This window comes from Corylus avellana, chromosome 8, assembly GCF_965113065.1.
Source record: "Corylus avellana chromosome 8, dhCorAvel1.hap1.2, whole genome shotgun sequence".
Taxonomy (NCBI): domain Eukaryota; kingdom Viridiplantae; phylum Streptophyta; class Magnoliopsida; order Fagales; family Betulaceae; genus Corylus; species Corylus avellana.
In genome coordinates this window covers 2,629,308-2,738,725 of record NC_142497.1, presented here as the reverse complement: position 1 = coordinate 2,738,725, position 109,418 = coordinate 2,629,308, and the positions used below count along the sequence as shown (strand labels likewise).

The window sequence follows — 109,418 nt, the reverse complement described above, 5'->3', positions numbered from 1 at the left end:
TTATATGCTCGGATAAAACAATTTCCTTTTGTCTTGTTGTGTAATCAACCCCTATTCTATGCTGTTAAAAATGGTACCGTTTGAACAATATTTTTAATTTTATGTCATTCGAACGCGACACGCCAAACCACACTTAATGTGTCAAATGTCACCTATCCCGCATGTGTGAATGATCTAGGTTATAGGTTACTGATTTTCACTTACCACTCACACGCATGATGACAAGTAAAGAAGTCATCTCGTTCGAATGAGGTACTTTGCGCATTTTGAATGCAATTGATTCAACTCAACAACATGTGGAGATTCGAACGGTACATCTCAAATTCAACATTTATAAACTTTTACTTGGAAATTTTATCCCCCTTATAATCAAATGCCTATAAGACCCACCAAGCTCCATATATTTACATCAAAATATGCTTTTAATGTTGATTGTCTTAATTATTTGTTTGATTTGCTGCATGCAAAGAACCTGAACAAGCTACTAAGAAGCAAGAGACAAATGGCTCACTGATTTGGTCAATCACAATCACACAACCACCTTACTTTTGGCTCCATTGATGTAACTTGAGTGTTTGTAAGAGTATCTCAGAGACACAATCAAAGTCCAAGAATTAGTTCAACTGTTTGCCCTCTTGTCTCAGCAGTTGCATAATGATTTTTGGAAAAGTTTTTTGCTTTTTAGTAAAAAATATACACAACTCTAAACACAAAATACTCAAAATCACTTTTACTTTTATGTATAACACTTTTGTTTTGGTTCAGAAAAGGCATGTACGATATCATTTAAAGATTAAAAACAACTTTTCTGTGTATAAACATTTTAGGAGATTATCTAATTGTAACGGCGGAGCCGGACGGGGATGAGAGGGGACAAATGCCGCTCGGGTAGCCGATAAAACTGCCCTTAGACTTTAGGCTAAAGATAATTGTTAAATAGTCAACTGTCAAAGCTGCCCTTTGCAATTATAACAGTAACAAATGAATAAGAAAAGTCAAACAAATCGTACGTTTCCAAAAGGCAAGTCGCCAAAGGCTCAAAACTCGCTTGCGCACTTGTGTGGCAATGCCGGCCACTTAATTACAAAGGAAAGAAAAAAGTAATTCATCTATGAGATTCACCAAACACAATTAATACAGTTTTGTGTAGCAGGTTAAAGTAGATAGATATTATAGCCCACCATTACTACAGTTTTTTTGTGTAATAGTTTAAAGTAGATAGATAATATAGCCCATTTTTGTTATTAAATTAGTTGTTAGTTAAGCTTAGTTGGCCCAAATAGTTAGAGTTGGGTCTATATAAGACTCTTCAAATAACTGTAAAGGTATCAAAAGATTTGTAAAATTTTCCTTGTGAACCTTGGAGGTCTAAAAATCCTCGAAATGCTTAGTTTTTAGGAGACTAACCATTTCAAACCGGCCATTTAATTCAATAAAGAAATTCTTTCTCATTCTTTTCTCATTTCCATTCAATTCTTTGTTCTTGAGTAGATTTACTGTTACATTTTGCACAATTTTCAATAACAAGCCTAAGCAAATAGTCTCACCTTATTAAAAAAATATACATATCAAATTTAATTAAAACAAAAAAAAATCAAATTTGATGCACTAGAGTATTATGAAAAAGTTGGAGAGCGGACATTCTAACCGAAAATATTTTTGGTTTGATAAAAAAGCCTATTTGATGTTAGAAAAATTGTTTTTATTTTTTAAAATCGTAAACCATTTTTTAAGTTTGATCATTTCATTTTCAAATTGATAAACTCAACTAGGACATCGTCATGAGCCAACTGAGATACCGTCATGATCCAGTTAGGACATCGCTAGGACCCGATTAGAACCCCACCAACGCTAGCAGAAACCCACCAAAATCTGACCAGGACATTTTTGTAATTTAAAATTTAATACGATTGAATGAACACTAAAAAATGTTTTTCTAGAAAATTCTATTTAAAAAAAATATTTTTTTGCTAAAAACATTTTGGGGGGGGGGGGGGGGGGAATCTATAGAGTACATACTGTACTACAACCTCAACAAGTTTGAGCAAATTACATTTTTGCCATCATCTTCACGTTTGTCAAAAAGCAACACTCATAGTCATCCCCTCCTGCAAAATCAATGTCCAGTACTCATACCCACAACTATCATCTCCTTGTGCACGGCGAGAGCAAGAGAGAAAGAATGAGATTGAGAGATTTGTCCATAAATGATCCTCTTCTTTGGGTTTGTTTACCTGGATCCTCCGATCTTCTTGTTGGCCAACGCAGAGAATTCATCCCATGTCAATGTTCCATTGTTCTCCTCTTGAATCCTATTGTGGGTCTAATGTGTAAGGAAAAGTCAAACAAAGCTTATACTTTTTCCCAAATATCACATCGTTAACGAAGTCTAACAAAGATGGTGAGAAATCCCAGACTCTGCATTATAAAATAATAATAATAATAATAATAATAATATAAAAAAAACTCACATGTATAACGCCACATGCGGCGTTGTTCACGGATACAGTGTTTTTTTTAATATTTTCTTTCTCCTTCACTCCAAAACAAATCTGCTCTCCCGCCTCTGTTTCTCTCTCTCTCACTCGCTCAAAGACCATTTTTTTCCTTCCCAGAACACAGGGGAGTCTGCAGGCCTTTGCTTCAACGTGAACAGTAATTGTAACGGCTAGTTTTGTGAATTTTCTGTAAGCTGCATTGATTAGGGGCAGTTGCAGGGAGGAGTTTAATCCTCTGTTTTTCATCACTTGCTGACTGTGCTCTGTACGGGTCGGGTCATGGCGGCGCGTGCTCCGTTGCATTTGTTGCCATTGAGGTGTAGTGCTACGAAGGAAGACCAGAGCGAATACACAGACAAGTCTAGGAACGTGCGCGTTTTAGTGATGGGAGGAACGGGTCGTGTCGGAGGCTCAACCGCCATTGCTCTCTCCAAGCTCCGCCCCGACCTCCACATCATCATTGCCGGTCGCAACAGGTCAAACAAAACGTTTCTCTCAAACCCATATGCTTGTTTCCCGAGAAAATCTAATTGCATGAAACAGGAATGCTGAATTGTCTGTATTGGGTCCCATGGCAGGGAAAAAGGTGCTTCTATGGTGGCTACACTAGGGGGTAACTCTGACTTTGCCGAGGTCAACATTGACAATGTAAAATCCCTGGAAGCGGCTTTGGAGGGTATGTAGTGGTAAATATTTCATATTACACGTGTAATACATTTTATTTTAGTTAAATATTTCATATTCCACGTGGTAGGGTTAGGTTCTACAAATGTTACAAAGCTTCCGTTTAAGTTTGCGATTTTAAAAACTACTTAATTTTTAAAAATGCAGTGAAACGTTTGGTAAAATCACATTTTAGCCTTTAAAATTGTGCATTTTTTTAAAAAAACTCAATTACTTGTAACGATCTCCCTTAAGTTAGTGTCAAAACTCAAACTTTGCCAGTTTCTCAGCAGATGTGGATCTTGTGGTTCATACTGCTGGACCTTTCCAACAGGCAGAAAAGTGCAGTGTCCTGGAAGCTGCCATACATACCAAGGTAACTACTACTAACTTGTTCTGAAATCTCTGTATTTTGGTAACTTTTGTGGCTAATGGATAATGTTTTCAATATTTCCTCAGACAGCCTATGTTGATGTTTGTGATGACACAACCTATGCATGGCGTGCTAAATCCTTCAAGACTAGAGCAGTTGCTGCAAATGTTCCGGCTATAATAACAGGCGGAATTTCCCCAGGAGTGAGCAATGGTTCTGTCACATTCTTTCTTGTGATTTAGTCTATAGTTTTCACACATTTATAACACATACACTCTTTAGTTACAATGAATAAAACTGGGCAAAATTCATTGATGAAGATAAGAACTAAAAGTATTTTTGTCATAAATTAAAGGGTTCTTATTGCAGTACCCATGTCACCTTCCCTTCTCTTTCATTTGGACTTGGGACAACCTATGCAAAGCCACAATGTACATTCTAAGATTGCCCTTTAGTTTACAAGTTATGCCAAATTATGTTTTGTGTCAAACATGAAAACTAGGGAGAATCTTGTTTTTATGTTCCTTATGGAACTTACCTGCAGAATTGCTTTTGTAGCTGCTGTTTCTGCAGGTGTTTAGTTTCCTGGTTTGGTTTGTTTTGTTTTTAGCCTTTTGTAACGGCTTGTAACTGGTTGAGATGTTGTTTGGTTTGTGTTTTGTTCTTAATGAAATTACTCATTCATCTTAAAAAAATGAAAATCTTCTCTTGTATGGTACTAACTCTTCCCACCTTTCCTATGACAGTGATAGCAGCAGAGCTAGTTCGCCTTTCAAGAAATGAAGGCAAGGCTGAGCCAGAGAGACTACGGTAATCACTCTCCACTACTATTTGATTTCAACTTCAATTATGACATAAAATGCGTACTGTTTTTCTTGTATGCTTAAGAGCATGTTTGAGATTGCGATTGAGAAATAGAACTTTTAAGTTAAAAAGTATTTTTTGGCAAAAGCTTCATTTTTAAACTTTTGTCAAAAGTGCGTTTTGACCATTTTTAAGCTTTTTGGATCCTTAAAAGCGCTTTTAATTTTTTTTTACCAAACGAGTACTTTTTCTTCAAACGAACTTTTTGAGTGTTAAAAGCACTTTTAGGCCCCTTAAACGCAATCCCAAACAGACCCTAAAGCTCAAACCACTTTTTTCCTCTTACTTTGACAACTTACACGCAAATATGCTATGTCTCAGATTCCACTACTACACAGAAGGTAGTGGTGGTGCAGGTCCAACAATGTTAGCTGCTAGCTTTTTACTTCTTGGAGAAGAAGTGGTTGCATATAGTAAAGGTCAGTTCCAAGAATAATCTATTCCTTTTCTCTTTACATGGCTCACCATTTGACTATTCTATCAGGAGAAGTGATCAAACTGAAGCCTTATAGTGGAATGCTCAACATTGACTTTGGAAAAGGAATTGGAAAGAAAGATGTTTACCTGTTGTAAGCTCTCTTAGAAAAAAAAAAGCTTTGAAATCAGTGAATTTTCATGCATAATGAGAGAGTTAATCGTAAAATCATTTGTAATTAACGTTCCCTTTCCTCCTCGAATCAACTTTCATTAATATGATCTTGGGTCTGTTCTTAATTATTTATGGTTTACAGTTAAATGCCGTTTTGATGGAACTAGTTGCTTTCTGTATAGATGCAAATACTTTGAAGCTTCTTTTCTATTCAATAGAATCTTCTTTTCCTCTTTATTCTTCCCAGGAATTTGCCTGAAGTAACAAGTGCTCATGAGGTCCTTGGAGTACCAACTGTCAGTGCTAGATTTGGAACTGCTCCATTCTTCTGGAATTGGGGAATGGAAGCCATGACAACTCATCTTCCTGCTGTATGTTCTTGTTTTTCTTCTTCTTTTCTTTTGTTTTTGTTTTTAAGTTGCTGATACTGGTCCTTGGTGTCTGATTTTTCATTTGAGTATTTATATCAAGCCCATGTAATTTGAGTACTGCAGGAGTTTTTGAGAGACAGGAGCAAAGTCCAAGTATTAGTTCAATTGCTTGACCCTCTAGTCCGATCAGTTGATAGGATTGCTGGAGAGCGTTTATCAATGAGGGTGACATACAATTACCGAGAAAATTATAATGGCTTTTACTTTATGATTAGTTTACACTTCTTCAGTTTCTTTATACTGTAAAAGAAAGTGATGGAAATTCTCTTCCTTCTACTATAATTTGTTAAATAATCACTTATAATTTTCTGCTTTGTTTTGTTTTTCTGGGGTTGGAGAACAGATTGATTTGGAGTGTTCAGATGGACACAGTGTTGTTGGTATATTCAGTCATAGGAGCCTTTCTGTGTAAGATTCATTAACCTTAAATATCTAAAAGCCCTTGCTTTATATATACAAGATATCAATTTCGCCTATAAAATTGATAATATATAACTATAGGGTTCATTCCTTTCAGATCTGTGGGAACTGCAACAGCTGCTTTTGCTTTAGCTATTCTTGAGGGAAGCACACAGCCTGGGGTTTGGTTTCCAGAAGAGGTATATTGTATAATAAATCATTTAGAGATCAAAAACATTACTTTTCTATAGTTAAACCTTTTATGAAATTCTCTTACAGCCAGAAGGAATTGCAATTGAGGCAAGGGAAGTTCTTCTCAAACGTGTTGCACAAGGAACAATCAATTTTGTAATGAACAAGTAAAGAGAAATTCTGATTCAGAACTTGAACTTTCACTTATTCATCTTTTTTCTTTATATCATTCTAGTTTTGGATAATGTTTCTTTTTTCTTTCTCCTTTTTTTTTTTTTTTTTCTTGTAATCAGGCCACCATGGATGGTTGAAACAGACCCAAGAGTGTAGGACTCCAACTCAAATTACAGTTCAAATTTCTTTTTCAGCTTCCACTTGATACAGCAGGCAGGCAGAGGTAGAGGAATTGATGGTGCTTGAAGTTAAGAGTTTTTTGAGAGCATTTCCCATTTTGCAGGCAAAATATGTGGTAACCATTGCCAAAGAAACTCTTGAGACGGTTCTGATATTTTATTCATGAATTTTGTCAAATCCCCCTAGACAATTCTTGCTACCATTGACCTAACAATACTTTTGAGAAAATTCTGATTCTTTATTCATTTGAGGAAATTGTTAAACCCCCACCATTTCTTGCTGTTTCTTTTTGCTTTGGTTATGGGACTAAAATCTAGGGCTGAAATAACCGGTGATTAATAACTGCCCGTTAACCACTTAACAGCTTTTAAAAGCGGTTATAAAAAATTGCTAACTACCTAGGGCCGTGCGGCTAGCGGTTATAAGATTTAGAAAAACCGCTATCTACCTATATATACACATACATGAAACGACGTCATTTTTGTTTTTGTTTTTCTCTTTTTTTTTTTTTAAAGGTGGTTAGCAATTAATAACTGCTAACCGTCGGTTAACTACTTAGGCGATTACGATTAACAGTTTTAGTCAATAACCACTAACCATAATTATCTTTCATTCCCTATTATATATATATATATATATATATATATATATATATATATATATATAGTCTCTCCTTAAAAAAAAAAAATTATAATTAATTTTATTTTTACATTTACAATTAAGTAATAAAATTATCTAAATAATTTTTACATTTAAATTAACTGTTGGTGCACTAGTGTATTGTGAAAAAATTGGTGAGTGGCCAATTTGATTTGCATCCGTCATCTTTCACTCCGTTTAATGCCCCAATCTCAAGTTCACTCCACTTAATACCCCAATTTCAAGTTAGGAAAATGAGTAACTTATATAAAATGGGAGGTTTATAAAAGTATTTATGAATCATGAATGTTAAGTTTTACATTAATTTTTTATTAGATGGGACGGACTTCATAAATAATAATAGATCTTATCCAAATTGATTAGTCATTTTGAAGTTATAACTCCTATATAGCTAGCATTTTTTCTCATCGTTACAAATAGTATCAGAACAATTTAGTAACGCCTTATGGTATTGCTGTATTGGAGTACTAGACGTCAAAATTTAAGGAGAAGAGATTGTAACACTTCAATCCCATGTTAGGAAGATGTCTAACAAACATATAATGAGTGAGTCGTTTATAAAGACACATTAGTTCCGGTTAACCTTTGTCCTTTTTAGGTAATAGTGTAGATACTAACGTATCAACAAGTTCGAGCAAATTACATTTTTGCCATTTCATTTAACGGCTAAATTTCTCGGTGAAAATTTGAATTTTGTTTCTTTTTTATTTATTTAGGCGCGTATGGTGCCACGTCATCATCATCGACAAACCGATAGCGAGCCAGATAGATAAGAGTCGTCTCTCTCCACAGAGAGACAGAGAGAAGCGCGAAACGGGTCGGGTCATGGCGGTGCGGGCTCCTTTCCATTTGGTGCCATTGAGGTGTAGCGCTACGAAGGAAGACCAGAGCGAATACAGAGACAAGTCTAGGAACGCGCGCGTTTTAGTGCTGGGAGGAACAGGTCGGGTCGGAGGCTCCACCGCCATCGCGCTCTCCAACCTCCGCCCCGACCTCCACATCATCATTGCCGGTCGCAACAGGTCAAACCAAAGATTCTCTCACTCTTGCTTGTTTCCCGAGAAAATCTAATTGCATGAACAGAGATGCTGAATTGTGTAAATTGGTTCCTATGGCAGGGAAAAAGGTGCTTCTATGGTGGCTAAACTAGGGGGAAACTCTGAGTTTTCCGAGGTCAACATTGACAATGTAAAATCCCTCGAAGCGGCTTTAGAGGGTATGTAGTGGTAACCAATTTCAATCTTTTATTTTAATTAAATATTTTATGGGCAGGTTTTATTCGTTGAACTAGTACTCTATGGTGTCTTATAAATGGGCTTTACATGATTTCTTACTACTGCATTATATAAGGTATTATCGAACTTAGGTTGCTGATAATCTATTCTGTCCGAGGTTATACTAGGATTAGTTCCTCTGTCCTACTCAGCTCTATAAAGTTTTGGTTTTTTTTTTGGTTCCATAAGCCATATAGGTCTAGATAGAGTAAATGATAAAATATTATCAGCTTGGGATCTTGTTTTCAGTCTTTAAAACAAATAGCAAGTTATAGTTAATACCTTGTAATGATCTCCCTTAAGCATCTCATTAGTGTTAAAACTCAAACTCTGCCAGTTTCTCAGCAGATGTGGATCTTGTAGTTCATACGGCTGGACCTTTCCAACAGGCAGAAAAGTGCACTGTACTGGAAGCTGCCATACATACCAAGGTGAGGGAAAGGTAATTACTACATTAAAAAACCTAACTTGTTCTGAAGCCTGTGTATTTGGTCAGTGGTAATAATTGGGCACATACACAACATGCGCATACTAACAAACACACACATACATAAAACTTATCTAGGTAAATTTTGTGGGTAATGGATGATAGGATTAACTCAGATAATGTTTTTCAATCTTTCCTCAGACAGCCTATCTTGATGTTTGTGATGACACAACCTATGCATGGCGTGCTAAATCCTTCAAGAGTAGTGCAGTAGCTGCAAATGTTCCAGCTATAACAACAGGCGGAATTTACCCAGGAGTGAGCAATGGTTCTGTCACATTCATTCTTGTGATGTAGTCCATAGTTTTCATACATTTATAATACATACTCTTGCCAATGAATAAAACTGAGCAAATTTCATTGATGAAGATAAGAACTAATAGTATTTTTGTCATATAGTGAATGAAAGATTATAATCTCATATACAAGGCTTCAGGGCCATACGTCTCACACATGGTTCTGAGGCATTCTTTTATATAATCATCTAGGTTTTGTGTGTCCCATGATTTGGCTTGGCATTAAGCAGCTTGTGTTGGAGTCAGATCTCCTCTCTGACAAAGCCAAGTTTAAAAGTTAACATGCACTGCATTCTGAGCTTTCTTGGATGAGACATGCTATTTTTTATGTGCACCTCTCATATCTGTCCCTATATGGGCTCTAGGTGAAGCTGAATGGCAAAAACAAATGTTTCTTAGACAAGTGGGGTTTGTCAATTTAAAATGAGTTGTATCTTAAAGGTATAACTCAGCTAATCTAAGCTCAATAATTATCGATCCAGTTAATTATGATTATTTGGGAGTTTTTTAATATATAAAGGGTTCTTATACCCTTCCCTTCTCTTTCATTTGGACTTGGGACAACCTATGCAAGGGCACAATGTACATTCTAAGATTGCACTTTAGTTTTGAAGTTATGCCAAATTATGTTTTGTGTGAAAGATGAAAACCTTCTCTTGTATGCTACAGGGGTCCTTCATGATAAATACTAACCCTTCCCACCTTTATTATGACAGTGATGGCAGCAGAGCTAGTTCGTGTTTCAAGAAATGAAAGTGAGGCTGAGCCAGAGAGACTACGGTAACCACTCTCCACTACTATTTGATTTGAAATTCAATTATGACATGAAATGCATACTGATTTTCTTGTATGCTAAACAACCATAGGTTGGGTCCAAAAAGCTCAAACCACTTTTTTCCTCTTTCTTTGACAACTTACTCGCAAATATGCTATGTCTCAGATTCTACTACTACACAGCAGGTAGTGGTGGTGCCGGTCCAACTATATTAGCTACTAGCTTTTTACTTCTTGGAGAAGAAGTGGTTGCATATAATAAAGGTTAGTTCCATCGGCATTCTATAAATAAGCTATTCCTTTTCTCTTTAGATGGCTCACCATTTTGCTTTTGATGCTAACTATGGTAGTTGACTATTATTCAATCAGGAGAAGTGATCAAACTGAAGCCTTATAGTGGAATGGTCAACATTGACTTTGGAAAAGGAATTGGAAAGAGAGATGTTTACCTGTTGTAAGTTCTCTTAGAAACAAAAAGCTTTGAAAGCAGTGAATTTGCATGCTTAATGAGAGAGTTTTTTCATGCATAATTTCCATCAAAGTCCTAGTTTTTGGCCTGTATATATTTAGCAAAGAAAGAGAGACAAACCTAAATGAAAAAAAAAACTTAATAAGCCTCTTTCCTGAGTCCATACTAAAAGCTGACTTCTGAGTAACGTAATGGTCCCTATCCAAGCTGAGCTTTTTTTTGTTATAGGCTAGCTAAAAGAGTTACAAAATATGGTGTCCAACAAGGATGTAGACCGCAAGCGGATTAGTAAATTTCATAAAATCATTTGTAATTAACATTCCCTTTCTTCGTGTCGTATCATCTTTCATTAATATGAGCTTGGGTCTGTTTTTAATTATTTATGGGTTACAGATAAATGCTGTTTTGATGGAACTAGTTGCTTTCTGTATATCTGCTCGATGCAAATGCTTTGAAGCTTCTTTTTCTCCAATCACGTTTCTATTCAATAGAATCTTCTTTTCCTCTTTATTCTTCCCAGGAATTTGCCTGAAGTAAGAAGTGCTCATGAGGTCCTTGGAGTACCAACTGTCAGTGCTCGATTTGGAACTGCTCCATTCTTCTGGAATTGGGGAATGGAAGCCATGACAAATCTTCTTCCTGCGGTATGTTCTTACATTACTAAGGGTTGCTTTTCTTCTGTTTTTGTTTTTAAGCTGCCCAATTTAAGTTGCTGATACTGGTCTTGGTGTCTGATTTTTCATTTGAGTATTTATATCTAGGTTGTTAGATCATTGTAAAATTAACATCTTTCAGCCAGCACTATCAATACCACGCTCTTGGGAATTATAGTTAGATAACAAGATAATTTACTTGCTGTAATTAACTATTAAGTCCTAGAAGTTAATAAGCAGTAAATGATAGTTACTTGATTTTAATATAATACTTTGTACAGTGCTGTAAAATTGGTTTCTTTGCGGCATGTGAAGGATCTGAACAAGCTACTAAGTACTATGAGACAAAGGGCTCAGTAATTTGATGAATCACCTGAGTACCTGACTACCTTGCTTTTTGGCTCCATTTAATAAGCCCATGCAATTTGAGTCCTGCAGGAGTTTTTGAGAGACAGGAGCAAAGTTCAAGAATTAGTTCAATTGTTTGACCCTGTAGTCCGATCAGTTGATAGGATTGCTGGAGAGCGTGTATCAATGAGGGTGAGATATAATTACTGAGAAATTATAATGGCTTATACTTTATTATTAGTTTACACTTTTCAATTTCTTTTTAGTGTAAAAGGAAGTGGTGGAAATTCTCTTCCTTTTACTATAATATGTTAAACCATTAATACAAGTTGGTCATCACTTATGCTTTTCTGCTTTGTTTTGTTTTTCTGGTGTTGGAGATCAGGTTGATTTGGAGTGTTCAGATGGACGCAGTGTAGTTGGTATATTCAGTCATAAGCGTCTTTCTGTGTAAGATTTTGTTTTCCAGAGATTTTATTGTGGTCAATAAAACTCTGCCTATTCTTGCTGTCATTAACCTTAAATATCTAAATGCCCTTGCTTTATACAAGGTATCAATTGTGCCTATAAAATTCGAAGTAATCTATCTCTATAATTTAGATATCATAACTATAGGGTTCGTCACTTTCAGATCTGTGGGAACTTCAACAGCTGCTTTTGCTTTAGCTATTCTTGAGGGCAGCACGCAGCCTGGGGTTTGGTTTCCAGAAGAAGTATGTATAATAAATCATTTAGAGATCAAAAACATACTTTTCTATAGTTAACCTTTTATGAAATTCTCTTACAGCCAGAAGGAATTGCAATTGAGGCAAGGGAAGTTCTTCTCGAACGCGCTGCACAAGGAACGATCAATTTTGTAATGAACAAGTAAAGAGAAATTCTCAGAAATTGAACTTTCACTTATTCATCTTTTTTCATTATATGATTGTAGTTTTGGATAATTCTTTTTAATTTTCTTTTTGGTATTTTTTTTTTCTCTTCAGGCCACCATGGATGGTTGAAACAGACCCAAAAGAGTTTGGATTAGGAATATATGTATGAGAGTGTAGGATTCACACTCAAATTACAGTTCAAATTTCTTTTTCAGCTTCCACCAGATACAGCAGAGGTAGAGGAATTGATGTTGCTGTTGCTTTCTTGTGTCATCCACATGGGATCAAGTGAATTTTAAATTGCTAATCAGTAAGTTTCCTTTTCTGAATTTCAGGTGCTTGAAGTTACAGTTGTTTGGGAGCAGTGCACATTTTGCAGTGCAGAATATGTCGAAACCATTGATAAAGAAAACTCTTTGAGACAATTCTGATCCTTTATACATGAATTTTGTCAAATCCCCATTGACGTAACAACACTTTTGAGAAAAATCTGATTTGAGGAACATGTTAAATCCCCCCACCATTTCTTGCTGTTTCTTTTTCCTTTGGTTATGGGACAGAAATCACCGCCTTAACAAAAAGAAAGAAAGAAAGACACGACTGCATCCATATTAATCTCGCTGTGAAATGGTTCCTTGAGATGGAAAGGATTCTGATCCTTGTTATTAAAGAGAGAGGATTCCATGAATTTAGGTTTTAATTATTGAATGAAGTCATTAATGAGAAGCGTTGAAGGGGGTTTTTGCTTTATTTTTGTGTCATCATAACCTTAAAACTGATCGGATTGTTTTTTCTTCTACATTCTGTGATATCTGAATGCATACTTTATTAATGTTGCGTGTCAGGTTTAGATCGTGTCGATGCATGAATTTTAGACTATATAGGTCAATACTAAGTCAATTCAATTAATTAAACAAGTTGGACCCTTAGATTTTAATCAACTAATTTTGTGTTGAGTTTGTGTGTCGTGTTAAAATTGCCACCCTAGTTTATTTTCGATAAAACAAAAAAAAAAAAAAATTTCAAATAGTTGAGGCTTGGCTTATAGCCTTACACAATTGGTGAGTAAGCACCTATTTGAAATACCAAAAAAAACAAAAAAAGAAAAAAAAAGAAAAAAAGGATTTGGTTTAGGTGTTGTAATTTTTCAAACTGTCCAGATTAAATTTCAAGTGTTTTATGAGAAAGAGGAAAGTGAATTAAGTCTAGATGGATTGATCTACTTTGCTTTTACTCAATTTCCTTTGGCCAACAAAACAAAAACTTACCCTTTTGGGACATTGGATAAAACTGAAGGACATATAATCTGGGCTTGAACACCACTTCCATCACTATCTACCTTAACCAATAAACCAATAGCTTCTTTAGGCAATTAGTAGTTTAAATCAACCATAAACAAATTAAACAAAAATGCAATGAAGAAAATCCTTCCAAACTTCTTTTTTTTTTTTTTTGGGAAGGGGGTGGGGTCTTCATTTGTGGATAAACAAAAACTATACAATCAAAAATCTCTCACTCATGTACAACCGTTGCATCAAACTATATACTGCAGGCGCTATCTCCCACTTGAATGTTTTAAAAAGAACATAAAACCAACACATAGGAGCATACCAAAGATTTCAGGACCAATCAGAACATCCCTTTCTTAGCACTTGTTAGTTTAGAATCAGCCAGGACTAGCAAACTGCCAAGGCCAATAAGTTTGTTCCTGGAATTGCTACATTCCATCTCTTCTCTGCATGTTACCAATGCATTTATGCAGCTCAAACAGTCAGTCAGATCTCTCTTTCAGATATTGTATAAGAGTGAGCTCTTTCCTTATTTCTTCCTTTCCCTTTCTTTCTTCTTTCTCTAGATAAAGGTTTCATGAATCCTTCAAACTACAAAACCCTCACTCAAGCTTATGGCCATCTGTTATATGTTTTTGAAGAAAACTAATGGCACTATATCTGAAAAAGTGGTTGAAGTAATGACCTGTCTGCTGGACCTCTAAGCTGAAGCTACATATAGAATGCATCCAAACATCTGACTAGCCCCTTCTCTGACTTGCTGATGAATCTAATCATGCATGTCCACACAGTTTTCATGAATACCTGTCCCATTGATTGCCTTCTGAACCTCTAAAGGATGAATTACCATATGATCTCCAGACATCTCTCCATTGCCGCCTAGTGCTGCTTCTTTCATGGGGATAACACTGGGCATCTGTATGAGTTCTAGATGTGCTGCTTCCATTGCGCTTCTTTTGGGCATTCCGCATCTCTTCTTCGGCATCATACCGTGAACGCTGCGAAAAATAGTAGTTGCCCAAATAAAAGCCAAATTTGATTGTCGAGTTTGAAAAAATTAATAACAAAATAATAGGACTTGGTTTAACGATTATTATACAAAGTAAAGAAAAGGCAGACAGTAACAGAAAAGAAAAGGAACCTAAACATAATATTAATAACTTAAATCCTGTGAACAGGTGATCAGTTCATTCGTCAAGCAATTAAATCTTCCACTTTACAGGTTCCTTAAGGACAAAAGAGCATCGAGGAGGCCCACATTATTCTACAGAGAGAATACATGTGAACTGATCCAAACCTGTTTAGTATATTAGTTGATTTTCCTTTTATATATCATATACCAGTAAGTGAGGTTTATTCAGGTTGTGTTATAAATGCCCCAGCTACAAAACCTAATGATGGTTGAGGGGGAATTTCAGCTTTTGAATCTCGGTTAATTATATCTTCAACTCCTGGTATTATTTTGAGATGATCCATTTTAAGCCTCTTCAAACAAGGTTTATTGCCATTGATTTGATGATCACCATCGGACGTGGTCAATGAGAATTAATTACGGGGGACGGACAGACCGGTAAAATAGCCCTAGCCTCATATACGATTTTTCAATTAACAGGGGCAAAATTTGATATGTTCTAATGTTGCTATTGGTCAAAAAGCATCTATAGCTCAAACCCCTTATAATCAGAGTTAGAAGAAGGGAAATGAGGGGTGCTTGACCTACAACAGACAGAGGAGGATTTATTTAAGCTCTTAGAATATGGTGCCTTTTGAGACCGTTAAACTATTAGTTATTTCAAAAGTTTAAGTTGATAGGAAGAGATAAATTTAATCACTTAATCATTACTTTAACACTTCCCCTCACATGTGGGCTCAAATTCCCTTATAATAGGTAAGACCCAACGCGTGGAATATTTAATTTAAATGGGGGTTCATTTGACGGAGTCAAGGTTCAATTTCAAGATTTTTGGCTCTGATACCATATTGAGAGATTTCATGAAAAATGGGAGAGAAACAGAGGAGGCACGTTCATATTTTTCACGTAGCCTTCCTCTCTCTCTCATATATATATTGTAACCTTGAACACTATATATATTGTAACCTTGAACACAAAGACCAACATACCCACATAACATATTAACCCTAATAAGCTCTTCTACCAAAGACAATATTGTCAAACAAGTCAACTATAACAAAGGCACGAGAGAAAAACATATTGGCTAGTGATTGTGAGGCCTAATTCTAGACTGGAGGAGATACCAAAGACCTCTGCCCTGCCCTCCCTCTCTATCTATCCAAGGGATGAAAGGGCAGAGACCCTTTGGTTTTTTCATGTTTCTAAGAGTTGAACAATGGTTTTTCGTGTCGTTAAAGAGTTAAGAAAATGGTATGAACCTCCTGCAGGAATGATTTGGAATTCCAAAACCAGTAGTAGTATTTTCTAGCAACAAAATAATAAAGGCAATCAATCAATATAGATTGATCCAAAATCTGATTCAAATCCAATATAACAACACCTGTGGGTATATTTATATAAGATACAATGCGCTTGAACTGGTTCCAACATTATTTTGGTTAGTGTTAGAAAGGTGTATTAGGGTTAATAGGTTATGGGTATTTTGGTCTTTGTATTCTATGTTGGACTTATATATATATGATGTTTGAGAGGAGAGTAGCTGTAGGGTGAATACGCAGCCTCCCCTATTCTTCTTCTATTCTTTCTCTACTTTTCTTCTATTCTTTTCTCTCATACAAACTAACATGGTATTAGAGCCATAACATTATCCATATACCCACTCCTTCATCATTTTTTTTTCTTTTATTTTCTCTATTATTGGTTCTACTGCAGTCTGGAAAATGGGCTTCATGCCCACAAATCGTGATTAAGGGTAGATGGTGGTCGGCGTGGTGTTTGGCCGGCCTGGTCTGTGGTGTTTGGTGACGTAGGGCAATGGGCAAGGAATCAAATGTAGGTGGCAGCGGATCCGAAGACGGGACGGATGATGGTGGAGGTGCAGGAGCTAATGGGAGTGGCCGACGTGTATAAACCTGGAGAGGAGCAGAAGTGCGTGGAGGCAACACGATAAGCTCAGAGAGATATGGAACAGAAAAGAAAAGAAAAAAAGGTTGCATGCAAGTATGCTTGTTATATATCATCATCATGTTTTACATAATAAGCACTGCTCTCATAATACCAATTCTGGAGCAATTTGTGGCATGTGCACACACACATATATGACTACTGCAGTGTGTATTAAAAAAATGAAGACAACCAGATAATAAGAAAGTAAGTTCTAACAACTTCAAATTCTCAGAAAATATCAAGGTGTAGCTTCTATATAAATTTCTAGTCCTGTTCGAAGTATTGTTCCTAAACACCATTAACTTTTTGATAAGGTTCTCATAAGTCATTTACTACTCCTCAAAGTTGTCATGTTTTTTGTCCTTAACCATTTATTTCTAATTTCCAATCCAGCTTTTCTTTTAAAATTTTTTTTTGCATCCCAAATGGCCAGAGATAGAATTTCGTTTCTCATCCAAGTGAGAGCAACTTTGTATTTAGTGCCAAGAAAAGCATCTCAGGTTGTGTGCCCAATTGAGCAAGCCAACTAATACAACATCCCTGCGAAGTTGCAAAGTCACATTTAGGACCGACTTAACAACATTTTCTTAGTAGTAGTTAAACATTTCATAACAGGATATTCTATGCAAGAAAAATCAAGGAAAAAAGAAGTTAGTAAGAAGCGTCAAACTCTTCAAAACTTTAGCCAAGGAAAGAGAAACAGACTGCATAATGATAATATGCATGTCACACCTTGGTAGCATCTGAAAGTACCGCATATGCCTCTCCAATCATTTTAAAGAGTTTGTCAGCATCCTTGTGAACTTCTTCTGCTATCTCCTTCCACAGCTTGTCATCACCATTATCACTTCTTGCCAGGGATTGACCAGCCTACATGGAGAAAGGACTTGTTTAAAAAATTACCTAACAGTAAGCACGGAAATAAATCAGCATCTTTTTTTTAATAAGTAAATGAATCAGCAAATTTTGAAACCTTATCAGGATGATGTCTAAGTGCAGCTTTCCTATAGGCCTTCTTAATTTCAGATGCCGAAACAGATGGCTCGATTCCCCTGCAGTCATAATTTGAGTTAGCACATTATCTAAAAAGCTTAAGATTAACAACTTCTCAAAACACTTAACTGTTTGTATGTTTTCAAAATTGACCCTAGTACTATTGGTGCTTTAAACTTCTTATAAAAGACACAAGTTTCAAGGTGAAACTAAAAACAAAACTAGAAATTTACACCTTGTTTGGTTCGCTGTTTAAACAGCATAAAACATTTTTCAGACATTAGTTATCCAAACAATTTTCCAGAAGTGATCCCCACAGAAATTTTTTCAGTTTTTGTTTTCTAAAACACTTTTCAAAACATAACACAGATTAAGAAAAAAAAAAAAAAAAAACTTTTAGAAAACTTCCCCCACCTTCATATAAGAATGTTTTCAAATCACATGCTTAGTTTTCAAAAAAAAAAAAAAAAAGAAAAAGAAGAAGTGAAAAACACCTTTGAAAACAATGTTATGCTCCTATATATATATATATATAGAAAAGAAAAGATAAAAAGGTTGTGCTGGCTAGGTTTCCCACCTGCGACTAGGCAACCCAACATGGCCATGGCTGGGAAATCGAGCCTTAGGTGGTGGCTAGATACATTGGGTCACCCAGCCACAGTGGCTGCCCACGACCTAGCTGCAACCATGGTTGGGTTGCTCGACCACTGTGGTTACCTGGCCACCATGGTCAAGTCATACTCATAACCCAACCACTGTAGTTACCTAGCCACCATGGCCAGGCCATAACCTAGCCTCTTCTTTTCTTTCTTTTTTCCTTTTAAAATTTTTTATACGGGTATAATTGTATTTAATCTTCTTTTTTGAAAATCGAAAAATTATTTGACAGAAAGATCACGAAGGTCTCAGATTTAAATGACTGTAAACTCTACAATTTGCAAAATTTAAAACCCTGGTTTAAAAGTCAAAATCGAGTAAAGTACAAGAGGGTTCCATACTCAAGATAAAAATGGAAACTCAGTGATGGATTTAGTAATTTCCCCTTTTTGTTTTGAAAACATGTTTTCAATATTACATCCAAACACTTTTCAGTTTTTTCTTCTAGAAATACTTTTCAAATATAATATCCAAAAGTTTTTAGATGCGGATTCCACAAAACACTTTTCAATTTTTAAATACTGAAAACAATTTTCAAAACCCAAAACAGGAAACAATTTTCAAAAACTCATCCAAAGAGTAAAAGAATAATGAAACTTAAACTATGAACAAGTTCTTGACGAAGATAAATCACATACTTATAATTCTACACTTGTTTTGTTGATGAAGGAAAAAAAAAAGCAAGAAAATCTGCACTTGTTCAGGTAACTGAAGGCAAAAATCTACGTAAGTGTCCAAATAAGTCTCAGATGGGAGCAGTGGCGGAGCCAGACAATTCATATTAGGGGTGCCGTTAAAATTTTTTTTGCGTCCTAAAATTTTCTCCACCCTAAAAATTTGATAATTCACATAATATATGCATCACAAAAAATATCTATAAGAGTTCATAAATATGTGCTCAAATTGATATATTAGTAATGTAACATGTCGGCACTATATATATCAAAAAAAAAAAAAAAAGTCTAGAACTGCACTTTACAGTATCTTAGAAGTACATAATCATCAAGTACCAAATATAAATTGAAGCTCTCAGCAAGTCAAATCAATCAATTCATAAACCTAAAGTTTAATTTATTCATGAACCTAAAATTTTCAGGTTAAATCACGACCTCGTAAGAGACAATAAACATTTATAAACATTAAACAACAAAATAAACAATCATATGAATATTAAAGTTTAACATACATATGTATTAGATAAGGAATTTTTTTTTGCTTACCATACATATGTAATAAGTTTTGGCATTATTAAAGTTTACCATACACAGCAGCATCCTGGGAATTTTTTTATTTTTTTTTATTTTTGGGAAATTTTTTTTTTTAAAATCCACGGCACCCCCAAAGGCCTATGTGGCTCCACCACTGGATGGGAGACACGAATTTTGCATCCTCAAGTGTTCAATAAGACCAATCGTTTTTGGGAAGAGTGACATATCATTAAAGAAAAAAACAAAAAAACAAAATCAGTGACCAGCTTACTGAATAAAAGGATACAAGCAATTCCTGCATCAAAATGGCTCAATGATCTGTATGATGGATTTCATTGAGAGCCAAATTAATTAATTAATTTTTTTTTTTTACAAAAAGAAAGAAGTAATCAGCTTTCAAGGAAAAAAGTAGTATAGACTACCTTATTGCATTAGACACTGATGGAATAGATGTCATAATCTCTATAGAACAACAGATCCATAAGGAGGTGCAACTTAAACGAAACCTGTTGGATTCACATGTAGAAAGAGAAACTTACAGAATAAGGTACATATCCAATGGGATTTCTTTTCTGGCTTCTTCTTCAATTTCAGAAAGCCGCAGACGAGCTTGTCTCAAATCATTTGCACCAGTGATCAATCGATCAGAAGCTCCAGACTGATTGGTCTTCTCCTCTACTTGCTTATTGAGAAGAGATACAATTCTCTGAAGATCTCTAGCTGCTTGTCCATAATCTCTGATCATCTCATAGAGAGTTGCTCGTCTTGAGATTGCCTATCAAAGTATTAGCACATCAAGCACAAATATGACCAACGAGGTTGCTGAACTGAAGATGACATAATTAGAGTTTTCTCTATATGAGTGACTCTCTCTATTTATATTAAGGATTCTGCATATGAAACCAAACAAATAAAGTGACCATGATCAAAGATATAAAATAAGCAATTTCAAAAAGTATAAACGCATGTACACACACATAAAGGAGCACAACAATAACAGACTAGAGGGACAAATCAATTTAACTAGATGACAGCCCTCAAAACTTCTTCCTCAACAATTTTCAATCTAAGACCTAAAAGCTTGTATTGGTTCAGAGGAAAACCTTAAGATAATTTCCATCAAGAGCTATAGCCAGGCTGCAATCTGCAATAGCATCTGTAATCTGGCCTAATGCTTTGTATGCAGCAGCGCGATTGCAGAAACAAACAGCTGCAAAAGGACGTGACTCCACATTGTACAACAAAGCAGCAGTATAATGTTCAACTGCTTCTGCATGCCGTCCTGCCTGAAATGCTTCATTTCCAGCAGCCTGTGTTGAGAACAACAGAAAATCAATACAGAAAAAACACCTTTCATTTTAAGTACAAAAGCTGGACTTGTTGCAAATAAATTTTTAAAGCATACCTTATGACGCAAGAGCTCACGTACTGTACCAGCTAGGGGTATTAATGATTCCAGAGCCTTGCTTCCACTCCTGAAAGTTCTAGCACACATTAGGAACTTTATGTGGCAAAAACATACCTTCATTGCAATAAAACGTGTAAAAGGAGGGGGAGCTTTCATATTGCGAGGATTATAAATTACCTATTTGTGATAGATACTTTGACCTCTTGCTCCTCGAGTAAAGCAAGACCCTCATCAAACCTTCCTAAATGGAAGTAGGCTTTAAAAATCAGGCGGCATCGCCAAAGTTTGAAGTAAAATTTGTTCAAGAATTCAGAACCATGCAGACTTGTTTCCTGGCCATTAGCATCCACTGGGGGAGAATTCTTTTCAGCAGAACCAAGGGTCTGATTACACAGCTGAATCACCTCATCATACCTCCGGAGCTGCCAGATGTACAGAAGTTAACACAAAACCGACAACAGACTTCTGGTAGATTTCAATTTCTCAAAGTAAAATTTCTCAGTATCATTAAAAGAGCTGCAAACCATGAAAAGAGCCTCTGCTTTCATTTCAAGTAACTTTTCTGAGTATGAGCTAATCATCAAAGCCTCAGCAATTACTTCCAAAGCAGTCTCTACATCACTAGACATGCCCCTTTTCAAAAGTTCAGTAGAGCGGTTCATGCATTCTAACACATTCTGCCAGACAGTAAAAGACAAATTAGTTTGGATACCAGATATCCAATTCGTCATGAAGAAAAAAAATATAAAAGAAGAGGCAGGAATAACATCAAGCTTTTCCAGAAGTGAAAGCCATTGTACATACAATCAGAAATTTGGATGACATTTTGTTATAGTTATGTAACTAAAAATGCAACACCCGAGTCTATATTGGAAATACGAGTAGTTCACATAGTATGGGTGGTTTATAAAAACACTCATGGGTGCTAAGTCTCACATTGATTCCTTACTAAGTGAGCTTGAACTTTATAAGTGATTTTAAGGAATTTGGAGTGATAGCGTAAATGTGGCTAGCGCTTTTCCTCAAAAAAATCATTTAGGAGAGAACAATAGAATATTAGGCAACAATCTCATAATTAAATTGCAGTAATTTAACAACTAAAATCCAAAATACCAACGATATAAAATTTTAGACATTAAGAAAGAGAAGCAACAATTTTAAATAATGATACTGTGAAATACTACTCCCTCTGTCTAACAATAGATGGTGTGCTGTCCTTGTTGGGCTGTCCCTAAATAGATCAAGGTCCCCAAAATAAAAGCATTTATTAAGTTAACTTCTCATATGACCCATAAATCTAAAGTCACTCTTTTTAAAGTTTAAACCTTTCTTAACCCATCTTAAGGGCATTTTAAGAGGAGTGTTTGTTTCACTAAAATGCCTGCCGTTATTAACTTTTACCCATTGTGGGATGGGAGGAGTATATTTTTGAGCTATACAACACGAAAAAAAAATTAATGAATTCCCACCTTCAAATGGTTCATCTGAAAGAACCAATAAGCTGTGTTCTGAAACTACAATATATATCAATAGGAACTAGCGAACCATAAAAATAGCCAGAAAGTTAGATATCTCCCACTCACCTATGCCTTACAACCCAACCTAACACCCCTACCCCCCCCCCCCCCCCCCCCCCCCCCAGTATATAATTATTAGACAATGGTAAATTATCATGTTCAATTTGGATGCTATATAAAGTTTTCATATTAACAGACTGAAAAAATTGATGGTAAATACTATGATCAGATCTGATCTATTCAAATAATAACAGTACCTGTGCCTTTTGTAAGCCATCAGATGCTTCTACTACAGTTTTCCTATCCACACAGAAGTCACTTCCTGATTGCAGGCACTTCTTGAAATATTTTGATGCATCTTCAACTTCCCCAAGGGCAAGGTAACAACTTCAATGAAATGAAATCAAATTAAAAATCATTGATTAGGGATATAATATCCCACCATTACTAAACAAAATCCAGGTTGGGGATACTAAGAGCATAAATATGCTATCTATTTGAATAACAAATAAACCTAAAGAAACTAGTTAAACAAAAAATGTACATAGAAATCAAGAGGAGTGGTATGGGTACAATATTTGCCAAGAATGCAATTGAAGAAATGTTACATATTCTTCACCAGCAAACAAGTTTGTTAGCGATAAACTAGCATATGCAGACAAAATAAAGTCACCACAAGCTCAAAATAAATCAGAACCCTTACTTTGCAGCTCTAAGTTGCACCTTAGGGAAGTTGGGATCTATTGCAGCAGCCATCACACAGTCTCCTAGTGCATCTCTCATTCTTCCAAGAGACATTCGTGTTGCTGCCCGGTTGCTATAGCACAGCATTAAAACCCTGAGACAGCTTTTAGATGTCTCACTCATAGAAACACAGTTCACCCCATTTGTGTAACAATCCTCAGCTTTAGACAGATCCCCACTCATATAGGCTTGGTTTCCCCTGATAAATATCATATTCAACAAACAAAATGGTATCTCAAAGCTAGAGGATATAATGAGAACATATAACATGCCATAGCCAACTTACTAAATGCTCCAAATGCAGAGTAAGAGATAATGAAAGAGAGATAATTTTGTGAATTAAGTACAGAAATGAGAAAAAGATGATTTGAACTGATACTGACCTTTGTCGCCACTTCTCACACGCTTCCTGAGCTGTAACAGTTGCAGCAGACTCTTGCTTGACCTCCTGTCTTTTTTCTATCTCAGAATCCATTTTAACCTTGGATTGAGAAGTAGATAGATTTCCTTTCTGAACCCTCCCAGGAGACGAAGGCAATGAAGTTCCGGAGAATGGAAAGAGATTCACAGAGGATGATGCGTATGAAACTTTGGCATTGGTACTGGAATCATACATATCATGACCACCTTTCAACAAATTTATCTTTTTTGGGTGGCGTTTTGAAGCAGATATCTGACCTTGGGTGGCAGAAGAGGCAGCAAAGGTGAATTTAAACCCACTCATATCGTCTGAACTTGAAGCAACACCAATTCGCGTCCTGCCATCACTATCATGCCTCTCAACGTTTGAGCTTGGAATGGATTCAGTTTCTCTTGATGTAACAGCATCATCACTATTATAGTCCACCTCCTCAGCTGCAGACTTGAAGCTTTCAGTTTCAGCCACAGAAACAGACTCTTCCTTAGGGCCTCCAGCACCAACACTTTTATCAAAATGGTATTCAAAACTTCCAACTTTTGCTTCTTGGCGTATCGAATTGCCTTCATTTATATTCAAGCATTGTGCTGCAAAAATCAAATCTTCATCTATAGCATCACTGGAAACCACTGGTGCTGAATTAGTTGCTCCAATCAAATCTTCATCAATAGCACCACCTGAAACCATTGCTGCTGAATTACTTGCTTCATTGCTATTGAGTCTGAATGACTCACCAGATGTCACAGAATTTTCTCTTGAGTGGCGGTTATCAGCCAGTGCTTCCTGATATGGGGAAATGTCCATAGGTGAATAAGATTCAGAAGCCTCTGGGTTCTCTTGGGAACCGCTTTCCCTCGAAACAAAATCTTGACCAGGCCACATCTGGACTGGGGTAGAATTCTTCAATTTTCCACTCTTTTTCTTCAATCCTGTGTCTCTAATTGATTCTCTCTTTGCACTAAATTCCATTTTCTGATTTAAGCCCGAAAATAGGTTAGCTTTTGGTTTTGGTGTTTTAAATTCTACAAAGGGCAACCCTGTACCATCTTGTTTGCCTGTATAGCTAAACTCAGTGTCACTAGATGAGAATGAAGATGAAGATGCAACATTTCCACCCACTTCGGCATCATCTTTTGGTCGGTCTAAAGGAACTTGACTACCACTTACTTCCTTACCCTGCATTCCCACCTGAAAAGTGAATTCCGTGGGCACTGCTTTATCAAGATCATGGAATGACATATCACCAAAATGTCCCATTTGCATCTCCTTCACAAATACTCGAGAGGAAGAGGGCCCTGCATCTGATCGATTTAAGTCTCCTGCCCCACTTCCTAATTTCAACTTCTCCATCTTCCTCAACAGTGGGGTTTCTTTTCTTCCACCATACAAATCACCAGTACTTTCACTGCTTCCGAAGACAGTGTTGCCTTTTTCATTGTTCTTAATAGTAGCTTCATTCTTTTCAAAACTATTGGTATTTAAAGAATCTTTGACGTTCAGATTCTTCATCTGATCAGAAAGTCTATCTGCTAAGCTTCTAGCACCACCCTTTTTACTACTTCCAAATGCAACACTACCACCATCAAGCTGACCAGGTTCTTTAATGCCACATTTATTCTTCAATTCATTTAGAAGTTCTGCTTCCAAACTTCTATCGAAGGAACTATCCACATTGTGGCCACTCCCAAACCCAAACTTGGTCGTATCATTCACACTTAAATTAAACCTTACATCTCTAATTTTCTGGATACGTTCACTATTTCCTGGACCTCCAATGTTCAACTTCCTCATTTCCTCGGGAAGCTTCGGTGCAATGCTATCATCAATACTAGAACTCTTCTTGTGCCCACTTCCAAATACAAAGCCACCACTCCCTGACCGCCCAGATAGACTTGAACTCGGCCTATTATTTGCATTTGGATTAAACACACCATCTTTGACATTGAGAAACTCATTCTCACTCAGAATTTTCAAATTCTTCATTTCCTCAAGCACATCTTTCTCCAAACCTCCACTAGAATTACTCGTACTCACACCTGAATCGACCCTATTCCCTCCAAACACAAATGCCTCACTTCCACTCTTACCAAACCCAGACCCACTGGAGAAAGAAGTCCCAGTTTGGGAAGCAGCTGAGGAAGGAACCGAACTCTCTGGAACGGCCCGAAACGGATTAAAACCGGGGTCTAACCGGGCGTCCGAGGCCGCCGTTGGCCTCAAATTCTGAGAATTCGATTGCCTCCTCGCCTTCACAAACCTCGGCCTTGAAGAACCGGGCGCCGATCTCCCAAACGAGGTATTGTAACCGATACTGGAATTACTTTGATTGGAATTCGAATAATTTGAAAACCCAGAAGTTTGATTACCAATATTTGATGGGTTCATTGGCACAGATTGAGATTTTGAGGGAAACCCAGAAAAACTGAATGAGATAGGATAAGAAAACTGACCGTTAAGGCTGGTGTTTTGTGGGGTTATGGGTGCCGGAGCTGCAGAGTCTAGCAACGACAGCGACATGTCAAAGTGGGCGTCATCAAATCGGACGGATGATGATTCTGGTGTTGATGGGGCTGTCTGATCCAATCCTAACTTGATATTGAATGCCAAAGATTATACTTTGAACAGGAAGTGTTTGAAAGTATGTGCGTGTGTGTTTGTGCTTGTCCAAGGTCTATATCTATCTTTCTTTGGCTTGAAGGAACGGAGAAAGACGAGTCTTTTTGCAACGGGTGAAAGATGTTTCTTTCATTCCTCTGTTTTTCATGGGTCAGGTTTTTGATCCTCTCATGGTGTTTTCAGAAAGTTCTTTTCTGTTTTTGCTTTTGCTTTTGTTTCCCTTCCTTTTCTTTTCTTTTTTTCCTTTTTTTTTTTTTTTTTTGTTGCTTTCCCTTTATTATTTTCTTATATAATTTTCTGATTTTAAATAGCATTTCTTATATAATTTTATAATTTTTATTCCTGCATAAACCATCATCCATTGGTGTCTTGGGCTAAACGGACTGATCAATAAATATTATTATGGTAAAAAAAAAAAAATCTAATATATAAATCCAAAGAGAATTAAAAATTAAAAATTTATATCTCAAAATATATCCAAATTTCATAACAAAAATGTATATTGTTTAAATCTCGAAAAAAACAAAGTTTTTCTCTTAACGGAGTATAATTCTTTTAATGTCATTTATTAAATTGAAATATGAACTTTAAGGACATATATCAATTTACTATACTCAATTAAAGGATTTTTTTTTTTTTTTTTTTTTGAATTGAGGTCGGAGAAAAACTTTGTTCTTTCGAGATAATCATTCATTCTTCTAATTTATTTTTATTGTCTATTCTCTTTGACCTTTCTATCAAACAAAATAATGCAACTGTCACTTTTAATAAGTTGGGCTTATTAGTATATTATTCAATGAACTACATTAAAGCCATCTTTGGTATTTTCACCAAAGAAGAAGACACATTGTTCATGTTGACACCATTTTGAGCTTATTCTTAGAATTGAGATTCTGATTGAGACCCAAGAGAAATGCTTAAAGTGACATCCACTTTAATGTATATATATGTATGCTCAACTTGTAATATACAAAGCTAGCTATTTGAATCTCTTTTCTGTTACATTTAAACTAATTATGTGCAAATAATCTTTAATTATAATTCAATGGCTATTTTCAGTTCATCAATTCCATGGAATTTTGACTAAAATATTCAAAAATAGAAAAAGAATGATGCAAAAACTGGCTTAATCTTAAATTAGGAATAATACAAGGTGTCCCTGTTTAATTGTTATCCATTGCATTGCATCCCCAAGAAATTTTGATTATATCAATATTCTAGTGTACCTTCGCTCCACTTTCTGTGAATAAGGTTTTCCCACCTCCTTGTGAGGCTTTCCACTGCCACATGCGGTTGTTTCGGGGTAGGAGGGATGGTGTTTTCTCCAACCCCCTCCTCCCTTCCCTCCTTTAACATGTTAATTGTTGATGATGCTTTTGGTGGGGCTATAACAAGTTAAATACAATGACAAAACATTTACAAATTTAATTTTTGACTTTTAATTCTACAAATGGGTTGTATTCGTATGGATTGAAATTGCGTTCGTTAGAATTGAAACACGTGTTTCTTATATTTTGTTATACGACACATGTGCCAATGATATAATTGTATTTTCACATCTATTTATGTTACTTATATGACGGATAACCTAATAGAACTTTCAAATTTAGAATGTAATTGAACTCAAATCTTAAATCTATCAAATTGAAAATTGAGGTTTTAAATCCAAAATGGGGAAAAACACACATGATTGGTGACCTAATTTCCCTAGTCAAGATGATTGTTAACCTTTTGAAGAGGAAGGGTAGGGAAGAAGGTGATGCCACAATCATATATGATTTATCCCACATGCAGCCAAAAAAAGGTATGAATTGTCTACTCCTATTTGTTAAGTTACAGTTTTGGATGATTAAGGCAAGCTTAATCAGCCACCAATTGCGCTGAACTTCTAGATTTTCAGACCTATAAATTATAGATCAATGGTTCAGGTTATGACTATTTAACAAAGTTACTATAAATGAAGACAAAGAAATCCCAGAAAGTCATGTAGACTTTTATCTTCTCCGTTAATTTATTACTTGTTTCAAATAGATTAGGAAGTGAAGAATTTAATCATTTAATTTATATTTTAAACTCATTTTCGCGTGTAAGTTTAAACCCACTATATTTAACATGTGAAATATTTAATTGAAATATAGAAGTGAATGAAGGAGGCAAGGTTCGAACTCAAAACTTCTGCTTCTACCGGCTTCTCCTGCATTTTTTTTTTTTTTTCTTTCCAAACTACAAATTTCAACGGAGTGACGTATCAGGAGAAAATGGCCTTCAAGTTCATCGATTGTCTTGCCTCTATATAAGGTACTAGCTCTTTATGTTTTGAAAACCAAGTGTTTAGTTATTTCCTTTCCTCCCCTAACCTCCATGGCTTCATTATCTGCAATGAAGAAGAAACCTTTTGTGGCTGCTACTTTGCTATTTCTTGGGCTGTTATGTAGCCTAGAACATATAGGTTCCTCTCTCTGTCTCTGTCTATATAGATATATATACTACAAGAATTGTGAGAAATATATATATATATATATATAGCCTCTCTCTGGCTCAACAATGAAAATGGAGTATCTTTAAGTCATATTTTGATTAAGAAAGAAGTTGTAATATGTTATAATATGTTATATTGCTTTCTTTGAATTACCCATTAAATCTTTGCTCAATCCAATGCATGCAGGTGCACAATCATTGGGTGTTTGTTATGGAGGAAATGGCAATGCAGACAATTTACCACCCAAGTCAGAAGCTGTGAGTCTTTGCAAAACATACGGCATTGGAAGGATGCGCATTTACTCTCCATACCCAGGAATTCTCCAGGCTCTTAGAGACTCCAACTTAGAAATCATGGTTGGCGTCCCTAATGACAGCCTTCAAGCCCTTTCTGAGCAATCAGCTGCAGCTGATTGGGTCCAGAGGAATATAAAAGACTATTCTTCTAATGTAAAGTTCAAATACATTTATGTTGGAAACGAAGTAAATCCAACCAGCCCAACAGCCCAGTTTGTTCTTCCTGCCATGCAAAACATTTACAAAGCAATTGCGGATGCTGGTCTACAAAACCAAATCAAGGTCTCAACTGCTGTGGACACAAATTTGTTGGGTGTTTTTGATCCTCCATCAGCAGGTGATTTCAGTGAGAATGCAAGGAAATTCATGGAACCAATCATTGGTTTCTTGGTTAGTAATGGAGCACCACTCCTTGCCAACATTTACCCTTATTTCAGAGTTAAATACAACAACCAATCAGTCCCCTATGCCTTATTTACTGCACCAGGGACTGTAGTACATGATGGTCAACTGGAGTACCAAAATCTGTTTGATGCCTTAATGGATGCTTTGTATTCTGCTCTTGAGAAAACAAATGGAGGAAGTTTGGCAATTGTTGTGTCAGAGAGTGGCTGGCCATCTGGTGGTGGTGCTGTGGAAACTGTTGAGAATGCTGGCACCTATTATAGGAATTTGATTAATCATGTGAAGAAAGGAGGGACTCCAAAAAGGCCTGGAAATGCTATAGAAACTTATTTGTTTGGCTTGTTTGATGAGAACCTCAAGACTGAGGATATTGAGCAACATTTTGGCCTATTCTACCCTAATAAACAGCTCAAGTATAATATTAGTTTCACTTGAAAGTGATGCAATGTATTAGAAGCCTCTTGTATTTACTGTTTTAAATAAGAGTGGCTTTTGCAAATCTGCCCTAGCTGGCATTGTATTAAAGTCATATTCTTCTAATAAATAAAGTAACTTACTCAACTGATTGTGGTTGGATTGTAAACTGGAAATTGGATTGGATGATGGAATTGTAAAAAATGGAAATGAATTGGAAGAAAATAAGACTCCACTTTGGGTAGGAGTTGACTACCTACAATTTGTTCGATGAAATTACTGAATGACTCCCCCTAGCTCTTCTCACCTATTTTTATAGAAGATGATTATATGATTTCTTATTCAACTAAGAGCTTGTTTGGAATTGCGTTAAAAAAAATTTTTAGTACCTAAAAGGCTGTGCTAAACAAAAATTGGCATGTTTGATAAAAAAATTTAAAAGTACTTCTTTGAACTTTTTACTCGATTCCTTATTCGACTAAGAGTATGTTTGTGATTGTGTTTGAGAAATAGAGTTTTTAAGTCAAAAATCATTTTTTTGGCTTTTTTTTTTTGACTTTCTGAATATTTAAAAGCGTTTTTAATTTTTTTTACTAAATTGATACTTTTTTTCTTCAAACAGACATTTTGAGAATTAAACACACTTTTACGCCCATCAAACGCTCACCCAAACTAGCCCTAATACTCATCCAACCCAAATGATAATGACACTAACCAACACTTACCAAAACAAACTTAACAAAAGCAAGCAATACACATAACAACACCCCCATAAGAGCTTAGCCAAGCACTAACACTGACCCTTATCCCTATCCTTCGATTCCTTTCGTAAACCAATGGCATTCTCCCGAACAATGTTTTTTGCCCTCCTCGGTGGTGGTGAAGTGAAAAATAAATGAGATTTATTATTTATTTATTTTTAAGTTAGGAAAAAGAAAAAAAGAAATTATATGTTTAGGCGAAGGAAAATTGCGTTAAATCACCGCTTATATCAAAAGTTTAAGCCAATAAAAAAATGTTATATTTAATAATTTAATTAATACTTTAACACCCTCTTTATATGTAGAATAAAATAATACCTGGACTATTATAATTGAAAATGAAAATAAAGTTTGAACTCATGATTTCAGCTATAGTCCGTGGACATTTAATTACTGCCATTAACTAAAAAGATCAGTTTATTTCAAAAAAAAAAAAAAAAAAAAAAAACAACTAAAAAGATCAGTTTACTTCTTCCTGTCATAGTTAATTTGCAGTGTGGACTAGTTTAATAGTTGGGCCATAACTCTCACTTTCTTTTGAGTGTCTTTTATTAGCCATTAAAACCGTTGAAATCTAGCCCATTTTGAGTGTGTTTGGCAATGGCCAAACCAAACCCATTAACTATTCATCATATAATTAAACTCTCAACGTTCTTACTTTTTATATCACATTAATTATTTTTTATTATTAGTCAAATAAAAAAAAATCACTATAAAATAAAAAATATTCATTTTTTTTTTATACCAAATATTCTTATTTTTTTCTCACATCTATCATTTCTAACTATAGTAACAGGCCATGTTTATGATTTTTTTCAGAGCTTTTGCTTTGTGATGTAAGAGTTTTATGTTTGTGATCCTTCATCAATTAATGAGACTGGAATGATTTTTCCTTAAAAAAAAAAAATTTAAAAAAAACGGTAAAGTCGACTTAACCTTCTCAAACTCTACCATCCCAATGACAATCTACCCCAAAACTATCAATTGCGACAATTTACTCACCAAACTACCAAAACAATGACAATATACTCCCCCCCCCCAATGCTAGCAAAATGATAAAATTACCCCTATAAAATTTGTAAGGTAAATTGTCGTAATTGATAGTTTGGGGGATAGATTGTCATTGGGATGGTAGTTTGAGAGGGTTAAATAGACTTTACCAAAAAAAAAAACTACAGTAACAGGCCATGGCTACAGTAATAGGCCATTGCCAAACATAGCCTTTTAGATCGATCTGGATGGACAAAATGCAAACTATGCTTAGTTTTGATCCACACAGAATTCCCACTACATATATTTCCTTCTTTCAAACTGCTTCCATCATTGACTTCTGGACACCGCGTTATTTCATTTTCACTGGTCTTCTGCTATGAAAATGGCAATTTTGTTTTATAGTCCAATATTGCATGTCCAGATTCTATGAATTTCAGAAAGCACTCAATCAGAAAACCAGTGCTCTCCAATTCTTATTATCCCAGGAAACCTTGTACTTAAAAAAATTGTACTCACAAGATCAAATGTTTATCTTCCTCTGTTTATTTGTTTCCTGCATTTCTTTCTTCCCCAGATTTATGTGAGCATTTTTATGGTTGATTTTACCCAAATACAACCACATTTTAGCCTACCATTTCTCATAAGCTTAAGCTTCCAGAATAATTCGTAATTTAATAATTCTAAGTTTGAATCTTGTCTTTGTAATTCACCTCCTATTTCAATTAAACATTCCTTGTGCCGTTCTTCGCTCATTGAGGAAGAGTTTAGAATATTAATTTACGTGAATAAGTTTGTCCTTGAGGCTGCTCTTTAATGCTTAATCTATTTGCTGACTTGCAAGCAGCGGCGCTTCAAAGGTTAGGCAAGGCGGCCGCCTTCGGCCCCAAAAAAAATGGAAAAGGATCCTCTCCATTTCAAAATCTCTCAATTTCCTCCATTTAGTGTATTTTGAAGGGTATTGCATTTAATGTACTACCATCATTAAAACCTTTAGACAACACTACCCTTCAAAATGTACTAAATAGAAGAAATGGAGGGATTTTGAAATGGAGAGGATCCTAAAAATATAAGACTTCCTTAAGAAATAAAAACTCTTAAAAATGGTATTTAAAAAACCCCTTGAGAAATAAAAACCCCCTAATTTTTTATTTATTAAGGATAATAACAACATTAATCACCTCAAAAAGTCAAACTTTAATATAACTTAAATGTTTTTTTGCTACTTTTCTTTTTCAAGACATACAAATAAAGAAAGATGAACAACAATTCATAGTGTAATTTAAATAAATAAAAAAAGTATATTATAAAATAACACCCCACTTAAATTCGCCACCTTAGTCCTTAGGCCTTAAAATCAATATGGACCAGCGTCTACAAAGGTTCTGGAAGTCATACAAGAGTCATTTAATTTGAATAGGATCCAATTTATTGGCTGTAAGAATATTCTTCTAGTTGGACTTGACCAGAACAGAAACTTCCCTGTAAACTTATTACCACGGCTGAAAGAGTAATGCCACGGCTGAAAGAGTAATGCAAGTCTTTACGCCCATTTGATATATACATTTCACACCACTTAACATGATTTTTTTTTTTTTTTTTGAATTTATAAAGAAAATAGTTGATATGAAAAGGTATTTAAAACACGTCACACTGGGGCTAACAATTTTTGATATAACTTGCAAACACGACGCAAAATTAAAAAGGTGGGGTTGATAAGTCTGACCCGTTTAATTAAATGAGTTAGGTTAGAATTGACCAATATAATCTTATATACATGCTTTGACACGATCTAAACCCGATACATGAACATAAATTATCACCCTTATGTTACACCAACAGACATGAAACGAATGTGAAGAGTAACATTGCTCGGTCGAAACTTAAGGCTGATAATATGTCTTCATTCCAATATATGTGCACGCGTATGTGAGCTTGACCTTATCAAAATGGATATCTTAATTACAACAGGTGTCGGTTTTGGAGATTTTTTAATAGAGTTCAAGTCAGTCTTGTCAATTGACCAGAATTCTGGACCGTGAATCAGGCCGAGACATTTATATCACATTCCTAGACTTCAAAGGCAGGGGAGGAGAATGGATGGATCACCGCCAAAATCCTGGACCAAGTTTTGGTGCATCTTAAATGCCAAACTTGTGAAGAAGAAAAGTATATAGGTGCATGTGGATGCAGACAAATATATCTAGATGTAGCAGAGACTTTATGGTTTATGTTATACGTGTGTAATTAAGTTTCTTAAATTTTTGGTGTTTTTTTCCTGCAATAGATGGAGTGATTGACGGGGCAACATTGTCTAGAACTCTAAAATTCTAAGCACTTCCCTCTATATAAATGGAGGGGGTACTAAGTGGTAGATGGTATAACTTAGAGTTGGTTTCTAATCATTTCCTTCAATTTTCATATCCATGGCTTTTTTCAATGCAAATAATAGGAAAGCTCTTCTAGCGCCTATATTCCTACTTGGTTTCTTCATATCTGGCCTCAAATTAGCAGGTCTCTCTCTCTTTCGTTCATTTCAATTAAATATTTCACGTGTTAGTAATTTGCAGCTCAATCTTTCTTATAAGCTTAAATTTTTAGAATAAATAGTGATTTGAAGGTCTTATATATATATATATTTTTTGTAGTGTAATAATAGGCACATATATTATTTTCATTTTTTTTTTCATCTTTTTGAATAAATAGTTGTAGGACCTGCATGGGACAAAGTCACAAAGGGGTTTAATGGTCCAAAATTTTATTGTTTTCCTTAAAAACAAAGAAGAAGATACTTTTATAGTTTTCGCGGCATCAAAAATTTCTGGTTTCGCCCCTCTAGGTGTAATGGTGTGATCTTGGCCTTATAATTAATTTGGATGCAGGTGCACAATCCGTTGGTGTATGCAATGGAAAAAATGGCAACGATCTACCATCTGATGGAGAAGTAATAGATTTATACAAAAGCAATGGCATCGGAAGGATGCGTATATATGAACCATATTCATCAACTCTCGACGCCCTCAAAGGATCAAACATAGAACTCATCATTGGCATCCTTAACAAGGATCTTCAGGGCCTCACTGACGCTGCAGCAGCAACAACATGGGTCCAGAACAACATAAGGAACTACTGGCCGGATGTCAAGTTCAAATACATTGCTGTCGGGAACGAAGTGCATCCTGGCGATGCTGAAGCCCAGTATGTTTTGCCCGCCATACAAAACATTCATAACGCTATTGCAGCTGCCAGTTTACAGGACCAAATAAAGGTGTGGTACTTGAAATTATTTCATGAAAATTAATTTCAAATTTTCAACTTTCTCTCCATTTATGTCTTACGCTTTATCTCACATTAAAAATATAGAAGAATTTTTGTGCTTTATAACTTTTGGATAGACACATGCTAGTAGTCAGGGACGGAGGAATGGGGAGCCGGTATAGGTGACCGCTCCCCACCCCAATTAACAAGGAAATATATATATATTATTGGCCCCTACTAATCTTTGCCTCCATCCTTGCTATTAGTGACGCACGCCTTCTTTGCCCTTATGCATTGTCATGGGCAATGACGGAACTAGGGGAGACTGGCATAGACCAGCCCCCCCAGCCCAAAATAAGGAAAAAAGAAAAGAAAAGTAAAATAGGTCCAAATTGGGCCAAATTTGGCCATATTTTTAAATTATTCGGCCTTATCCAATAAAAAATTTTAGCCCTATTCTTAATTTTTTGGGCCATACTCTTTAAGTTTTTTTATTTTATTTTTTATTTTTGGTCCTTACTTTTAAATGCCCACTTTTTTTGCCTTTACGGAAGTATTTAGTTCATAAAAAACAACAAAAATATTCTTTTTTAATAAAAAAATTCTAAAGAACCAAAAAAAAAAAAAATTTGGCTGGCCCCTCCCATAGAATTTCCTAGTTCCATCCATGGTTATGAGCTTATTATTTTCGTGTGCATTTTTTACGCATACAACTACTATGCTAACATTCATATTTTTTGTTTGAATTTTACAAAAATAACCGTTGTTTCAACAATCATATTTTAACAATCATAAACTGCTATTTCAACGGTTATAAACTGCTCTTTCAGTTTTATAAAAGACTGGTTTCAGAAATTCTGAAATTCACACATCTTTATTTTCTAACAGGTGTCAACATCTATAGACACAACATTGTTGGGCAACTCCTATCCTCCATCAGCAGGCTCATTCAGCGACAGTGCAAATTCATACATAACAGCAATTGTCAACTTCCTTGTCAGCAATGGAGCACCCCTTCTAGTTAATGTGTATCCCTACTTCAGCTATACTGACGACCCTTCACAGATCTCCCTTCCATATGCCTTATTTACTTCACCTGGTGTGGTGGTAAATGATGGCAATCTTGGATACCAGAATCTTTTTGATGCATTGGTGGATGCTCACTACTCTGCTCTTGAGAAAGTCGGTGCGCCAAACTTGAAGATCGTGGTGTCGGAGAGCGGCTGGCCGTCTGAGGGCGGTGATGCGGCTAGCGTAGATAACGCAGGCACTTACTACAAGAATTTGATTAATCATGTGAAGGGCGGGACTCCGAAAAGGCAGGGACAAGCAATAGAAGCTTATTTGTTTGCCATGTTTGATGAAAACCTAAAGGGACCGGAGGAAATTGAGAAGCATTTTGGTCTCTTCCTCCCTAACAAACAAAACAAGTACCAAATCACCAGCTTTGGTTAATTAGAGATGTGATAGACATCCATGCATGTATGTTGGTTTAAATAAGAGTGCCTTAGAGCCCATGTATCCATCAATATCCATGTACCTACAATATTATTCTTCTTCTAATAAACATGTGACATGAATGAAGGTATTTTTGTTTTTCTTTCCTTTTGCTTGAAGTTGCTTGAAATAATTTGTTATTCATGTTTTTATTTTTTCTTAAAATAACTGTATAGTAAACGGATTTACAGACAAAGAAAAAGTAAGAACTCTTCAAAATTATAAAAGAGAAATAAATATGGCAGCCATAAACTTGTCTCAAAGTTTATTAACATTGAATAATTTACAATCGATTATTAATGTTTGATTAAGTACTAATTGGCATTTATATCCAATATTCCTTACGCTTCATATTTTAAATTATAATTGATAAATTTGACTTTTTTTTTTTTTTTTTTTAAGAAAATCTGATCTCATTCAAAAGAACATCAGAGTCGCAGCTCTACATAACAAGAGCTAAACGCTCTAAATTGACTAAATCAAAAATACAATTAAGAGTTTCCTCAAGCCAAACCTTGTTAGAATAAAAATTTTTGCTGCCTCCTTTGCTAGTCTGTGCACTGTCATATTTGATTCTCTTTACATGGCACACCTCCCAGCTTCTGAAACCCTTTAAGACTACTTTGGCATCATCAATGATTGCCCATAACTATAGCTGCTTGACTCCGTTTCTGAAAGGGCCAGAACCATGTGTTGTGAGTCCCCTTCAAAAATCACTTGTCTCAAACCTGTGTCGCGACTGAATCCCACCGCATGGAGAGCCGTTACTGCCTCAGCTGTAGATGGGTAGAAAACTACTTGTAGTATCTTTCTAATTAAGAGCCTCAAAAACCCGCCCCTGATCGTCCCTGATGATCACCCTAATTCCAATCATCTTCTCCTTTGTGTTAATGGCTGCGTCCCAATTAGCTTTGTAGCTGTCACCGGGGGGATTTGACCAACATAGCTGAATGGACGAACTTTGTACTTCCCCTTGGTTAACCTCTATCTGATTTGCTCTTGAGAATTGAGTTTGATAATCCTCTGCATCTTGAACTAACCTCTTTGGGTGTAAGAATTCTCCTAGCCTCCATGCAGAGCATTATTTCGGCGCTTCCAAATTTTATGGGCAATGATCCCCGCCAACTCAAGGTCCTCTAGCTTGCATTTCCCCATTAAATATTCCATCACCTCTATAAAATTCTCTCCAGTACAGCAGCTCTTTTGAAAAATCTGCTTGCTTCCACCCCATACATCTTGGGCAGAAGGGCAATCCCACAAAATATGTCTTGCTGTCTCCACTCTTCCTGTGCATATGAAGCAGTTCCCATCCTGAATAACATTCCTCCGCTTAAGATTATTCTCTTGTTGGGAGAATATTGCAACGCGCCTTCCACACAAACACTTCATATTTTATGGCACAATGTGGTGCATGTGAATATCGAACAATCTCCATATATATACTTAAATTATATCTACAATTTAACTATAATTAGACTATATTTATTATTTAACTAATATATTTTAAATGAATCCATATCAATATCTTATATAGGTTCGTATATTACAAAGGAGAGAGTAACGATGTTGACTTATTTATGTATATATATATATAATTCCTCAATTACAAGATTTTAGTAGCCTTACTTTCAAATGCTCTTTTTTTTTGCCCTTAGGTTACGGTAGTCTTTAGTTCATTAAAAAAAAAATTTAACTACTTTTTTTTTAATAAAAAAATTCTAAAGAACCGATAAAAAAAAAAAAAAAAAAAAAAATTTGACTGTCCCCTCCCATAAAATTTCCTAGTTCCGTCCTGGGTTACGGGCATATTATTTTCGTGTGCATTTTTTACTCATACAACTACTATGCTAACATTCATATTTTTTGTTTAAAGTTAACAAAAATAACCGTTCAACAATCATATTTTACAATCATAAACTGCTATTTCAACGGTTATAATTAAACTACTCTTATAGTTTTATAAAAGACTGGTTTCAGAAATTCTGAAATTCCCACATCTTTATTTTCTAACAGGTGTCAACATCTATAGACACAACATTGTTGGGCAACTCCTATCCTCCATCAGCAGGCTCATTCAGTGATGGTGCAAATTCATACATAACAGCAACTAATTGTTAACTTCCTTGTCAGCAATGGAGCACCCCTTCTAGTTAATGTGTATCCCTACTTCAGCTATACTGGCAACACTTCACAGATCTTCCATATGCCTTATTTTTTTTTTATATTTTTTTTAATTTTTTTTTTTTGAGGAATCCATATGCCTTATTTACAACTTGGTGTGGTGGTAAATGATGGCAATCTTGGATACCAGAATCTTTTTGATGCATTGGTGGATGCTCACTACTCTGCTCTTGAGAAAGCCGGTGTGCCAAACTTGCAGATCGTGGTGTCGGAGAGTGGCTGGCCGTCCGAGGGCGGTGATGCGGCTAGCGCAGATAACGCAGGCACTTACTACAAGAATTTGATTAATCATGTGAAGGGTGGGACTCCAAAGAAGTAGTGACAAGCAATAGGAACTTATTTATTTTGCCATGTTTGATGAAAACCTCAATGGACCTCAAGAATTTGAGAAACATTTTGGTCTCTTCCTCCCTAACAAACAAAACAAGTACCAAGTCACCAGCTTTGGTTAATTAGAGATGTGATAGACATGCATGCGTGTATGTTGGTTTAAATAAGAGTGCCTTAGAGCCCATGTATCCATCAATATCCATGCATGCACCTACAATATTATTCTTCTTCTTATAATCATGTGACATGAATGAGGGTATTTTTGTTTTTCCATCCTTTTGCTTGAAGTTGCTTGAAATAATTTGTTATTGCATGTTTTTATTTTTGATTTTTTCTTAAAATAACTGTAAACGGATTTACAGACAAAGAAAAAGTAAGAACTCTTCAAAATTATAAAAGAGAAATAAATATGGCACCCATAAACTTGTCTCAAAGTTTATTAACATTGAATAATTTAGAGGCCCTGCACAATCGATCATTAATGTTTGAATAAGTACTAATTGGCATTTATATCCAATATTCCTTACACTTCATATTTTATGGCACAATGTGGTGCATGTGAATATCGAACGATATCCATATATATACTTAGGTTATATCTACAATTTAACTATAATTAGATGATATTTATTATTTAACTAATCTATTTTAAATGAATCCATATCAATATCTTATATAAGTTAGTATATTACTAAGGAGAGAGTAACGATGTTGACTTATTTAAGTATATATATAATTCCTTAGTTAGGAGATTCTGGTAGCCTTAGTTATGTATATATATATTTTTTTGGAAGAGAAATTCATTTCGATTTAATTGGTGAATAATCAAGAGCATAAAAGTTCTTATAATCATAAAGTATAAAGCTCTAAAATTCATAGCCGAAGCTAAAGGATTGCACTACATAGAGTTCAAAAACAAACAAATCTTACATTGAAATCCTATGTTGTCTACATCCGCTAACCTATGCTCAATCTTCAGCTTATAGAACAGATATGCTCGGTGTAGACTCAATCCGGGACATAGGTAGCCATTCTCCAAGCATGAGCAAAAGCGTCACGCCAAAACAAATCATTCTCGACCCAAAAGGCTAGAAAATTATTCACGTCCTGAGCACAAACGCAAGGACAACAAAATAAGCAAGAAAATACAGAGAAAAAACAAAACAACAAAGAAACCCACAACACAGCAGCAACAATTGGAGCAAGGAGCGGAGGAGGCTGCCGGTGGCGCGAAAAAAGAGCGATGAAGAGATGCGGTGGAGATCGGTAGCACGGTGGAGATGGCAAGGCGGAGTTACGATGGCCGCTGTGCTATGGGGCACCAAGAGAGAAAAAAACTCTAAACAAAAAGAGAACAAAAGGGAAAACCGCAAAGGGAAGGGAGGGGGGAGAAAGCAAGCTTCCTCCCTCCCCCAAGCAGGGACCGTAATAATATTAACTTAACTTGTTTTGGTAGCCTTAGTTATATGGAACAAATTCATAGTATGAGATTGGTCGGCATGTCACATTTGGATTTTATTTAGTGTAATAATGTTATATAATTATTGATTTTATTCATTAGGGTGTCTGATAGATAAGAATGCCTAGCCAAAAAAAGAAAAAAGATAGATAGATAGATTAGAATCATTAACTATTGATGGATAAGTATAACTACTCATTCTTATAGGGTGAGACTCCAACCTATTTTGGGCGCATTGCTTGCTCCAATTAAATTAATTGATTAAATTTATACTCTCCTGCTTTTTTCTTTTTCTTTTTCTTTTTCGGGTGTAAAGTAACATAATTCTCCAACAACTTAAGTCAATTTAGTAAATTCAATTTAAGGCAATAGCTAATACGGATGAGGGGAGTTGGGGTAAATGGAGAGAATCCTATTATGGGTTGGGGGTTTAAGAAGTGGAGGAAGATTGTAAAAGCATTTAATTTTCAAGGCAATAGCTAATAAATCTATGGGCGTGCTACTTGTCATACCCTGTTCTACTGGACAGGCATGGTAGTACCCATTTTTCCTACCACACCAATCTTTGTTCTAAAAAGATCGAAGAAAATGATAATGAACACTTTCACATTAGCCTAATAAATAAGAATATGATGAGATATGACAAAAAGAATTTCTGATAGATCTATTATGGTCATAATGATCTGCTTGATTTCATTGACATCACCTGCCTTACAAAGTTATAACACAATTAAGGCCTTAATTATATCATTAGAGATTTTTAGCTTTAATCCATACTTACCTCTTTCTAGAGGTAATGATGAAAATGACCAAAACACATTTAGATGTGATTCAAGGACACCCCCTGTATAAATAGAGTCTAAAGACTACATTTTTATTCCACAAGTATATTGCCATGTTGATGTAGCAATCCTAATGAATCATTGGATTAGTCCCTGTTAAAAAAATTAAAAAATAAAAATTTTAAACTTTTTTTTTTTTTGGAATGAGTCATTCTTATAAAAATCAACCCAAAAAATCTTGCTCAGCAAGTACAATATTCTGGATACACATGGGGTATCCTCCATATATATATATATATATGCTCAATTAGATCAAAGAAAATATCACAAAATAAATATGAATTAAGCGTAATGATTGGTTATGAATGTCAATTAGTAATCATACATGAATTAATGATCGGACATTGTTAAATTACCAGTTATCCCAAAAGCTTAAGTTGATAGGAAGAGGTAAATCTAATTACTTAACCATTACTTTAACACTCCCCCTCACGTGTGAGCTCAAATTCTCTTTTAATAGGTGAGGCTCAACACATAAAATATTTAATTTAAATGAGGGGTGATTTGACAGAGTCAATGATCAATCCCATGACCTTTGACTTTGATACCAAGTTAAATATTGTGCAGGGCCTCTATATATAGAGTCATTTGGCCTCTATATATAGAGAGTCATCTATATTGCAAATTTACTCACATCAGTTTTCCTTTTCCTCTTTTTCATGGCTTCAATCTTTGAGACAAGAAAGAAAACTTCTATGGCTGCCATATTGCTACTTCTAGGGCTGTTGATATCCAGCCCTGGAAAATTAGGTATGCTTGAGGTTTGTTAAAGTATTTGATTCAATTATAAAATCCTATCTGGCTAGAGACCCACGGTTTTGACCCGCCTCAAATCCACTGTGACCCGATTCAAACTCGTCGTGACCTACCTCAAAACCCAATTCTAATGCCCCAAAATTCATTTCTAATGCCTCAAAACCCGTTTCTAATGCCTCAAAACTCGATTTTGGATTCAAAACTAAAACTTAAAAGTAGAAGGTTAACCCTTTAGAGATTTTATCACCCTAAAGGCCAGAAAAAGTGACTCACGGCGCCGAAGAAGGTGACTCACGACACCATGGGTGGCTGGTCCGGCCAGCCATGGGTCACCAGCACCGTTTCAGCACACCCACGGCCACAAGTCTCTTTTCTTCTTTCTTTACTTTCTTCTTTCTCCTTATTTCTCTCTTTTCTTCATCCAGTGGATTAGGTTGTAGGTTAATTTTGTAAGCTTATTGTGCTTTAGCATATGTGTCAGCTTATGAATGGATGCTGTAAAGGAGGGCTTTTACGCTTCATCCATTAAAGTTTAACTCTCTCTCTCTCTCTCTCTCTCTCTCTATATATATATATATATATAGTTTAACTCTCTCCCTCTCTCTCTCTCTCTCTCTCTATATATATATATATAGTTCGTACAAACATGCTTACAATAGTACTACTTTTTATAGTACTACTTTACATATGGCTTGAAGTACTATTTACTAAGTTGATGTTCAAAAACAATACTATAGCATGGTTGAAGTGATCTGAACATCTCATATATATATCATGTGTTCTACTATTTGTGATAAAGTTCAGTGATTGAGGTTATTTGTTATTTGGGTTTACTTTGATGCAGCTGCACGATCGGTTGGCGTATGTTATGGACAGATTGCCAATGATTTGCCACCTCGAGCTGAAGTTATAGATCTGTATAAAGCAAATGGTATCGAGAGGATGAGAATTTATAATCCAAATTCAGAAACCCTTGAGGCCCTCAGAGGATCCAACATAGAACTTATTATTGGCGTTTATAATGATGACGCTCAAAACCTTGCCAACAATGCTGCCGCTGCAAATGATTGGGTCCAGACAAACATAAAGGCCTATTTGCCTGATGTCAAATTTCGATACATTACTGTTGGGAATGAAATAAAGCCTAATGATCCAATGGCCCCATATGTTCTACCAGCCATGCAGAACATTCGCGCTTCTATTGCTTCCGAAGAAATTAAGGTTTCAACGGTAATGTTAAATCCCTACTTATCCTAAAATTTGAAGATTATATACTTGATCAATATTATAACAGGTGAATTGTGGAGTCATGATTCGAAGTGATGACCTTGTTTACTTTATATTCTAACAGGTAATAGAGATGTCTTTGTTGGGAAGTTCATTCCCTCCATCAAATGGCTCGTTTAGTGACGTTGCTACTTCATACATCAATCCAATCGTTGCCTTCTTAGCCACAACTGGAGCACCACTTTTTGCCAATGTGTACCCATATTTTAGCTACATAAGTAACACAAAAGACATCAACCTTACCTATGCCTTATTCACTTCCCCAGGGGTTGTGGTACGAGATGGCAATTTAGAATACAAGAATCTCTTTGCTGCAAGCGTTGATGCCCTCTACTTCGCTCTTGAGAAGGTCGGCGGTGCCGACGTGAGTGTCATTGTATCGGAGAGCGGCTGGCCGTCTGCAGGCGGTGTAGCAGCTACAGTTGAGAATGCGAGGACTTACTATAGCAATTTGATTAGCAACTCCAAGAATGGGACTCCCAAGAGGCCTGAATATTTAGAAACTTATTTGTTTGCCATGTTTGATGAAAACCAAAAGGGCCCTGAAGAAACTGAAAGAAACTTTGGTCTCTTCTTTCCAAACAAGCAACCCAAGTACCAATTGACCAGTTTCGCTTAGTAGAGCAGTTCAGTTGTATTACTTGACTAATGTTAAATAATTTAAACTTTTTCTTAGTAAGCGAGTCCCAGAACTTGGAATATTTAATTGAAATAAGAGATAAATTACCGAGACATGGTTTAAATTAATCAAGATATTTGTTATGATATTGTGTTAAATAAATTAATAGTCATTTCAAAAACTTAAGCGGATAGAATATTGATGACGTTCTTATATGCTTGTATATGAGAATCCTTGTAGTATTGGCAGAAGTTGCAAGTACATGCCAATTTTGTTTTGTTGTATTTAAAGGTATATATAGTACCATGTCATTTAATATTTTTAAATAATGTGAAAACGTATTCACCATTTGATTACATATACATCAATAAATCTATAAAGTCTAATTTGGACCATAAAATGTATCATCTTTATTTCACTTGAAATGAAGATACCATAATTAGCAAGAAGGTGCAATGAATAATCTATCAAAGAATGAAAAAAAGGGAAGGGAGGGGGAAGATCTTAGATGATGCCATATAATAAATATGTTGAAACACCATTTAAAAAATCTAAATAATATTGCACTATTTACACCGTTATATGCAACAACATTAAATCTTGATCATGAAATAACTAATCTCTATTTCACTTAAAAATGAAGAGGTTCCTTGTGTGTGAGTATCGGGGGGGTGGTTGGGGTAAATGGAGAGGATCCTATTATGGGTTGGGTTTATTGGGGTTTAAGAAATGAAAAATGCTAGATGATCTCCTGGTGTTCTCTCGATGTCCTCCTAGTCCTAGGTAGATATTATTTTCTAAAAACCAAGTGAGAGAAATAGGAGCTATTTCTCTCACTTGATTTTTAGAAAATAATATCCAAGTAGGACTAAAAGGAAACTAGGAGAACACCTTAAAAGTAGAGGAAGATTGTAAAAGCATTTAATTCCAAAGGCAATAGCTAATAAATGTATGGATGTGCTACTTGTCATACCCTGTTCTGCTGGGCTAGCGTGGTATGCCGGTAGCCAGTACCCATTTTCCTTACCATGTCAACCTTTGTTATAAAAAGAAAGAAAAAAAAAAAAAACAATAATGAGCATTTTCACATTAGCCTAATAAAATAGATAAATGATTCACGTCAATATCTTTTCCCCATCTCATCCTACAAATTCAATATATCAACTATTAGATTTGTGAACTCATGTCAATCTCACACAAATTCAATGGTGAATTAATCCATTCAATATAGAGATGGTTAAAAATAGAATGAATTATATCATTTCTCAATAAAATAAGAATAAGATGGGATATGACAATAAGTCTAGGGAAAAGTACACTTTACTTCTCTGAACTATCCACTCATTTGCACTTTTAACCCTAATATTTAAAAAGTAACGCTTTACCCCCCCCCCCCTAAACTTCTAAATTGTTGCAATTCGACCATTCTGACTTTTTTTTTTTTTTTTTTCTCTCCAAAATGCCCCCTTCCCAAGTTAAAAAAAAAAAAAAATTAAAAATTTAGGGGTGGCCGAAGCCATCCCTAGGCCCGACTGGGGTGGCCGGTTACCATTTAATTTTTAATTTTTTTTTTTTTAAAAAAAAAAACTTGGGATGGGGGCATTTTGGAAAAAAAGAAAGTTAAAATGGTCGAATTGCAACAATTTGAAAGTTTTGGGGAGGGGGGTAATGTGTCACTTTTTAAACATTAGGGTTAAAAGTGTAAATTGGTGGATAGTTCAACGAGGTAAAATGTATTTTTTCCATAAATCTATTATTGTCATAATGATCTGCTTGATTTCATTGACATCACATGCCTTACAAAGGGTATGACACAGTTAATGCCTTATATTATTAGGGATTTTTAGCTTTAATCCATATCTGCCTCTCTGTAGAGATAATGATGAAAATAACCAAAATACATTTAGATGTGATTCAAGGACACCCCCTTTAAGTACTACATTTTTATTCTACAATGTTGATGTGACAGTCCCAACAAATTATTAGAATAGTAATTGCTAAAACAAATAAAAATAAAATAAAAAGCTTGGAGTTTATTGTAATGATCACATCAACATTATGAGAGAGTTATAAGATAAAAATGTGGTATCTAGTATTTCTCATATCAATATCGTTATCTTGAACTAACACTTGAATTTGCATTAACTTATGATTTGTGTTTTCCATCCAATTTAACTCTGATTTAGATGGAATGGACAAGCTGAAATTAACAATTTATCCAAATCACATTCATAAATCACTTTTTTTTTTTTTTTTTTTAAATGAATCATAAATCACATTCATAAAAGTATGAAGGGAATAAAAGGAAAAAAAAAAAAAAATCCTAATTTGACTAAATAAAGTCCAAATACAGCATGCCAACCATTCTCATACTGTCATACATATCTACTATGAATTTGTCTCATAATTAACCAAGGCTACCTGAATCTCCTAATTAAGGAATATATTTAAATAAGTGAACATGATTACTCTCTCCATAGTAATATACGAATTTATATATATAAGTCTTGTAAGATATTGACATAGATTTCAAATATATTATTAGTTGAATATTATTTTTTTTTAAAATCAGATGATCAGAGAAATAAATAACAGTTTTTTTTAAAAAAAATTTAAAATTTTTTTTTTAATTTTTTTAAATACTATACACCTAAAATCAAGAGAACACCAGAAAAACAAAATATTTAGTAAGTAAGCCTAAGGATTGGTTATGAATGTAAATTATTAATTGTACATTAATGAATATGCAGGGCCTCACTAGATAGGGTTATCTAGGGAGACGTCTACATTGCAAATCTACTCTCATCAATTTTCCTTTCTCAATATATAAGCTTTTTTTATATTCATCCTCCACATGTTTTTTATATCCAACGATATCCATATATACACTTAGGTTATATCTACAATTTAACTATAATTAGATTATATTTATTATTTAACTAATATATTTTAAATGAATCCATACCAATATCTTATATATATAAGTTCGTATATTACTAAGGAGAGAGTAACGATGTTGACTTATTTAAGTATATATATAATACCTTAATTAGGAAATTCTGGTAGCCTTAGTTATATGGGACAAATTCATAGTATGAGATTGGTCGGCATGTCACATTTGGATTTTATTTAGTGTATTAATGTTATATAATTATTGATTTTATTCATTAGGGTGTATGATAGATAAGAATCCCTAGCCAAAAAAAAAGAAAGATAGATAGATAGATAAGAATCATTGACTAATGATGGATAAGGATAACTACTCATTTTATAGGGTGAGACTCCAACCTATTTTGGGTGCCTTGCTTGGTCCAATTAAATTAATTGATTAAGATTATACTCTCATTCTTTTTTCGTTGGGTTAAATACTACAATATATATATATATTGTAGTGTAATAATAGGTAGGCATATTATTTTCAATTTTTTTTTCTTTTTGAATAAATAGTTGTAGGACCTGCATGGGACAAAGTCACAAAGGGGTTTAATGGTCCAAAATTTTAAACATTCCTTAAAAATCTATGATTTTTATAAAGTCATAAGCCCCTAAAATTTTATTGTTTCCCCTAAAAAAAAGATAATTTTATAATTTTTTGCAGCATCAAAATTTCTAGTTCCGCCCCTACAGGTACTCTAATGGTCTGATCTTGGCCTAATCAAATCAATTGGCCTAATTTTGATGCAGATGCACAATCTGTTGGTGTATGCAATGGAAAAAATAGCAATGATCTACCTTCTGATGGAGAAGTAATAGATTTATACAAAAGCAATGGCATCGGAAGGATGCGTATATATGAACCATATTCAACAATTCTCGATGCCCTCATAGGATCAAACATAGAACTCATCATCGGCATTCTTAACAAGGATCTTCAGGGCCTCACCAACACTGCAACAACAACAATATGGGTCCAGAACAACATAAGATACTATTGGCCGAATGTCAAGTTCAAATACATTGTTGTCGGGAACGAAGTGCGTCTTGGCGATGCTGAAGCCCAGTATGTTCTGCTCGCCATACAAAACATTCATAATGCTATTGCAGCTGCCAGTTTACAAGACCAAATAAAGGTGTGTTTTATATATATATATATATATACCAATTAAATTTTTTGGCCCTTGGCCTCTATCTATACTAATCTCTTCCTCCATCCCTGCTATTAGTGACGCACGCCTTATGCACTTGCATGCAAAGCAGCACATGTCACATTGACCCTTAAGACACACTTTGCACTTATGCATCATCACACGAGATACGGGCACAATGCCATACCCCCCCCCCCCCCAAAAAAAAAAAGAAGGTAAAATTGGGCCAAAATTCTAACATCTTTATTTTCTAAGAGGTGTCAACATCTATAGACACAACATTGTTGGGCAACTCCTATCCTCCACCAGCAGGCTCATTCAGTGATGGTGCAAATTCTTACAAAACAGCAATTGTCAACTTCCTTGTCAGCAATGGAGCACCCCTTCTAGTTAATGTGTATCCCTACTTCAGCTATACGGCAATCCTTCATAGATCTCCCTTCCATATTCCTTATTTACTTTACCTGGTGTGGTGGTAAATGATGGCAATCTTGGATACCAGAATCTTCTTGATGCATTGGTGGATGCTCACTACTCCGCTCTTGTGAAAGCCGGTGCGCCAAACTTGCAAATCGTGGTGTCGGAGAGCAGCTGGCCATCTGAGGGCAGTGATGCGGCTAGCGCAGATAACGCAGGCAATTAATACAAGAATTTTATTAATCATGTGAAGTGCGGGACTCCAAAGAAGCACGGACAAGCAATAGAAACTTATTTGTTTGCCATGTTTGATGAAAACTTCGATGGACCTCAAGAATTTGAGAAACATTTTGGTTTATTACTCCCTAACAAACAAAACAAGTACCAAATCACCAGCAATCACCAGCTGTGGTTAATTAATTAGAGATGTGATAGACATGCATGCATGTATGTTGGTTTAAATAAGAGTGCCTTAGAGCCCATGTATCCACCAATATCCATGCACCTACAATAGTATTCTTCTTCTAATAAACATGTGACATGAATGAAGGTATTTTTGTTTTTCCATCCTTTTGCTTGAAGTTGCTTGAAATAATTTGTCATTGCATGTTTTTATTTTTTATTTTTTCTTAAAGTAACTGTAAACGGATTTACAGACAAAGGAAAAGTAAGAACTCTTCTAATTTATAAAAGAGAAATAAATATGGCAGCCATAAACTTGTCTCAAAGTTTATTAACATTCACTACAAAAAACTGGGTGTTTATTGACGAGGCTACAGTGACAAGTCAATAAAAACTTTATTGACGTGGCGCATTTCCGCACGTCAATAATTATTGACGTGCTACATCAATAATTATTAACGTGTTAAAATTGCATGTCAATAAATAGTGACGTGTCATTTTGACACGTCAATAATTCTTGAATTGTCATTTTGACACATCAATAATTATTGACATGCCATTATTTCATACGTCAAAAATTAATTAATTAATAATATTAATTATTTGTACCTATATTAAGTAACAAAATTTAATTAATTGGTTAACAAAATTAGATAATAATATTAATTGGTACCTATATTAAGTAACAAAATTTAATTGGTATATGTCGTCATATATTAAGAGATATATTCAAACCCATTAAAATTTTATAAAACTAGTTAATGCTCTTGTCTCTTATATGCAATGCTTTCACTATATATGTTATTATATGTGCTTTGAATTCTTTAATTTATGGTTATTAATTAATATTAGCTAACAAAATATATATGGCTATTAATTAATAATAAAAATTATGCAGTGCTTTCAATATATATGGCTATTATATATATGTGCTTTATATTCTTTAATTTATGGCTATTAATTAATAGTAGGTAACAAAATATATATGGTTATTAATTAAAGTGATATACTAGTATTAATACATATCACGTTTTCAATATTGTAGGAATATTAATACATATATGTATTATCTTAGTTTTAAGTATATAGTATTTTTTAAAAAAATAAGTGATCATATAATTTATTTCTCTTATTATTTTCAATATATTTTCTTGACGTGTCAAATGTAACATGTCAATAATTTCTTGACGTGTCACATTTTGACAAGTCAATAATTATTAACTTGCCATTATTTCAAACGTCAAAAATTAATTAATTAATAATATTAATTATTTGTTTAAAAAAAATATTAGATAACAAAATTTAATTGGTATATATATAATTGGTATATGGTTATTAATTAATATTAGGTAACAAAATATATTTGGCTATTAATTAATAATAAAAATTATGCAATGCTTTCACTATATATGTTTATTATATATATGTGCTTTATATTCTTTAATTTATGGTTATTAATTAATAATAAAAATTATGCAATGCTTTTATTATATATATATATGTGTGTGTGTGCGCACGCGTGCGCGCGTAATTTGAATTAGTTAATTTATTTGGTAATAATTAATATTAGGTAATATATATATATATATATATATATATATATATATATATATATATATATATATATGTGGTTATTAATTAATAATAAAAATTATGCAATTTTTTAATTATATGATGACTTTCTTGACGTGCCACATGTGACACGTCAAGAAACTTCATCGAAAAGGCGCAAGACCAGCTGGACCCTTTTTTCTGTTTTTGTCCTTTTCCCATCTCTTTTTCTTTCTCCTCCCGCGTGCGCCCACGGCCTTCCTTTTCAAATAAATTGTCATTTTTTTTCTTTTATTTTTCTTTTCCTCTTCTAGATGAGATCTCTTCCTTATTTTCTTTCCTTTCTCCTTCTCCTTTCAACTAATTTCTTCTCCCAAATTCCTTCTTTCCTCTTATCTTTCGATTCTCACTTATATATATATATATATATATATATATATATATATATATATATATTCTTCTTCTTCTTCTCACGCCCACCTCCCTTGTTTGTAGCTTAAACAAAATAAAAGAAAAGAAGATAAGGAACCTGTGTGAGAAGAGGAGAAAAGGTGAAGAAGAAAGAGAAATGGAGAGAGAAGGAAATGAGTCTGAATATTTGGGAATTTTAAGGTATAAATGCTTAAATTTGAGTTATTCTATATCTATTAGTCTCTTATATAAAAGTTTTTTTTTTTTTGTTTTTGTTAAATTTGCTAACGCACTTTTAGATTTGTTCTTCCACATTATTTGGGGGTTTGAAGTATTTTAGGAATTTCTACCAAATGTTTAGAGATCGGAGTACTTGTGTAGTGAATTCATGATGAGATTTTGGGAATTTTCCTTCAATAGTTAGATATATATGGGTGTTCAATATTTGTAGGGATTTATATGGGTTTTAAGTTGCAACTGGATTTTTTATGATAAATTAAACATGAAGTAAATTTAATTGAAAAAAAATTCCAGAAATTTTTTTAAAAATAGACATTATGATTTTTTTTTAAAAAAAAAAATTATGAATTTTTTTTAATATTTATTTAAACTTTAGTGACGTGTCAAAAAGTTGGACTGACACGTCAATAATTTTTTTGACGTGCCACTTTTTGACACGTCAATAAATTATTGACGTGGTGAAACTGCCACGTCAAAAAAGAATTTTTGACGTGCCAATTTCTAACATGTCAGTAATTTTGACGTGTCAAAATTGGCACGTCAAAAAATTGGAATTTTTGACACCCGCCTTATTAACCTTTGACACACGTCAATACTAACGTACACGTCAAAAAAGGTTTATGACGTGTCAATATGCTTGATACGTCAGAAACTATTAGTCAACAAAAACCTTTTTTTTCTGACGTGTCATATGCTTGACACGTCAATATTGAATAATTTAGAGGCCCTGCACAATCGATCATTAATGTTTGATTAAGTACTAATTGGCATTTATATCCAATATTCCTTACACTTCATATTTTATGGCACATTGTGGTGTGAATATAGAGCAATATCCATATATATACTTAGATTATATCTACAATTTAACTATAATTAGATTATATTTATTATTTAACTAATATATTTGAAATGAATTCATATCAATATCTTATATAATTAAGTTCGTATATTACAAAGGAAAGAGTAACGACGTTGACTTTTATATATATATATAATTTCTTAATTAGGAGATTCTGGTAGCCTTAGATATATGGGACAAATTCATAGTATGAGATTGGTCGGCATTTCACATTTGGATTTTATTTAGTGTATTAAGTTATATAATTATTGATTTTATTCATTAGCGTGATAGATAAGAATCATTAACTAATGATAGATAAGGATAACTACTCATTCTTAGGGTGAGATTCCAACCTATTTTGGGTGCCTTGCTTGCTCCAATTAAATTAATTGATTAAGATTATACTCTCATTCTTTTTTCTTTTTCTTTTTTGGTGTAAAGTAACATAATTCTCCAACAACATACGTCAATTTAATAAATCCAAAGGCAATAGCTAATACGGGTGAGAGGAGTTGGGGTAAATGGAGAGGATCCTATTACGGGTTGGGGGTTTAAGAAGTTCACGAAGATTGTAAAAGCATTTATTTTTCAAGGCAATAGCTAATAAATCTATGGATGTGCTACTTATCATGCCCTGTTTTACTCGGCAGGCGTGGCAGTACCCATTTTTCCTACCAAGCCAACCTTTGTTCTAGAAAGAATAAAATGATAATGAGCACTTTCACATTAGTCCAATAAATAAGAATATAATGAAATAAGATCAATAGAATTTCTCATAAATCTATTATGGTCATAATGATATGCTTTAATTTATTTCATTAACATCACATGCCTTACAAAGGGTGTAGCACAATTAAGGCCTTATTAGGGATTTTTAGCTTTAATCCATACTTGCCTCTCTCTAGAGGTAATGATGAAAATGACCAAAACACATTTAGATATGTGATTCAAGGACACCCCCCCCCCCCCCCCCCCCACATAAATAGAGTCTAAAGACTACATTTTTATTCCACAAGTATATCATCATGTTATGTAGCAGTCCCAATGAATCATTGAATTAGTCACTGTTAAAAAAATAAATAAAAAATTTGAAGTTTTTTTTTTTTTGAAATGAGTCATTCTTAAAAAAAAAAAAAATCAACCCGAAAAATCTTGCTTAGCAAGTACAATATTCTGAATACACATGGGGGTATCCTCCATCCATACATAGTCTAAAGATTGACCAAGAACGAGTTTCGCGAGGCAATGAGCTACTTTGTTTGCCTCCCTCGCAACATGACCGATTACCCAACATTAATGTAGACTATTTAGGATGACTCAGATATTTTAAAGTTGGTTGTAATTATCACATTGGTATTATCAATTATGGGATAGTTGTATCTTGTAAGATAAGAATGCGGTATCTATTATTTCTCATATCAATATATTTATCTTGGATTAACACTTGGGTGTGCATTAACTTATGATATGTGTTTTCCGCTGAAATTAAGAATTTATCCAAATCACCTTTTTTTTTTTTTATGAATCTTTATCCAAATCACATTCAGATCAAGATCCTAAATTTACTAAATAAAATCCAAATGCGAATCTCATAATTAAGGAATTATATATATATATACTTAAATAAGTCAAGATCATTACTTTCTCCTTAGTAATATACGAATTTATGTAAGATATTGACATAGATTTATTTCAAATAGTTGAATAATAAATAGAATCTAATTATTATTAAATTGTAAATATAATTGATCTCTCTCTCTCTCTCTCTCTCTCTCTATATATATATATATATATATATATACATGGATATATGCCAAATTTAGATCAAGGAAAATATCACAAAATAAATATGAATTAAGCGTATGATTGGTTATGAATGTCAATTAGTAATCACGCATGAATGATCAGGCATGAGGTAAACCTTGATTATGCAGGGCCTCTATATATAGAGTCATCTACATTTCAAATTTACTCTCATCAGTTTTCCTTTTCATCTTTTTTCATGGCTTCAATCTTTGAGACAAGAGAGAAACCTTTTATGGCTTCCATATTGCTACTTCTAGGGCTGTTGATATCGGGCCCAGAAAAATCAGGTATGCTTGAGGTTTGTTAAAGTATTTGATTCAATTATAAATTAAATTTATCATTTCCTATATATATATATATAATCATACGTCAGACATGCTTACTATAGTACTAGTTTTCATATGGCTTGAAGTACTAAGTTGATGTTCAAAAACAATACTATAGCATGGTACTTGAAGTGATCTGAACATCTCATATAGATCATGTGATCTACTCTTGTTGTCATGAAGTTCTGCGATTGAAGTTGTTTGTTATCTGGGTTTGCTTTGATGTAGCTGCACAATCGGTGGGCGTATGTTATGGACAGATTGCCAATGATTTGCCACCTTCCGCTCAAGTTATAGATCTGTATAAAGCAAATGGTATCGAGAGGATGAGAATTTTTCATCCAAATTCAGAAACTCTCGAGGCCCTCAGAGGATCCAACATAGAACTTATTATCGGCGTTTATAATGATGACATTGAAAACCTTGCCAACAACGCTACCGCTGCAAATGATTGGGTCCAGAAAAACATAAAGGCCTACTTGCCTGATGTCAAATTTCGATACATTTCTGTTGGGAATGAAATAAAGCCTAATGATCCAATGGCCCCATATGTTCTACTAGCCATGCAGAACATTCACGCTTCTCTTGCATCCGAAGAAATTAAGGTTTCAACGGTAATGTTAAATCATAACTTATCCTAAAATTTGAAGATTATTTATTTGATCGATATTATAACGCTCCCCCTCACATGAAATATTTTATTCAAATTAAGGTGAATTGTTTACTTTATATTCTAACAGGTAATAGACATGTCTTTGTTGGGAAGTTCTTACCCTCCATCAACGGGCTCATTTAGTGATGTTGCTACTTCATACATGAATCCAATCGTTGCCTTCCTAGCCACAACTGGAGCACCACTTCTTGCCAATGTGTACCCATATTTTAGCTACATAAGTAACACACAAACCATCGACCTTAACTATGCCTTATTCTCTTCACCAAGGGTTGTGGTACGAGATGGCAACTTTGAATACCAAAATCTCTTTACTGCAATCATCGATGCCCTCTACTCCGCTCTCGAGAAGGTCGGCGGAGCCAATGTGGGTGTCGTTGTATCGGAGAGCGGTTGGCCATCTGCAGGCGGTATAGCAGCAACAGTTGAGAATGCGGGGACTTACTCTAGCAATTTGATTAGATACTTCAAGAATGGGACTCCCAAAAGGCCTGGATATTTAGAAACTTATTTGTTTGCCATGTTTGATGAAAATCAAAAGGGCCCCGAAGAAACTGAGAGAAATTTTGGTCTCTTCTTCCCTAACAAGCAACCCAAGTACCCGCTGAGCAGTTTCGCTTAGCAGAGTGGTTCAGTATGTATTACTTGACTAATGTTAAATTTAATTGAAATTTAAACTTTTTCTTAATAAGCGAGTCTTAATTAGCACTTGAAATATTTAATTGAAATGAGACGTAAATTACCGAGACATAGTGGGAAAAGCTATTATGCCTCAGATCTTATTATGCGTTGGATTTATTAGGGTTTAAGAAGTGGGAAATGCTAGATGCTCTCCTGGTGTTCTCCCAGTGTCCTCTTAGTCCTAGGTATATATTATTTTCTAAAAATTAAGTGAAAGAAATAAAGGTTATTTTCTTTTTTATTTTTTTAGACAATAATATCCACCTAGAACTAGAAAGACACTAAAAAAAACATCAAAAACGCACCTAGCATTGCCCAAAAGAAGTAGAGGAAGATTGTAAAAGCATTTAATTCCAAAGGCAACAGCTAATAAATCTATGGATGTGCTACTTGTCATACCTCGTTCTACTGGGCTAGCGTGGTAGGCTGGTAGCTAGTACTCATTTTCCCTACCCAATCAACCTTTGTTCTTAAAAGAAAATAAAATAATAATGAGCACTTTAACATTAGTTTGATAAAATAGATGAAAGATTCATGTCAATATTTTTTCTCTCTCTCATCCTACAAATTCAATATATTAACCGTCAGATTAGTGAATTCATGTGCATCCTACACAAATTCAATGGTGGATCCATCCATTTACTATGGAAATGGTTAAAAATAAAATGAATTCTATCATTTCTTAATAAAATAGGAATAAGATGGAATATGACAAAAAGAATTTCTCATAAATCTATTATGCTCATAATGGTCTGCTTGATTTCAATGACGTCACATGCCTTACAAAGGGTATAACACAATTAAGGCCTTATATCTAGGGGTGGGCACGGGGCGGGGATTGGCATTTTTCTCACTCGCCCCGCACACTGCGGGTTCTGGAAATTTCCACCCGCCACCCGACGACAATGCACAATATCCGCGCGGGGCAGGGTAGAACGGGGCGGGGTAGATCGGGGTGAGTTGTGCGGGTTGTGCGGGTTTCCTTCTTCTCCTCCATTTTCGTCTCTGTTTCTTTCTTCTCCATTCTCCTTTGTTTCTTTCTTCTCACAACCCAACAACAGAAGTTATAGAGCCCAAAAAAAAACCTATAAACAATGGAAAAAAAAAAAATTTATTTGTTTGAACAAACACAACCCAATATCAGATCCATTTATGAAACAGGTCTAGAGAGAGAAAACCTGGATCGTGGTTTGTAGAAGAGGAAGCGGCGCTGCAACTCGTGGTCTCTGAAGATGTGGAACGGCGACGCAGACGAGAGACTGAGAGAGAGCAGACCATACAGACCAAAGAGAGAGAGAGAGCAAGAGAGTCGGAGAGAGGGAAAGAGGCGGCAGAAAATGAGACAAGGTCAGAGAGAGAGGGAGAGAGGCGGCTGAAAATAAGAAAGTTATGAACTTAGGGTTAGGGTTTTTTGTTTTTATAGTCATGCAGGTCGGATCGGGGCGGGGTGGGTACCCGCAAGAAATAAATTCATATACCTGCAACCCGCCCCGCCCCACACGGGTTGGGTAAATCCTACCCGAACCCGGAAAAATAAGCATAAAAACCGCGTGGGGCGGGGCGGGTTTTTGCCCACCCCTACTTATATCTAGGGATTTTTAGCTTTAATCCATACCTGCCTCTCCCTAGAGGTAATGATGAAAATGACCAAAATACATTTAGATGTGATTCAAGGTCAACAAATCATTGTAATAGTAATTGTTAAAAAAAAAAATAATAATAATAATAGCTTGTAGTTGATTGTAACGGTCACATCAGAATTATGAGATAGTTATAAGATAAAAATGTGGTATCTAGTATTTCTCATATCAATATCTTTATCTTGAACTAACACTTGGGTGTACATTAACTTATGATATGTGTTTTCCATCCAATTTAACTTTGATTTGGATGGAATGGACACACTGAAATTAAGAATTTATCCAAATTAAATCACATTCATAAATCACTTCTTTTTCTTTTTTTTTAATGAATCATAAATCACATTCATAAAAGTATAAAGGGAATAAAAGGAAAAAGATCCTAAATTGACTAAATAAAATCCAAATACAGCATGCCAACCATTCTCAATGTCTCATACATTCATACATATCTGCTATGAATTTGTCCCATATATAATTAACTAAGGCTACTTGAATCTCCTAATTAAGGAATATATTTAAATAAGTGAACATGATTACTCTCTCCATAGTAATATACGAATTTATATATATAAAAGATATTGGCATAGATTCATTTCAAAAATATTATTAGTTGAATATTATTTTTTTAAAAAAAAAAAGTGAGAGAAATAAATGATAGTTTTTTTTATATATATAAAATAATATCCACATAGGATCAGGAGCTAGAACACCAAAAGAACACTTATAGAGCACCTAACATTCTCCGATTTGTAAAATTGTAAACATAATTAATCTATATATATGAATTAAGGATTGGTTATGAATGTAAATTGTAGCTATACATTAATTAATGAATGTGCTAGGCCTCTATAAATAGGGTTACCTACGAAGACCTCTACATTGCAAATCTACTCTCATCAGTTTTCCTTTTGATCTTTTTCATGGCTTTAGTCTTTGAGACAAGAAAGAAAACTTTTATGGCTGCCATATTGCTACTTCTAGGGCTTCTGATAACCAGCCTAGGAAAATCAGGTATACATGCTTGAGGTTTGTTAAAGTATTTGATTAAACTATAAAATTTATCATTTTTTATCGATTTAAGTTTTTAGAACAACTGATGATTTAACATGATATCAAAGCTTTTTTTTTTTAGTTTGCATAAGCATGCATGTATGTATGTATATATATTCTTACTACAGACATGCTTACTAAAGTACTGGTTTTCAGAATCATATGGCTTGACGTACTAAGTTGATGTTCAAAAACAATACTATAGATTGGTTGAAGTGATCTGAACATCTGATCATGTGTTCTACTCTTTGTAATGAAGTTTTGCGATTGAGGTTGTTTGTTATCTGGGTTTGCTTTGATGCAGCTACACAATCGGTGGGCATATGCTATGGACAAATTGCCAAAGATTTGCCACCTCCTGCTGAAGTTATAGATCTATGTAAAGCAAATGGTATCGAGAGGGTGAGAATTTTTAATCAAAATCCAGAAACCCACCATCCAACATAGAACTCATTATTGGTGTTGATAATGGTGACATTGAAAACTTTGCCAACAATCCCACCACTGCAAATGATTGGGTCTAGACAAACATAAAGGCCTACTTGCCTGATGTCAGATTTCGATACATAGTTATCGGAAATGGAATAAAGCCTAATGATACAATAGCCCCATATGTTCTACCAGCCACGCTGGACATTCGTGCTTCTCTTGCATCAGAAGAAATTAAGGTTTTAACGGTAATGTTAAATCGCCGATTATCTTAAAAATTTAAAATCATTTACTTGATATTCTAACACTTTCCCTCATGTGAAATATTTAATTGAAATGAGAGTGAATTGTGGAGTCAGATTCGAAGTAATGGCCACGTTTACTTTATATTCTAATAGGCAATAGACATGACTTTGTTGGAAAGTTCATACCCTCCATCAACAGGCTCATTTAGTGACGTTGCTACTTCATACATGAATCAGATTGTTGCCTTCTTGGCCACAACTGGAGCACCACTTCTTGCTAATGTGTACTCATATTATAGTTACATGCATAACACACAAACCATCGACCGTAACTATGCCTTGTTCACTTCACCAGGGGTTGTGGTACGAGATGGCAACTTAGAATACCAAAATCTCTTTGTTGCAACCATGGATGCCCTCTACTCCGCTCTCGAGAAGGTTAGTGGAGCGAACATGGGTGTCATTATATCGGAGAGCGGTTCGCCATTCCCAGGCGGTATAGCAGCAACGGTTGAGAATGCAGGGACTTACTATAGCAATTTGATTCGATACTCCAAGAATGGGACTCCCAAGATGCTTGGATATTTAGAAACTTATTTGTTTGCCATGTTTAATGAAAACCAAAAGGGCCCTATAGAATCTGAGAGAAATTTTGGTCTCTTCTTCCCTAACAAGCAACCCAAGTACCAACTGACTAGTTTTACTTCGCAAAGCAATTTGGTTTGTATGTATAAATTAAGCTACCCTAAATTTTGATTAATAATAACTTAGCTTATGAGCTTATAATTGTCCCCACTCTCTTCACCTTCTGTTCCTTCCTTCATGATTACTTATGGTTCGTTTGGGTTTGTGATTTTTTTTTATTCTAATGAACTGAATTCAAAATTGCAAATATCGAGGAGAAAAAATAGTTGAGATTATGTTTGAGTTGTTTGAATAATATGAAATTTTGAATAAAGTTGAAAATTTTTGAATTGAGTTAAGTGTTAGTAGTGTCAAATCAATTAAAAAAGGGAAAAGTTCAGAAGAATTTGGAAGAGTTGTCTTCCCAAACAAGCCTCATTATCCTTGTGTATCGACATACACAGCTTTTCAAGTTAAATTCTGAGTTATTTGTGATTTTTGCATGACTGTTCTTTTTTACAGATTTTTGTGGTGAAAAATGAATTCATGAATTTTAATTTGTCATACTAATGTTGCTCTAAGTATTACTTGACTAACGTTAAATTTAATTGAAATTTAAACTTTTTCTTAATAAGTGAGTCCTATCACTTGGAATATTTAATTAAAACGAGAAGTAAATTAACAAGACATAGTTTAAATTCAAGATATATGTTATGATACTATATTAAATTAACAGTTATTTCAAAAACTTACGTGGATAGAAAATTAATGACATTCTACTTGTATAAGAGAATCCTTGTAGACTTGTAGTATTGGGAGAAGCTGCAAGTACATGTCAATTTAACCTAATATTGCTGAAATATACATATATTATATTTCATGCTCAAGTGCTTGAAAGCTTCCATTAATTTGCTCCTCTGGGACTTTCTTTTTATTTTCTCTTGAGCTCTTGAATCTCTGAATTTTTTATCTCATAATTATACCACATTTAATTTACAATATTGAATTTAAACCAATAATTATAGTAATAGTGCAAATGTAGCCACACTTTTCCTGAATCGTTGTAATTGGAACTGTCCAAAATTAGGCCTAAATAATTGAAATGGAAAATCTGACCTATCATTTGTAGACATCTTAATTAAGCATCCTTCAATTTAAGGTCAACACAGTAAATACAAATGGAGTCAGACTCTTAGGCACACAACTTGGTTAAACAGGCTTCTTTCATTAATATACATGATCTATATCCATCTCCACTCCTTCCCTCCCATATATACAAGATAGTAGCAAAAATCCCATGCAATGTATATTGTTTCCTTTAACTTTTGATATTTGCTTGGAAGAAAATGAAAAAAGTTGATGTAAAAGGGGATGGGCTCATATGATTGATGGGCACCCCATCAAAGATTATTGTTTTATTCAAATAAGGGTTAAAATCCAAAAATGATCCAAGTGGTTTTCATGCTAATCAAAACACTCTTTTAGGTTTTAAAAAGTGATATTATTGATCCTTGAACTTTCTGAATTTATAAGATTAGTCCTTTGGTCCACTAGCCATTATTAAAAACTAAATGGTTTGATTGAGTCTAATTTCTGTGATTTAGAATTCAAATGATGAAAATTCAAAAACTCACTCTTATTATTTGAATCAATCAGGAAAATTGAAATGGGAAAAGTGGCATCTGAACCATTTTCAGATGATGGCCCCCATTGGGGAAGTGGATTCAGAATGAACTGTACGAGGGCTATGATAAAATTCCTTTAGCAAAAAAAGGAAAAAAGTGGGTCTAAAATAATTCATGGTATGGTCTGCTGCCGTATATATATCCATATTTGGTCAAGAGCCTATGCTACAAAGTAATCTACTATTCTTTTTGGTCTTTGACTGCTGGCTTCTCTTTTGTGTTTGATTGGAATAACCCTTTCACATTGGCCTATCTAACTCAACAAATTGTCCATTCCAAAGGCCCAGACGCATCCAAAGCATGGTCTCCAGCTTTTCAATTTTGACACTTTCTTTCTCAAGATGAAACAAAGTACTATGAGCTAAGGTTGCATCATATGCATGTCTGTCGAAAACATCAAACACACATATATGTATATATATATTCTGATTCCCCCCATTGGATGCTACAAGATGTGGGCAATTGCCAGCAAATATTTGTACCAAAATTTACAGTGGAGATCTTTTTTTCCATCAGAGAAAGATGCCCCTACTGCTACTGCCCTACATCATTGCTTTTGTCTTCAATAGCTTAGCTATAGGTCATCTAGCATTGCCACCAGTCCATCTTTCAGCTCATATCCTGTATAAATCTTACAGTTCATGGCTCATGGCCACACTTCTCACAGTGCAGGGGCCACCAGACAGAGGAAGTGAGAGAGAGAGAGAGAGAGAGAAAATAGTAGGGGGTGCTGTGCTTGGAAGGCAGAGTAAAAAGGTAAGGTCAGATTATCTTATCTAGTAATATATTGCTGATGGTGATGGGATTTTACAGTTTAATTCATTTTAGAAATATTAGTGTTTCTCTTGTCTGTCTTGTGGGCATCCCATGAAAAAACAGAACAAGAATTTATATAAAATTGCTTACACATGGTTCTCTCATGAGAATTCTATCAAGTGGAACTTTCTGTTTTTCTTGTCTGTTTTATTTATTTCTTTTTAAAATCTTAAATGCATTTCATGTGATTATGAGTTTCCCAAATGAAGATCCCTAGGTTGACATGCATGGGAGACGTGTCCAATTGGATAGTCCCCAGCTTGACACGTGGGAGACACCTCAGCCAGGTCACTAAATGGGCCAGGCTCTTTTTATTTTTACTAAATCTGTTCAACCAGAACTAAAATGCCCAAATGGACCCAATCAAGAGGTCTAGAAAACAAAAATTTTGGATTCCTGACATAATAAAATGAAACCATTCACATTGTTTGATGATCACCTTGCCTTCACATCCAAAAATGTACTTTTAGACCTTTTATTTTTCCAGGGTTTTTCTTATTAGTACATTGAAAAAACCTTCTGATTCAAAATTTTCCTTTTCTCTTCAGAAATTAGTTAAAGTCATGGAAGATGGCAGCTCAAACAGTTCCTCAGGTACTATATTCTTCTTGCTGCCAATGATGTACAGATACCAATAAAATCATTAGCTATTATAGGCTTATATATAGCTAGCAACTTCTACTAAAATGAGCTTTTGATGTCTTAGTAAGGCCATATTTAAAAATATTAAACACAATGTTTCATACTTATTACAAATACCATGATACATTTGGAATGTCAACCTTTACACAGCATTATACTTTCCATTTTTCAAACAAGTTTAGCCATGGTTTTATTGGAAAAGCATGTAAAATGGAGTAAAATAAACTGTGAACCCCAGGAAAACTTCATTTGTGACATTGTTAACATTCAATTTGAAAAACTATATCAACATTTTAGCTGCAAAAGGATTGGAGTTGGAAGCCCTGCAGAAGAAGCATGAGGAAAAAGGTTCAAAGATTCAAGAGCTCAAGAGACAAATTGAAGCAACTAAGCATCTTCTGGAAAATAAGAAGGAAGTCCCAGAGGAGCAAATGGAAGCTTTCAAGAACTTGAGCAAGAAATATAACAGCATGAGAGATGAATATTATGCGTTGTTGGCTGAGAAGTCAAGTAAGAAAGATAAGTAAACAAATTAACCCATCTACTCTCAAACTTGCTTCTCTAGACTTGTTAAGTATCTTGCTAGCTGAAATATGCATAAGAAATCGTCATCTTGCTTTGTTGTAATAACTAGTAGTAGTGGATATGTATATTTCAGTAATATTAGGTTTAATTCATGACATGTACTTGCAGCTTCTGCCAATACTACAAGGATTCTCTTATACAAGCATATAAGAAAGTCATTATTTTTATATCCGCATAAGTTTTTGAAATGACTGTTAATTTAACATAATATCATAACAAATATTATGATTAATTTAAATCATGTCTTGATAATTTATCTCTTATTTCAATTAAATATTTCAAGTGCTGGGACACGCTTATTAAGAAAAAGTTTAAATTTCAATTAAATTTAACATTAATCAAGTAATACTTGGAGTCTTGGAGCAACATTAGTATGAAAAATTAGAATTCATGAATTCATTCTTCACCATAAAAATTTGTAAAAAAGTACAATCATGCAAAAATCACAAATAACTCAGAAATAGAAAATGTAACTTGGAAAGCACTGCATGTCGACAGCAAAGGATAATGAAGTCATGATGAAGGTGAAGAGAGTGGGGAGAATTATAAGCTCATAAGCAACGTTATTATTAATCTCATATCAAAATTTAGGGTAGCTTAATTTATAAATGCAAACCAAATTGCTCTGCTAAGCAAAACTGGTCAACTGGTACTTGGGTTGCTTGTTAGGGAAGAAGAGACTGAAATTTCTCTTAGTTTCTTCGGGGCCCTTTTGGTTTTCATCAAACATGGCAAACAAATAAGTTTCTAAATATACAGGCCTCTTGGGAGTGCCATTCTTGGAGTATCTAATCAAATTGCTATAGTAAGTCTCCGCATTCTCAATTGTTGCTGCTATACCGCCTACAGACGGCCAACCGCTCTCCGATACAACGACACCCACATTGGCTCCGCCAACCTTCTGGAGAGCAGAGTAGAGGGCATCCATGCTTGCAGCAAAGAGACTTTGGCATTCAAAGTTGCCATCTCGTACCACAACCCCTGGTGAAGTGAATAAGGCACAGTTAAGGTCGATGGTTTGTGTGTTACTTATGTAGCTAAAATATGGGTACACATTGGCAAGAAGTGGTGCTCCAGTTGTGGCTAGGAAGGCAACGATTGGATTCATGTATGAAGTAGCAACGTCACTAAATGAGCCTGTTGATTGAGGGTATGAACTTCCCAACAAAGACATGTCTATTACCTGTCTAGCCAGTTGTGGCTAGGAAGGCAACGATTGGATTCATGTATGAAGTAGCAACGTCCCTAAATGAGCCTGTTGATGGAGGGTATGAACTTCCCAACAAAGACATGTCTATTACTTGTTAGAATATAAAGTAAACAATTCACCTCAATTTCAAAAAAATATTTCAAGTGAGGGGAGTGTTATAATATTGTTCAAGGAAATAATCTTCAAATTTTAGGATAAGTGATGATTTAACATTACCATTGAAACCTTAATTTCTTCGGATGCAAGAGAAGCGTGAATGTTCTTCATGGCTAGTGGAACAGCCATTGGATCATTAGGCTTTATTTCATTCCCGACAGCAATGTATTGAAATCTGACATCAGGCAAGTAGGCCTTTATGTTTGTCTGGACCCACTCATTTGTAGCGACAGCGTTGTTGGCAAGGTTTTCAATGTCATCATTATAAACGCCGATAATAAGTTCTATGTTCGATCCTCTGAAGGCCTCAAGGGTTTCTGAATTTGGATTAAAAATTCTCATCCTCTCGATACCATTTGCTTTATACATATCTATAACTTCAGCGGGAGGTGGCAAATCATTGGCAATCTATCCATAACACACGCCCACCGATTGTGCAACTGCATCAAAGCATACCCAGATAACAAACAACCTCAAATGCAAAACTTCATCACAAAGAGTAGAACACATGATCTATATGAGATGTTCAGATCACTTCAACCATGCTACAGTAATGTTTTTGAACATAAACTTTGTACTTCAAGCCATATGAAAACTAGTACAACAGTAAGCATGTCTGTCGTATGATTATATATACTGCTTAAACAGATAGGAAACGATAAATTTTATAATTGAATCAAATACTTTAACAAACCTCAACCATACCTGATTTTCCTGGGCTGGATATCAACAGCCCTAGAAGTAGCAATATGGCAGCCATAAAAGGTTTCTTTCTTGTCTCAAAGATTGAAGCCATGAAAAAGAGGAAAAGGAAAACTGATGAGTGTAGATTTGTAATCCTATATATAGAGGCCCTGCACAATCAAGGTTCACCTCATGCCCGACCACTACAAAAAAAATGATATTTTCTGACGTGGCTACAGTACTAGAATTGTTGCCACGTCAGAAAATTTCTGACGTTTGAATTTTAAAACGTCAGAAAATAATTTTCTAACGTGTGAATAGTGACACGTCAGAAAATTTCTGACGTGTTACAACAGACACGTCAGAAAATTCTGACGTGGCACACTGCCACGTCAGAATTTTCTGACGTGAAAATGTCCCACGTCAGAATTTTTCTGACGTTGCACATTGCCACGTCAGAATTTTCTGACGTGGTGAAATGCCACGTCAGAAAAATTCTGACGTGGAAATGTCCCACGTCAGAATTTTCCTGACGTGGAAATGTACCACGTCAGAAATTTTCTGACGTGGCATTTTGCCACGTCAGGAAACTGTATATATTTATATATATATATATATATATATGCAGATAATTATATATAGATATATAATTATGTATAATTTTTTTTTTTGGGAGACTTTTTCTGACGTGCCATGTGTGGCACGTCAGAAATTTCTGACGTGCCACACATGGCACGTCAGGAAACTTCCTGCTTGGGCGGGAGTTTAAAAATTTTCCCACTTTTTTTTTCTTTTTATTCTTGCCTCTTCATTTATTCCCCACACTCTCTCTCTCTCCTCTCTCAATCTCCCTCTTCTGATCTGCACAGGACGGAGCTCCTCTCTAGGGGAAGAAGAAAAGAAAATGTGAAGAGAAAAAGAAGACAAGCAGCAGATTGAAGAATAGCAAAAGAAGAAGAAGAAAAATGAAAGAAGAGAAGCAGATCTGCTTTTCTTCTAGAAGAAAAAAAAAATAAAAGGAGAAGAGAAGAAGAACAAGAACAAGAAGAAGAGAAGATAAGAAAATTTTTTGAGTTTTTGAAGATTTTTGTTGGGTTTTGAGGTTTGGGTTTTTGATTTTTGGAAGACTTTTTCGGTTTGGGTTTTTGTAAATGGAGAAAAGAAGAGAGCTAGAGACAGTGAGAAAATGGAGAAAAGGGAGAACATGGAGAAAAGAAGTAGATCAAAAACGAATTGAAGAGAAAAAAAGAGGAGAAAAGAAGAAGCTGGCATGGGGAGAAAAGATCTGCAGAGAAATTCGCAGAGAAATTTGCAGAGAAATTCGAATTTCTCTGCGTGAGGGAGCTGTACAGCAGGAAGGTGTGCATCACCTGCACGGCAGGAATTCTCAAAAAAAAAAATAATAATTTAAATTAATAAATTTTTAATTCAAAAACAAAATTTCAGAAAAATTTTTTTTAAAAAAAAAAATTAATTTTTTAATTTTCTGACGTGTCAGAATTACCACGTCAGAAAATTTTCTGACGTGGTAATTCTCACACGTCAGAATTTTCTGACGTGTTGCCTACTCACACGTCAGGAAATTTTTTTTCCTGACACCTACGTTTCTGACACTCGACACGCGTCAGAAACGACCCGTCAGAAAAATTTTCTGACGTGTCGGACACTAGAACACGTCAGAAAACTCCTGTCAGTAAAAAATGGTTTTTTTGTAGTGACCATTCATAACCAATAATTGCGCCTAATTCATATTTATTTTGTGATATTTCTTTGATCTAAATTGAGCATATATCCGTGTATATATATATCAATTATATTTACAATTTAATAATAATTAGATTATATTTATTATTCAACTATTTGAAATAAATCTATGTCAATATCTTATATAAATTCTTATATTACTAGGGAGAGAGTAATTATGTTGACTTATTTAAGTATAAATCTAAAATTCCTTAATTAGGAGATTCAGGCAGCCTTAGTTAATTATGAGACAAATTCATAGTATACAAGTATGAGAATGGTTGGCATGCTGCATTTGGATTTTATTTAGTCAATTTAGGATCTTTTTCATTTTATGAACGTGATTTGGATAAACTACATTTTATTCCCTTTATCCTTTTATGAATGTGATTTATCCAACATGCTTCAGATCCTTGTAACTTGGACCCCAATTCTTAATTTCAGTTTGTCCATTCCTTCTAAATCAGAGTTAACTTGGATGGAAAACACATATTATAAGTAGGGGGTGGCAATGCAAGTCATGTTCATATATCGAGTTGAGGTCGTATCGAGGCATATGTATAAAACTATATAGGTTAATCATAATCCGACTAATTTAATTAAACAGGTAAAACCCATCAATCATAACCCTCTAATTTTGTATTGTGTTCGTGTCGAGTTCATGGGTTATGTCAAAAACTACCAACCATTATGCCGCGTGTTGGGTTCGGGTCATGTCAAATTTTGAATATAAGACTAGTCAACCCTAACCCGACCCATTTAATTAAACAGGTCAGACTCATTAACCATAATCCTTTAATTTCGTGTTGGGTTGATAAACCATCTCAAAAAAATTGCCAGCCCCACTTATAAGTTAATGCACACCCAAGTGTTAATTCATGATAAAGATATTGATATGAAAAATGCAAGATGCCACATTTTTATCTCACACTATCTCATAATGTTGATGTGTCAGTTACAATCAACTCCTAGATATTTAAATTTAATTATTGATAACTCGTGATATATATTGAAATGGGAAAATCTTAAACATTTAATTAATAGCAACGGATAATATTTAATTGAAAACTCCACCATAAAATTACCCTAAAAAATTTAGAGGATGCTAATCTAGAATGGTTAAATTAACTAAACTATTTCTTTTCACCACCGTTTTAAGTTTTTCAAACAAAAAACATAACAATTAACAAACAAAAGCCATCCATTGTGTATTTACAAATCAAATTATACGGCTCAGCCCAACTGATTTACTAGGTTTTCAGGTTGAAACCATTAATCCCTTATGCCTATTGAACTGCTACTCTTTCTTTTCTTTTTTCCTTTTTTTCTTTTTAAGAAATAATCTGAGTGAAAAAAGGGAAGATGAGGCCCATAGATTCAAGTATCAAACCTCAAAAGAAGAATATGCTACACATATTTCTACGTCAAGGAGCGTGGGAGTAGGACTGTGTATGTAGCGTTACTCAACCTCTAAAGGCTATTAAATTAGCATTTGGTTGATGATCAAACCCAAGTATTGATTATGATTTGTAGGGTGAAATGACCTAAAGACTGAGAAAATTATATGATAAGGACAATCTACTTGCCTTCAAGTAGATTATAGATGTCAATGTACCCTCGAAATTGGAGAAAATTTTTCTAATTCAGTTCATTAAGTTGGCATATATGTGTTAGAGAATATGCGATTGTCACATTCACTTTTAAAAATACATGCATGTGAGAAATCCTAATAAAATTACATGTGAGAATTATTTACTATACGGACAAATATTAGTTTAATAGGATGAGTGATCCTCTAATTCAATTTGAAAGAAAATTTTGTTCACCCAAAGATGTTATTTCATTTTGGAATTGTCATAATGGAATTTGGCAACCAATTCAAAATACCCATATCTCCATTGATCACCTTCATTTCGAAAGGGAGAGATTTTGAATTGAGACCGATTTGTAGGGCTAAACTGTAGGGATGGTAATTCATATCCGCATGCCAAATTTGGATTGTGTCGATGCATGTGTATAGCACTATATTGGTTAACCTTATCCCGACACATTCAATTAAACGGATCAGATCTCTCAACCCTAACTTGCTAATTTCATATTGAGTTCGTGTCGAGTTTGCGGATTATATTAAAAATTTGCAGCCCTTATGTCACATGTTAAATTTGAATTATGTCAAGACATTAGTATAAGACAACATGACTGGTAGAACACATATTGGGCTTTTGCATCATTAAGCTTTATTTCATTTTCGATAGCAATGTATTGAAACCAGACATTGACAGCTATATATTGAAAGCACTTTTCCCATTTCAATTTTCATGATTGATTGAAATAATAAGAGTGAGTTTTTGAATTTTCATCATTTGAATTCTAAATCACAGAAATTAGACTCAATCAACCCATTTAGTTTTAATAATGGCTAGTGGACCAAAGGACTAATCTTATAAAATCAGAAAGTTCAAGGATCAATAATATCACTTTTTAAAATTAACCTAAGGAGTGTTTTGATTAGCATGAAAACCACTTAGATCATTTTTGGATTTTAACCCTTATTTGAATAAAACAATAATCTTTGATGGGTCCCATCAATTATATGGGCCCATCCCCTTTTACATAACTTTTTTATTTTCTTCTAAGCAAATATCAAAGATAAAGGAAACAATATACATTGCATGGGATTTTTGCTCCTATCCTGTATGGAAGGGAAGAAGTGGAGATGGATCTAGATCATGTATAATGAAAGAAGCCTGTTTAACCAAGTTGTGTGCCTAAGAGTCTGACTCCATTTGTATTTACTGTGTTGACTTTAAATTGATGTAGAAGAGGATGCTTAAGATGTCTACAAATGATGGGTCGGATTTTCCATTCAATTATGTAGGCCTAATTTTGGGTAGTTCCAATTACAACGATTCAGGAAAAGCGTTGCTGCATTTGCATTATCACTATAAAAGGATGAGTCAAATTATAATTAAAACTTTTGAGAATCATTTATAAAGCAAAATCTCACCTTAATAAGGAAACAACGTGAGACATAGTGTTCATGAACACCTCAACAATCGAAGCCCATGATGATTTGTGCTCTTTGTAAACCTTGTTAGTTTGTTTGGTTGGCTACGTAAATCGCATTGAGTTGGAGCCACTACAAAAAAATTCACAATTAATGACGTCTTAATAGTGATGTTTTGGGCCCAAAAAAAATCATTATTAAGCTAGTGACGTTCAAATAGTGACTTTTTCAAAATGACAAAAATTGCATAGATTGGAATTTCTATTAAAGTCATTTGAACAGTAAAAACGACTGAAATATGCTACATTTTAGTGAATCGATTGCTTTATTTTTTACTATCAAGATCTTGTGTAAAGCTATGGCTGCAAAAAGAAGAAAATTTCATGAAGTCTAAGAAAAAAACATACCAGGGATAAGAATGAGCTTTAAATCCAATCTATGAGGCCATATGAAGAACTATAGGCTTACAAAGAGCACCAGTAAGAGAACCAAATATCTCCTGAAGGGCAAGTGCCTTGACCTTCACTTTTTTCCCCCATATCATTGGTCTGAAACTTGTCCTAAAAATTGGCAGCCAGGGAGGTCTCTCACCTGATCAGAGGCAGCCAGATATTATATGATCGTATATCATAGGATCAAACTAATATGCCATAAAAATGGGTCTCAAAATTAATGTTCGGAGGTAAATTAAGGGTCGTTGATTAAGTGCCATGAAAGATTGAATGATCACATATACCTAATACCTTCACTTTAAAAAGGAGAAGAAATCATCACTATAAATCACAGATTGCTATCTTAAAATTTATCAAATTTGAAAGGTGGGTGTGCTTCCTCCAAAAGTTTCGTTGAAGCATAATGAGGCAAATGAAAGGGCAATACAAATTTTGGGTAGAACTCGTCTTTAAAAACTGGCTTGCAAGAGGAGGGCGTCCAAAAACTTATATACACATGCTTTAGGTTATCCCTAAGTTATGTAGGAGACTTAGGATTGTAACATATCACCACGCCAGCGGCCCATTCTATCTTATAGGCTATCCCCTCCGTGACTCGAATCTGTGACGTGATGCTTGGCTCTGATACGTACTAAATGTCAAATAATACAAACCTTGGGTAGACCCTTAAAAAACGGCTTGCAAGGGGATGAGTATCCAAGACCTTATATACGCATGCATAAGGTTATACTCAAGCCATGTGGAACACTTAAGATTATAACAAAGAGTTTCACATAAAAAGAATACTACTACTAATATCAGGCTCTGTGTTTTCTTACAATAATATGGGTTCATATTTTTTTTATCATTTAACATGATGGAAAAAAAATAGGTAATGCCAAATCAGGGGATTTGATTTTGTGAAAACTGATACACATCAAATTAGTATGAAAAATGTGTAGCCTTGCACCCTGAGCACTAAATGTATTTAGGGATCTACTTCTGATCTGATCATATGGAGTTTGGAGAACTAATGATCAAGTGTCTTTTTGGTTTAATGATTTCAAAACGTGCAGTTTGAAAAAATAGAGATTTTAAAACATAGTTAAAAGTGTTTAGTAAAATTAGGGTTCATTGTTCAACAGCTTTAAAATCGTGCTTGCCTTTGAAAACGTGAATTTTTTAACCTTTTTTTCAATGGTCTTTTTTTTTTTCAAACGCAATGGCCCATGGGATACTTTTCACAATTTTGTTAATAACACTGGTTTTATAACGTGACATGATACTTGCACTACTCCTTTTGAATTGGAGGACAAAATATTTAATTACAGGGCAATAGGAATTCAACTTAATTATTAGGGGAAAATTCACTTTGCCCCCCTAAAATTTCAGGAGTTTTTTAATTCGAACCCCATTATTTAAAAATTGGCAATGTACCCCCTAATGTTTCAAAAAATTTCAATTCAGACCCTCCATTACTAATTTCCATCTAATTGGACGGAAATCATTCCACATGCGTCTCATGTGGGATTTTGATGTCCTTTATTCCAATTTTGCTCTCATTAAAACCTATGAAAGTATGTAATTACTCTCATTAAAACCTATGAAATTGAGGATAATTACGTAATTTCAAAATTTTTAATGAGGGCAAAATTGGAATAAAGGACATCAAAATTCCACGTGAGACGCACGTGGAATGATTTCAGTCCAATTAGACGGAAATTAGTAACAGACGGTTTGAATTGAAAATTTTTGAAACATTAGGGGGGTACATTGCCAACTTTTAAACATTGGGGTTCGAATAGAAAAATTTATGAAACTTCAGAAGGGTAAAGTGAATTTAACCCTAATTATTACGTGACATTTTACTTTGATTATTCCTTTTGGATTGAAGGCTAATTTAATCATGTGGCGATGGAAGCTCTAAATTAACTTCTATAATTAATTCTCTAGTCATGCTCAAAAGTTCATGTATAAGCTTGGCTTGATTAGGTTAAAAAGTAGAGTTTAAGCTTGTTTAACTTGTTAAGGATTAAGCTCAACCTTAATTATGAAGTTTAATAATAGGGGAAAATGCAGTTTACCCCCTGAAGTTACAGGGTTTTTTTTAATTTTAACCACAAAGTTCAAAAATTGGCAATCTACCCCCTGAAGTTTCAAAAATTGGCAATTTAAACCCTCTGTTTAATTTTTCCGTCTAAATTGAAGAAAATCTATGAAATTACATCATTACCCTCAAGCTTTTTTTAAAAAAAAATTTCCGTCCAATTTAACGGAAATTAGTAACGGAATGTTTAAATTGCCAATTTTTGAAACTTCAGGGGAGTAGATTGCCAATTTTTAAACTTTGGGGTTAAAATTAAAAAAAAAAAAAAAAAAAACCCTGTAACTTCAGGGGGTAAACTGCATTTTTCCCTTAATAATAATCAAGTTTGAGTTTGTCATTAAGAAAGTAGAAAGTTTTGCTCATTTGTATTCACAAGAGAATCGATAAATTAGGATTTTCAAGATTTTATTTTATTTTATTTTTTTATGGTAACTCTATGTTGGATTTCTTTTTAATTATTGGTTTAAATTCAATATTGTAGATTACATGTGGTAAAATTATGAGATAAAAAATTCAGATATTCAAGAGCTCAAGAGAAAATAAAAAGAAAGTCCCAGAGAAACAAATGGAAGCTTTCAAGCACTTGAGCAAGAAATATAATACATGTATATTTCAGTAATATTAGGTTTAATTGACATGTACTTGCAGCTTCTCCCAATCGTACAAGTCTACAAGGATTCTCTTATACAAAGCATATAAGAATGTCATTAATTTTCTATCCACTTAAGTTTTTGAAATAACTGTTAATTTAATATAGTATCAGAACATATATCTTGAATTTAAACTATGTCTCAGTAATTTACTTCTCATTTTAATTAAGGACTCGCTTATTAAGAAAAAGTTTAAATTTCAATTAAATTTAACATTAGTCAAGTAATACTTAGAGCAGCATTACTATGACAAATTAAAATTCATTAATTCATTCTTCACCATAAAAATCTGTAAAAAAGAACAATCATGCAAAAATCACAAATAAGTTAGAACTAGAAAATTTAACTTGAGAAGCAGTGCATGTCGACAGTAAAGGATAATGAAGTCATCATGAAGGAAGGAACAAAAGGTGAAGAGAGTGGGGACAATTATAAGCTCATAAGCTACGTTATTATTAATCAAAATTTAGGGTAGCTTAATTTATACATACAAACCAAATTGCTCTGCTAATCAAGAAAAACTAGTCTGCTGGTACTTGGGTTGCTTGTTTGGGAAGAAGAGACCAAAATTTCTCTCAGTTTCTTCAGGGCCCTTTTGGTTTTCATCAAACATGGCAAACAAATAAGTTTCTAAATATCCAGGCCTCTTGGGAGTCCCATTCTTGGAGTATTTAATCAAATTGCTATAGTAAGTCCCCGCATTCTCAACTGTTGCTGCTATTCCGCCTGCAGACGGCCAACCGCTCTCCGATACAACAACACCCACGTTAGCTCCGCCGACCTTCTCGAGAGCGGAGTAGAGGGCATCCATGCTTGCAGCAAAGAGATTTTGGTATTCAAAGTTGCCATCTCGTACCACAACCCCTGGTGAAGTGAATAAGGCATAGTTAAGGTTGATGGTTTGTGTGTTACTTATGTAGCTAAAATATGGATACACATTGGCAAGAAGTGGTGCTCCAGTTGTGGCGAGGAAGGCAACGATTGGATTGATGTATGAAGTAGCAACTTCACTAAATGAGCCTGTTGATGGAGGGTATGAACTTCCCAACAAAGACATGTCTATTACCTGTTAGAATATAAAGTAAACAATTCACCCCAATTTCAATGAAATATTTCACGTGAGGGGGAGGGGGAGTGTTATAATTATATCGATCAAGTAAATAATCTTCAAATTTTAGGATAAGTAGTGAATTAGCATTACCGTTGAAACCTTTATTTCTTCAGATGCAAGAGAAGCGTGAATGTTCTTCATGGCTAGTAGAACATATGGGGCCATTGGATCATTAGGCTTTATTTCATTCCCGACAGCAATGTATCGAAATCTGACATCAGGCAAGTAGGCCTTTATGTTTGTCTGGACCCAATCATTTGCGGCGGCAGCGTTGTTAGCAAGGTTTTCAATGTCATTATTATAAACGCCGATAATAAGTTCTATGTTGGATCCTCTGAGGGCCTCGAGGGTTTCTGGATTTGGATTAAAAATTCTCATCCTCTCGATACCATTTGCTTTATACAGATCTATAACTTGAGCAGGAGGTGGCAAGTCATTGGCAATCTGTCCATAACATACGCCCACCGATTGTGCAGCTGCATCAAAGCAAACCCAGATCTTCATCACAAAGAGTGGAGTACATGATCTATATGAGATGTTCAGATCACTTCAACCTAGCTATAGAAAGTTTTTGAACATCAACTTAGTACTTCAAGCCATATGAATACTTGTACTATATAGTAAGCATGTACGTAGTCTGAATATATATACATACATATATGCATGCTTATGAAAACTAAAAAAAATATATATTAGTTTTGATATCATATTAAATCACCAGTTGTTTCAAAAACTTAAATTGATAAAAAAAAATGATAAATTTTATAGTTTGATCAAATACTTTTACAAACTTCAAGCATATATACCTGATTTTCCTAGTCTGGTTATCAACAGCCCTAGAATTAGTAGCAATATGGCAGCCATAAAAGATTTCTTTCTTGTCTAAAAGATTAAAGCCATGAAAAAGAGGAAAAAGGAAAACTGATGAGATGTAGAGGTCTCCGTAGGTAACCCTATTTATAGAGGCCCAGCACATTCATTAATGCGTAACTACTAATTTACATTCATAACCAATCCTTAATTCATATATATATAGATTAATTTTGTTTACAATTTTACAAATTGGAGAATCCTAGGTGCTCTATAAGTGTTCTTTTGGTGTTTTCCTGATCTGTGTGGATATTACTTTATAAAAAATAAAAAAATAAATAAAAAATCAACTAATAATATTTTTGAAATGAATCTATGTCAATACATAATTAAATTCGTATATTACCATGGAGACTGGTCAGCTGGTACTTGGGTTGCTTGTTAGGGAAGAAGAGACCAAAATTTCTCTCAGTTTCTTCGGGGCCCTTTTGGTTTTCATCAAACATGGCAAACAAATAAGTTTCCAAATATCCAGGCCTCTTGGGAGTCCCATTCTTGGAGTATCTAATCAAATTGTTATAGTAAGTCCCCGCATTCTCAATTGTTGCTGCTATACCGCCTGCAGACGGCCAACCGCTCTCCGATACAACGACACCCACGTTGGCTCCGCCGACCTTCTCAAGAGCGGAGTAGAGGGCATCCATGCTTGCGGCAAAGAGATTTTGGTATTCAAAGTTACCATCTCGTACCACAACCCCTGGTGAAGTGAATAAGGCATATTTAAGGTCGATGGTTTGTGTGTTACTTATGTAGCTAAAATATGGGTACACATTGGCAAGAAGTGGTGCTCCGGTTGTGGCTAGGAAGGCAACAATTGGATTGATGTATGAAGTAGCAACATCACTAAATGAGCCTGTTGATGGAGGGTATGAACTTCCCAACAAAGACATGTCTATTACCTGTTAGAATATAAAGTAAACAATTCACCTCAATTTCAATAAAATATTTCACATGAGGGGGAGTTATAATATCGATCAAGTAAATTGTCTTCAAATTTTAGGATAAGTGGTGATATAACATTACCGTTGAAACCTTAATTTCTTCGGATGCAAGAGAAGCGTGAATGTTCTGCATAGCTAGTAGAACATATGGGGCCATTGGATCATTAGGCTTTATTTCATTCCCAACAACAATGTATCGAAATCTAACATCAGGCAAGTAGGCCTTTATGTTTGTCTGGACCCAAACATTTGCCGCAGCAGCATTGTTGGCAAGGTTTTCAATGTCATCATTATACACGCCGATAATAAGTTCTATGTTGGATCCTCTAAGGGCCTCGAGGATTTCTGAATTTGGATTAAAAATTCTCATCCTCTCGATACCATTTGCTTTATACATAGCTATAACTTCAGTTGGAGGTGGCAAATCATTGGCAATCTGTCCATAACATACGCCAACCGATTGTGCAACTGCATCAAAGCATACCCAGATAACAAATAATCTCAAACGCAAAACTTCATCACAAAAAGTAGAACACATGATCTATATGAGATCGATGTTCAGATCACTTCAACTTGCTATAGTATTGTTTTTGAACATCAAATTAGTACTTCAAGTGTATATATATATTAAACAGATAGGAAATGATAAATTTTATAATTGAATCAAATACTTTAACAAACTTCAAGCATACCTGATTTTCCTGGGCTGGATATCAACAGCCCTAGAAGTAGCAATATGGCAGCCATAAAAGGTTTCTTTCTTGTCTCAAAGATTGAAGCCATGAAAAAGAGGAAAATGAAAACTGATGAGTGTAGATTTGTAATGTAGACGTCTCCGTATATAACTCTTTCTCTCTTTATATATATATATAGAGAGAGAGAGAGAGAGAGAGAGAGAGAGAGTTATGTATGATTCATGGTTCACCTCATGCCCGATCATTCATGTATGATTACTAATTCACATTCAAAACCAATCATTACGCTTAATTCATATTTATGTTGTGATATTTTCTTTGATCTTAATTGAACATATATATATATATAGATTAATTATATTTACAATTTAACAATAATTAGATTATATTTATTATTCAACTTATAATATATTTGAAATGAATCTATGTCAATATCTTATATAAATTCGTATATTACTAGGGAGAGAGTAATTATGTTGACTTATTTTAAGTATAAATCTAAAATTCCTTAATTAAGAGATTCAGGCAACCTTAGTTAACTATGAGACAAATTCATAGTATATATGTATGAGAATGGTTGGCATGCTGCATTTGGATTTTATTTAGTCTATTTAGGATCGATCTTTTTCCTTTTATGAACGTGATTTGGATAAACTACACTTTATTCCCTTTATCCTTTTATGAATGTGATCTATCCAACATGCTTCAAATTACCCTTGTAACTTGGACCCCAATTCTTAATTTCAGTTTGTTAATTCCATCTAAATCAGAGTTAACTTGGATGGAAAACACATTATAATTAGGAGTGACAATTCGTGTTCATGTGTCAAGTTCAGGTCGTGTCGAGACATGTGTATAAGACTATATAAGTTAACCATAATCCGACTCATTTAATTAAACGGGGCAAACCCATCAACTAAACCTCTAATTTTGTATTGAGTTCGTGTCGAGTTCGTGGGTTATGTTAAAAACTACCTACCTTTATGCCGCGTGTTAGGTTCAAGTTGTGTCAAAACATGGATATAAGATTATATTGGTCATCCATAACCCGACTTATTTAATTAAACGGGTTAGACTCATTAACCCTAATCCTTTAATTTTGTGTTGGGTTCGTAGATTATCTCAAAAATTGTCCGCCCTAATTATAAGTTAATGCACACCCAAGTTTTAATTCAAGATAAAGATATTGCTATGAGAAATGCTAAATAATATATTTTTATCTCATAACTATTACATAAGGCTGAGTCGGTTACAATCAACTCCTAGATATTTAAATTTAATTATTGGTGACTCGTGATATATATTGAAATGGGAAAATCTTAAACATTTAATTAATAACGGATAATATTTAATTGAAAACTCCACCATAAAATTACCCTAAAAAATGTAGAGGATGCTAATCTAGAATGGTTAAACTAAATAAACTATTTCCCTTCACCACCGTTTTAAGTTTTTCAAACAAAAAACATAACAATTAACAAACAAAAGCCATCCGTTGTGTATTAACAAATCCAATTACAAGGCTCAGCTCAACTGATTTACTAGGTGTTCAGGTTGAAACCATTAATCCCTTATGCCTCTTGAACTGCTACTCTTTCTTTTCTTTTCTTTTTTTTCTTTTTTAGAAATGATCTGAGTGAAAAAATGGAAGATAAGGCCCATAGATTCAAGTATCAAACCTCAAAAGAGGAATATGCTACTCATATTTCCACGTCAAGGAGCGTTGGAGTAGGACGCATTACTCTCAACCTCAAAAGGCTATTAAACTAGCATTTGGTTGATGAACCAAACCCAAGTATTGATTATGATTTGTTGGGTGAAATAACCTAAAGACCGAGAAAACTAATTATATGATAAGGACAATCTACTTGCCTTTAAGTAGATAATAGATGTCAATGTACCCTCGAAATTGGAGGAAATTTTTCTCATTCAGTTTATTAAATTGGCATATATGTCTTAGAAAATATGCGATTGTCACATTCACTTTTAAAAATACATGTGAGAAATCCTAATAAATTACATGTGAGAATTATTTACTATATGGACAAATATCAATTTAATAGGATGAGTGATCCTCCGATTCAATTTGAAAGAAAATTTTGTTCACCCAAAGAATGTTATTTCATTTTGGAAATGTCATAATGGAATTTAGCAACCAATTCAAAATACTCATATCTCCATTGATCACCTTCATTTCGAAAGAGAGAGATTTTGAATTGAGACCGATTTGTAGGGCTAAACTGTAGGGATGGTAATTCATATTCGCATGTCAGATTTAGATTGTGTCGATGCATGAGTATAGCACTATATTGGTTAATCTTAACCCAACACATTCAATTAAACGGATCAGATCTCTCAACCCTAACTTGCTAATTTCATATTGAGTTCGTGTCAGGTTCGCGGGTCATATTAAAAATTTCCAGCCCTTATGCCGCATGTTAGATTTGAATTATGTCAAGACATTGGTATAAAACAACATGACTGGTGGAACATATAGGGCTATTGCATCATTAAGCTTTATTTCGTTTTCGATAGCAATGTATTGAAACCTGACATCAGGAAAGTAGGCCTTTATTTTTCTTTGGACCCAATCAGTTGCAGCAGCGGGCCGCGGCATTGTTGGCAAGGTTTTCAATGTCTCCATTAGAAACACAAACAAGAAGTTCTATGTTGGATCCTCTGACAGCCTGAGGGGTTTTTGGATTTGGATCAAAAATTCGTATCCTCTTGATACAATTTTCTTTATACAGATCTATAACTTTAGCTGAAGGTGGTAAATCATTGGCAACCTGTCCATACCATATGCGCAACCTTGCATAATTGATGCCACTTGGATTTATTAAGAATCCTAAAAGATTGCCCAAATCCCAACTTCTCATAAACACTCCTCAAAATATATAAAGTAGTTGTTATTTTTATATATAGTACATCAAAAAAAAATTAAAAAATTAAAAAGCACATCCAAAACACAATTACAAATCTTGAGTACATGTCACATGAGTTTTTACCTTTTGTGCCACTTATCAACATAAATGTAAGCAAAACGATTGATGATTTATCTAAAGAATGACACTTGATTTGTGAATGCGCATGCATGAGGTTATGATTTTTCAATTTTTTTTTTTTTTTTTTTAGGAAAGTATATATATCCTCTCAAATTACTGTTAAATTGACAATCTTCTCCCAAACATTTAATTAGAACAATTTTTTCTCAAACTATCAAAATATTGCAAATGTCCCTCTCAATGCATGTAAAAGGACAAAAATTACCCTAATTGTTTTTTTGTCAAAAAGATTATTAAAAAAAAAAAATACCCCTATAAATTCGAAAATAATAATAATATTAATAATAATTTTTTTCTTTAAAAAAAAAAAAAAAAAAAAAAAAAAAAAACTCCCTTTTTTTATTTTTTAGTTTTAGTTTTAGTTTTAGTTTTAATTTTATTTTATTAAGGGTATTTTCGTCATTAAGGAGACATTGACAATTTTTGGTAGTTTGGAAGGGACATTGTTGCAATTGAAAATTTAAAGTAACGTTATGAATTGAGTGGTAGTTTGAGAATAATATTTGGACTTCTTTTTTTTTTTTCTTTTTTTTTACATTGTCTCAACGATATCATTGTCTGGGGTTGATTTTGGGGGACTTTTTACACTGGTTGATGGAAGAAAAATAGTAAGACAAGTAAAAGTAGAAAAGAAAACAGTAGAAAGTAAAAAATAAAAATAAAAAAAGAAAGCACTTAGTGAAAGTGGGGAACTCGCATAATTCATGACATTTGATTTTTGTCTGCACCAAATCATCTTTGTAAATTGCTGTGTGATTTCGTTTGATGTCAAAGGGTCTCTAAATTTTTCAATGGTAATAAACATGCAAGTTGCATCTATATATATCTATATATAGACCTCTACATTGCAAACCTACTCTCATCAGTTTTTCTTTTCCTCTTTTTCATCTCCTGGCTTCAATCTTTAAGACAAGAAAGAAACCTTTTACGGCTGCCATATTGCTACTTCTAGGGCTTTTGATGTCCAGCCCAGGAAAATCAGGTATATATGCTTGAGGTTGGTGGGTGTTTTTTTAGTTTGCATTTGCATATATCATATATATAATATGAGAAATCATACACGCATTTTCAAATGCATATTTACTATGATGTGGGAGTAAAAATTACTATTAGATTTTTGATGATCACTATTAAATTTTTACCTTTTTAGATTCAATGGTAATTTTGACTACCACATCAGAGAATGTACATTTGGTAGTGTGAAAGTAGGAGTGCATGTATTTATGCTCGCTATTATGTAACCAAACTTGGGCATAACTACTTCTAGAGTTCGATTCATAATTGCTAGAAGTTATAATCTTTTAAGTGGTATGCCCAAAGAGAAATACTGCTCAGAAAATCATAATCAAGTATATGACTGAAACAAATGCTATCCATCCGTTTGATAATATTTTTTTATTTGAAAATGTGTTTTGACGTGACATAAAGACATGAAGTAGTTTTGAATGCTCTGTATTTGAAGTTGTTTGTCATCTGGGTTTGCTTTGATGCAGTCGCACAATCGGTCGGCTTATGTTATGGACAAGTTGCCAATGATTTGCCATCTCCGGCTGAAGTTATAGATTCGTATAAAGCAAATGGTATAGGGAGGATGAGAATTTTTAATCCAAATCCAGAAACCCTCCAAGCCCTCAGAGGATCCAACATAGAACTTATTATTGGTGTTTATAATGATGACATTGAAAACCTAGCCAACAATGTCACCGCTGCAACTAATTGGGTCCAAACAAACATCAAGAACTATTTGTCTGATGTCAGATTTCGATACATTGCTGTCGGAAATGAAATAAGGCCTCTTGATGCAACAACCCCATATGTTCTATCAGCCATGCAAAACATTTGTTCTGCTCTTGCATCAGAAGAAATTAAGCTTTCAACGGTAATGTTAAATCACCGCTTCCACTAAAAGTTTAAAAACATTTACTTGATATTCTAACACTTCTCCTTACGTGAAATATTTCATTGAAATTTGATGAATTGTGGAGTCAAATTCGAAGTGACGACATCTGCTCTGATGTCATGTTAAATCACTACTTATGTTAAAAGCTTAAACTAATTAGAAGAGATGAATTTAATCGTTTGCTTTATATTCTAACATGCAATAGACATGTCTTTGTTGGGAAGTTCATACCCTCCATCAGCGGGCTCATTTAGTGACGTTGCTACTTCATTCATGAATCCAATTGTTGCCTTTTTAGCCACAACTAGAGGACCACTTCTTGCCAATGTGTACCCATATTATAGCTACATAAGTTACCCACAAAGCATCGACCTTAGCTATGCCATATTCACTGCATCGAAGGTTGTGGTAAGAGATGGTAACTTTGGTTACCAGAATCTCTTTTGCTGCAACCATGGATGCCCTATACTTTGCTCTCGAGAAGGCTGGCGGAGCTAATGTCAACATCGTTGTATCAAAGAGCGGTTGGCCGTCCACGGGCAATGCAGCAGCAACAATTGAGAATGCGGAGACTTACTATAGCAATTTGATTAAATTCTCCAAGAATGGGACTCCTAAGAGGCCCGGATATTTAGAAACTTATTTGTTTGCCATGTTTGATGAAAACCAAAAGGGCCCTGCAGAAACTGAGAAGCATTTTGGTCTCTTCTCCCTGCCGGTGTTGTTTGTTGCTGTTTTGTGTTTTTGTTGTTGTGTTGTAATCTTTTTGTTTATTTGTTATAATTTTGCTGTTATTTCCCTGTATTTTTTTTGTTTGGTTGTGCTGTTTTTCTTGTTTTCTGTAGGTTACTATCTCCCAGAACTGATATGGTTTGACCTTGTGGGGGAGGTTTTTGATGCCGGTGGTTGTCTTTCAGCGGCTCCTTTTCAGTTTTATGCAGCGCCATCCCTGCAACTTTCATTTCACAGTGATTGTTGCATTTACTGCATAAGTCTCTTCACCGAGATTTTATGCACTTTAGAACCACCTTGTGCGGCCCAGGAACAGGCCCGGCTTGTTTGTGGTTTCTCTAAAGCCATAGATGAAACCATTGCCTACTGTTTGATCCTTTTGGATCATTCCCTGTATTTGGTCCTTTTGGACTTTTCCATGTATCTCTGCTGTTTTAACTGTTTGGGCTTTGTTGTTGGGGTGCCCACCCTTTTGTTGTTGTTCGATCACATGTAACCCATTTTCCTTTATTTGCTTAAAAAATTAAAAAATAAATAAAAAAAAAGTACCAATTGATCACCAGTTTCGGTTAGCAGAGCAATTATTGAAGTCATTTGTGAGCTTATAATCGCCTTCACTCTCTTCACCTTCTGTTCCTTCTCCACGATGACTTTGTAATCATTTTCTAAGTTCAATTTCCTAGTTCTGAGTTATTCGTGATTTTTGCATGACTGCTTTTTGGATATTTTGATGGAATCCATGAATTCTATAAGTCGTCATACTAGTGCTGCTCCAAGCACTACTTGAATCAAATTTAATTGAAATTCAAACTTTGGCAAAACATGTTCCACATTGTCTTCACATGACTATATTAAACTTGCTTGTCTCAAATTTTTAAAAGTCACATTAGCATTATAGGATAGTGATAGAATAAAAGTGTTTTCAAGCATAACTCAAAATAATAATAATAATAATAATAATAATAATAATCTTATATACTACACCACTATCTAATTATATTGACGTGATATTACTAATCTACCATTGATTTTTTTTTAAAAAAAAATAGAAGTTGATCTAAGGGTCCATTTGCAATGCAATGTTAAGTCAACATTATGTACTTGTATAAGAGCATGCTCTCTTTAAATGGTATAAAGCTTTTTGGGATAAACTCAATAACAAAACTGTGCAAACTAATACCCAAAGCGAACAATATCATACCCTCAATTTTAACCCTATGCTATAAGGTAAAACTAAGATTTAAGAGTAGAGGATATTAAAAAAGAATTGGAGAACATTTTGGGGCTTGGCCTAACTAGTTCTACTCCTGCTAACTCCTAATTTCGTGTTGAATTCATATATAATCCACGTGTCTAATATTATTTAGGCAAAGAAGGGTGGGTAGAGGGAACCAAAAAAATCAAAAGGCAAACACAAAACAAAACTCACATCCACATGATGTTCGCATTTTGCTAGTCAAGTTAACATCAGGCCACGGAGAGCCAATGCAAGTGAATAAAGTGATGCAGACAGCATAACCACACAGGCGGTGAACGCTTTAGCAGAAGCCAAGGATTTGGCCATTGATATACAGTCCTGTAATGTACCACTCAAGCTGTGGTCTTCCTTGTGCTTCAAGATGTTGCCAAAAAGTCACTCAAAACTAAACACTACTTTTATCTTACTAATGGAAGAGAAATTACACCAATTAGTCAGACGTTAAAAAGATAAATTGCCCACATAAAGTAAAAAGATTACAAAAAACCCTTAGCTATAGCACAAATATAACTAGCGTTTTCCATAAACCGATGCACCTAGTCTTGCATGCCAGACCTTTGAAAAAATTTCACAGCTGTCAAGAAAAGGTAAAGCTCTATTTCAACTCTCAAGTGTAACTATGGAAGTTATATTTCCATTTGGTACTAAACCACTATTTTTAAACAGCAACACAGTTCAAGCCAGGCCCAATTGACCTCTATCTAGAGCGAGAGCATAAGTTAGGTCAATGTCAGAACAGCGGGGATCCAGCATCCATAAAAACAAAAGATGCAGAAACAAACATTCAATAAGTTGAAAGGGAAAGGAGAGCGATGCTCTGATACCCCATAATATAATGTCAGCACCCATGTGCAAAGAGTTGCCCTTCCTCAACATGTGGGCCTAAAAAACAATATGAGACAAAAAAGAGTTCCTTAAAGTAAACTTTAACAATCTAGATTGATGGGAGAGGGGAGGGGGGGGGGGTAAGAAAACCAGCTTTTTCTCCACTGATCAAATTCATTTTCCGTACTCTCCATAAACCAGAATAGCTGTCATACTTCTCTTTCAGCTCCTCTAAATTTTCTTTGTTTGCTGATAAAATAGCCTCTTCCAGAAATTTCAATTATATTAAAAACTTATCTCACAAGAAAAAGATGGCAAAAAGAAAGAAAAGGTGTAGATGACACTAATAGAAATTACAAATCCTTTGTTCTGCTCTAGTCTGTGGTCCAGAAACACACCTACAGGGAGTGTACAAAAGTAGAAAAGCGAAACACCCTAATCTACTCACAAGTAATTCATCTGTCCTAATGTATGAGAATATGTATTTGCTGTTAGTAGTATGTATTGCCGACGACGATGATGACGACCTCGTTGAGATCTTCTCTATGGATCTACTCTTTGAAGTAGGTATAATTCTCCTATACATTTTGAGGATTTTTTTCTTCCCTTATACGCTTCTCTACTTTTCTGCCAAAATATAATCATAAAAAACCATTTGACTAGAATTGTAGTTTTAATTCATAATAGAATTCAAGAAACCAAGGAATATATCATACCCTAGCGAAGTCAATCCCTGCTGCCATGCTCACCCTTATTACAGAACCTGCATTGCAAAAAGCTTCATGCCAATATAAAACCTAAGGAAGAAAATGTAAATCTCCACTTGAATCAACTACCCTACACTCTTATGGCTATAGCAGGAGATAAAGGAGTTTTTAGTGAGAAGCACCTTGGCATTTAGAAATTATTGAGAAGCTTTGTCACTGACAAAAGTACTGGGCAGTGATAAGATAATTTCATCAGAAGATTGAGAAATTGAGAATGCAGAGTTCTCATTAACCTCCAACATCGCAGCAGAGAAACCAGAGAGATTATCTCCAGCTGATTTTGTAGGAGAAGGCAAAAGGCTATCAGGAAGGACCTGCTCTAGACTGCTCTCATGGCCAATGTAAAGGGGAAACAAATAAAGGAACATAATATCAGAGAATGAGAAGAATTCAATTTTGCACATTTTAAAGGGAAAAAAAAAACTATATACAACTCAAATAAAGTCCTGTGTTATGATTGTTATCGTGGCTAGCCTCTCTTTATATGACTATCAAGCTGACAAGCTCCATACCTTTTTGGGAGATCATACTCTTCAACATGGAAGCTTTCCTCTTTGCTGTTGGCACTGCCATTGTTGTGAATACAAGCTGGATTCACTTCCTGCTGAAGCAGATGCTCAGCAGCTGCAGCAGGATTGCCACTGTGACCTGCAAGAACAAAATGCATCTCAATCACTACCAAACTCCTACATCTCTCACCGATATAAGACCAAAGCTCTAGCTACCATCATATAGCTGACCTTCAGCAACTTCTTCATTGATGCTATCAGATGGAAGGATAACATTTTGATTGATGTGAGCATGAGGCAGAGAGGTTAAGGGAACATGAGAACCAACAGATAGACTGCGCTGGTGATGGTGTATACGTTCATCCAAGTCTGGAAGTTGCAGATTCATCAGTCTTCTTCCTTGGAGTTCAATGGCTTGCTGCAGTTCAGCCTGGTCCTCTAATTTTCTCCTCAATAACATCTCTTGTGTATTATATAACATTCTTGCTCCTGTAAAGATTTGAGATTCAATTAGATTAATTTCATGCTACACCTGATTCAAGAATTAAAAACAAGAAGAAAAAGTTCATAATTCATAATGAACAGAAAATAATCCAGTCTTTCCTTATCCAAGAACCAGAAAAGAGGGTAAATGCAAAAGAAAGCTGGGGGAAGAAGCACACTTGCTGTTAGCTTACCAAGGTGGTCATAGGGTTCTCTGGAGTCAAGCCCAGAGGGGCTCAAACAAGGTGAAAACTCTCCCCTCTCTAGTTGCTGTTGTTGTTGATGTTGTTGCCTCCTGCGCTCAATCAAAATATAAAACATCAAAACAGGGAGTGGAAACATAAATCTAGATAGCACAGGAGTAAAAGTTCCCATACTTATCCGGAACTTTTCCCTTCTCCTTGTAGGGCTTGACAAGCACACGTGAATCACAAATAAAATGAGGATTCCCTTTGGCCAAAATGAGCTTCACAGTTTCAGGGTACACAAATGTAACAAATCCAAACATTCGCTTCTGCTGGTAAGGAATCCTCACATCTTGGACTGGTCCAAAATTGCTTCAGAAAGGGATGGGAAAAAATATAATTAGATTCCTCAATTTGACTTTTAAACAGTGCAAATAAATGCATGCATGAATATATACACTTAGTTACATATCTTTATTCACATGTCTTATGCTACTTTAGGAAGATTCAGACTAACTTAATAACTTGAAACAAAACATCTCTTGTTAACACTCTCAAAATCAAGCTTTACAATTACTCAAGAATGATTCCCTTTCCTGAGGATGCTGAAAAATATTTTTCAGCATTTTCTCCCGTAGCACACATTCTCCAAGAACAGCATAAAAACAGAGAACCCTCATCAAGTGAAAATGGATGTCCAACACATAAGTCATCTAAAGGAGTACTTCCACTAAAAAAATCAACTCCATTCTGGAGAGGCAAACATGTAAACACCCTAGCATTTGTGACCTCCATAATCTAGGACATGAACTGCAATAATTCATCTTTCATCTACAATCACAGGTAAAGCCTGTATTTTTTTACTTCACCTTCAAAAGATCTATCATTTCCCCATTTTTACCAACCATCTATTGTCAAATAAAGAAAGTTTAACTGAACTTTAAAATGTTTCACATAACCACACCGGCTGAGATCTCCAGTAGGTTCTTTAAGCAAGTGCATGTGATTGACAGAGTCAAATAAACCAAGTGACCAATCTCTTGCAAAAAAAAGTGACAAACAATGCAACTTTTTAAAAACTGTACACATGGCTCAGATTTCTGTTCAGTGCAGCTTTAACTAATTCAAAGGAACGTTTCAGATATCAAACAGAAAAATCAAAGGAACACTGCATATATCAGATGTGCAAAATCTGGATAACAGCCATAGTATTTGCAAAGTTCAAACTACCTCTTGAGTGAACTTCAAAAGTAAAATTTTTGTTACTGAGAACTATTAGATATCGAATAAATGACGATAAATTAAAACCTAAACAATGTTTTAGGGCTGACTATCCTATCCAGGGGAGCACAAGTCACAACCTTTTGTAATTCTATTATGAAAGTTAAATCACAAGATGAGACGCAAACTTCATCCCTTATAGGTGAAATTTTTAAGACAACTGCCAGGGAGAAATAATTGCAACATGAGTTCCAAAGAACAGCATTACTGTTGATGCTGTCCTTGAAATGGAAGGTTACCCTTAAACAAGCCAAAAGTCCAGCAAAGAGCAAGGATATTTCTGCTTCTCTATTGGGCAAGGTGAGAGTCATACCAGGAATGCCAACAAGGTAACATTAAAACTAGCATATAGTGTGTCAAGACTGGGTTCCATCCGCAAAAATATGGGCTAACAGCTGCGATGTTCTATATAGGTCAAAACCCTGAATAGTGATGGCAATAGTTTATACACCACCGAGGAATTCATGGATGTCTCTGAGGTATCAAAAACTCCCAAAACATGCTTAGTTTAAACCCTCAAAAGTCCAAAGGTGAAAATTGCTACTACAAAAGGCTGCTATCACACTCATAATTTGACACAAAAGATATTGAAACACAATGCATATCAATTAATACTGCATATGGCAACTTAATTCGTGTTTATGAAATAAGGGTGATTTGATTCTTATGACAACAGTTGTTAGAAAGTGAAAGAGTGGTACGTTACCTGAAGTACTCGGAAACGTCTTCATCTTTAAAAGTACTGTCAGCTGGAAAGGTCAAGTAGATCTGCCTCGAAGCGGAGTTCACCTTTTCTGCCGATGCCATAGCCAAAAAGTCATTCCTTTCCGGTCGGCAACGGCCAAACTTGTACAAATCTTCCCCCATCATGAATGCTGCCGCCGCTGCTGCCGCTCTACAATGCATCACCAATGCAGCCCCAAAAATACATCAAGAACCATTACAAAACCAAAACAAACTAAAGATCAATAACCCTCTTAGTCAAACACACAGAGACAAGGTTGAAATCTAAAATGGGTCATCTCCAATGTATCAATCGAAACCAAACCAAACTCGAAATCAATAACTTTCTCATGTTACAAACACAGACAGTAAGTTAAAGAAGCAAGATGGGTCATCTCCAGTGTACCTCTGGGGGTCATTTTGCTGCTGCAGGAGAAAATTCATGTACTTGTTGTACGCTGACGGTGACGGCCCAGCCATGAACTGCTGCGAAGCCAATCTTTGCTGCTGTGCAGCCTTCAATCTCATCATCTCCTCGTGCAGTTCCAACTCCTCCAGCTTACTCGGGGAACCCACAATGGGACCATGAGGACCATCCACCGAATCAGCAAACCCACCGTGGACAAACTTGCAATTGCTGCCATTCTTGCAAAACCCTCTGGCAAAGTAAAGGCAGGGCTTGTACCCAGTTCCCAAACCGGCCTCTTCCGACCCGAAACACACGTCATTCTCCGAATAGCTCCTTCTGTGAAAATGGGTGTCCCCATTGTTGCCAGAATGTGCCCAATTGTGTCCTCCATGACCCAATTCGAGCATTGGAGCGAGAAAATCTTCGTTTTTGGATGAAGACGACGATTCGTTGAGGAAAGAGAGGTACTCGCTGATATGGTGCTCATCCAGGAGGTCAGAGTTAGTGCCACTACCACTCTCAAAACCATTTTTGTGCTGTGGGAACGAACGTAAAGGAAGGGAGCCAGCCCGAATATTATCGTAGGAGAGCAAAGGGCTTGATTTTGGGCTAATGGGGTTGCCCGGGAACCCAGAAACTGCCCAGGAATTTAAGGAAGGAGAAGATGGGTTTTTCGAAAAGTCAAAGCCGTTTGGCAGTCTCGGGGAGGAGTGGGAAAATGGGTTGGCGCTTGTTGGTCTAGCTATGGGGTTAAGAGGCGAAGGAGAGGAAGGTGTGGAGGCCGTGGACGATATGTTTGAGGAAATCCCCAAGTGGGTTTTGGCTTTGAGGATGAGAGCGCGCAGATACGCCTCCGACCCAAAGGCCAGGCGTATCAAGTCGTTCTCCCCAAGGTCCTGTATGAGAAGGTAACCCATGATTTTTGAGGCATTCTCTGGCTCTAAAAATTTTATCTTTGACAACACAATGTTTGTGGCTTCAAAAGGATCCATTTTTTTTTTCTGGGGTTTCTGGTTTTGGGTTTCCACTTCTAACAGAGAAGCAAAACAAAGCAAAGCAAAATGAGAGAGTGGAGGCACCCCTCTCTCTGTGGTTGGGACTCAGTAGGGTTTTGAAATATATCAAGCGGGCTTGGTAAAGGTATTTACCAGTAAAACACACACACTACTCTCTCTCTCTCTCTCTGAGTATCTTTCTCTTTCCCTTTCTCTTTGTCTTTATGGGGTTTCTCTGTCTGTAATCTGTCTTTCTATCAGAAGAGGGAGATAGCGGTAGATTTCAGATCTACTTCCAAAGGGTTAAGGAGGGTTAAGCAGCAGCACACCCGCTTGTGTTCATTTGTGTGTGCAAGTGTATAAGCCATATACCACCACTGTATACGATACTATTACTATACCAATATACCAATATATAACGAAGCTTTTTCTTTTCTTTTTTTTCTTTTTCTTTTTTTTTTTTTTTTTTTTTTTGCAAGAACATGAAACCCTAGTTCAACCAGGGGCCCACCAACGATTTTCTTTTTATTTTATTTTTTTCGTTTTCCCTCTCTTTTATTTCCTGTCTTATTATAAGGTTTTTCGAAATAGTATTATAGATTTGCAACGATAAAGTCTTCTTTTTTAAATAGGCCAGTGGAAATTTTTTTAATTTTTTTAATTCAGACTTTTGTTTTTAGGGTTTAGGGTTCGTTTTCAATGGTTGAAGACCATGTCTCATGAAACGAAAGTCATAAATTTGAATCTCTTCTCCTCTTTTTGTGTAAGAGTAAAAATGCAATTGCGGTTAGCGGTTAGTGACTAAAGCCGCTAACCGCAACCGGCTAAGCGGTTAGTAAATTTTAGTAATCGCCTATGCTAACCGCTAAGCAGTTAACCGCCTAGTTAGCGGTTAACCACATTCTACTAACCGCTTGTTTTATTAATCGCTTTTTTTTGCTGTTTTTGTTGAACTTTTTTTTGGGCCGATTTTGGGCTCACTTTAGAAGTTTTTTTACGTTTTTTTTTTTTTTTACTTTTCATTGCCATTTTAGCATTAAAAATTGTTATATACCAAAATATTTGTTAGTCACCTTTTACTCAACATATAATACAAATAAAATTACAACAAAAACATCACTTCACTACACAACATACAAATAAAACACAAAAAACTTCATAAACTGACATTCAACATTTTCATAAAAATTCAATCAACCAAAAAAACCCATTTCAACCAACATCATCACAAACAGAGCAGCCCCAAATAAGAAAAAAATAGTACTACTGTACGTGGATCACTTTTATATATATATATATGACAAACAACTCAAAAGTCGTTTTACCTTAATGTCAAGCAAAAAAAAATCATAATAATTCATTATATGCCTTTAGAACATATTATATATTTTTTTTAAATACATGTAAAAGTTACCTATTCTAAGGATAGCATTTTTTTAAAAAAAAATTGGGTTAGAGATAATTCATTCAATTCAGTATATTAAACTGATATTTGTCTTTAGAATAGCATCATTTGTGTTTTTTATTTTTTATTTTTTATTTTCTCTTTTTAAAACAAAAACATAACGACCAATCCAAACCCAAAACCAAAAAATAATTTTCACCTTAAAACACATTACTAAACAAAAAATTTCTCACATATTTTTAATTTAAAAAAAAAAATACTATACATCACTCCACCCCACATAATGGATTAATATAAACTATTATCATGTCATTTTTACACATATTTTAAAAAAATACATATCAAAGTCTAGTGGTATGAGGAGTTGAGGACACATTTTCCAACAATCAATTTGATGGGAAACTTTATCCAAATTGCAGCATGTCTTGTCATTAAAACATAATTTTCTAGACATTTCTTTCAACTTAATTGAATTAATAGTGAAATTTTATTAAAACATTATTTGTTGAATGTATAGGATTCTTATACATGTAGAAAATACTTTGACAATCAGAATTTTGAGGTTGAAAATGACATGAGTATCAGAACAACAAACAGCCAAAAAAAAAAAAAAAACATTGCAAAGATTTATATGATGGTGTAATTAATATTTGCAAGTTGTCAATTTGACTAATGTTGTCACTATTATCTATGACTTGAGTGTCACTTTCCTGCCACTTTTTCAACCACGCTATTATGTCATTAGAATTTTCTGTAAATAGTGTTTTTCTTTTTTTATCTTCTTCTAAATGGATTATAGACAAATTTAGAATGTTCACAAGTAGGAGGAGATTTAGGTTTAATATTATTTACTGTTGACTTTAAACTTATAGATATTTAATTTATCTCACATTTTATTTAATGATTTATTCAGTGAAGAGGATAAAATTTGAAATTAAATTATTGTTTTATCAATAGAAGATAGTATTAAAAAGGAATAGTTGGTCTTTCTTCCTGAACAAAACAAAAAATATATGTATATGACTTTATAATTATTTAATAATATTGACGTGACACTCTAAATTAATAATTGATTTTTTTATTTTAACATGAATTAATCTATATATATATATATGACTTTATAATTGTTTAATAATATTGACGTGATACTCTAAATTAATAATTGATTTTTTTTTATTTTAACATGAATTAATCTAATAATTAGTTGAGAGTGTCACGTTAATATTGTTTGATAATTATATGATAAAAATATAATATGTAATATTAGTCTGGTATGTCTCTATAATACAACTTTTCAACAATTAAAAAACTTTGGATTGAATTTTAAAATTGATTAGGATTCTCTAGAATTTTTAGAGTATCGGTACTAAGTAAATTACTTCAAATTTCGACAATACTGGAGATTTTAAAATTTCAACATTTATCATATTTATATTTATCCCTCAATGATTGTCATATTTTTGCATATTTAAAAAGTGATAAATATTAATACGGTAAAATCATAATAATTTAAATTTAAAATAACTATTACGATTTAAAGATATTTACATGATAGGAATAGGTAATGTTGATTGAAATACTCATAAAATCAATTATCTCCTACATAATTTCACCCAAGTAAATCTTGTAAGTCTCTCCACTCAATTAAGTTTGGGAAATGCTAGGTGTTTTTCTAGTGTTCTCTTGGTATCCTCCCAATTGTGATGTGGCTTTTAAAATCACTAATAGATTAAAAGTCAATAATAATAATTTCAAATTCAACGATAATTTTAAAAGTCACATCACAGTTAAGAGGACACCATAATAATACTAGAAGAACACCTAACATTTTCCATTAAATTTTTCCTCATTAAGTGGGATTATGTATCTAACAATTTTGAATAGCACATTGTGAGGGATTCATATGGATCTTACATGCTCAACTAAATTTTGAAGTGATGCCTTATGAGTGCCTTGATAGCAAGATATATCGCGCCTCCCTTATCTCCCTTGTCCATGCGCCACTTCTTCACCTTCACCGGTCTCCACTATAGTTATCGTTGTCATTTGCTCTTGCATGTGCACACCATGCACACGTGCATCACACGATATATCTGCGACTTCCCTTCTACTCCATCAACAGACCGTACCCTCTTTTTGCCCATGGAGACTCCTCCAATCCAATGCGATGTTCACAAAGCCCACTTCTTTAAATACTTCCATTGCCAAACATCGCAATAGTGCTCCTCTACGGTGACTCTTATTTAATCACTACCAGTATTTTTCTCTATGTTGTAGTTATTAAATTTGCTTGTTGTTACAACAAGTGTTGTTTCAGGACAAATTATTATCCCATGTGGCTGAATTCTTGGAAAAAGGATTCTCTTTATTTCGAAGGAAATAGAGAAGAGTTGGTCCTTCTTTTTGCAATGATAGAATTGTCCTTAAAAGAGTGAAATAATCATTATACCTTTATAAAATAAGGACAAATTCTTGGCCATAGTTGAATCCCATAAGATTTTTTTTTTTTTTTTGGCATTATGTTGATTGTACTATGGTATGTATTGAGCTGCTCCACTACTTTTTTTTTTATTTTTTTCACCAGTTTGGTTCACTGAATTTGGCATTTCTTATCTCCATGCTTGTGTTAATATTTTTCAAATGGCTCCTCAAATTCCATGCAATGCTCTTGTGAGTTGTCAAGATGATTTTTCGTGGATGGGTCAGGATTTACAGTCAGTAAATGCTCATCGGAATTGTGGCTCCGCCAGACTTGACACTCATCATTAATATTCAGGCAACAGAGGGTTCACCTACTTCTCTTCTTTTCCTGAAATCATCTTTACCTCTGTTCAATGTTCATTAACCACTCAAATCAAAGGCACTTTCTCACATTCAAAGGGAGAAAAGGAGTTTACAGGGGGGTCTATATATATAATTATTCCTTCTAAGATTCTAATTTTATTGGCTTCTACAATTCCTGTTATCAGAATCAGTTAAAACGATTAATGAAATTTAACTGAATAAACTAAGTTATTTTTTTTAACATGCCCAAAGGACCTTTAAGTGAATTTTAATACTATAAAGAGATAATTACAAATCAAGTGAATTGTAATGACTAATTTTATATTTTTTTTCTTAATATACACTATAATTGACTCATCTTGAGATCTTAAAGACAATCCACTTGTTAAAAGTGATAAGTTGCAGGTAGATATCGACAATGATAGAGATTTTTCTAAGAATAGTGAGATGAGTTGACGGCAAGGATGGTGAAGCTAGGGATGAAAAGGCGGGCAGTTATAATTGTCTGTTAACCACTAACTGTGCTAACCGCTAACTACTTTTGAAGGTGGTTACGGTTAATGGTTTTGAAAAAACTAACCACTTTTGAAGGCAGTTAGAAAAAACAGCTAACTGCCTATATATATATATATATAATTTAGAAAAGATGTATGTAGTAGGGTATTATCGTATTACCATAAAAACGACGTTATTTTGGTTTTTTCTTTTCTTTTAAAAATTTGTTCTTTTAAAAAGTAATTAACAATTATTAAGGTTATTAACCACTAACCACCCGTCGGTTAGTAAATTTGCCTAGGCGGTTACGGTTAGCGATTTTAGTAAATAACCACTAATTGTAACCACTTTTCACACCTATAGCCTATAGGCGAGAGTTTTCTGTGACACATATTACGTCAACAACTAAATAATTAAAATTGATTGTTGTTGACGTAGTAGTGTCACGTAAACGGGAGCTGCCTGACAACAAAGGACATTTGGAGTCGGTGTAGGAGTCAAATACAAAAAATGAGCGTCAATTATGAAGAATTTTGTGTTCATATGGGAGGAGCTTATCTGATGCTTGAACACAGAGGACATGAAATTTATGGCAGTGGTTGCACGAAAATTATGGCTTAGACGTAACTCCTTTGTTTTTGGGAATAAGATCAGCCTAGCTATCACTATGGTCAGATGTGATGCAGATACACTGGAGGCTTATCAAGTAGCAAATTCTCGAAAAGATGAAGCTACTACAAAGGCAAAAACAAATTATCTCATATGGGAAGCCCCTAATTATGACTGAGTTAAAGTGAATTGGGATGTTGTTGTGGACAAAAGTATAATGTAAATGGGTGTAGGCGTGGGCGTGATTGTTAGAGATGGGACGGGAGAGGTTCTGGTGACTCTATTTTCGCCAAGAAATCATATTGTCGAGCCAAATATTGTAGAGGCTCTTGCGACTTTGAGAGCAGCCCATTTTTGTCGTGAGCTAGAATTTAATAAGGTGATCCTGGAAAGCGATGCTCTCCAAGTGGTGCAGGAAGCGCTATCTCTCACTGTGGAAAAATGTCTCATTGAAAAAATTCTCTACTGTATTCCAGATATTATTTTTGTAGAATGTTATGCTTAATGCTGTTTATCTTTCTAAATTGCTCTATTCCTGCCAAAAAAATAAAGTAGTGCCACGTAGATTATTACGTCCTTTGTATATGTTTGCGGTTAAATAATTAAATTTAACCGGTAACCGTCCCATTAGTTTTATTTTGGGTTAAACATTTTCCATTAAACAATTGGTATGCAATTAAAAGATGGCAACAGCGGGTTTTGAGATGGAAAGCTCGAAGCCCGCAACTGGATAATGACGGGTTGGATTATGCCTTGTCTGGAATCCAATGCAAAACAACAACAACAAAAAAAAATCATTTTCACTATTTAACTTTGAAATTCTGTGTCACGTACACCAACAAAAAGAAAAAAACACGTTTTTTATGATGAAACTTGTAATTATTGACCAAAAATATTTGTTAATTATTAATTACTTGGACTTGTGTCTATAATAATAACTCTTAATCATCTTAACAAAACCATGTTCGGCGCCAAACCCCCCTGCCTTATATATATATATATATATATATATATATATAGTTGACATTCATAAAAAAAAGTGTTTAATTAATTATGAGTTTAATAAATCCAACATATATTCAATTATTTAACCATTTCATTTTACCAAGTTCAATGTTTAGTCCACATTGTTCCCAAGAAGTAGCTAAATTGGCTTGGACCGCACTTAATAAAGTGGAGGTCATTAGTTCGAATCCCCCTCCCTCTCTTGTGCGGACATGTCAAAAAAAAAAAAAAATGTTTAGTCCACATTTGTAGATTATCAAATTACTTAATTTATGCTATTTTTAGGCATAAAAACACTTGAAAAATGCTATATATTAAAAATATTACATGTTATAGAGGTAATCGAAAAGAATTATCCTTCCAAAATGCTTATTTTTCATTTTTGTAGAATACTTATTATTTACAACATTGAGAGCGAGAATATTATGAAAATATATTTAATTATTAACGGTAACATACCATATTTTTAGTAGGTTACATTTTTCAAGTGACCAAAATTATGTACGTGATTTGAAAATTTACTATTTATTTAAAATTGTAGAGAATCATAATTCCTATTTATATGTTTCAATGAAGCTTATCCTCAAACTTTAACTTCGATTCCTATTATTTATTAAAAAAAAAAAAGAAAAAAGATGAAACTTTCATTAATGAAATTTCATGAGCATACAACTCTAAAAAATTATAACCAAAAGCTATAAAGGTGACAAAAGTCATAAAAATGACTTCAAGATTCTGCTAACCCATGTATAATTATATTTAAGGAACATATCTGCTTACTAGATCTATGACATGGGTAGTTCAAATATAAAACAAAAATAAAAAATAAAAAACAACTAGAAACTAAAAATTCAGTCGTGAAAGTTAAGCCCCCAGACCGATCTACTTCATCTTCAACCCAAAAGTCAAGACAAACAAAATTAAAAACAAAAAACAAAAACCCCACAAGCAGCAGTGGAGAAGCAAGGCATCATAGACATCCCTTCGGATAACACGTCTTAGCCGAAGAAGACGATCAGATCTAAAGTTGAAGAAATTAGATCTGGATATAGATCTAACGCAACTCGCCAGAAACGAAGACTAAGAGCCTACAGAGAAGACAACGAGTTCTGCAAAAGTGAAAGAGGAGGAGAGAAGATCTAAATTTAGATCCCCCCTCTTCTTGAAGTTCTTCTTGGTGTTGTCTAGAAGAAAAGAGGTTTTAAAAGTTTATTTAAGTTGCTAATGTATGATAATTTAAGCAAGAGAAATGCTAGATGTTAATATTTACACTCTTATTTCTTCGGTGGGTGGGATTTAATGGATTAATCCTCTTATACAAAACTAAAAACTATGGAAAACAAATAACATGACTAACCCTAAATCAAATTGTAATATGTTCTTAAAAATCTTATTTCCATTAATTACATTTTAAAATGATTATTATTATTATTTTTTTTAAATCACACGTTTTCAAATTAACCAATAAACAAAACTAACCCTAAATCAAATCCAGTTAAAACCGGATAATCAAGGTCGGTTTACAGGTTTTTGTTATTCAATATAATTGATCTACCCCCCTCGGGGAGAGAGAGCGAGAGAGAGAGAGAGATATTAAAAAAATGGTATATTTATATATTCAAATAAAAAAAAAAGATAACGTAAAATAACTTTGGGAAACAGAGCGTGTGTTAAATTACGTAATTGACCCTTTCTTCCTCCTCCAATTTCTGCACGTTCTCCTCACAGTTTTGTTGACCAACTCCTCCCCCCGTACTGTGTGATGTAATCCATTCAAGATTTTGGGTGTTTGAACTTGAATTCTCGCACGTGTTTAAATTATCCACCTTTGGATTGCTGTGATGATGAAAAGTTTGAAAGTTTTAGAGGGTGTAGATTTGATGAGAGCATAGGGGGGCATCGCATCACATGAGGTCCCTCCATGGTCCTTTGACATCCTTATTTTGCTCAAAGGCCATGATTGCTGTGGATGGATCTTTTGTTATTTAGATTGCACTAAATAACACAAAAATTCAGGTGGCTTAAGAGAGCGGGTTGTGGGATTCACCTATTCTGAGCAAATGAATCTTGCATTTTGGATGGTTCAGGATTGATGAACTCGTAATTTCTATAACTTTATCTCTTAAGCAGAATCATTGATATGAGAATTTATTATTTTCTGCCTCCTACTTTTTAGTGTGACGCTATTAAAAATATTGGTTATGTTTGCCAATATTTTTGTTTTCACTCACTTAAAATAAATATATTAACAAACAATTTAAAACACAAAACACTCTTTAAAATATTTATAAATTTATATTTTTCCTTTATTGTATGAATATCTTGACAAAAGGTGTGCTTAACTTTAACAAAAGTAAGAGCTAACTTATAAATATACCATTTTTAAATTTTTTTAATGTTTGAATTTTTCAAAATAATTTTCATTTTTATGTCCCATCAAAACATTTAAAAAAAAGAAAAATCAGCCAAAAATGAAAAATGCTCCACTTGTTTATTAATATGGCTCCTATGATTAGGGTAGAGTTTGGTTAACAATATTCCCTTTTGTTGTACCTTTTGATCATAATGATCATTTTGTCCTAATAATGTATTTGTCATCATAGTTGAAAGAGCTTTACTATAAAGAATAGAAATCATGGCTTAATTAAGAATCCTAGCCATTATTATTCACCAACTGTTTCTTTTATCTTAACTTTAGGAACCTCTCATCTACCTTTTCTTGAAATAAATAAATAAAATAAATAAAACTTCAAATCAAAATATGATAATGGTCGGCAATACAATTTAGTGCAACAATCATCATGGTAGCTTTTTAGTAGCAACATTGTTTCTTCCCCGCCTTTACACAGAAGCAAGATCTAGAGGGTAAAAACTAATTCCTCTTTCCATGCATCTATACATACCCTAATGGCATAATAAAGAGTAAAAAATTGAGAGAAAATAGGCCGCCGCAAGTATTTGGATTAGGGCATCAAAACTTTCATTTTTCACATTAACGACATACCTTGATTATGGGTCGAGAAGTGACAGAAGCCTCCGGTAACCCATGCACAACTTCTTTTATGGAACAGATCTATTTCGGCTTTCAAAAGCATATTATATCTAAGACATGAGTAGCCTAAATTTTTTTTAAACTTTATTTTACCGGCCGTGGGAGATAACTCCTCACATCGAAACTAATCCCTCCTCAGCTCAATGGCCAAGAGCAAAAACAAAAATACATAAACAGAAACAAAAAAACAGTGAAACACCCCACTCCTAGTGGTGACATAGAAATTGGATCGGCAATCGGTGCTGTCAGACCGGTGCGTGGGACATACAACTGAGTTGACGTGATAATAAAGATCAATCCTTTTCTTTTCTTTTTTTAACAAGTGTTGATTCAACCGTCGATTTTTACTGCCACGTTATTAAGTTATATAATAGCTGTACAACACCTAAACAACATTACTATAAAGTACTTCGTTTTGATTGAAAAATTGAAACTGAATAAAAAAACATAAAAACAAATAGGTATGATTCCACCCCTAATAAATTAATAATTAATGATATCTAAAGATACGAAGGTTTAAGGTGAAAGACATTATTTCTTTACGATAATGACTATCTGATGTCATGACAACCACAAAGATTGTTCACCATACAAACAAACAAAAGTGTATGTATATATAACTTGAAAGATTCTTAACCTCTATGAGCTTGATTTGGACATCACACTTACATAATAATATAACTTTGGGTAATTTAATACTCAAAACAAACCAAATCTGTAGCAAAAATTAAGGCCCTACTAATTACAATGAGGTGGCCAGCTATACCACATAAAATGGGGTGGATTCTGACATCTTAACCTCATTAGAGATTCCGATTAGTTTTTTTTTGATACGATCTTGAACACCTCTTTCTTACAAGTCAAGGTTTACTTAAAATTTGTATCGTTTCGTATCACGACGTGACTTAATAGAATAGAGTAAACCATCGTAGATGTCAGATTCAAGACGATGAATTCTATATCAAAAAATTTCTCGGTGGTCCTGCTGCCAGTCTACTTAATGGGGAAAGGAGTTAATGATACAGCTCCCACTATTAAAATGAGCAATGGCTCAATGACATGGGAAACTTGTCCACTAGTATAACCTGCATGCTGAACTTAGATTTTTTTGCACCAAAAATGGTCACAAATTTATCTCACACAACTACTACCAACCCAGGCAATAACAATATACATACTATTTTTTTAACTGTTTTTCCTGGTTGAACTCTATTGTATGTGGTGACTTGGTGTGGGGGCAACTGCAAACACAGTTGGAAGGCATGAAGCGAAAACAGAGGACATAAAGGAATATAATAAGTCTTCATACCACCCCAAGAGACAGGCAGCAGCACCCATAAATCAAGAAAATAGAAAACCAACTTACTTTTATTGTTTGAATAAGGCTAATGACTGAAAGTGAAAGGAGCGAGTGGTACCCAAATACCATTCATAGATAGTGTCAGAACCCATGTGATAGTGTGGCCCTTGCCCCTTCATGTCCACCTAAAAGAAACCAAAAAATGAGACAAAAAAGTCCTCTAAAGTGGCCTTTAATCACATGAAAGAACAACCTTTTCTTTACCCCTCCTTTTTCTTTCGTATTATAGTTTTTTTCTGCGGTGCCTATTTTCACAATCCAATGGATGACAGATGCTGTGGTAACAAGGACAGTAACTAGTGAAAAAAAGTTTGAGAGACACAACAGCTTTTACCCTCCACTCCAGCCATGCGACTCCTTTTCCCTTTTGAGGCTGCAAATCAGTATAGTTGTTAAGCTTCTGCTACAGTTTCTTAAACTTTCTTGGGTCTACTGTACAACATACAGGCCACTTCTGCATAATACACTGACAGACTTCCTCTATAGGATGTCTTTTTGTAACTCACAAGAAAGGGTGGTAAAAGAAAGAAAATACATAAAGGGTAAATAACAATATAGTACTAATACTAACAAGTTACACAACTAGCCTTTCTTGTACTAATGCTGTGTGGTCCAGCACACACCCGCAGAGAGAGTGTATACAGTAAAGGAAAGAGAAAGACCCCACCCCCATAAATCAGTTCATCTGTCCTTTTACGTATGCATTATGTATTTATTGTAAGTAGTATGCCTTGTATTGATGATGATGATGATGATGATGGTGAATCCGATCTTGTCTACAAGTTTCTTTGATATAGGTATGATTTGGCTGTACAGCTAGAGGATTTTTTTTTCTTCCTTAGTTTATGCTTCAGAAACCTTTCTGCGTATAGACAAAAACAACAAAAATCAGTAAATTATTTGTATGAATCATAGGATCCAAGGTTTAAATTCTAAAAGATTGATAATCTCTTACCGGCATCTCAAAAAACCCCCTTGCTGTTGCTGGCAATGCTCACGCTCTGTCAACTACATTCCATGCCCAAAAGAAACCCTGAAAAAAGAAGGCAATAAAAAGAAAAGAAAAAAAAACTTAAACGAACTTCCATTCTTATTGAGGATCACAAAAGTAAAAATGTGGTGTGTGGCGTACCTGGGCATTTGGAGAAAACATTTTTAAGTGAAGCCATGGCGATGGGGGAAGTGGTAGGCAGTATTTGGTTACTGTTAGAAGAAGATGAAGCAGTTGAAGCGTTTTCATCGGAAGCAGTGGTGAGGTGCTCATCAGCTGGCTTTTTAGGACAAGCAAAGAGACTATCAGGGAGGATGGGCTCTAAGCTGCTCAAAACACAAAAGGAAACAAAATAGAAATAATGATACGAAGAGAGTCATGACTAGTCCAATAAATCCAAAATTACAAAAAGAAAGAAAAAACCAGATGACCTAAAGCAGTATACAGCAGGAACTGAATATACTCTCTGCAAAATTATGGTTCTTTGCTTTAGTGGGTAAGATTTCTTTTCATCTGAAAATTAACTTTCATACCTTTCAGGGAGGTCATTTTCTTCAGGATATGATTTCTCCTCCTTGTCCCTGCTATCAACATGGCCATTACTGAAAGCCAGATTCACTTCCTGCTGTAGCTGCTGATCAGCATCCACAGCACAAGTTTGAGAAACAGCTGCAACTGGGTCACCATTTCTCTCTGCAGCAAAACAAATGCAAATAAGACACAATAAATTGTCATTATTTTTACATAGCATGAATACCATTTCAATTGTAAGAAAAAAATTGACGAGTTCACCTGTTGGGACTTGTTGATCAATGCCATCGGACGGAAGAATGAGGTTCGGGTTGTCGGGCGCGCGAGTTAGGGTTGGTGAGGGAATGGGTGACCCAACAGATAAACCGTGATGGTATTGCTGAGGATGATATTGATGATTCTTGAAGTCCAGAAGTTGCAGATTCATAATTCTTCTCCCTTGCAGTTCAATGGCTTGCTGCAAATCAGCCTGTTCCTCTAGTTTCCTTCTCAACAACATCTCTTGAGTATCATAAAACATTCTTGCTCCTGTGTCCAGACCAGCACATCTTCAAGAAAGAGTAACAGGAAGAACAAAAAAAAGGAACTTGCTTGCTAGATCATTTGCTTACCAAACTGGAGGTCAAAAGGCTCTCTAGAATCAAGCCCAGATGGACTTGAACACAGTGAAAACTCTCCCCTCTCCAACTGTTGCTGTTGCTGTTGCTGTTGTTGCTTCCTACAATTGGACAAGTAAACAACAAAAGCATCTAATGTAAGAAGCAAGCAGCATATAAAACAAGAAATAAACCAATATAGAGAGTATGATCATTATACTTGTCCGGAATCTTTCCCTTCTCCTTATAAGGCTTAACAAGCACACGTGAATCACAAACAAAATGAGGGTTCCCTTTGGCCAAAATGATCTTCACCGTCTCCGGATAGACGAATGTAACAAATCCAAACATTCTTTTCTGCTGGTATGGAATCCTCACATCTTGCACTGGTCCATAAATGCTTCAAACAACCAAACAATCACACAAAAAAACCATGTTTAGAACCACAATTCACCAACCCGAAATTCGAACAAATTAACTAAAATGAATTACGTACCTAAAGTAATTGGAAACATCTTCTTCTCTGAAAGTACTATCAGCTGGGAAAGTCAAGTAAATCTGTCTAGAACCTGGATTCACCATTCCTCCCAATCCCATGGGCGAAAAGTCATTCCTTTCGGGCCGGCACCGCCCGAACTTTTGAAGGTCATCCCCCATCATTAATGCTGCTGCTGCTACCGATCTGCAGCATCATCACAACGCCACCAAAAACCCATATGCAAGATTCTCTCAGAATCGACAGTTTGCATGTATAATTATAAATAATACAATATTTAAGTTCCATGACACAGAACCCAGAAAATCCCAGCCAATCCAAAAGCTAGAACACAATAAAAACATTAAAGTCCATTCAAAATGAGCAACAGAGGGTATGAACGAACTTCACGATCAAACACCCTAACCAATGCTCATCGAAAATCAGCAACTTGAACATCGTACTACATACCTCCGGGTTTGATCATTTTGTTGTTGCATTAAAATATTCAAGCACTTGTTGTACGGGAAAGAAGCTCCAGTCATGAACTGAGACCCTCCGGAGAGTTTTTGCTGGTGGGCAGCCGCCTTTGATCTGAGTAACTCTTGGCACTGTTCAAACTCGTTGAGTTTACTCGGCGAACCAACAATATTAGCAGTAGGGTCAACGGAATCGCTGTGAAGAAACCGGCAGCTACTGCCATTTTTACAAAACCCTCTTGCGAAATACAAGCACGGCTTCCATCCAAGCCCAGAGCTTGCATCTTCACCCAAGTAGCTTCGTTTATGCAACGGAGATTCAGGATAAGCACTCGGGCTCACGGCTAGCTCTAGCCGCGGCGGATCGAACAAATCATCGATCTTTGAATCATTGAGGAAAGCAAGATGGTCTTGGAGCTGGTAGTCATCAATGATGTCATGACCAGAACTATACGGCAATGCAGAGGGTGAGAATGAGCCGGAACCAATATTACTGTTCTCCTTCACAACGCTGGCGTAAGAGGGAGCTGGAGCGGAAAACCCAGTGGAATTCCAAGGGTTGCAGGAGGAAGGGGAAGATGGGTTAACGTTTGCGATGTCAAAGCCATTAATGGAGGTGCTTCTTGAGAAGGAGGAGGCGGGCCTTGAAAAGGACGAAGGCGAAGTGTTTGAAGGAATTCCCAAGTGGGTTTTGGTTTTGAGGATGAGGTTGTGCAGACTGGTGTCTGGTCCAAACGCCAACCGTATCATCTCCTTCTCACCCTGGTCTTGCAAGAGAAGGTAGCCCATGATTTTGGACGCATTTTCTGGGTCCAAGGTTTGGATCCTTGAGAAAACCACCTTGGTAGCTTCATAGGAATCCATGGAAGTAAAAACACTCACTCACTACAACTTTTTAAAGGAGCTGGAGGAACAGTAGGAACAATGAATGTTTTTAGAGTGGACTGTGGGAGTATGTTAAAAAAGAGCAATAATGCATGGATTATTATTTTAGTATTGTAATGATGGTGAGAGCTTGGAAGTGAGAATAAGCAAAATGTACATGAAGTGAATGAGTAGTAAGTAGACTAGTAGGGTTTGAACATGGTGGAGAGAAGCAGAGCAAGAGAGAGAGAGAGAATCAATTCAAAGGTGCTTTGGTGGTGCTGCTGCTCTTCTCTCTTAAACTTAGAACCACAACTTTTGGTGGCAGTGCATACCTGCTGCAGCTGCAGCCTTGGGGGTAGTAAACTCACTCTCTCTCTTTCTCTCTTTCTCTCTCTCTCTTTTTCATTTTTTCTTCATATTTTGAAGGGATTATTTGTCTTTTACGGAATTGGGCAAAACAAGGGTGAGTGGGAGAGTGCATTCACATCTCCTTTGATTACTTGAAAGGGAAATAAAATACCATTAATGGCTCTAATTTGGAGCACCCTTTCAACCACTGATCAAAAAAATCTAATGGAAAATGTTTACTCAGTGGAGTTTACAAAGTGGAGTTTCAACATGGTATGCTACTTCAATTGAGTTTAGGGCCTACTCTCATAAAGAGGAGCCCCTTACACATTTAGAAATGGTCCAATGAAATATATATTAAAAAAAAAAAAAAAACCAAGAGGACAAGGTCGGAATAGGATAATTCAAATGATATTCACAATATTCAGTTAGTTATTTTATCTTTTTACTTTTTGAGGAGACAAAAATACCCGTTTACTATTACTAACAAGATATTTTTTAATTCAAATGAAATTGAGAGAATCTTAATTCAAAAACGTCAATCTAACATTAATTACCTTCAAGGCTTTAATTTCATAAAGAAAATAATATATATATATATATATATATATATATATATATATATAAAACTAAGGGGTTTTTACAACAATCACCCTTGCACTTAACCCTTAAGCACTTGAGAATTGTGACAATTCAATCCCCTCTCAAACTATTATACACCTTCATATGAATTGTCAAACATTTGATAGCGATAGGACAGTGATTAGCATTAACTAAAATGGAAGGTGAGTTCGAATTCATAATCATTGTTTTGACAATATGTTAAACCTGCATTTATCCCAAAAATTAAAGTTAATAATAATAAATAATATATTTAATTATTTAATTAATATTTTAACACTGAAAATCCTAATTCAATACTATTAGTTGCTTGTTTTTTTTTTTTTTTTTGAAAAGGAATCTTGTTACATTTTATTGATAAAAGATCAAGATCATAAAGTTTTTACATCACACAGTTTAAAGCTCTGATAAATTATAGCAAAAAATTATGACGTTACAAAATCATAAATATATTATCAGAAAATTCTTACAATCAAGTACTAACTATGACTTCTTATAACTTCAACTTCCGCTAATTCATGTACAATTATAGTTATAAAATAGATCTAATTCAAACAGACTAAATATAAAATATGAATAGACCAAATTTTTAAAGTTTATTTTCTAACCGTGAGAGAAATAGTTATAAGAATTTGGCTTAGGCTACATAAAATAAAAACTACAGCACATTTATTGTAATTAAAAATTATTTAAAAAAATATATAAAAACCAAATTTATAGTTAAATTAAGAGCTTCCTTAAAATAATATTTGTAAAATCAAACAAGATAGAGGGAAAGGTGGAGTAGGTATGAAAAGCACGCACTAGAACTGCGCGTGTAGTTAGAAGGTCCACAAGTTTTTCAAATTGTGCACGTTCACTTGCTATCATTCTGACAAACTTCTTCTCCCGTACTGTAATGTTGATCAGTGATGTAAATTTATATATTATAATATATATATATATATAGAGAGAGAGAGAGATTCAAATCCAGAAAACTTTTGGTGCAGCTTATGTACATGAACCCCAATACAGATCCACCACTTGCACCATTAGATTCGTCTTATTATAGATCACTTAAAAGACTTCAAAAAAAGGTTTCAAATTTTTTTATTTTTTATAAAAAAAATTGGGTCAGTTGTCTCCAAATTGCCTTTTTCCCTGGAAGGCATTATTTGGTAGGGACACAAATGTAATTTCAGCCTCCTTTTAGTTAAAGGCTCTTGGAAAATAATTTAATCTCAGGGCTGCCTGTCCTTCTCAATCTCATGTGGACCCATAATCTTTAAAACTCAGGATCAGAACTTCTGTGAGGCTTGAAAGCAGCCCAACCCATTTAACTGTTTAAGTGATGGGAGTATAATAAATAAATATATATTTTTTTATGTTTAATTTTAAGTATGTGGATTATGAACTGGGTTTTGACTCTCAAAATTATTTTATTTAAAGCCCATTATTCCCTTCTAATTTTAGTGGTTAGTTGTATAAAATCTATCTCCTGCCAAGCGCGTTACTGAAAAATCATAGCCAAATGTTACGAGGTTACAAAGTTATAGATACAATAATTATAAAATTTTTACAATCAAGTGCATATTTATGACTTCACGCTTCCGCTAACCTAGGTGCAATTATAGTAATGGAACAGATCTGTTTCGAGCAAATTAAATCTAGGACATGGATAACCCATATACAAAAAACAAAAATCAAAACAACAAAAAAAACTAAAAATCCGATCATGATAGATAAACCCCCATACCAATCTACTCCTCCTCGGCCCAAAGGCCAGGAGACAATTTACTTCCTCGACTTAAAGGCCATGACAAAAAGAATCAAAAAATCAAAGTAAAAAAACTCAAAAACAAAAAAACCCCACAAGCAGTAGTGGAGGAGCACGGCATCGTAGACATTTCCATGAAGACATGCCTTAGCTGATGAAGACAATCAGATTTAAGTTTGAAGAAACTATATCTAAATCTAAATCTAAAACACACCCGCCATAAACGGAGACTTGAATAAAACCACAGAGAATACACCGAGCACTACTACCAGGGGTAGATGAGGAGGGAAGAACAGAGAAGTAATTTATTCTTCTTTGTGTTACCTAGAGGAAGAGAGAGAAATTCTAGATAGAAAGCAGAGCCTCTCTCTTTACAAAATTAAATTATTACATGGAGAGAACGAAGTGTTGAAACTAAATTGCGTAATCTCAACAATCTCCGACATTACACATTAACATTATTGTTGTTAACTTATCTGCTTTTTATTATATATATGATATGGCATGGGATGCATAAAACGTGTCTGTATAGTTCTATTTGAAAAAGTGGTCATACATGAAATATCAATAGCAAAATTTAGAACTTTGAGAATGTTAATAGACATTAACCTTAATATATTAAGAATATTCAAAGTAAAGTACGGCTTGTGTCCCGTGCACAGGATGTAAGTTGGATGTGTCACATCAATAATTGAGGACACGTGACACTTTTAACTAAAACCCTCAATATAATTTATCTCTTTTTAAGTACGACAGATAATAAAAATTTGAGAAATAAACTATGACCACTTTTAATAATGTTATTAGAAAATATACTTTAAGTGAGAATGACTAACTCATTGCTTCAATAATGTTATTACAAAATTTTGAAAGATTCACTGCTTCAATTGAAGTTGAGAAATTTGACCGAAGAGGGCAAGACAAGGGTTGGTTTGTTTGTTTGTTTGTTTTTTTTTTTTTTTTTAATCAAAAGTAATTTGTTATTGTTCATTTCTTATATGCATTGAAAGAATTAAGTTTGTGCGAATTCCAACTTCTAATAATAAATATATTTTTGGAGTAACTAATAACTTTGATTCGGTCACAACTTTGATATCAATTGAGGATTTTCAATTTTGATGAAGTTCTAGTAGTAATTTTTGGTACTACGCTACTGTTGTCAATCGTGACAACTTTGTTTGTATAATAATCATTTGAGAAAACAAAAAAGGAATTTGATGAAGTATCTTTGTTGTGTTTGATTGAAAAATACAATACATTATTAATAGTTGTAGTGCGATATAAAGATAAAAGTAATTTCAAGTGTTTTATATATTGAGTTGTTTGTTAATACTTTTAAATTTCTGCCAAAATAAAAAAATAAAAGCAATATAAAAAGCATTGGCCAACTAACCCATTTCTTCAAATTTTTGAAGCAACAAATGGTAGGGCTAGGCATTATACACTTTTTAAAAAAAATAAATAAATAATTGAAATAAAAAATATATAAAGTTTTTAAGATTCAACAGTTGATTGGCACTTTAATAATTGTCCTGTGTTTTATTTTTGTGACCAACCATGTCCAGACAGCAGCACATGAGGAAACATCAAATTCACCTAGGGAACTTCAAACTCGTGTTCTCATGTTTTGATTAATTGTCTTTTTGCCCCGACAAATACTGCAAATCCTGGTCAATGGCTTCTCTCCTTCCCCTTCCTCCACCACACACACACATGCGCTCCATAAATTTAACACCAAAGTTCAAACAACCATGGAGGTGTACAAAGTTTACCAACGTGTAAATAGGGATGCCCATGGCCTCTCCAATGCATTGCACCTGCCAATCAATGCCAATCAAATTGAGTTGGACAAATTTTCTCATCTTGCAGACATATTCCTATAATTGGCAATTAATCCTTTGTAACAGAGCAGCTTATGTTGAGCACAGCAGACCACAACACACATGAAATGAATACAATCTCGATCTGATGATCCAATTATAAGTGAAGTTCTTGAACTTCCAAGTAACAAAATGTAACCTTTGTCCATCAAAGAGAAGAAAAATTGGAAGTTTCTGTAAGAACTACTGAAGTAAGAATTTTTGCTATCTATCATAACTTGAATTTGAGAAGCACTATTAAAGGAATATACGATTGGTCCAGGAAACCCATCACCACAACATAATAATACCAGAAAGCAGGGGAGGAATGAAATGAGACTATGATTTATATGTTTAGTTGGGAGAACTACAGCAATCTTTTTCAATTTTTTTTTTTTTTTTTTGATGAGTAATACAACAATATCAAGTATGTGGGGACTACACACACACACACAAAAAAAATAAATAAATCAAATAAAATAAGAAAAATCAAATCTTAAATCCTGGAGCATAAACAACGTATAAAAAGATCTCAAAGTATGAATGAAGGATGAAACAAGACCCCAGAAACAGAGCGCTAAATAATCCCATTTT

At 34.6% G+C, this 109,418-nt stretch overlaps 11 protein-coding genes and 6 pseudogenes across 21 annotated transcripts; 11 read left to right on the top strand and 6 right to left on the bottom strand.

Moving 5' to 3' along the window:
* The first annotated feature begins 2,777 nt into the window (after window positions 1–2,777).
* LOC132163857 (uncharacterized) lies at window positions 2,778–6,539 on the top strand. Its single transcript, XM_059574235.2, has 13 exons — window positions 2,778–2,974; window positions 3,077–3,174; window positions 3,455–3,537; window positions 3,621–3,747; window positions 4,281–4,344; window positions 4,720–4,817; window positions 4,883–4,967; window positions 5,235–5,358; window positions 5,482–5,583; window positions 5,762–5,826; window positions 5,936–6,017; window positions 6,097–6,176; window positions 6,303–6,539. The coding sequence occupies exons 1-13, from the start codon at window positions 2,778–2,780 to the stop codon at window positions 6,337–6,339; spliced, it is 1,242 nt and encodes a 413-aa protein (XP_059430218.2). The 3' UTR covers window positions 6,340–6,539.
* A 1,203-nt stretch (window positions 6,540–7,742) lies between these two features.
* On the top strand, window positions 7,743–12,946 carry LOC132164012 (uncharacterized). 2 transcript variants are annotated; one of them, XM_059574421.2, is made up of 14 exons: window positions 7,746–8,045; window positions 8,142–8,239; window positions 8,646–8,728; window positions 8,926–9,052; window positions 9,797–9,860; window positions 10,021–10,118; window positions 10,224–10,308; window positions 10,844–10,967; window positions 11,415–11,516; window positions 11,710–11,774; window positions 11,956–12,037; window positions 12,112–12,191; window positions 12,308–12,432; window positions 12,532–12,946. In XM_059574421.2, the coding sequence occupies exons 1-13, from the start codon at window positions 7,849–7,851 to the stop codon at window positions 12,363–12,365; spliced, it is 1,263 nt and encodes a 420-aa protein (XP_059430404.2). In that variant the 5' UTR covers window positions 7,746–7,848; the 3' UTR covers window positions 12,366–12,432; window positions 12,532–12,946. The 2 variants fall into 2 exon arrangements, with proteins under 2 accessions (XP_088375295.1, XP_059430404.2); XM_088519169.1 differs by lacking the exon at window positions 12,532–12,946 and having other exon boundaries at window positions 7,743–8,045; window positions 8,643–8,728; window positions 11,956–12,191; window positions 12,308–12,396.
* An 877-nt stretch (window positions 12,947–13,823) lies between these two features.
* Window positions 13,824–26,237, bottom strand: TPR16 (Heat shock protein DnaJ with tetratricopeptide repeat-containing protein). Of its 2 annotated transcripts, none has more exons than XM_059573551.2 (11): window positions 23,475–26,237; window positions 23,051–23,290; window positions 22,605–22,734; window positions 21,355–21,507; window positions 21,008–21,252; window positions 20,828–20,897; window positions 20,526–20,732; window positions 19,962–20,197; window positions 17,538–17,616; window positions 17,297–17,434; window positions 13,824–14,483 (listed from the first exon to the last, which is right to left on the bottom strand). In XM_059573551.2, exons 1-11 carry the CDS (start codon window positions 26,024–26,026, stop codon window positions 14,280–14,282), a joined length of 4,254 nt encoding a protein of 1,417 aa, XP_059429534.2. In that variant the 5' UTR covers window positions 26,027–26,237; the 3' UTR covers window positions 13,824–14,279. The 2 variants fall into 2 exon arrangements, with proteins under 2 accessions (XP_059429534.2, XP_059429535.2); XM_059573552.2 differs by having other exon boundaries at window positions 20,828–20,894.
* Window positions 26,238–28,340: 2,103 nt separating this feature from the next.
* LOC132163312 (glucan endo-1,3-beta-glucosidase, basic vacuolar isoform-like) lies at window positions 28,341–29,860 on the top strand. 2 transcript variants are annotated; one of them, XM_059573555.2, is made up of 2 exons: window positions 28,341–28,423; window positions 28,791–29,860. In XM_059573555.2, the coding sequence occupies exon 2, from the start codon at window positions 28,895–28,897 to the stop codon at window positions 29,738–29,740; it is 846 nt and encodes a 281-aa protein (XP_059429538.2). In that variant the 5' UTR covers window positions 28,341–28,423; window positions 28,791–28,894; the 3' UTR covers window positions 29,741–29,860. The 2 variants fall into 2 exon arrangements, with proteins under 2 accessions (XP_059429538.2, XP_059429537.2); XM_059573554.2 differs by lacking the exon at window positions 28,341–28,423 and adding an exon at window positions 28,487–28,574.
* A 3,998-nt stretch (window positions 29,861–33,858) lies between these two features.
* LOC132163519 (glucan endo-1,3-beta-glucosidase) lies at window positions 33,859–36,329 on the top strand. Its single transcript, XM_059573833.2, has 3 exons — window positions 33,859–33,984; window positions 34,353–34,738; window positions 35,617–36,329. Exons 1-3 carry the CDS (start codon window positions 33,897–33,899, stop codon window positions 36,181–36,183), a joined length of 1,041 nt encoding a protein of 346 aa, XP_059429816.2. The 5' UTR covers window positions 33,859–33,896; the 3' UTR covers window positions 36,184–36,329.
* Window positions 36,330–36,913: 584 nt separating this feature from the next.
* LOC132163855 (glucan endo-1,3-beta-glucosidase pseudogene) lies at window positions 36,914–38,858 on the top strand (annotated as a pseudogene).
* A 2,838-nt stretch (window positions 38,859–41,696) lies between these two features.
* On the top strand, window positions 41,697–43,699 carry LOC132164009 (glucan endo-1,3-beta-glucosidase-like). Of its 2 annotated transcripts, none has more exons than XM_088519036.1 (3): window positions 41,697–41,787; window positions 42,638–43,023; window positions 43,145–43,699. In XM_088519036.1, exons 1-3 carry the CDS (start codon window positions 41,697–41,699, stop codon window positions 43,697–43,699), a joined length of 1,032 nt encoding a protein of 343 aa, XP_088375162.1. The 2 variants fall into 2 exon arrangements, with proteins under 2 accessions (XP_088375162.1, XP_088375161.1); XM_088519035.1 differs by having other exon boundaries at window positions 41,697–41,802.
* Window positions 43,700–46,944: 3,245 nt separating this feature from the next.
* Window positions 46,945–48,625, top strand: LOC132163854 (glucan endo-1,3-beta-glucosidase pseudogene; annotated as a pseudogene).
* Window positions 48,626–53,651: 5,026 nt separating this feature from the next.
* On the top strand, window positions 53,652–55,076 carry LOC132164008 (glucan endo-1,3-beta-glucosidase-like). The gene is made up of 3 exons (XM_059574417.2): window positions 53,652–53,742; window positions 54,010–54,395; window positions 54,522–55,076. Exons 1-3 carry the CDS (start codon window positions 53,652–53,654, stop codon window positions 55,074–55,076), a joined length of 1,032 nt encoding a protein of 343 aa, XP_059430400.2.
* A 2,622-nt stretch (window positions 55,077–57,698) lies between these two features.
* On the top strand, window positions 57,699–59,696 carry LOC132163853 (glucan endo-1,3-beta-glucosidase-like; annotated as a pseudogene).
* Window positions 59,697–61,325: 1,629 nt separating this feature from the next.
* Window positions 61,326–62,900, top strand: LOC132163244 (uncharacterized). Of its 2 annotated transcripts, none has more exons than XM_059573451.1 (3): window positions 61,326–61,567; window positions 62,176–62,221; window positions 62,567–62,900. In XM_059573451.1, exons 1-3 carry the CDS (start codon window positions 61,334–61,336, stop codon window positions 62,794–62,796), a joined length of 510 nt encoding a protein of 169 aa, XP_059429434.1. In that variant the 5' UTR covers window positions 61,326–61,333; the 3' UTR covers window positions 62,797–62,900. The 2 variants fall into 2 exon arrangements, with proteins under 2 accessions (XP_059429434.1, XP_059429435.1); XM_059573452.1 differs by having other exon boundaries at window positions 61,326–61,572.
* A 582-nt stretch (window positions 62,901–63,482) lies between these two features.
* On the bottom strand, window positions 63,483–65,016 carry LOC132163852 (glucan endo-1,3-beta-glucosidase-like; annotated as a pseudogene).
* An 8,337-nt stretch (window positions 65,017–73,353) lies between these two features.
* Window positions 73,354–74,853, bottom strand: LOC132164348 (glucan endo-1,3-beta-glucosidase-like). Its single transcript, XM_059574847.2, has 3 exons — window positions 74,760–74,853; window positions 74,044–74,429; window positions 73,354–73,908 (listed from the first exon to the last, which is right to left on the bottom strand). Exons 1-3 carry the CDS (start codon window positions 74,815–74,817, stop codon window positions 73,354–73,356), a joined length of 999 nt encoding a protein of 332 aa, XP_059430830.2. The 5' UTR covers window positions 74,818–74,853.
* Window positions 74,854–75,152: 299 nt separating this feature from the next.
* LOC132163850 (glucan endo-1,3-beta-glucosidase pseudogene) lies at window positions 75,153–76,547 on the bottom strand (annotated as a pseudogene).
* A 3,006-nt stretch (window positions 76,548–79,553) lies between these two features.
* LOC132163847 (glucan endo-1,3-beta-glucosidase-like) lies at window positions 79,554–82,652 on the top strand (annotated as a pseudogene).
* A 1,852-nt stretch (window positions 82,653–84,504) lies between these two features.
* Window positions 84,505–89,917, bottom strand: LOC132163589 (zinc finger CCCH domain-containing protein 55). Of its 4 annotated transcripts, none has more exons than XM_059573932.2 (9): window positions 88,594–89,917; window positions 88,171–88,359; window positions 86,376–86,555; window positions 86,193–86,293; window positions 85,747–86,004; window positions 85,519–85,654; window positions 85,129–85,330; window positions 84,956–85,036; window positions 84,505–84,866 (listed from the first exon to the last, which is right to left on the bottom strand). In XM_059573932.2, exons 1-7 carry the CDS (start codon window positions 89,586–89,588, stop codon window positions 85,144–85,146), a joined length of 2,046 nt encoding a protein of 681 aa, XP_059429915.1. In that variant the 5' UTR covers window positions 89,589–89,917; the 3' UTR covers window positions 84,505–84,866; window positions 84,956–85,036; window positions 85,129–85,143. The 4 variants fall into 4 exon arrangements, with proteins under 4 accessions (XP_059429915.1, XP_059429914.1, XP_059429917.1 ...); XM_059573931.2 differs by having other exon boundaries at window positions 84,956–85,002; XM_059573934.2 differs by having other exon boundaries at window positions 84,505–84,861; window positions 84,956–85,002.
* Window positions 89,918–100,685: 10,768 nt separating this feature from the next.
* On the bottom strand, window positions 100,686–104,619 carry LOC132163491 (zinc finger CCCH domain-containing protein 22). Of its 3 annotated transcripts, none has more exons than XM_059573798.2 (9): window positions 103,366–104,616; window positions 102,916–103,101; window positions 102,640–102,819; window positions 102,435–102,541; window positions 102,085–102,351; window positions 101,826–101,985; window positions 101,434–101,572; window positions 101,257–101,334; window positions 100,686–101,163 (listed from the first exon to the last, which is right to left on the bottom strand). In XM_059573798.2, exons 1-8 carry the CDS (start codon window positions 104,235–104,237, stop codon window positions 101,296–101,298), a joined length of 1,950 nt encoding a protein of 649 aa, XP_059429781.2. In that variant the 5' UTR covers window positions 104,238–104,616; the 3' UTR covers window positions 100,686–101,163; window positions 101,257–101,295. The 3 variants fall into 3 exon arrangements, with proteins under 3 accessions (XP_059429781.2, XP_059429780.2, XP_059429782.2); XM_059573797.2 differs by having other exon boundaries at window positions 101,434–101,618; window positions 103,366–104,613; XM_059573799.2 differs by lacking the exons at window positions 100,686–101,163; window positions 101,257–101,334 and having other exon boundaries at window positions 101,479–101,568; window positions 103,366–104,619.
* Window positions 104,620–109,418: the final 4,799 nt, after the last annotated feature.

Coding starts and splice junctions, on each gene's coding strand:
- LOC132164009 (XM_088519035.1), top strand. CDS start 41,697: ATGGCTTCAATCTTTGAGACAAGAAAGAAAACTTCTATGGCTGCCATA. Junction 41,803..42,637: donor ATTAGGTATGCTTGAGGTTT/GTTAAAGTATTT, acceptor ACTTTGATGCAG/CTGCACGATCGGTTGGCGTA. Junction 43,024..43,144: donor AAGAAATTAAGGTTTCAACG/GTAATGTTAAAT, acceptor ATATTCTAACAG/GTAATAGAGATGTCTTTGTT.
- LOC132164348 (XM_059574847.2), bottom strand. CDS start 74,817: ATGGCTGCCATATTGCTACTAATTCTAGGGCTGTTGATAACCAGACTA. Junction 74,430..74,759: donor AACCAGACTAGGAAAATCAG/GTATATATGCTT, acceptor GCTTTGATGCAG/CTGCACAATCGGTGGGCGTA. Junction 73,909..74,043: donor AAGAAATAAAGGTTTCAACG/GTAATGCTAATT, acceptor ATATTCTAACAG/GTAATAGACATGTCTTTGTT.
- LOC132163244 (XM_059573451.1), top strand. CDS start 61,334: ATGCCCCTACTGCTACTGCCCTACATCATTGCTTTTGTCTTCAATAGC. Junction 61,568..62,175: donor TTGGAAGGCAGAGTAAAAAG/GTAAGGTCAGAT, acceptor TTTTCTCTTCAG/AAATTAGTTAAAGTCATGGA. Junction 62,222..62,566: donor CAGCTCAAACAGTTCCTCAG/GTACTATATTCT, acceptor TCAACATTTTAG/CTGCAAAAGGATTGGAGTTG.
- LOC132163312 (XM_059573554.2), top strand. CDS start 28,487: ATGGCTTCATTATCTGCAATGAAGAAGAAACCTTTTGTGGCTGCTACT. Junction 28,575..28,790: donor ATGTAGCCTAGAACATATAG/GTTCCTCTCTCT, acceptor CAATGCATGCAG/GTGCACAATCATTGGGTGTT.
- TPR16 (XM_059573551.2), bottom strand. CDS start 26,026: ATGTCGCTGTCGTTGCTAGACTCTGCAGCTCCGGCACCCATAACCCCA. Junction 20,898..21,007: donor AAAGTATCTATCACAAATAG/GTAATTTATAAT, acceptor TAGAACTTTCAG/GAGTGGAAGCAAGGCTCTGG. Junction 17,617..19,961: donor TTGGATATGTACCTTATTCT/GTAAGTTTCTCT, acceptor TTATGACTGCAG/GGGAATCGAGCCATCTGTTT.
- LOC132163491 (XM_059573797.2), bottom strand. CDS start 104,237: ATGGATTCCTATGAAGCTACCAAGGTGGTTTTCTCAAGGATCCAAACC. Junction 102,352..102,434: donor GCCTTTTGACCTCCAGTTTG/GTAAGCAAATGA, acceptor GTCTGGACACAG/GAGCAAGAATGTTTTATGAT. Junction 101,986..102,084: donor TGATCAACAAGTCCCAACAG/GTGAACTCGTCA, acceptor GTTTTGCTGCAG/AGAGAAATGGTGACCCAGTT.
- LOC132163857 (XM_059574235.2), top strand. CDS start 2,778: ATGGCGGCGCGTGCTCCGTTGCATTTGTTGCCATTGAGGTGTAGTGCT. Junction 5,359..5,481: donor TGACAACTCATCTTCCTGCT/GTATGTTCTTGT, acceptor TGAGTACTGCAG/GAGTTTTTGAGAGACAGGAG. Junction 5,584..5,761: donor GAGAGCGTTTATCAATGAGG/GTGACATACAAT, acceptor GTTGGAGAACAG/ATTGATTTGGAGTGTTCAGA.
- LOC132163589 (XM_059573933.2), bottom strand. CDS start 89,588: ATGGATCCTTTTGAAGCCACAAACATTGTGTTGTCAAAGATAAAATTT. Junction 86,556..88,170: donor GACGTTTCCGAGTACTTCAG/GTAACGTACCAC, acceptor CCCTTTCTGAAG/CAATTTTGGACCAGTCCAAG. Junction 85,331..85,518: donor GAGTATGATCTCCCAAAAAG/GTATGGAGCTTG, acceptor CCATGAGAGCAG/TCTAGAGCAGGTCCTTCCTG.
- LOC132164012 (XM_059574421.2), top strand. CDS start 7,849: ATGGCGGTGCGGGCTCCTTTCCATTTGGTGCCATTGAGGTGTAGCGCT. Junction 8,240..8,645: donor CCTCGAAGCGGCTTTAGAGG/GTATGTAGTGGT, acceptor GTTTCTCAGCAG/ATGTGGATCTTGTAGTTCAT. Junction 10,309..10,843: donor AAGAGAGATGTTTACCTGTT/GTAAGTTCTCTT, acceptor TATTCTTCCCAG/GAATTTGCCTGAAGTAAGAA.
- LOC132164008 (XM_059574417.2), top strand. CDS start 53,652: ATGGCTTCAATCTTTGAGACAAGAGAGAAACCTTTTATGGCTTCCATA. Junction 53,743..54,009: donor ATCGGGCCCAGAAAAATCAG/GTATGCTTGAGG, acceptor GCTTTGATGTAG/CTGCACAATCGGTGGGCGTA. Junction 54,396..54,521: donor AAGAAATTAAGGTTTCAACG/GTAATGTTAAAT, acceptor ATATTCTAACAG/GTAATAGACATGTCTTTGTT.
- LOC132163519 (XM_059573833.2), top strand. CDS start 33,897: ATGGCTTTTTTCAATGCAAATAATAGGAAAGCTCTTCTAGCGCCTATA. Junction 33,985..34,352: donor ATCTGGCCTCAAATTAGCAG/GTCTCTCTCTCT, acceptor ATTTGGATGCAG/GTGCACAATCCGTTGGTGTA. Junction 34,739..35,616: donor GTTTACAGGACCAAATAAAG/GTGTGGTACTTG, acceptor ATTTTCTAACAG/GTGTCAACATCTATAGACAC.